Raw genomic sequence first — 120,126 nt, forward strand, 5'->3', positions numbered from 1 at the left:
ACTGGCCAGAAAAATTTAGTGTCTAAATAAAAGCATTAGAATTAGACAATGTCCCTACGAAAAAGGGAACTATATGTGAAAGACTGAGAATAATTGAGGGTAGAATGAAAAGCTCACAAAAACGACTGTACAGTAAGATGTAGAGCAAAAAAAGAACTCAAATTCATTCAGGGAACACTGCCTTTGCAAAACAAAGGCCTGGTTTCCCTGGGGAAAAAAAAAAGCTGTATCACTTTCTAATTAAACGTCATACCATAAGCTGTCCATACAAACATATTCAACACATTAATCCAGACATTTGTTTAAAATGTCTTCTTGGTTCTGGAACCTAAACATTCATTTGCAGTGGAAGGAGTCAGTGCAAACTTTGTTTGAGGTCTAGAAATTTCAGTGATCTTGTGGGATGGGAGGAAGCTGTACAACTTCTCACGGCCTTCTATTGCCCTTTTGTAACACAGACAGATATTATTACAATATTGTTTACAAAGCAGTTTAGGTTTCAGAACCAAGGAACATTTAAGTAAGAAACATACTCCATTTGTTTGCATTCCAATGCAACTTATGTCGTATTTAGTGTCATTTTATGTGAGAAATATGTCATGGTTTTAATAGTGCTCTTTTGGGGTTAGCCTCTGATTTTTTTTTGTATTACAGAACCGATGCACTATCTGGCATGTTCCTGTTGTATAGTATGAAATAAAGTTCCAGGCCTGAAGTTACAGAGTATGAAGTTCTCTAGAGCTAAAATAATTACTCTATTTTCAGCCTGCTGCATAAATAATGCACTCATCCTAGAGCTTTAAATTCCCAACCAAATATTTCCTGAGAGTTCCTACAATTAATGTTGCAGGTTTGGTCCAATATATACTAACATCCCTATCCAGGCTACCACTGCACTCCTTACATACGTGTAAAGATAAAGGAAACAACGTTAGTTTTCCAAAGTTTGAGTTAGGAAGGACAAACCTGATGTCAACAGGCACTGTCACAGAGCTTGATTTCAAAACTGTTAACATTTGGAGGACAATGGGGGTAGAGGCTTGTGTAACAGTTTGCAAACTACTGCTGTGAGTTGGCATCAGTATATTTAGTTATATTTAGTGTGTGTGTATATATATATATGTATATTTAGTGTGTGTGTATATATATGTATATTTAGTTGACATCAGTGTATGTGCAAAAGTAAACTAAGTTCCTAAACTTAGAAATACTGTTAAACAGATACAGTTTTGTGTAAATAGTTGATAAATTTCACTAAGTTAAACCACTGGGGGAAATCTAACATGTTTTAATTTCTGGGTTAAAGACCAGAGTCTAAACAGACTCTGAACACAAGAAGCGCAGGCTGGCCGGAGCAGGGTGCTCTTCCCTCAAGTGGACTCCTCACAGCTTGCAGGGGAACAAATACTCGGCTGAAACAAACCAGTCTGGCTCCCATTAACCTTAAAGGTATTCAGTCAGCTTACAAATAAAAGAGAATCTGGTCCTCAAGATGGAACTTGTTAAGTATTGTCTAAATATACGATACTGCGCAAATGGACACATATACTACGTGGATTTGACTATTCCATTAAAGTAAACCATCTGCTTACAAAGTACATCCATCTTTTTTGTTGCTTTTGTTTTTTCTCATCTACAAGAACCTTTTATTTAAAAAATAGTAATAGTCGTCTTTCCTCCCTCTCCTGAATTCCTTACCATTATATACTGATGATTGTTTGGGGTAAAGTCATACCCCAAAGAACTCTAGTGAGAATCTGATCACAGAACGCAACAAAATAAGAAGGTATGAAGAAGACAAAAAAAAAAAAAAAAAAAAAAAAGGCAAACAAGGTCAGTCTCTTTCTTGTTTACTAGAATTTGGATACTTTTTAATCCATAGAGCCTTCTGTTCATATATTTTCATATATGAACGTAGTTTATAACTTTTTAAGCATCAAGCATCGCAAATAGTGCTGTTTACTCTCCCCCAAGAACATCAAGTACGAGCCTCACAGAAAAAAAACAAAAAAGAAAGAGAAAAAAAAAGACCTAGCAAAGAAACAACCTGGCTGTTTATCTAGGTTGCGGCTAGCAATTACTCACACAACTGCATAAAGAATCCCTGAGGCACGGTGTACATTACCAAGTTTCCTTTTGTACCCACAGGCCTGCACGAGTCCACATGCACATTTGTTAAAAGCAAGCAAAATCTAGCCTGTCGGAAAACTACAACAGACCACAACAGAGAGAACAGCCACTTTCCAGATTACAGCCTCACTGAACCAGACTGGACCCTACAAAACAGACATCTTTCATCGCATCTTTGAGCGGGCATGACTGAGTTAAGCAGAAATGGTTTAAAAATACGGTGGTGAAAGGTAAGTACAATGGCTGTTACCTCACTCTTACTGTTTCAAAGTTGTAGTTTGTAACATCAGCTCCCCTTTGGTTTCCAAAAGTGGATGGGAAGAGTCAGAAGACTTGGGGAGATGCTGTGCCTTTGCAAACCCAAGCCACTACACAGAGGTTCTCTAGGGGTACTGAGTATGTAGAATTTAAGACAGACTGTTATAAAAACTGTCATACCAAAATGAAATAAAATCTTTTATCCAGACTCCAGTACCTCTCATCGTCCTGGCCCCAAGAATCAGGGCTCCAAAGAACAAGCACCTTTACAGCCACTTCTTCTGTTCACATACTAAAACACAAGTAACATGTTATCAATGAAGGGCAATATAAAGCTTTAACCAGTGACTGAGAATACAGTCTATTTAAAACTCTGAGTAGAAAATTGCAGGGGATTGCTAAACCAAGGAAACTGCTGCAGTTGTTCATCAGGAAAGCCTAGTAGTTCACTCCAACTTCCAGAGGAACTACGTTAACAGGAATTAAAAATCACACATGCAAAAGCTTCTTGTTCTGCTTTACTCATTTGCTGTGCAATACATAAAAAATAAATAAAATGAACAGCATGTTTTTCTCATCATGGTGTAAAGTCTGCTTGATTTTTCAACTCTTTCTTTACTGAATGTTTTGGAAGTTAGATTCTTCCCAGAGGAGCACGTGGTGCAACCTCAAAAGTCAACAACACAGCTCTTCTGTTTGGAGTCTCTGGTCTTTAAAGAGTGTGCTCAGTTTCTTAAGCAAGAAAAATAGGAATGTCACAAGGGACTACTTAGATGTCTCTTCTGCTTTTGCAGCTATCCTGCAAATGTGCACCAGAAGTGCATGCATTTTTTATGCTAAGTAATCTAAAACTTTTATAAGAATTCTTAACTGTTATTCTACCCCACGTGAAAAACAATACAAACAGATACATTTAATTAGGTAGCCATCTGATACCTGACACTGCAGAACGCAGTCATGCTACTCCTAAAGCATTTGTGATCTTAAATCTTATAAAGAAATATACAACTTATACCTTCCTCAGAGTGTATGTGTTATCATATAATTATTGAATAAATATACCTAGTCCCCACCCCACTAACTTCCACTGAATAAATCCAATTGAGAAAATTCATTGGTAAAACTCCTTGTCAGACTGCAAAACACTGTAGTGTAGCGGACCCTTACGTTAAGAACAAATACCTAACATGCACATGTGGCAGTGAGTGAGCTTTTTAAACCAAGTCAGTAAGGTTTTAAATAACTCATTCTTAATTCTGTGGGTTTTTTCTATTAACATCACATTTTATTAAAAAAATAAGTTTCCTATATTTAACATGTATATTAGCTTGCTGTATATGACTGAAGATCTCGAGACCTTTAACAGTAAATGATAATAAATCAAACACTTTCTTCACAGCTTTGAAAAAGGGGGAGGGAGGAAGAAAAGGCAGGACAGGAAAGAGGAAGGAAAAGGAGGAAGCACCAGGCCATTCCTAGCAAGAGAACCAAATAGTTCTACAGCATCAAATTATGAACCTGCATCACAAACGTTGGAAAAAGGAAAACTAACTATTATATTGATCAAATTTGGATATATTCCACGTAATTAGAACATACCATTGGGAAAGACTAGACTGGGAAGGAATACATTCTATTTGCAGTTGTCTCTTCCCTGTATTTCCAAGAAATTATTTTCCTTCCTTCTCTACAAGCCATCACTGATGTACTTGCATTTGTATAACCTACTATTCCAGTCTGTCAGCTGCACTAAAGCCAGATATACAAGACCCTGCAGGGAAACAATCCAAAACTATTTTATCACAGATCTTCCCCAACAATAGCAAGAACACTGGATAAATTTGATGGAGGAAACAACTTGGAGGTGTGCACATTAGGTATATAATTTGTAGTCCAGAAGACTGCCCCCACATACTTTCAGCAAGAGACCTGTGTAGGAGTCACCTCTAACATAACGTATATACGTGGTGCTTACATATTCTCCATGGGGCCCAGGGTGTATGCAAGAAGAAAGAGAAGAGGGAATGAACAACTCCCCTAAATGCCACAGGTTATCTGTGCAAAAGATTAGCAGCCCATGGTTGTACTGCTCTGTGTGCAATCACTCTGCCTTGGTGAGCGAACCCCCTTTTAAACGGAGGGTTTCACAGAGATAGTCATCTGTGCAGAAATGCCCTGGCAGTAACGTCACCAGCAGCCGTGTTTTCAGGGTTTAGTGAGAATCAAAACTCACGGAGAACCTGAAGTACTGGGTTAGACTCGATCTTGTATATAAAAATTGATCTCGGGGGACACAGAGTTCAGCTAGTGAATTCTCTGCTGCTTCTCTCTGGGAGAAGGGACTGACAAATGATATTCCCAGTGGAAAAGCCAGGAGAGAAAATGCTATCTGCAAGGAGGAATAGGAGGTGCCTCTCTTCCCCCGACAGATTCCTCCCGGGGAAGAGACAAGTTTCTGGTTCCCATCAAAGATAGCTATATTAGTAGAAGACCGTATACGTATCCTTGCACAAACCATCTCCTACTTTCCTCATTTGAATACCAAAGCCTTTCTATAGCAGGGATAAAAGGCTACGTTTGCAGCTTAAGCAACGATGGCATTTTAGATTGCTATAAAATCAAAATACACTGGAAATATCCAAACAAATCCCAACATTAGTCTGATGCTACCTAAAGCCAAGAACAAACAAGCAAGCAATGAACACTGGTATTTTGGTTTTTTGCGTGGATATTACAAAAAATAGTAATCATACACTTTTTTCTTTTTAAATGTTCATTACTTAGATAAAGCACATATGAATGTAACATTCAGAATTGTAACATAGAAAATGTAATGTGGGCAATCTGCTATTCCAAGTACACTTACCAAAATACAATTTTATAATGAAGAAAGTCTCAAAATACACCTGTACAACAACTGGGATCCACAAAATATGATTTAATAGTATCACTCAAGATCACTTCATTGAAACCACTTTTATAATACTGTTTGAATAGTCATCCCTGGTCAAGGAGCATTCTCCCCCTTTCCCTAGCCCGTCCCACTAAAGCAAGGGTGGAATTTTAATTGCAATGCATATCTTTTAAAACCCCAAATCTGAAGCAGTCCTAGTAACTATTACACTGCCTACACTTAGATACTGGGAGGATGGGAATCACCCTCTCTGAGGCCATGGTACACTGAGACACTTACCCATATTATTGTTTGTAGCGCAAGCAGAATAATCTTGTAAAGGGCAACTAAATAGTGTCAAAATATGAATTAATTATCTCACTACCAAATCATTCCCTATGTGTTACTTAAGCCTGTAACATTACAACTTTACTGAAAAAGAAAAAGTTAACCATTTTATCCTATAAATATTTTCTTTATTTGCTTTATGTTTAGAAGTCGCTATTTAAGTTCTATTAACAGAAATACATAACAAAAGCTCCCTAACAAGTGGAAAAAAAGTAATTACAAATGCTGAAAAAGTTGGCCTCATTAACATATGTACAGACTTGCTTACTTAATACACATCTTTGTGGGAATTAAATCATTTTATGACACACATTTATACAGGCATTAAACATTCCCAAGTAACTTTGAGCAGAGAATACGCCAAATCTTTAGTCTGGGCAGACAAAAATGTATATCTCAGTTTTGATTGTGGAGCTAACATGCAACAGATACAACATTCAGTCTGAGCTGCTGTTGATAAGTTGTTCTGTTTTTTCCTGCAAAGATCTTTCCATTGAACTTGGGTCCTTTTGTCCCTTCTTGTCCTTGTTCTGCTGTTCCTGCAGCTTCAGGATTATTTTTCGTATTTCTTCTCTTTTGGTTTTCATTCTTGGGCGTGGAAACCAGTCTGTTAAGTTCATTGGTAGTTCAAAACTCAGAATGGGATTCTGAAAAGAAAGGTCATTTGAATATTACAGTAAGGAGTTACAACCTAAAAGACCGGAGAGAACTGTCGTGGGGAAAAGTACATTCTTCCTCACCTCGTTCCATCAGCATGGAACAAAATTTCTACAGTTTGGTGTTTTGTACATGTACAATTAAGGTAGAATCAATCAAGCTTTGGTATGTTACAGAGAAACGTTTGTGCAGAACACAGTTCTGGTTATAAAAGCGCCCAAATAATCTACTCAGTTTGCTACATCTTTTAGACAAAGCATTTCACTGCAAAATTGTTCTAATTAAAAAAAAAGAGAGAAAATTATTGTAACAATATAGCACATTTTTTTAAAGATGACTTGCATCAAAATCTAGAGCTAATTAGGAATCCGTTGCTAAGTACTCCTGCCCTTATAAATACCTTTATAAATACCACAACCAACTAGGAAAGTCAGTTTCACATTTCACCCTAAAAAAAACAGCGCCTGTGAAAAGCCCCTGGCTATCACCAGCCCTTTTTATACTTACATTCTGTTTTCTAGCTAGAGGTCATTCATCTAAAGAATTAAGAGAATGATTATTACGAGACGTTATCTGTGCCACTTCTGTGACACTGTACAACGGTTTCACCCTAACCAAACAACAGTGTGTGGAATAGTGTTTTCTCTCAGAGAAGTTCCTCCCTTTGTGTATTCTAGTTTACATTGTTAACGGGGTTATTTAAGAGTAAATAACGTTCATCCACTGAGCTAATGCTAGCAAGGCGACTTGGGAAAAATCTAGTCACATTCCACACAGGAACATGACAATGCCTTATGCTGCGCTAACAGCATTACTCCACGTCCAAACAGAACATCAGCTAGATAGTCTGGCAATAAAAACCCACTAGATTGAACTGACTTTGCCAGTGAAGCTACTTAACACCAGCAGTAAGCAGACTTCAGAAGAATGACACTAAAGATGCAGAAAACCACGGGCAAGAACTGAGTAGGTTTTCCACCGTTTCCATTATGAACTAGGCCAGACAAAGGAATAAGAAGATGATCAAAAACCAATCAGTGCGGTTACCAGCGATAGCAAGGTATGCCAAATTCACCTGAAGACACCCTTAACCAGGGCTTTTTGCTGCTGCTGCTGGTCAGTTTGGGGAAGAAAAGCAGGGCCGCGGGTCAGCAGCCAGCTGTGGGCGTGCTCCGCTGCCGCCTCGGAGCTTCCTCCTCGCTTTGCAGTTCTTTCAGGGCGAACCGCCGTTCCCCGTCGTGCCCCCCCCCGGGCGCTCTCGGTCGGCCGGTCTCGCCCTCAGCCGGCCAAGCCCGCCCGGCCGCCCGCGGCGCGGCGCGGCGCGGCGGCAGGCGGCACCACGGCGACCCCTAGCGGCGCAGCGAGGCGAGCGGGGACGGCGTGGGAGGAGCGGCCGGGACGGCTGACCGCTGCGCTGCCGACCGCACCTCCGGCCCCGTCCGGCGAGCCTCGGTTTTCAAAAACGCGCATCATGATTCTAGCCCTTACTAGTAAAAAGAAGATACCGTACAGCAGTCCACGAAGAAGGAGAGGATGTGCCCGCAGAGTCCCCAAACATCAAATCGAGCGCACCCCCCGCTCCGTTCGTACAGCCGCGACAACAACGAGACTTTGTGCAATTTTCCAGTGCCGCGCAGCCAGTACAGGTTTTCCCTTCCCGCCAGCCCTACTTCTGACAACACCCTGCGGTCTGCTACCTGACGCATCCAGCAAAGCTGCCGCATGCTGCAAGATCGGGCAGGACAAGGGATTCACCCCGACACAATTCAGCGATCAGTTTGCAAGAAGAAAGGGGCTGAGATTATTAAGACTGGGTGGCTGCTCGTATCCCCCATGTACAAAACAGGAAGCACTCAAGGACGGTCCTGAGCTCTCAAGGACTCATTGGTAAAGCAAAAGCTTTTGGCTTCGATTTGCATGAATGCACTCTGCTAAAGCCTTGCTGCTCCCATATAAAGTCTGAACGAGGGGAGGGTGGAGGAATGGAGAAGAAAACGCCAGCTTCCTCAGGAAAGGCTAGCTACAGGAGAGTTCAGGAACGCTGCTCTAAAGTACTATGGACTGTAAACACAGTTAGCGTCCCATGCAGACAACATCTCACTTGACCATCATTTCTCCTCCCAACCCACACCTGAAGGTGCTAATGCCTCTACTTATGAAAGGAGCTGTAACTGGAAGACCAAGACAGTTAAAGTCAGCAAGATTTTAACCAAGTTCTTCAATGGAATCAAGATTTGGCATTTAGCTGTAATGATTCCACTTATGTGTTTTAAAGCAAGTTAAAAAAACTAGCTGTATCATATTCATGAATTTATTCAGAGTCACATTTCTTACGGAAAAAAGAGCAAGCTTTTTGTACCACATCTTTAGTTTAGATTTTGAACTCAAATTTGAACACTGTTTCTTACCGGTTAATTTTAAACGGTATGCACTATAAGAACACAAAGGAAGACTCTAAATATATTTTCTTCATATTCTCTCAGACCATTCCATGGCTTCCAATTTCTGATACTTATGCACAATGAATAATGATAATTATTTTCCAAAAATTATTATGTTAATGTATAAATTTATAATGCATAATCTAACTAATAGGTCTAAGAGCTACACTAGAGAGCCTTTTATTATTGTAATAATTTTAATAGCTCATATCTGATTGCTATAGGAGACCCCCCCCCAAAAATAGGTACACAAACAGGTATACATACCTCAAAAAAGCTCTCCACATATTGCAGTATGTACACTCCACAATCACTGAAGTTGTTCTGTTGTGGCACTTTTGGGTTGGAACCTTTCATGACATCTTTGGAAAAGCTTCTTTTGTTGCCCTTCCTGACTTCCCATTCCACCTCTAAGTATCTATGATAAAAGACCACACAAATTCAAACTTCTGTTTTCTTGCAGGATTTTGGAAAAAAAAAAAAACAAACAAAAACCAAACAAAAAAAACAGATAGGAAACTTACTCCCTCAGTGTTTTCACAACATTTGACCGGGAAGGGCCTCTCAGTGAGTCCATAAGCAAAATGCAGGGCCTAAGAGAGAACAGAATTTTTCAGTACACAATACTTTACAGCAGTTTGGAAAACACAATGTCACACAGCTAGCTAGCTATAAAATAATTTGGGGGGGGACCTTGAACAAAACGAGATCAATACTACAAAGTTTTGCCAGCGCTGCCGTAATCCCCTAACTGAATAGCTAAATGCAAAGTTATCTTTAGATTTAACTATACACTAAGTACAGAGAACTTCAGAATACACTTAGAAAATACAGTACTGTCAGACTGAAAGCATTTGCTACAGGCAAAATCTAGTTGCCTAAAACCCCTCAGGTGTCTAGTGCTCTTGTAGATGCACAAGTATCTGGGACACTGGCAAGAGACCAGAAAGTAAGGCACAGAACCCATAAACATCCTTCTGGAGTAGCAGCTGGAGAAGAGATGGGACAGTCCCCAGCACCTAAGACGACGCTAGGTATGCAAGTTCAAGAAGTAATGACAACCAATGAATCTGAAATCTACCTGACAGTTACCCACAAAACACACGTGTACTCCATTTGATAGACTTTAGAAAAATAACGTATCCATAAACAAACATTTTCTAGAGAACCAAGTGTGCTTGAACGCTCTCTTGCACACTACAGATGCTTTCATCCTATCACTTGATGTAGAGGGTATTACCTTTGCAGTAGCTACAAACGTAACCATCACAGCAGCCGCCTTATGGGCAACAGCTGGATTTATACATCACAGCTAACTCATACCAGAATTCAGAATCTCAGCAATAGATGTAAGATACATTTTAAAGAATAAGAGCAAATTACTTTTCACAAAGCTCTGCTTTCTGTTTTCTAACAATAACACACATGCATTCAGACAAGGCATCCTTTATAGAAACTGCAAACTAGTAAATTCAGACAAAATATCTGCATGCATTTATGTATAGGTTTGTTTCAATTTATAAATTATTTTACATGTATGCAATTTTTTAGGCATAAGCATATCGTCACTTGAATAATGTTTGCTTTTACTTGTACTTGTTTTAATTTCTGATAAAAGAAAGTTATTATTTATATAGGCAATGCTCTTTAAAAATGCACAATCCAGTACTTGGCAGGGGGTGAGGGGGAAAAAGTGAAAGCCTTTTCAAGGTAATTTTCTTTTTCGTATAGAAGTAATTTAAAAATATGCTAACAGTAACCAAAATGCAAGCAACTGCAGTTGATTATTAATACATAATTTCTGGGTTTCAAACATAAAAAAAATAAATTTTAAGAGTTTGAAAATCCAAAACAGGCAAAAAAGTTAAAAAAAAAAAAAAAAGTAACTGAACCTAGTATTGTGGAACATTCTTATTACAGAAAAAAGAATAACACTAAGAACAGACAGAGAGAGAACGAAGAATAATACTAAGAACAAAAAGAGACAATAAAGAGAAACAGCTAGACGACATTTAGCTAAGAAATGGGGGGAGTTAAAATTATTCCTGTTTTCCTGTACTAATTTGAGTGGTGACAAAGCTTTTCTTTACTATTAATTTTAGTTAATTATTTTCATTTAAAGACTTTTTTTTTTTTAAATATGAAAGGATACTTTTAAACATGCTTCTGCACCTTCTTTTTGTAGGAATCTAAGTGCAAGAAATCAAAGAACAGCCTTATTTGAAGAAACAATCTTCAATTGCCTGAAGCAGCACACAGGCTTAACAGAAACCCAAAAAGCTATTATCTCACTCATAGTTTCATTCATTAAATTTTCTGCTCACTGAAGATGATGATACTACAAAGTATAAAATTCTCTCTCGAATACTAATAACATGCTGATTAAAGTGTTTGAAGACTGCTATATGACCATTTCCCATAATTACTGTCTTTTAAATTTCATAAACTTTTATGAAATTTCCATTTTAACTGTTTTAATACTTACTGTTTACAGATAGTAGGTTTCAGGTGCCATTGTCCCATTTCTGAATTACAGTTATCATCTACAAGGCCACCATCATCACTACTGTCTTCCTACAGAAGCAACATGTTTACAGGTGTTTAAAAGCTAATATTGATTTTCAAACAGATGTAGAAGAAATTACTGCTATACTTACCATTTTTATTCAAGACCAATAACATAAGTTTAATAAAGTGGTAGCTTTAATCTGAAACCATTCCTTGTTTGTAAAGTTTGCATTACCAACTTTTAGTCACATGGCTTCTCCAAATCCGTGCTGGAATGACACGGAGTTAACGACTGTTGAAACTAGAAAAAAGCTGCAACTGACATTTTCAAAGCATTGCTGGCTTAAAAGAGTTGCATCTCCATTACTTGGTTATAATCCAAATTATCAATACCTTCCCTTGCTAATGATTACTAGAAACTTGCTTGGCGGTTTCATGTATGTTATCTCCTAGATGGAATGAGACAAAAATCTGCACAAATTCAGAAATAAAATTTGATCTTTGCTCTGGAATGCACCAACTTGGTTCTTAGGGCAAGGAAAATTAAACCACCATGATACTATGTATCGCAGGTTGCAAAAACAGTCATGCCACAAACCTGGGAATACCCTTTGACCTTTTGATTTCAATAATAATTGCTATAAAGGATACGGAAGTTTTATGAATAAAACCACTAAGTTCTTGTATCTAAAAGTAACGCAATGATCCAAGGTTTCTTACCCTTCTACAGAGTTCACTATAACTACCACAGACCATTGCATTATAGGGAAAGAGATGCTTTCCAAAAATGAGAACCCCCCATATCAGCACAATTTGTGAAATTTTTGGTGAGAATCATGTACACTTCACTAACACACAGGATCCTGTGACTGAAATCCTCATGGTATGCCATGAAGATGTTATTGTATTAGAAACTACTGCCTAGTTCCTCATACACTTGTTTGTTGCAGCCTCAACTCCATTTTTGGCAGATGTGAAGGTGCACTCAGCTTGTCATGGTCTACCACTTCTATAGTTGCTTTGTGCATTCTAGAAGATACCAGTGGCAGCTTCAGCCTGAGTTAAGTTCTAAGCTACACTGCAATGAGGGAACTCGGCGTCTTTGCCTCCTCTCAAGGAACACAGCTGGCCATCTGCTTTCTTCCCTGCCTTCATGCCATGTACTTCAGATTGGAAACACTCTACTACTCATTCTCCATCTTCAGGGAACTCTAACTGCTACAAAATAGAAAGGCACTTCCATCAGGTGAGAATCACGGAATGTTTGGGCAAGTGGCATGACAGGAGAGGTGGGCTGCGTCTGTATAAAAAGCATAGTTGGGTTTCAACATAAACTGGAGCTTTTATATTTCTGCACACATATACGTACTATTTGAAAGCCATTACAAATAGTTGTAGACTTTATAAAATTATTGTTTGTTCTGGACTCAAAGGTGAAAAATAGGTAATTCCTAGACTGTATATTTGATAGCCTCCGATTCTTTATTTCAGACAACTTGGAGTCACACACCTGAAACATGAACATAAAGGCCAATTAGAAAGAGTAAATGTGTAACTCCTAGCTTGCTCACACTGGACTTACAGTGTAGAAGCAACAGGGCTATGGAACAATGCCCTTGTATCCAGTTGTGAGTCAGTAAAGGACATTTTAACGATCAGTCTTTCCACAGCTCTAAAATCTAAACGTCTTCCAATTTGAACAAGAACACAACTTGATTATAAATCCATGTTGTTCAAATTTGATTAGGAGAAGCACCAGTGAAACAAACCAGCAGAGTAGCAACTCCTTATAAATGCCTCTGTTTATGTCCAGGAAACACAGCTGAAAGAAGAGTAACTTGTTCTTGGGTCTGGTAGATAAACAATTGGCATAGGGGAGATGAAAAATAGAAATGTGCTGACTTTCAGAGTTTCCACTAAAATCGTTGTGTAATATTGTCACTATGCAAAAGACTCAGAAAATGAAATGCAGGATCAGTACAGCAGTTTCCTATTACACAGTTTAATGAACAAATGTACAATCCTCTCCAGTCAGGTGATTTGCAAATTTTTGTAGGTAACCAGTGCTTTGGATTTGACACTTGTAAAGATAACTAGCTTTAGACAATGCACATTTACAATGTGTATACAGCTTTTAAGCCACCCATTCAAAGTATAACACAACAGTTTGTATTTCCCAAATAAAATTGCTAAATTCTTTACCTGGTTATCTTGGTCTTCAGAAAAATCTATAAGCTCATCTTCATTTAGTTTACTGCCATCAGCTGAGTCTTCACTATAGTTTAGCCTGATTTTGTGCAATCCATCTGCATCAATCACAGATAGTAGTATATTTAAACATCAAATACTACGTCATCTTTGAAGACCAAACTAATTTTAAATGCCTCAGATTTTCTCAGGATTGCTCACAATAACTGTGATACAGCTGACATATTTTATTCACGCATACAAACAAAAGTGAAAAGTTTCTTCTAAGTAACACAGCAGAAACTGTTCCTTGTTCTGTAAAACACCCCTAAAAAAATTCTAGAGACCTAGACTAAAACCCACCATGAAATTACGCTGTAGTTCCATGAAGCCTTTACAACAGTATAAATTGGTACTGCTACCAAAAGGGGCGGTCTCATTTGGTCCGTAATATAACCGCTTATTCCCATCCCTAGCTGGTTCCTTCCATGACACCAAATACATCCAAACATAGTGGACCAGACTGAGAAAGTCAGCCACAAGCTTAATATTTTTTAACCTGAATCAGTTCCTTGATCAGATTCGCTGTGCAATTATATGAAGACTGGTGCTGGTAAAAGGGAAAAGGCAGCTTGGGAACACGCCGTTAGGGAGGGTAGAATGCATGATCAGCTCTCCTGGGAGCAGCAGCTTAGAAATGTTTGTGAAACTTCACTGTTCGCTACATAAAAAGAGTATCTATAAATTCACTCCCTAGCCCCTCTACATATTTAGTCACTTGACAAACAGCATCTGAAGAAATAAAGAATAATGAACGTTATAGCTATACCTGTGAAAGAAGCAGATACAGACAGCTACAGGCTCACTAGTCTTCCTATACTACCATGCAAGACTTCAGAACAGATTTTGAGGGGAAAACTAACACACTATATGGGAGCAAGTGAAAAACGAATAACTCATGCCAGCAAAACCTGAAATCTTCATAAGCAAACTTTTGCTAGAAGGCTATACAATATATCTAAACAATCACAAAAATAGAAGTGTTGGTTATGGCATCACTGGAGGACGTATTACTTAAAGAAAACCAGGATTTCTATAAAAACAGTAAATAGGGCAATGAACTAGCTAATGGAAAAAGCAGAGAAGACCTGCATTTGAGAATACTTCAACAGAGAAGTTGAAGTTAACACTTTGGAAAGAGGTTACCAGTGGCGTTCCACAGGGACAAACTTGGGAATTAGTCTTACTCAGTATCTTTGAAAAGACCTTAGCAGAAGAAGTAGGCCATATACTAATGTGACTTATTGCTGACAGATTCCTAAAAAATAAAAATTGGTATCGAGAAGAATCAGATCTCATACAAGAATTGAGCAATAAAAAGGGGATTAGTTAAGTAATAAAAAAAAAATATATGTATTTCAGATGATTTCTTCAAAATTATTTAGGTATCAACTCCTACTGTTTTACAAGTCCAACACCAAGATTTAGTTTGAGATCAATCAAATTGATCAAATCAATTATCCCATCCCTGGAAGTGTTCAAGGCCAGGTTGGATGGGGGTTTGAGCGACCTGCTCTAGTGGAAGGTGTCCCTGCCCATGGCAGGTGGTTGGAACTAGATGATCTTGAAGGTCCCTTCCAACCCAAACCATTCTATGGTTCTATGATTATATGATCAAGACATCTAAGCGTAGGCTCCTATGTATAGTAGGCATCTAGGGTCTCACAATGTTAAGTGGAGACCATAATCAGAGCAGGGAGCTACTCACCTGAATGGCTACTCTACGTCTGCTTTAGCGTGAGAAGAGGAGGTCTCTTGGTTTCATTGACTATACTATCAAAGAGGCACCTGCTGTCTTTTGAGATATCCTAGGATATCCAGGACATGCGTATGGATTTGGCAGAGTCAAGAGCCACACCCTTCTGGAGCAACAGCTGAAACCTGGGCAGAAAACCCAAGGCCTACATCCCCATCTTCCATCTGGTTGAAAGGGAAGTTCAGATACACAGCACATCTAATTTAGCTGCCTAAACCTGTGCTTAGTGTCAATCTCAAATTCAATCTCACACTTAAACCAGGACTGTGACCCGTAAGAATGTCTGCATTAATGAAAGGGTGCATCATCTGCAATAGCTGAGAAAGAGAGTCTGAGTGTTTTAGCCAGCAACAGAATGACCATCAGCCACCAATACAGTGCAGCCATAAAAAAGAGAAATGTAATCCTAGCAAAAATGTCAAAAAGTATGTTCCAACTAATTACAGACAAGTAACAGTAGCAGCATCCAAGACACGTGAGACCATACCACACAGCAGCAATATCATAAACAGTAACGATCACACATAAAATGAAAAAATAAATTCAAACAAGAGCAGATCTTCACACACCCCCAACCCTGCACCAAGACCTTCCAGGAGAAGTGACAATGTTATCACAAATGAATAAATTTAGATTAGAAAGTAGGAGAGTGTTTATACCCACAAAGATATTAAAGTTGTAATAGCCTGCAGTATGCAGGTTATCGAGCACATGCTCGATAATCTTTCCAGATCTTGTACTGTAAGCTATGCAATTACTTACTGTGTAAATTAAGTCAATAGGAATACTATCGGTGACTAAAATAAAAATTTCTGTGTGACTAGATGTTTTGTATTCTATGCCTCAAAGGGATCCAAACCTTAAACTCGCAGAGAAAACAATCTTTTCCCAATTCCTTCATCTGCCTTTAAAAATATACCAGCTCCTTTGTTCACTTTGGTACAAACGCTGTTCCAGACCACTGAAATCAGCTTCCACAGCAGCGATGCATGGAGGAAGCCTCTCTAAATGCAACACGAAGTCATGTGACAGATTATTTTTTTTTTTAATTATTTTCATCTTACTTTTTTACATACCTTCTATCAGGACATTAAAGAACTTAATGGTGTTGAAGCAAAACCTCAAATGCTAGAAGACACTGCAATTAAGGTTACTCACACAATCTGAATTCAGTTCCCCCATGCACATACATTATGAGGATCCATGGTCAAATACTATCCTTAACAATTACAGTCTTAAGTGATGCAAAGTGATATCTACAGAATGATTTTGTGTGAAAAAAAGGTCACACAACTGAAAAATTAATCTGATTTAGGAAGACACTGTTTTAACTCCAGCCCTTTGCCATGAGAGTTCTGTCAACAGCCACAAAAACATTTTATACGCAATGGCTATAGATTACTTGTATTGCAAGTACTCAGACTTCAGCCACATACTAAACTTTCAAAGTATGAAGTTTACACAAGTACAAAAGTAGTAACAGATGTGAGGTCTCCAGATTTTTCATTAAAATGTGCATATTTTTACAATTACATACCCATAGATTGGCTAGCAGTTGTGAATTCACCCTGTATACCATTTTCATCCGGAGTCCTATGGTCTAGTTTATGGCATGCTGATTCCACAGTGTTAGGTTCTTCCACATCACTGTCTATTTGATTTAGTTTTTTGAAAGCACTTTTTCCCCTACAAGGACTTCTTCTACAACATGAAGACTCACTGTCCTCCGTTTCAGTGTTTGGGTCAATTAAAGCTGTATTATACTTTTTGGTCAATGTCTTCTTTGCTGTGGACTTGGAAGGCGAGTTTTGTGCATCTGACTCATTTGGCAAAGGAGATGGTGTGTTGCTCTCTCCATCTGAAGAGGAAGATTTGATCTGCGTTGTAGCATTTTCATGATAGTGGGGATTTGGTTCATATTTGGGTTTTTCTAAACCAGGAAAACAGATGACAGCCAAAAACCAGTGGGCACTGCAAAGGAAAAAAATACATTAAAAACTCGCAATTACATTAATACTCACAATTAAACGTGAAGTTGGTAAAAACCAAACAAAACACTGAGTGTACGTGCACGCACACAAAAAAACAAATCCTGTCCCCCATAGTTATCGAAGATATATTGTAGTAGCTGTTCACTCTTCTGAGCAGGTTTTACTCAAGCCTTCACAGTCTTCTCTACAGGTAAGATCACTCCATGCAAGTAGTCACCGACAAATTCATTAATAGGATGCTATTAGTTGAAAACAGGTGCTGTCTAAAAGTTTGCTTGTACTTTATACATTCTTTTCCTTCTTCGAATTAAAGCTTATTTCTTTTTTAACATTTTCTTTATCACTGCATGAATTAGGGATTGTAGAGTTCATGTTTTAAGGCTGTATAGAGTTTTCTAGTAGTTCAGCACTAGCAACACAAGTAATCAGATCTAATGGTATAGCTGAATTGCCCATATTCTTCCACCTATGAGATCTTCCAATTGTATATGACATGTCACATTATTAAAGAAATCTTGTCAACAATGAATTAAAAAAGGGGAGAAAATAGTGTTTTTAATGCCATCACCATGACTCTGTTGTCCTCCTCACCCTTCACAGAACTGACATTCTAACCCTTTCAGGATCAAAAATAGTTATATCCTCCAACATAAAATAAGATAGGAGGTAAGTTTTGCCCCAGTTTCCTCCTTATCTCCTTGCCTCTTCGGACTTCACTGGCTTGCCACTCAATCAGAAATGGAGCAAGAGCAAATTCAGGGATTGAGGCATTGCAAGTAGGTATCGACTGACCTGATTTAGAATTTTTCTGAAGGTTCTCCGATTCCCTACAGCAAATAACAAAACAGAACCTAGCTTTGTATTATGCAAATGAAGCCACATTTCAATATGTTTTAGAAAAAATAAACAGCAGTAGCTAAAAATGCATATCTAACTGACATACTAAAAAAATAATTAGATGATTATGAAGCCTAAATTCCATTGAAACTCAGTGGCAGTTACAGTAAGTGGCCTTTGAAAGCAGCATGTGAAGTATGGAGGCGTTTTGTCTTGAACAATTCACCACAACTAGTAAATGAATACATCAAGTATTGCCAAACCCCGGAATTTGTGTGTGCTCTATTAATATAGGCTTTATGTACCAATTATGTAAATAGACTAGCAAATTAACCTGGATCTAAAAAGAAGACAGCCTGTTACTTTTAAAAGAACAACCTATTTCCATTGGAGACTTGAACAAAAAGGACTGGACTGCCAAAGGACACTGATGCAGTCATGGTTAAATCAGCCATATTGTTCTGAAGTTAATTCTCCCCTAGATTCATCCTGCCCACCTCCAGTTACTGCAGTTTGACAACTTGTTAGATGATGAGCCCAGATTCCCTAAGCTAGTGGTTATGGGAGAGTCTGGAAAGACTTTCTGGAAGTAGATACTGAAGTCCAGCAACTCCAGAGCAATCACTTCTAGAATGTACTCTTAAACCAGCTGCCAGAAAAAACAGCTGTGTCCTAAAAGAAAAGAAAGCATCATTCTAGGCAGCATAGGAGAAGCATTACCAGGAGCAACCATTAGCAGCATTCTTATAACACAAGAGAAGCTCTCAAGTTTTCTCAAATCCTAGAATAAGTTGTTTCACATACTACTTAATTCAAGACACAAAGAAGCAAAAGAAACTCTGAGATTGGTTCTCAACCAGACTAGTTTTGCCACAGATTAAGGTTTGAGACCTTTTATAGATAGTAATGAATGCAGATCTTTCACTGGAACCAAAGAAACTCTTCCATACCTTTGATCCGCTATTGTATCACATAGAGAAAGTTCTGTTTACAAAGACTCATTACCAGCATCAAACCAGGGGGCAAATTCCTGAAAAACACCTGCAGCGCTGCAATGCATCAAGCTGCAAACACTGGGAGAGTCTAGACAAGTCAAGGCTGTATGTGAGTTCTATGATCATAATCTATGAAGACAAGGAATAAAGCGATGGAAGAGAAGTGGGTGATGAAAGCCTACTACACTATATTAGGTTGCACATACAGATGTCCAGGCAAAGACATGTTGAAAACATTCTGAAAACCAGGTTCTCCAAAAACCACACAGAATGGCACAGACTTTGCTCTCTACACCACAGGCATTAACTGGCTGTCTCTCCTTACCACTGATTCTTTGTGCTCCTAGTGTTTTCACTCATCCCTTCAAGTTATGAGGCAATGCCCCGATTTAAAAAAAAAAAACCAAAAAACAGTCCTATTAACAAAGTCCAGGGGCTGTATATTTCATAACACATTATATACACAGCTACAGAATGCTACCTGAAGCTGTAACTTACACAAACAGGATCTATACTGTATTTGCTAACCAGATCAGAAATCCTTCAGGTTAGTATTTTGCCATTAAAAACCAAAAATCAGCACTGATACTTATTGCCCTTTTTGTCAGCAGTCCTGCTTCAGTATCAGAGAAGCTAAGAAGCACCTGAAGTGGTACTGAAGTTAATGAAAATAAAACGGGATTTCTATGTCAATTCAACATAAAGCCAAGAGCTATATATTGAAGTAAGAGAGATACTTGAAATAAAGTAACCAGCAAAACCTCAAAACCCTTTTTGACTGAAAAAGTAAGTTAAGACGACTCCAGTTGTCTGCTCTTGACCCACTTTGAAACGCAAGAATATATGGAAAAGAGCAGTCAAAAAGTCACCTGGTAAAACCTGCTATTCTTCTGTGCCATGGCAATATAAGGAATAAAGAGGCCTAGAAGCCTTCATACTTGCCAGTTTTTGTGTTCTTCCCCAGGTAGCTCCCCAGTCTCCTCTCTGTCCTGCGATACCAATTACTCATCATAACGGGAGTATTTCATTGTCAAGTCACTGATTCTTTCCTAAATATGTTAGCATCTCCCCCCAGAAAGTTGAGCTTTTTGTTCCTCAAAACTGAATGATGCAATCTGGGGGATGGGGTAAGTGACATGTTTGAGAGGAGACAGAATAACAAGGTGCATCCAAGAAAAATACTAGCAGCTAATAACAATAAATTAAAAAAAAAAAAGAAACATGGAAGATCTGACTTATGCTTTCTTTGCCAGAAAGCAGGTCAAAAACAACAATAAAAACCAAACTCGCTCCCCCTGCCAAACTGCCACTTTCTCATCTCCCTGGATACTTGGTTTTTTTCTGCTTTGCAATGTTCTTACTGTACATACCAAGAAACCACTTTTGCAAACACATGCCCTACTATCACCACTTACCAGGTTTCAGTTCACAGTGAAGGACAGTTCAAAAAAGTGTGAACAGGATCATTTCCAGATGAAAGATGCAAACCAAGAGTACACTTTTCATGCTGTAATCACTACTGGATGAGTCCATGAGACCAAGCTAGTCCAAAGCAAAATCCCCAACCCATACATGGTGTGAACATTATGCCTTCAGTACAAACTGCTCTGTTCTGCAAATTCACTTCTACTGAGCTGCACTACTTCCTAAGGTAGACATCGCTTTAGTTGCTTAACAGTAAATGAAAAAGAGAGCGAAAACTACTGTGCGGTAAAGTTACTAGCAATATAACTAATTCTTGTAAAACCACAGAACTATTTCTTTTCATTTTCAGGTGACTTCTAAGTCACACTGTCTGGTATTTGCAGCATGATCAGTCTCATTTATCTTATGCATAACCAATGTGGATGTGTGAATGACACAAGAGGATGGTGGGAAGAAAACTATATTAACAAGCTCTAAGGCAACTAAAAGTTGAGTGACAGACACTTCAAAGTTCTGGTATTTAAAGCTTCGGGGGAGAACCATGGCAAGGATGAAGTCTGCAGTGGACAGAAAGAATATCTTACACACAAGTCATTTTCATCACCTAAGGACTGGCTGTCTTCCCATGGCTGTACACAGGTCATAGCATCTCAAATTCTGACCTCAGTGCTTATGAGCAGCTTTCTCAGGCATTTACTTATGACTTTATAACAAAGACAGATATATGGTCAGTTACCTCATAACTGCCTCTCTACAGCTAGCCTCAGAATTCAGCTGGGGAGGAGGTGGGAAAAGAGAAGATTCAGAAATTCTCTTCCCACTGCACAATGGCACGGTACCTGGATAAATTTATTTGAAGAGCTTTAATTAAAAACCCACCCTATTCTTTGAATTTTCAAAAGATCAGTTAGGTATGCATATGGTAAGTCAGTTACAATTCTCCTGTCTCTCCGTCCTTCATTTATGTTTTTATAGTATATTTTTAAAATGCACCAGTTCAACTTTCCTAAATATTTTGGCTTAAGGACTGCTTAGAGTCTTTTTGTGAAATGTAGAACTGTGTTTGTGACAGCTTGCTCTGATCTTAAGGAAAGCAAGCATCATTAAAAGTCTTTAACAACCATTAGAATGCTAACAGTCTGCTTCCTGACCCAAGAAAAATATCAGGACAAAAGGATATAAAGAAAAAGAATAAAGCTCCCAATACAGGGCAGTAGAGACCTTCAATTCCATTTTCTTCTGATATAGGTTTATTGTAACTAAAGGATGATCTCATCTATACCAAAGAGATCTCATTAGAAGAAAAAGTAAGGACTAAGAGAGGTAAATCCAGAAGTTATCAACAGCTTAGAAGGAACTCCAAAACCCAGGTAAAACCTAGAAAAAGTGCTCAACAAAGTTCATTTTTCCTCAGTCTTTATATTGTCCGATACTTATACTACAACAGTGCACTTAAAGATCTTACATTACTATTTTATCACCTGGAAAAAGATGTTTATTCTCTTAAACTTCAATTCACACTGTAATATAACTTTCAATTTTAGAATTATGAATTTTAAGCCTTTACCATGTAAATGCAATAAAAAGGTATGTTTACTTACGCTTCATTAAGGGGAACAAAAATGAAATCTTTATCAAAGATGTCAACATGCCGTGTCCATGTTTTTACTCGCCCATGTCGTTTTTGTTGTATTCTGCAAGTAGAAACCAACACATGATTTGCAGGGTGGCTTGTTTTAATTGAAAGACTACTTTGAGATATTTTGACCTTAACAGTTTCTTAAGATTTTCAAGGCATATTCTATGTTTGTTAAAGGTCTGCATGCTTCCTAGAATTCTGTTGGTATTGTAATATTGCCTGTAAGGATTTTATCTCTGTAAAGCATCTGTTCTTATAGCCGTCACTGTACTTAGCTCTTAGTAAAACTGATTCATCAACAGACTTACGAAAGGTTTGAAGTTTCATGAATATTTCTTCTTTCTCTTTGATTAAGGCGTTTATAAAAGAATGAACTGAACACATGTATTCTATCAGCATCTTCTTTTTTCAGTTTTTCAAGTACCAAATACCTAATTAGTTTAAAAAAAAAAAAAAAAAGAAAAGAAAAAATTAATGGAGGTGTTAACTCAAAGTATTCATCACCAGAATGAAAAGGACTGCCAACAGTGCTACCTCCCCACCAAATCGTTGCAGCCTCTCACAAAATAGCTATAAGAATATTAGAGCTAACTAACAACAGAAACTCATTAATGCAATTTCTGTGTCAATATTTCAAGGTATTAAGTACTCTGCTCAATCAACAAGTTGTTCTGCTGCTGTTGTATTTATTTTTATATCACAGCAGGAAAACAAATTTTCAATGAGTTTGTTACATACGACCTACCTAGGAAAGCCCTGTATTTTGTGACTGAGCCACTAAATCTCCAAACACTCCCAGAGTGATGCACTAATTTTCTTTTCACCTCTAAAATATTTTAATAGGCTGAAAATTATACACATGCACCTTATGTGTAGCATAAACACAGCAGCATTTAACAATTTAATACGTTCCTAACATCTGTAGCATCAGTGACACCAAAAAATTAATTTATGTATTATGTTAATCAAAACAAATTAAATTCCAGGGAACACAAATACTCTGGAAAAAACAATTGAACTTAAAAATGCCTTTTTTTTTCCTTGCCATTAAAATTCCTCTTCAGATGCTAAGAAATTTTAAAGAACCTTTTTTCCAAGTGAGAACAACATCACTGTCAAGCAGGATAGGAGAGGAACCAAAATTTCTTGCAAAAATACAAAACAACTTTTAAAATTAGTATGCATAGTTGGAGACCAAGCATTATCAACTGACCTATGAATTTTTAATGTCAGAACTTTCCAAGTTTCACAGTAAAAGATAACTAAAAACTGATCTGAAATAAAACTTACTTTAAATAAAAATCAATAATAACATCATTTAAAAATTCTCCTTCATTTAGGCAATGGAGGTCTTCATTGGTCACAGATATACCACCTTTAGCTGGAGGAGGTGGATAAACTATCAACCTGAAAAGAAAAATACATTCAATAATAAATATGAAATGCCAAAAAAACCCTCAGAAAATTGGTACAGGGCAAAGATAAATATCTTACTTTTCTATAGGACCAATAAACACTGTATGAGGTTCTCCAATTTCTTCATCATCATCAAAATATGGTAACTGTTTATTTCGCTGCTGCATTTTGGACTCAGGAGCAACCTTACAAGAATAAAGTCAATATTAATTTGCATACTGTGCTCATATTTGCCAAGAAGGTAATAAAGCTTTGTGAAGTGCAGCTGTTGAACACCCATTGCTTTTGAGAAGGACTTCAAGTTGGTTTTTTACCTTTCCTAGTTAATTTATTACACTTAGGTCTGTACTCCTTTCCTGCAGAGCCACAAAACTTTCAAATTCTTCTAAGAGGTAGTTTTGTTTAAAGAAAGCATTAATTAAATTTAGGTACAACACTGCAACTTAATTTCTGGTTTGAAATATTATAATTTTACCAGTAGATCAATTTGGAAACAATTGTGTTGTTTAATTATAGTACAGACTTCTTGTCCATTAGTAATTTTTAAATGACAACATTACTTGTGGACCATTGTACAACCTTACAATCAAACTAAACATACTAAGTAGTATTGTGAAAGCACAGACTATTTCCCATGGTTTCATAACCCACTATGGACCAGTCTTAGAATCCTCATATAAAAGCCAGCAGAAGTTGTTGGGATTTTTTTTTTGGTCTAGTGACTAGCACACTATCTTCGTAACCCAAACAATATAATGAATTTGTTCTAAAACAAAAACATAATTACATTTTTTATTTTGTTTTCTCTGTGAGATGGACTTCCTTTGGAATTGTCTTCCAAGCACTTAGTAAATGCAACAAGCCTGCCGTTGGCTTCTTCAAAGGAAATTTTCACAAAGAAGTCAGAAATATTATTTCTAATACCAATGTCAGTAATTATTTTTTCAAATATTGAGTTTGCATGAGGATCAAGACCAGTTTCGAAAATCAAAATGATGTACTGTTCTTCTTGACCTATGAAAAAGCAGAGAGAAAATCATTCATTTAGAAACAAAATATGTCACAATTATAAACAGATTTCAAAGAATTGTGGGCCAACACATGTACACACTGCTGACAATACATTCAAGCAGTAATACACATGTATGCAGATAGACTGAAGGAGTAACTACCAAACCCTTCTACCTACATTTGCAAAAAGAGTGCATTCAACTTCTGCCTTAATCTGGAAATGTTAATTATTAGACCTGATACATTTTTAGAAAATACTGAATGCAAAGCCAAAACGTATTTTGAAATAACAGCTTCTCTGTTTACTGACGGTAAGAGTCTGGAATTAATACTTTCTCTTTTTCTTATTACAGTTCCTATCCTATTGTTTCAATACATAATTTCCTCTCTATAAAGGGAAACACCATGCCCTAATTTCTCCTATGTCAACAGTAAGAAGTCTAGGGCAGCGCTCTCAAAAAATCAATAAAGATACACATTCCTCTGTGGAAATTTTTTAGGAAAGGAGAACTGTATTAAGAATGTAGATGGGCTTTTGTGGTCTCAATGTTTATTATAAAAATGGCTTTCATCTACTTAACTCCTTCAACATCTACATGTTAATTTTATTTTAAAATATTTCAGCCTGGTTTTCTCCTACTTTCAAATAGATGCGATTGCAAAAGGCAAAGAAAAAAAAAAAAGAGAGAACTAAGATAACGTATACCAAATTAAACAAGAAACAGTACATGAGACCCCATGATTCAGGTAGATCCACAGTCTGTCCTGATCCTAGAAGACTATACTATAAAACATTATTGCTTTTTGAAAATTTTACATATTAAAGCCACTACAGCACATAAGCCCAGAGGTCCCCAGCCTCTAGCTAGAACAGTCTATAAGAATCACTTTTACATGGATATACAGCACTGACATCTACATGTCAGCTCTTTCAGGCAACAGAGATTCTCAGAAACAGTGACAGGTTGAAAAAAATACTACTTTAACTTTTTTTAACTGCTTAGAAACTAAACTGAATAGACTACTGAGGGGAAAAAAAAGTACATTTTTGAGACAACTAAAGTGGATACAAACTGTATATCACATATTAGAAGCACAAAGTTCTAACAAAACTACTCTTACTGATTCTAGGCACGTGTTGTCGGGTAGGTAAGTACAAAAACCTGTAATGTCAATTTCACAAAAGAAATAGCTATTCTTCTCTGATCAGATTTCTGTTACCATAGAAACAGAAATCTCTTAAGGATCTCCAATCCACTGGCAACCAGTTTCATTTCTAAAAAGTATGCATCTGAACAAGGAAAGGAATTTAAAATGTCACAATAATCAAAATCTTCATCTCCTTACACAGGCAAAGGGATCTCACCAGCTAGAAGAGTGAAGCCCTGCGTTCAGGTTCTGTAACATAAACAAAAAACAAACCTCTCTGCCCCTGGTGAACATTCTGCAAACAGAATACAATCAGGCACTCTCTCATACTTACTCTTGCTAGCCCTAATAAATCTTGTCTTTCTTTTGGTACAGTGGCTTAGCTTCAATAGGTCAGCGTACACCTTTACCAAAAGTTAGAGAATGTGAGTTGGATCAATCAGCTATTGTATAAATAACACCCACTCACATCATCTGAAAAATAAAAAAGCAGTAAGTTGCACTAAGAGGAATTATTTAGGCAGTCAGACAGAGGAATAGGATTCAGGCTGCAAATCCCAGTCTTGCATAGCTGGCTAACTCAGAGCTGCAGAGACCTGTTTTTCTGTAGGAGAAGGAGAGTTTCAGACACACGCATAACCATTTCCTTTTGGTTATTCTTAACTTGGCATGCTAACTGTTGTGAAATATAATTCTTCAGCAGCATATCTCCCAATTCACCGCACACAGAACTTAGGTGTCTAGCTGGATTTTGGGTGTTCCTATTTTGGGAACTAGTCAACTACACACACTTACTTACACAGCTACGGATTCAGGCTTAAAGTAATTTCATTGCTCACAAAGCAAATAGCAATCGTGTTATCACAAAGTACTCACAAGTATCAAGTACAATAAAGCAGTTGGGTGTAAAACTAGCTCAGCGCCACTGCCTCAGAGGGAAAAGCTGGGGGGAGAAAGGCTGAGAGACATGGAAAGGGAAGGATTTCTTACCCAGACAACTCGGGAAGCTTTTTCTTTTTTCACTTGTGAACACCTGTGGTCTAAGGCCTGCTCCCAGGATTGTCTCTAGTTCCCTTGCACGCTCTCCAATTACTTTTGTAATTATAATACTCCTTACAGCTCATACATTTTACAGGAGGTGGATGAAGTTGTTGTAACAGTACTACATGTTGGAAGCACACAATTCTGAGATTGTTGAAAGCATTCTTCCTCCATTTGAATGCATCATGTATCTATGAAGCTGAGTACAAGTATAAATAACCACATAATTTAACCTAAAGAAAAGCCTGTTTACAGGGAAGAGGACTCTATGCTAATTTAAAAAATAGCATTCATATTAAGATGCTAGACCCTTGAAGAAAACTATGTTGAAATTAAACAATTTTAAGATACATGAAGACAATCCATGTCTTTTCCAAGCAGAAATTTGTCTACATCACAACATCACTACAAGCCTATGAGAAAAAAACCCAAGCCAACGCGCACAACAGTTTCTACTGAAACTAAGGCCTGTAAGCAGAACAGCACAGAAAGCAGAAGTAAGTATACCAAAAGCTGTCATATAAATGTAAAGGCCCATATACAAAAGCTAAACAAACCAACTTGCTTTCATTCAGTACAAATATTAGTGAAAACAGTTATACTAAACTGACTAAATGTTGTAACTGGACAAACAGAAGACTACAGTTTTGCCAAGATGTTCTGACCTGTACTCCTCATCAACCTGGGAGTGTGATAGTGTCTGGAAGAACACTACACCTGCCCCAGCCAATTATACCAGTTTGAGCCTTTAGTGCACTCAGTCACGATCCAAAACATTAAAACACAATTTAAAGTGAATAGTAGACTAAAATTGTTTTACTTACTGTCTCCTTTACATTCGTACCAGACGTTATCTTTACTCATTTTCAGCTGGTCTCTCAGGCTGCTACAGGTTGATGGTACTGTTTGTAGGAAAACTACTGGTAATTTTCGGACACTACACCATTCACATTTGGTAAGTTCTGAAGTTTTCAAGTTAATCTCTCGGATATCGCTTTCTGATTCTAGGAGAAAACAAAGACATATTAAATTATAGAAAAAAAACACGTAGATTTCCTTTACAATTTCCTCTTTGATTTTAACAAAAGATCAGTATGTGCTCATTAACTTTCTTAAAAGTTTTTAAAAGTTTGAAATTAACACATATCCAGGAAGTGATGTCTGTTAATATCTTAAAAGATGAACTGCACTCCACTGTCACCTGTCAGGAAAGTAATCAGAAACAAACCGTTTTCTTCTCACCAACTTTAATCTAGTTTTTCTTCCACAGAAAACCCACCATTTCCAGTGATTTAAATTTGCAACTATTGCTATATAACACATTTTACAACAGGTTTGTCAAACTTTCTTTGTAGATTTACCTTTGACCAAGTTCCTTTATGAAAATTAACTTTAAAATGAAGAGGAGAATGAACACATGCAGAGAAATTATCTGATTGCCTGAGGAAAATAAGGTACTGCTCTCAATTTACTACCAAAGAGAAATGTCAGCAACATGGTAAATTTTTAACACTGTATCTGATGCTGCCAATGCCAATGTTGAGTACTTTACAGTTTTACTGAATTACAAAAATGGAGGGAAAAAGGTGTGAAGTCACAGTTCTTTGAATTTGTTGAAAAGACCCAAAAGTTCAATGCCAGTAATTATTTCCAGATCAGAAAAATGGTTAATGGTAGTCACTTAAAACTTTTGTTAGTGACAGCTTCCACACATACTTGATGGCAGCCTACACCACAAAAACTATATCCCCTTATGTAGGGGACAAAACATAGACAAGATAGAGGGAGAAATGATGCCAAAATAAAGTCCTTCTAATAAACAAAAATCAATGCAACAAGTCTGTCTCCTCCTCCTCCTTTCCCTGTAAAAGGAAGGAGACACTGCAGGGAACTCCTAAAAAGACTAAGGCTTTTCTTAAGTTAAATTCTAGTAAATATTTCATGACCAGAGAGATGGTGAGTAAAAAAATCAGTAAAACGGTTACCACCTAAAGAGTTTAATTTGCATCACCCTGAACATAACTGCAGAAAAAAGAAAAAAAAAAAAAAAGACATCAAATACATACCATTACTTTCTACCTTAGTAGTATTAGTGGTTCTTATTATTAGTGGAGGGAGCGCTTCCCCTCTCCACCCCCACCACCCTTCTCTTGGCATTTAGCAGTCAATGTTCAGCAGCCACCCTCTACGTCCTCCCTTCTTGTTGGCAACTGAATTCACACCCGTGTGCATGCCAGAAAGGGAGTCTGCTCCTCGTAAAGACGAGGCAAACAGTTACCCAAAGCAAAGTATCCGCTGGCTGCAGACTGGAAGTAGTGGCCACCACAGCTTCTGTGGAGCAAAGCAGCTCTCCTTTCCTTCTAAACCTCCAGTAGCCCTGTCCCACTAGCTGAGGAAGAAGCAGCCCAGTTCTGAGTCAGGCTGCAACAACAATGTGCTTCCTTCAAGCCGACTGGGCACCATTTACTGGTCAGAACAGTAGTTTGCCATCTCATCAGGAAAAGAGTAGCAGAAATATGCTACATGGATCTAACTAGTACATCTCCTTGCACTGATTCTCCTTTATCTCCCTGGCAACTTACAAAGGAGAAAATGAAGCTAGTAACTAAATGAAGATTTATAGATGACTCCTAGAGTCTTCTCTCCTTTTTCTTTAAAGCAAACAAAATAGCTTTCCAAGGCTAGGCTGTAATACCTAAGGCTCTATAGGAATACCTCCGTTTTCTCCTTCCTAAATGAAAACACTTTCCTTAATTCATTTCACCTAACTTCCCACTTTCAGAGGCAGACCGTAGTAACGACAATCCCAACTTAAAACCGGATTCAACTGATTTAACTGGGGCATACAGGTCCTTCTAATGGTGTCTAGACAGGAGGTCCTTGCCAAAATATGAGCTAGCTGGTCTTTGAAGAAAACTCTGAATCCTTGTAACTGTGTTTGCACTGAGATGCAGCATACTGAATTTCATGTGCAAGGAAGACTGTCTACTCTTCAGATTAATTTTAATTATATTCATCCATTTGTGTTAAGACAGGCATCCTATAATACATTTCACCATAAATGCCTTAACCTGTGAACAATATTTCCTCTAACACTGACATAAGACAGACAATAGGACTTACGCATTAAAGGCAATGTGAATAGTTTTTTACACATTAGAAACAGAAAGCTGTTTCCTTGAAACACCAGTTGGGAGTTGCAGAAAACTGACAAAGGGTGTGGAGAGAATTTTGAGAACTTGACATATATTTAAACATGCAAAAACAAGCTCAAGGCAGGAGAGTACTGCTGTTTCTAGAGCTGTGCAAAGCATCTGCCTTTCCCTGAAAAAGCATGACCATTGTAATCAATCTAAAGAAAAAAAATATTAGGTGTCATTTTTATTTCAAGAACCTTACTTGTATGAAAACAAATCATGCTATGATTATGAAGTTAATAGAAATGGAGCTAGCTGGGAACACACCCATCTTCCTCCAGATGCAAATCTCAAAAAAATGAAATGGAAAAGTGCTAAATGTTTCAATAAACACAGCATTTAATGAGACACCATTTTTATGCTATTGAGGGATCAAGTCCCATGGAAATAATTTCACTGTGCAGCTGTTTTGACTAAAAACCGATAGACACTTTCTACAAATTTTACTAAGCTTTTTAGTTGCCTTTTTTTAAATACATTTAATGCATGAAAACTGGTAGTTTCTATGCATCTACATTTTAGATGCAGCAGAAACTTAAATACTTGACTGAGCAAAGGCTACACTCATCTTTACAGGTTGTGAGACACCTTTTTGCATATAACAGTGACAAAATACACTAGTCCTCTTTTACAAATAACAAAAGGCAAAATTCGATAGGACTGCATCTTCATGGAAACTTAAGATTAACAAAAGGAGGCAAAACTTCTTTTCATGCCCAAAGCAAAACCCTACAAAAGAAAACAAAGGAAATAGAGCAATAGTTGTAAGCTCACCATGTCCTAAACTATGTCACTGTATTTCTTTCAGTAACATGAAATATACAACCTATAGGCTAAAGAAGAAAAAATTTTAAACGGAGATATAGACAAGAAAGGTCTAAGACACCTGTATGGTTTTTACTCTCTACTTATGCATCTGAAATAAAAAAAAAAACCTAATAAAATGTTAAAGAGGTAACATGTTTTACAGGAGGTTACTCTTGCCTTTTGTTTTTGTTAATCATTTTCAAGACAACCTTTGCCAATCATCACCCGAATATCTACAGCTCTTCAACTAGGATGAGGGGGAAGAACTAATGACCCAGTTGCACGCACGCCACAAATTGCTAATTCCTGCTGCCTATGAATTTTCTTTTTGTCAGTAGAAGGCGGAGATAATGCAAATCCTTTTGGTTTTTGTTCACCAGGCAGTTCAGGTCAAATTTATACTCTCAATTTTTCTTTTTTCCTCTTACCTGACTACAGGCATCCAGTATAACTTATTACATACATAACAAAACCAGAATCGACATTTCATTATGATTCACTTGTTAATTCCTTTGACAAAGTTACTTTATTCAAAATATATATATTATTAATATAAAATCAAAGTTGTCCTCACCTTCTTGACTTTCTAGCCGTATTTTGATATAATCCAGGCAAAACTGTGGAAGACAACACAACAATAAGATTTCATATCTTCTCCAAACCAAAATTGACTTAATGCCTTTTAACTGTTAGTAAACATATTTCAATTGACTAAGTACTTAAGTAATTAAAATAAAAATGTAAAATGTAATTTTTTTTAAAAAACAAAGTATACATTTTAGCACAACTCAAGGAAACAAGTATATTCTTTACTCTTCAGTGTCTCTTTCAGTCATATTGACTGTTGAAACTTAAGATCTCTCTTATGTACTCCATTTTCAAAAAAGTTCAAAATACTCTGAAAAATACCACAAATTATAGGGAGAAAAAAAACACCTTCAAAAGAGAATGTCATATATCAGTATTTAAGCAAATTAAATAACAGAGTTTTGCAGAGAGGTGGAAAGAACAAGTAACACCTCTCTGCTATTTCTGTGATTACCCCAGCAAGAAGCATGCATTTCATCTGGCTTACTGCACACAACTAACACTCAGTGTCTCCTTGAAAGTCTCCATGTAACTTAGAAGGTTAACAAAAAAAAACTATTGTTCTAGACAAGCAAAATTATTCACCTGCAGACATATTTCCTCCTCCCACCTATCAATATCCATTTTCTGGTAATTGTTGCCTTCAATGTTCTTAACAAATGCACGCTAATCCATAAGCCCCCCCCCAACCAAGTAAAGAGGGTTTTCAAGGGTTTTCCAGGCATGATGTTTCTATTAAACACCAGAACTAGATTGTACGTGATAATACATAATAGTACTTTGGGATTCTTTGGGAATCACAGCCTCTGAAATTAGAGACAAACTTACTGTTTCACAGACAAAGGCAAAATATTACGTTGTTCAAGTATGAAAATAACAACATCCGTCAAAAACTGAAAGGAGATTTGTCAAATAAGTTTACTTACAATCACAGGTTCCACTACCATTCTTCGTAGTGTTCCTATTCGTATACTTCGACAGTTCAGAATGACACTTTCACAGGAATTTTGATAATTTAGAGGTACAGCTTCCGTTACAATCTCTTGAGAAATAACTTTACGACGTTTTATTGGAGTGTTAGACACAATGTTCCCAAACTGAAAAGTAATTTTCAAGGTTTCAGAATGTCTCACACAAAGATTTACTGCTGAAACAAGCTTGTTAAAAACTAGTGACTAAATTTTCAGCTACTTTTCTGTTGGTCAACAGGAATAGTTACTATGGCATCCACCTCAACCATACACAGAAGGTAGAAATCTCCTAAAGGACTTTTTGGAACACCTGAAGGTGTTAATATTGCTAGATTCAAGAAAAAAAATCGTAAGCTGACACTTGTAGACATTTTGTTAACATTTCCAAATCACAAATAATGCTTCCAAAATTGCCGAAACCAATTTAGTTTTTGTCATTTTGAAACACCATGCAGCCCATCAAAAGAAGGTTATTTTAACATATTTTATTTGTTTATTTATATAAAACCACTAATGCTGTAAAAGTACCACAATGTTGGTGGGTTTATTTTTTCTTTCAGTTTTCATTAGTCCCAGCTTTCGGTGACTGAGAACACCGAGTAATTACTGAAGTACAGTGCATCACAACATCAGCAGGAGTAGAATCTTCAAGAAATATAAATAAATAAGCCCAATCAAAATTTCTTAAAGCAGCTCTACAGAACTATTAAGATGTTTTCAGGGTACATTCCAGGGTCAGAAGACTAAATACTAAAAGAAGGCTATGTGGAGTTTGGCTCCAGTTCAAGAAAGTCTCTAGATGCTGACTGAAGCTGTGATCTCAATGAAGTCTCCTGTTTACCAACAGAACAATCTTATACAAACCTTACAGAAATGAAAGCAAGCTGGCTGATAGCCTTCAGATTCATACATTTATTTCTTGTATTGCTTATATTGCTCTACTTTGTTGAAGGATTTTCTGTACACTAGTCTTTTCTTTGGTATTTATATTGGTCCATAAAGCCGTCCATTAATAAACATTCTTTTGGGTTACAAAATACAATTAAACTCCCACAGAAAAGAACATTTCAAGGGATTCAATATTTCTATTAAGACTAAATCTCAACAATTATTTTGAAGTCCCTAATCACTAGCCTATCTTGGCCATAATTCAAAATATACTTTGGGATGCTTCATTTAAATATAGTGGAGAAGGCAGAGATTCTAAATCCCTGTAATTAAAATATTTTTCCTAGGACTCTTGTTGAAGACAGCTTTTAATTTTTCTCTGCTGGACTAGCTAAATATTATTAAAAGCTCAAAACTCAAATCACAGACAAACAGTAAACATTAAAGTGGTGCTGTATCAAGTAGCCTCTTCAGTAAAGAATTAATGAATATTTGAGAGAAAAACAAATGAACAAAGCTTCTTAAAACTTCTTCTATCATATCTGACAGAAAACTGTGATACCTGCAATTCTTGATAGTTCACTTGAATCATTGCAAAGTTTGTGTTAAATTTCACCAAAAAAAAATTTCTGGTTCCCTTGTTTTCAAAAGCAAGCTCTTTCCTACTTTTGTCCAAAACATGCAGTTAATTTCCAATGTTACAACTGGTTCTTAAAAGACTAGTGAAGAGGAACATGTGGATATACAAAGGAAAACATTCAGGAGAGTTTCAGAAGTCTTAGACACCGGTGCCTTCACAATGCAACACTTCCAATTAATCCAGCACATAATGCTAGAATAACTGAAATTCAAAACTATTTATCATCCAAGCTTTTAGCCCCACAGCTTTATTGTAGGCTACAGGTTCACAGCTTTATATTGATAGTGGTGACTAATTATACACCACATTATAAGCATCCATAATTTCATCAATTACAGCACTAGAATGTTGGCTTCTGAATCTCAACATAGCATGAAGGTTTTGGCATCATTACTTTAGCTTTCTAATTTAGAAAACACGAACGATTTGAGACTGCAGGTGGAAATCTGATCAGATACTCTCACTGAACCAAACTCACAACAGTGAAACTGGACAAGTGACCCAAGAATGGTTTTAATCAGCACTATTAATTCAACACCAGTTGCCACAGGGAATTTATTCTTCTTAATGGATCACTATTGAGGTGGTTAAGTTTTTAAACATACCGCGAAAGCTGTCCCCTTTGACAGCACTTAAGGAGTCTGCTCATGGTGCATTTTTTGTCTTTGTTTATCCAATTCTTGCAGTGGTACTCAACTAAAAGACAAAAGCCCCACCATGAAATCCTTAAAATAAGTGCTATTAATTGGGACAGTTGTCAAAGTGTTTTAATTTTAATGGGCCACTGTTGCTCCCAGTATCTCTTTTCATGTTTAACTTCGTGTGTCCAAAGTCTTACCAGGCAACAGCTGGTTAGACATTCTTCTGCAAACTAAGTAGGCCCCTGAGTTTCACAGAGATACCCTGCCCAGTCTCAAAGAGTATACATTCACTGCAGAAGCATCTATGTTAAAAGCACAATTCAAATAATTATGAACGCTTGAAAAAATATAATTAACACATTTTCTTATGCTTCCAGTATTATGTAAGCAGAGATACTACTTGATCAGCTGCCAAATAAGAAAAGCATTCAAATATAGTCAACTTCTGACAATGCAAACCAAGTCTTTACATTTTCCATTTATGATTTGATTTTTGTTTTCTTTAAACAAAGCATTAAATAGTACCTGATCTTTCATTCTTGCTTTTCTTGGTAGTGTGACTGCAATTTCTGTATCTGTTGTTATACTACCTATTCTCTGTTCTATTCCACAACTGTTTTCCTTTAATGCTGCTTCCACCTTTCCTGTAGAAGGAGCTGGGGAGGAGCGGGCTGAATCTGCAGGACGAGGTGAAATGCTTTCCATTCTCCTAGTGCTGCCACTATCCTCATCATCATCATCATCACTAGACAAAACAACTAAACAGAAAATATTAAATTCTCAACCACTACATTTTTCTGTAACAGAAATTTCTTTTCAAGCAATAGCTTTAAAGTAATTTATGTAATTGTCCTGCAGTGCCAAAAGAAGTCCACATTTATCATTACATTATGCTTTTATGAATGTTTATTTGGAATCTGCTCGCAGGCGCTCTCTCCCTCGTTTTTTATTTCTCACAACTAATTATACAAGAAATGGGTATTGTTAACCTGCCTCTAGACACAGAAGTGAAGCCATACAGTTCTTGGTTCAATCAAGAATTGACAGGGAGTTACACAACTTAAGAAAAACTGACAAAAGAAATTATAACTGAAATTGTTCAAATCAGTAAGACAGCATGGTCTAGTAAACTAAGCATGGAACTAGAAACAATTTCCCAAATTCCAGTTCCTTCCTCCTTATAAATTAATTTGAGTTTATGCAGAGAAAGCACAAAAATTAACATTTTACAAATTATGAAATTTAAATAAATGCATAGCTCAAAAGAAAAGAGGGAAAAAATATAAAAGTCAAAGAATTTCTTTCCCTTGGAGAGGATGAATGATGGAATTCTGCTAAGAATGCTATTTTTAAAATTATAAACTGTAATTCTTTAACAAAAAAAAAAAATTTCATTAAATAATTTTTGTTTTCCCCAGTGTTCATCCTTCTCAGAGAGTACCTCAGTATATGAAAAGGAAATTACAAAAAGGTCTGTCCCTCTTCCCCAAGAGCACATCCACAAAAAAATTCCATGCAAAATCAGTAATGTAAACCTGCAAGGACAGTTCCTTCATTATACAATACTTTGGGTTCTAGTTTATGGCTATATCCACAAAAAGGTACTTACTTGGATCATTTAGTTCAGATGGTCTTGTACTCCTCTGCCTTAAGGTTCCTGTAATTTTAGGATTTTTCGTCCCAGTTATAAGACTAACTTTTCCATTCTGTCGTAACATAGAATGTCCTACAACTTCATTACTCAGTAGAATATCCGTCGGACCTTTCCCAACAGCAGAACTATAAAACTTCTTTGTGTTGAACCCTGTACCTGAAGATTTTTGCCCTGTTGAATTCTGATGTATTGAAGAACGTGATAAAGGTCCCACAGATTCACTTAATGTCACAGTTTGTCTGGAGACTCTTTGCAAATCCTTTAGAGAAGCACTTTCACAATGTCGGCATTTGGTCTGATTTTCATTTGCCCGCCCACAATTTGGGCAATCAGTAGAATAATCAATTTGTTCCAAAAGCTAGAGGGGAAACACACAGACACAAAATCAGTAACTGTATAAGTACAAAGATACCATTTCCAAATCTTGCATTTAATTTCTCTTCAGAATGAAGACTAACTATATTAGCAATTACAGTTAAGTAGAGAAAGCAAACATTAAAATACAGTTTGATTTTCTTCATTTAAGAAAATGAAAAATGTTCTAACAGGACCAAATGTCATTTGTGGCAATTTTAAGAAAGTGATTAATGCTGGACAATTCAGATTTTCCTCCTTGCCTTTTTTCCTTCCATATGTAAAAGGTTGCACACTATTCAGATATATATATATATATATCCATCAGCAAGAAGGTCCAGTTATATCATTTCTGTAAAAATAGTTTCATTGGATGAAAATAAAGTAACCTAAGGTTCCACAGAGCAATGCTAAAGAGGACTAGAAGCAACCTCCTAGGTCATGAAGTTCATTTGTCCTCCCAAGATAGGTATCTAACAGCCTGGCAAAGCATGCAGAATAATCACTTCTCAGAGAGAGAGAGAGAGAGAGAATAAAATAAAAGGAAATACATTGCTCTAGAGTCCAGTATCTCAGAAAAGAAAACGGGACTTGAGGAAAAGGAGTTCTCCAAACTTTCAAGAGGAAAACAGGGGCTACAAGGGAAATGTATCCTATCACTGCAAAGATAGAGATGTGTTTTCTTTCTCTCACATGCATTAGGTCCTGCTTAATTACATTATCACAAGTGCAGAACTTCGACTTCTAAGTCTAAGGGATTCAATACTAACACATAAGCTACTGAATGTGTACTGAGTTGAATACGGGACACCTCTAGAACTGAAATTTAACGTATGTTATTGTCTCCTGGAGCACTGACAAAATGATATAACCACTGTACTGTGAACTACTGAGATAATAAATACCTAAATCCCACCAAAAGCTTTTTGGACCTATTTTCAAAGCATAGCTATCACAATCTGCAGCCCCCACCCCCAGCCATGAACGCTTTCCAATAAAGAGGACTTCCTTGGGTGTGGGATCTTCAATGATTTTTAAAAACAAATGTAAAGACAAAAGTCACACAAGGAGAACATTACAAAATTTCTGCAATTTAACAAAGCTACACAGACCATAGCAAAACAGATGCAAAAAACCATTGTATAAAATGTATCAGATCTTTAAAACCTGCGTTGTGGGATAAGATAGCAAGTGACATGAAAACCAGGGTTGTGCCTCAGTGCTCAGTTACAGGATGTCGTTTTTGCAAAGATACTAATTACATTGAAGAATTTCAATCAGACATTAAAATATTCAACAGAAGCTACCAGTCATACCTGAAGGATTTTAAGTATAGAGTAACTGCACCCCTCTACTTCAACTACACACCAAAAATTTAAAACCAACTTCCTTTCCCTGGTTTGAGAGCATGCATCTTGATGGTAGGGGTAGCAGTGTTTAATTAAGAGTGGCATACTCTTTCGTAGACTGTATTTTAAGATAAATGACTACTTAAGTAGATGAGTTCTACCTAAATGTGTCTGCCTTATGACTTGTATAATACAGCATTTTTTTAAACTTTGAAATCTGCAAAATACAAATACTGTATGCCCTATCTCTGAAAGTTTCAGAATCCAAAGCTTTTGTTATTTTTCAGCTTTTTTTTTTTTGTAAGCACATATGAAGCAGAAAATCCTCCTTTCTTTAAAAATTATGTACATTTTTAACAATTAGAAAGTGCAACCTGTTACAGTCTAGTAAGATGAAAACCATTTCTTTGCCTGACAAGCAGCTGGTTATGTCTGTAATTCCTCTGGCACAAAACCACAACCAACATTTTTGAATTGTTCAGAGGTTCCATAAACCTCCCATCGATCATCTCTACACTTTGGCAACTCACAGCTCATGAAAATGCATATGGTTCATGACAAATGCATAAATCATTGTGTTAAATCCCTTTACTGTAATAAAGGATAAAACTCTTAACCCATTTAAGAGAACAAAAAAAAAAAAAAAAAAAGAAAAAAAAAGAAAATGGAACCAAGAGTTATGCTAGTGAATTGTTGCAAGTTGCAACAAGATCTGCTCTATATCCAGAAAGTGTATCCACAAACTATACAGTCTTACAGGATCATAACTATCCTATGGGATTGGCGTAAAGGTTCATCTAGCTCTGTGCTGTACTTTCAACAGTGGCCAGTGGTAGATGGTTGGGAGCACAGGGAGTAGCATAAGGACATATCCTCCTTACTTGATGTAATTACCAATTTAGACATTTCCTGAATCAGCAGTTGAATTTAAATCAACCTGTTTAATGCTGATGTAGCGTCACAAATTTTATCAATCCCTTTCTGAAATCTCATAATACAAGGTGTGAAAAATATGGGGGGGGGGTGCCTTTTTTAAGCTTACTGCCTGACAGTTTTACCACAGGCACTCAGCTCTTCCTTGAGTCTGAGAAAAAGTAACTAGTTTCTGTTCATGACTGTTGGGTGCTCTCAACTTTACAGATTTCTAAGATATGCATGGGAAAAAGTACCAGATGTAATTATTAAATACTGTTTACAAGTGCAACCTGTCTGATGGCTTTGGAAATTAAATCATGCCCCTGGAACAACATAATCGAGTCTGCTGCTTTTTTTATCAGGGAGACAGAAAACAGCTTGTTTTAGCAATGTAGTCAAGGACACCAAGCTGCTGAAGCTTCTACATGCAGCTCCAGCCCTCATTTTCCACCTGTATACAATGCAGGAAGTAGGTCTGGAAGTCAGTGCCATGGCTGAAAGCACACCTCGCTTCTACATGTACACAGAGTCTTCCAGTTAGAGCTCAGAGCTACTGCCAATGGACTACACAGACCACAATCCAGCCACAAATAATGAGGCTGCTCTCCTTCCTCTCATGCTAATTGATGTAATTTGTAAGGAAGAAACTTTATGTATTAAAAGAGGACATTTCCTAGCTCTTCAGACTGAAAATTGTTCTATCAAGGCAGTGACAAGATTCCATTTATTTTTTAATTGTTTTCTTCAATGACCATTTCAATCTAGAAAACTCTTTTCTGCTTTTGTCCCTTACCTGACAGGACGTAAGGTAGGCTGCAATTAATATTTTACTTCTTTAAACAAACATAAACAAAGTTATCAATGTAATGATTAAAACAAAACACACAGAACTGTAATGTCTTTTGCTTTGTTTTTAACTGCTTTTTTACTTCATTACTTAGCTTGTATAGATCATATCTATATAGATACCATATGTAGATCAAAATCTCAGCTATTAAACTTTCCAAGTAACATCATATTAATTAACAAAATAAGAAATGGAAATGCTTAAGCGTAGTACCAAGTGTTCCTAACAAAGAAATACAGTCTGACTTACTTTCTAATACACAGGAGCAAACACAAGCTGATTATATATAATAATCACAGATCTACTTTTTTTTTCGTTCTTTTTTTTACCAAGATCTCCTTACAGGAAGTTTTGCTTTGATAGTCATACAGTGTGACCTGTATGTGGGCATTATGAATCTTCCACAGTAACCTGGGAAGATGATAAGAAATACAGAGCGCCTTACAGGAATTTCCAAAATATCTTACAGCTGATATTCAGAAAAGTTCCAGACAAAGCATCCTGGTTGGCTGCCTCTAGACCAGAGAAGGCTATTTGGATACCTGTGCTAGTTTCACTGAGAAAGAGGGCAACTTGGTCAGAAGTACTTGAATCGTTGCAGTACTTCTGTCTTTATTGTTTTGAGTACAGAAAATCATGACATTAAAAAAAAAAATTCTGTCCAAGAGTAAAATATTGTTCCTCTATTTCATAGACAGCAAACCAAAATTATCGGGTTTGGGTTTACTGATCAGCAAATCAATTTAAACACAGGTTCTTTGTTTTCCAGTGCAGCATCTGTTTGTTCAAATCAGACAATAAATATTTCTTAGCTAGTATCAATATTAACACTTAAATATCTCTATCATTACAACATTATTTTTTAATTTAATTATGTAAATCTTTCTCCCAACTCTAAGGAGTTTTAGAACATTAACTTATTTTACAACTGAGTGTCTGTTTTTAAAACATGCATCAACTTTTAAAGTTAAACAGAAGTTGACATGTTTTTAAAATCTAACCCACCTTTAACTGAGTTAAGCATTTTTTTGTAGCAGAAGATAGGGTCAAGTCAGATTGATATGAATTGCAGTGACGTTTCTGTTGCACCTTTCTCTTAATTTCACATTCTGATTCTGACTCTTCTGTATTTTCCATTATACTGTCTAGGAGGGAGAAAATGCAAAAATGTTAACAACCAAAGGTCTACTCATATGCTATTAAAACTATGATCAACTTATTTCTTCACATACACTAACTTGAACTAAACATAAACACCTTTTTAAACATCCAGCAAACTACAGCACTTCAAGTGTCTCATGATTTGTTGTATGAATAAGAAAAAATTCCTCAAAGTAACTTTGAAAATGTTTTTTTGTTAATACTATTTCAGTGTCTCTTGGTGACAATTTGTAGCTTAATATCTTTGGAGGAGGCTTTGGACTTGAAAATCTATACTAACTTCACTACAACTAGAATGGAGTGTCCGCTACCAAAAGGAGGAGGGGATCTGCTCGATTATGCTAATGGTAATTTTCCCTAAAGGACTGCTGGGGAATACATTTAGAATAATTGGAAATGTTCTGTGTAATTAGGATTTATTCCTTCAACACAAGACTCAGCAGTACAGTGAACTATACTGCCATATCCTGTTTTATATTGGGGCATTCATTTCAATACTGGAAGAGTATAGGAACAAAGAAACCCATAAATTAACAATGTACAGAGTGAGATTTTCTTTTAAGAAGTGCAGTATGTTGTAGAAGAGTACCTTAATTAAGTTTAATGTAGAAGTGCTATTTATACTCCCTAGTTTAATGGCAGTCTCCATATTGGAACTTTTTTAAGTCTGTATTTTTTTAAAACAGATATGAATACTTTTTCGATATACATACCGATAACTTCACAAACATCCTACTATTAGAAGACATCTCAAAACTAAACAATGACTCATTGTCAAAAAAGAAACAGTAATAGGTGGGTTTTTTCCAAGTTAACTTACTTTTGTGTAGAACTGATGAAATTCTACTTAACATTAACCTAAAAAGGCCCAGCAGAATAACTGGCCAGCGTAGATGGCTAAGCAGCTGAACAGCAGGTTTACAGACTGTATCTGTATCCGGACTGACAAAGCTCAACCAAACACAGTGATTTTTGTTTTCCAATTTCACAATTTCCACACCTCAAAGCAAACTATATTTTCTCTATTGTATCTCCATCAATGGTCCCTAACCAATGATATAAGAGCATGTTTCAGTTGAGGTACAGAGCAGTGCTGATGCTGGCTCTTCTATTCACTACCTCAGTGCATGAATATACTTCATACCAAGTGTTATTTAGCATGTTACACTTTGCACATACTAACAGTGCTACAGAAGTTCCTCATCAATAATTCAAGAACAAGCTGGGGGCTTGGGCTCAGACTAGACAATCTCCAGAGATCTGTTCCATCTCCAACAATTCTGAGTCTACATTTTCCTGATTTCAGTTGTTTTTGAAATAACTGAAGCCTAACTTAAAATTAATTATAACACGACTGAACAGGTTGCGGAAATCTGTCAAAAAGGGCAAAATCCTCCCTTCATGCACAAACTTGTATAAATCTAGAATAACAAGATATAAGGATATAAATAGATACACTAAAGGTTACACAAAGTTTGGTAACATACCCACCCAAAGCAGGTATTCAAAATATTATTCTGCTTAAAAGAAATGAGAACTCTAAACATAACTTACCAACTCCTTGAGACCGTGGTAATCTAATATGGTCTGCTTCTACTTTTTGAAGCTGAGGGGGGTATTCTTTTCTGGAAAATGAATTAGATATATGGTTGTTCTTTTGACAGACACCAATACAATTCAGCCACATTATATATGAAAAAAATAAACCTGAAATGTATCTGAAAGCTATGACTAAATAACTTCTCCTATTACATGCTATTGGTACACTTAAAAAAATATTACCAGAATGCTAGGAACAGCTACAGTAAAGGTCTTAGAAGTGTTTCTGATCTAAATCCCCTCTGACAGTAATCAATAGTTCAGGAGTCTCTCACTTTCATACCCAACTCTTAAAAAACTGAATGCCGCATCACCTCCTCCTCATTCATGAGGTGTGAGATAGATACTTTTAAAATCCAAAAATAGAAACAACTATTATTTTTAATTTTGAAGTAGATTCCACAAGTTCCACAACTGAAAAAACAGGAAGAGAAGATGCAAAACTGAGGAAAGAGATATGACATCAAAAACTGTTGTGGCCAAAAAATAAAAAGAACAACACAGGAGAAGACATAGTTCCTATATATTTGTTTAAAAATATAATAATATAGACAAATTAGTGGATAATAAAACTTTTGTTGGTATAACTTGCATAATACACATATCTCATATTTTTTTGTGCAAATTAATGCAACATAAAGCATTATAGTAAGATTTTTTTGAGTCTCCTGAAAGATATTTTCAGTTTACACACAAGTATGTCAAATCGTGCTACTACCAAATTAAGATTCCTGAAGCTCACTGCATCTCAAGTTACTGGTTTTGGCAGTTCTCTTTCTCAGCTGTCTTACCCTACTCTGCAGCTGTAGATTACTGTTCCTGTTATAACAGAAGATGGCACGCACCTGAAACACAGGAGGCCTTGCCAGCAACTTCAGCAGAAACTGCTTTTATTGGCAAATTAAGCCAGTGCACCGGGGTGCAAATGGGTCACAGGCATCCCATACTGCTACCTCTGATTACAAGGACATTAATCAACAGCAAGGAGGCAAAGAAAACAGCTGTAGGCAATAGCATCTCAAACTAACAGCTAAATTTTGAGGACCCACCTGACAAAAATTTGGCTACAGCTGAAGTAGACTTCAGCAGTAGGCATATGTTTTTGTTTCTTTCAGCACAGCATTTCCTAACATATTAAATTATAAAACCTTTAAATTTTCTGCATTTCTAGGTAATATTTCTCAGGGTTTTCCCATATTTTATTATTAACTAACATACTTGGAACAAGATTAATCTACAATGCCCTTTGGGATACTTCTTACCTAAACACAAACACGTTTTATTGTGTTGAGGGGCTGCAGCATGAAGGAAAACTCGGGCAGAAAGAAGGATTGAGAAACAAGTAGAAACAAGCGTGGCTGGATTGCAACACAGAATGTGGAGACATCACAGTACTTTACCATGAGTGCCCACAAGCACATCACAGATGACAGATTAAGTAGTTTATTTGCTACTGATTGTCAAACACCTTTCTGAAACAATCCTGCTCCCCCAAGAAGTTTTTTTTAATGCTTGCGCACACAAAAGCTGAACCAAAATCAGAAACTCAACATGAATATTTGTCCATAAATTAAGCATTATGATTATTTTGAGCATTTTCTTTAAAAATTCAAATCACAAGGGACTACCTTCAAGGCAGAATTGGTGGAAATATAAGGCAGAGCTCAAACTAATCATTATATAACGAAAAGCTGTTACTATCAAAACCAATGATAATGACATTCTACAGGCTAGAAAAAACCCTGTTACGTCATTACAGATCTGAAAAATATAAACTTTGCGGTAAGGATGCATGAGCTGTTGTCTGACATGTTATAATTATCTTCCAAAAGTATTTCATCACAATATAAGTCTTGTTTTGAACATAACCACTGTTAAAAAAATTCTCTCCTGTAAAATGTTTTAAATATAAAACATTTAATTGATATTTAAGAGAAACAATATTGAAATTATTTGACATTTAATTGAAAGCAATGAGAACAATATGGTAGATTTATAATACTAAAATTTCTTTTAAAAATTAGTTTGACAATTCAAGATCTCTGGACATTTATAAGTTACGATTTTTCTTCTAAAAATCTTAGAGGTTTGTATTACATTTTTAACATGCAACATATATTTATCTTTTTAAGATGATAAATTCATCACTTACCATATATTGCTAAATAATTTTTTTACAATAAATCAGAATACAGTAGCATTAGTTAGTAGCATTAGTTACCCTTGTCTGAATTTTGTGTTATCAGCATAGACTCATACTGGTACTTTTTAAACGGCCAAACACTTGCAAGAATACGCAAAGGCTGGCATATAACGAGTATCTTTCTTCTCCCACAATATAAGACGTTTACTCGTATGTTCACAATGAACCAGTAACACCCAAACCTAAGTTACGAAAAACAGCTCCAAGTCAACTGAGGCTTCCCAACACAGTTTAACTTGGTTAGCAATTCAAGGTCAGGTTGGAAGTTGCTTTGAGTTAGAAACAAAAGCAAAGACAATTTTAAACACTACTTAATTGTAGATTACATCTGAAAAAAATGCTTTCTTAGAGACAGTAACAGCCCTCCCACAAGAGGGCAGCAACCTAAAGCACCTCCTACTAGTTTCCTTTCCTGAAAAACCCACACACAAACAAAAAGGGAGAGCCCCCACCACCACCACCAAAAAGTTTTTACAGATAACAAAATCAAGGCTCCCCCCCTCAGCACAAAGTTTGTTGCCATCTGAACAGCTGCAGAACCATTGATATCTTCTCCAGAAAAGTACTTAGTACACTGAGCAGTATACTTGCACGTGAGTGCAAAAACAGAATGGAAACTGTAGTTTCTTTTAAATCGAACACAACACCTATCTTTAAAACGACTATTAGGAAAAGAAAAAAATTATTATAAAAGATTAGAAAAACATACAGCACTCCGAAACAAATGCCTTCTTACTGTTAAATCCTAACTTAAACTAAGTCTCCCATTTCAAAAGGAATAAATGAGGGATCAAACAGCTAAACAGATCAAGATGCAAGACTACCTATATACCGTGTCTAACAGAAAAAATAAGAAATATTGATTGCTGTTCCTAGCATCCTAGCAAATACTAAAAATACACAAAATTTTTTTTTTGCCTGTTAGGTTTATTAAAAATATTTATGAGATTTAGATTTTGCTTGAAGAACAAGGCTCCATGCTCAGAGATTAAATCATTTTAGGCATCTCATTTATCTCATCCATTATAAGCAGTTTTGATTTTAATACCTTTAAGTACAAGGGAGGTAGACCAGTATTTGATAAAAGCAACCTCAAGAAGTAGTAAAGCATCAAACAGCAAAACATTAATAACAATACCAAGAAAGATCAGGCTCTTCCTGCAACAGACATGACAAAAATACTGAGGTAGTCTGGACTGTGAAGAGTCCTGAACTTTTGACACATCTTAACAGCTAAACGGTATAGCATTCTTGACTAAACATGTTTTGCCCAGACAGAATGGCGTGACTGACTGAGTATTTTCAGCACACATTCAAGATTACTGCCATATTCCTTTGCTGATAGAATTGGACCTTAGTATCTTCACCTTGGGCTGGTAGACAGACCTCTGTGACACACTCCAGCCCAAGATAAATTTTTGTATTAGAATTTCTTCTCTAGAAAAAAAAAAAAAAAAAGGGGGGTGTGAGAGGGCAGGGAGAGGGGGGACAGGGATGACAACTGTCTATGCCAGCAAGCAATAAACTTAAAGAAACATCTGGATCTGGGAATTTAGGATACAGTGCTGTCTTAGATCAGAGCCTTCCAAACTACCTATGATCTGGTACGAGCCACATAAAAAAATACCATGTATGTGCAATGCTGCACCAACTCCTAACTTTGCTGAGGTGTAGGCTTACATAAGTGCTGTGTTTAATACGCAGCCTGGCTCTTTGAGAGGCTGCCTTGTGCAGCCCTTCCTCACTCTGCCTTTGCATACTACTATTTGGAGGTATACTACCGCAGGCAGTCTGTTGGTTTCTACATCATTCACAATAACGGAATAAAGCATGATAAGACAGGAAGCACCAAGCTGCTGAGGTGAGATTTACCTTCAGTGTGTCTTACAGAAAAAGCAGAGTACAAAAGTCAAAGGCTGAAAGAGAGAAGCAGCAGCACAGGGAGTTGGGTTTTTAGTACGCAGGTCAGTAGCCCCATTTGGCCCAGAAAGTCTGGAGTTGCAGCTGCACTTATCATGATGGCAATGATTAAAACTAATTTTAGCAGCTCCTGCCTAAATCATCTTCCCCTGCTGGGACAGCAACAAAAAGCAGGGAAGGAAAACAGAACATATCCAGTAGTACTGGATTAAGAAGCAGCAGGTGTCCCCAAGGGAAAATTAAGATCACCAGCATGCAACTCAACCCTAGTCTTCTATGACATTCAGTGCCAAATTAAAAACATTAATAGCTGACTGGTTAACTGATAGCAGAAATGCAGCACGAAGGAGAACAGGAAAAAAACACATGAACTCAAAGCCCAGACAGTGAGAGGATGATCAAATCCTTTCTTAGAGGGCCAAAACTAACTGTTGAGTATCTCTCTGATACTTCTTTTGAGAAATAACAAAAGGCAGTAAAACAGAAAGGATTGATTTTACTACTGAATTTGAAATAAATCTAGAAAATCCTGAATTCACAAAGAACAGATATACACTAGATTTCTGTGTTACTTGTATCATTATTGGTTAAACATTATATACACTGTTTAAACAATTCAACCTGATATCAAGCATATACTGCCAAAACACACCTACATAGACAAGACATTTACAAAAACTCAATTAATTCATTACTATCAACAAAACATTTCCACTAACACATAAATTTAAGCTATATAGGAAGAAAAAAAAATGTATGGTATTTCATATTACTAACAAAATATTAACAGTGGTAAACCAGATGCAAAACGAGTGAGAAATGAGCCTGAAATGAGCAATGAAAAACCAGTGTGCCTGGTTTTGCCATACATTTTCTGTTAATTGCTTTAACATATACACTTCATGAACAGAACGTACACAGTAATGCAATAAAAACCTTTAATGCTATTCATACCAAGCTGAGATGACAGAGTGAAAGCTGTTAAAACTCCCTACTAAGATATGCTTCAGAACCATTCTACTACACAAAGTTTGCTGCTCTACCAAAAGAATTAGCAGTGAATTCTTAAATTCCACAGAAAGTCACAATTTATCTATTTTCACATTGGATATATAAATAGATAGATAAATTTCCAGTGGAAACGTACCCAAAGTTCACGTTAACAAGGCATTATTTAGAGAGGATGTTAAGGTCCTTTTTTGGCAAAAGGGAGTAAGTGAACCACAGAAACAGAACAAAACCAACCAACCCCCCTCACACATGAGCAAATATGATTGACTGGATTGAATATTCTTTAACTAGCATTGATAAAGCACTCATTCAGTTAATTTTCTTAATGCTCATTGCCATGCTCATTTCATCAACAGTAAGCTTACCTTTCCTTTCGGTCCAGATTGCTTAAAATATGAAAAAAGAAAAAAAAACATAAGATGCAAAGCCCCACATGTGTTGCACATGACTAAATTTAAAAAGTTATTAAATATAAACTATAACTGTTTCATTGTCTCTTGCACTCGCTGGACTAGTTTTCAAACAAGATTATTTTTCACAGCATTTTTGTAACATTAATTATAAATGCATAAACGTTACTTGACAGACAGCAACGGTCAGTGGTCTAAATACTACATTGTCTTGCCTCTTTTTCAGTGTGTAAAATGTGATTAATTCTGGACTCAACCTGGCCGTCTCACTTAATTCACTGCAATGTAGAACCTGACATGACAGAACCTTAATACATGAATTAAGATCAAGCCTCATTTCCAATCCCTGATCACCATGCAAAAGAATATAAAACAAATTTACAAAACAACTTGTTTCCAACTATTCAAAAAATATTTAAGTGTTTAAATTGATAAAATAAAAATTCAGAAAGCACTACTTAAATATTTAGGAGACCACATGCAATCTGCTACTGGACAGAGAAAGATAAAAAGAAGCAACCAGCCTTCTCCTGAGGCTTTGGCTAAAAAGAATCTCCAAAAATATTTAAGAATTAGGGCCAGAATTAGTTTCAGAAGCATCCCCTTTAACATCAGTGAATGTAGCTGGTGCTCACTACTCAAGTCCTTTGTATACCAAGACTGATATGAAAATAGCACAGCGTGAAGACAACTTGAAAACAGTATCTTTCTCTCTTGTGCCTTTTTGAAACTTGCAATATGGAATGCTGTAAGCTTTTAATCTCTGTGGCCGTTCCTCCCAAATATCAAAGGCCGAACAAACTTCTGTCATATATGCATTAGACTAACATTATTCTAAAACAGAACAAATTCAAACTGTTTCCTGTTTTACTTCAGTCAAATTAAACAGAGTAATGATATTACAGAGTAATATAAACCCATTCTCCTTTCCTTTTCACAAACAGAACACCCACAAGAATACAGCAAACTCTGTAACTCTGTTACCCAGAGGAACAGCAGTATTGAAAGTAAACCAGGTAAAAATGTAATCCTGATAATCCTAGAGAGTGCAGTGTGAAAACACATTCAATGTCCACAGTGCTCTGGGAAGAGAGTAAAAGAAATTCAAAACTGAATGTCACCACTGCAACTTAGACTGGGGTGGGGGTAATCAGCCAATGGTGCATGTGAGGAAAAATTGCTTCCAGCGGGAGCTAGCCTTTACAAAAAATAAACACTGGTTTTGTGCAGGTCACATCTGAGTTTAGAAATCCAGTCATATCCTAACCATGTCCCTATGGAGCCATGTCCGGTATCTTTGTATCCTTGGCACAGTTAATATGCAACTTGGATTAACTGTTTACAGGTGCTCTAAAGAGTCACACTGTTAAGAATTGTAAATTTTAATGCTAAGGAAACTTAAAGGCAGGAAAAAATTTCCAGAATGCCTGATACTGTACACGGTCATAACATTAGATGCCTCGCTTGTTTTAAAATCATAGAATCACAGAATCATAGAATCGTTTAGGTTGGAAAAGACCTTTAAGATCACCGAGTCCAACTGTAAACCTAACACTGCCAAGTCCACCAAATCCCATATTAATATAATGCACTTAAAAGAATTCTCACTTTTACATCTCAGAAAGATTAAGAAATGAGAATCACGGACAGATCCAGGAATTACAACGAGCAGTGTCCCTACGAATTGCTTCATGCAGCTCATGCATAAGATTTCTTAGACATGCTATGCATACATGCTATTCCAACACCAAGTCTTAGAGAACAGCCAGTCAATAGCGTAAGATAGAACTATGCATCCATTACATGAAGCAAAATAGTTTGAACCAACTACAACACTAGGCTAAGCTGTATCTGAAAATCTGTTGTATCAGAAGTGAAGAAATTTTAATTTCATCCCCAGATTTCACTGGAAAAAAACATGAATAATATTTATCAAAATATTATGTTGAAATGTCCAAGTTTGTTGTACTAGAAACTTGTATTTTAAAGAAGAGTGAAACAGATACTCAGCCAGAATTTAAATCAACATGCACGTGCAAAAAAGTTAGACAAAGAGATGAGAAATACAGTACACATCACAAGCTCCAAATTCAACTTGACAGAGATTACAACTGAGTTTCATAATTAGCTTGCTGCATGTGACACCATCCCCACTCAAAGAACCTAGTATTAGTAACAGAATCTGTAACATCGGTGCCAGAGACTCAATCTACTCAGAACTAATTTAATAATGGTTTTATATTTTGTTATCCTTTCAATAATCCACTAGAGATTTAAGAACAATGTTAGGTTAGTTAAAACTATTTTCCCCATGTTGTTACTGATCACCATACCATAAAATAATTCTACAAATGCAAACAATGTAAAAGAACACAACTTTGTGTTGCCTGTAGATAAGTATAGGAAAAAAACCCCAACACCTTAGAACTCAATTTCCATGCTACCAGCTTTTCTTTGTCTTGATATATACCTAGAATTTTCTTCTTGGTTTGCCACCCACATTCTCTGCATATACTCCTTTCTGAGGAGACACCATCAGAATTTACTTTTAAACTCAACTATTGTCTAATATCAGTAAAAACTATCAAAAAAAGATATAAAAAATTCCTAAACAACTAAAAATATAAGACAAAAAAATTTACCCACTTTATATGCACTGGAATTTTGTATTATGAACAGTTTTCTAGTCCTATTTTAGTTACTTTTTTTTCTAACAACTATTGTCTTCTCGTTCATAAACCTACCTTTTCCATATCAAGAAGCCTTGAGATCCCCCTTCTTTTTTAATTAAAAAAAAAAAAAAAATTATGGGAGGCCGTGTTCTACTAATTTTCAATCCTCTAACTCAGAAACAGATTTAGAAGCTTTTAAAAAGTAGTCAATTGAGTCAACTGGCAAAAGATACTGGAATTAAAAATCCTTTGCACAGTTCCTCTGTAAAGCTCACCCTCAAGTCAATTAGATCATGCTGGTTCTGACATCCTCCAGTAGCAAAACATTGCTTGGAATTGTTATGACTATTCCCTGCCTTTGAAACTCCTAAAATATTCTTAGCATAAGAGTTAATTGTCTGTTAATGTAAATGAACTACAATAACAACCCTGAAAGAAAACATATTTAGAAACATTCAAGATGACTACTACCCAATTACTTCATGCAATATTCAGCTTGCCTATATTATGCATTAGTTTTCTTTCTGCGTGTCACACATACGAAGTTGCTACTTTTTTTTTCCCCCCACATTACGTTGTAGGCTTATAAAGAAGCAAGTCCCATAGGTGAGAAAGGCGAGCAGGCAAGTCTAACATCTCCTCAAAACTAAGAATCTCTGGAGCAGACTCTCTTGCACGCTGAAGAAGCCTACGGCACTTAACTAGATGAGATGAATCTATGTTGACTGGCTGTTTCAAAGAACCATCTTGCAACAAAGCTTAATCAATTACACTAGTATTATTAAGGTCAACATTCAGAGATCCAAGAAAGAGCAGTCTTGCATGATTTTGCTTACTTCGAATCTTTTAATTTGCACTGCAGATCAAGATTTTATCCCTTAGAATTACAAAAAAAAAAAAAAGTGAAATGTAAGGGCATGAATGCTCAGAGATGCCCCACGCTTTCCTCAATGGAACATTGAACGAAAACGTTCTAAAAAGGACTGCGTGTAAGAAGAACTAAGGTTCAGCCTAAACCACACTGATAACAAACCTCATCTTTCAGTTTAATTTGTGGGAAAATTTCTGCCAATCCTCCTTAGTCATCCCTGCCTTGCACTGATGGGAAGAAATGTAAAGAAAAGGGAGATCTCTACTACTGCATCCGTTATTACTAAGGGGAAGGAAATATCCATGCTATTTTCCATTTACAGGTGATAGTACAGTTTGAAATGGAAGGAGGCAACAGTGGTGTAGGTCCTCAGGGACAGGACTGCAAAACCCATTTTTCAGTCTGTTTCTTCAATGCCAGATTACCCTAATACATGTTTGGATCACATCATTCATTCACATTAGTATATGGGCTTTGTTTTTCTGAAGATGGCAAATGAAAGTGAGGGAAGTGGTATAAAAAAAGAGGATGATGCCTACGTATGATCCCACCACCCCAAAAAAATCTATACTAAAAAATAAGAGAGGAAAAAAGGGGGCTGAAGAAAGAGGCTACAAAACGCTGACAGGACGAAGCACTTGTGGGCTGGTAGAAATCCATGAAATTCATAGATAAAAAGAGCTCTGAATGGACAAATTTTGAAAGAAACTTCCTTAAAGCAATGGTTAGCTCAAATGTTTGTGACACACGTTGGGTGGGAAAAGCCTGCAAAAAAAAATTAAAAAACAACCCTGCAATTTATAGAAGTCTGATGTAGTTTTAAGTTTTCAAAACAATCAAGTTTAATTCAGCATAGCTGAGTAAGATTCCCCAGCTTCCAGTCCTCCATTCTAACAATTATTTATATAAATGCAAAACCTTGCTTCTGTGAGATGTCTCAGTTTATGTGTTTTATACTGTATTTACAGACTACATAGAATCAACAGATCTGTAACTTAAGCTTTAGGTAGATTTTATTCAAGCTGGAGTTTCTGTGAATTAGTATTTGATGATCATGTTGCAGTTATGTGAATTTCTACTGCATACTATGTTTGTCCATTTCAAAGATTTTTTAAATGTATTCACATCAGCAGGTGCTCTCCTACTGAACATGTGCCATAGTGTGCTTTAAAATGAGTAAATTTTAAGATTATGTAAGTCCTAAATGGTAAGTTTTATGAAACTTTAGTAATTAAGATCAAAGCTCATGATCAAGAATGCACCATGTAATTACTTATGTTCCCTTAAAACACTTCATAGCATAAGGAAAACCATTTCATACAAAACCAGAAAAGAACTTTTTTCAATTGGAACATCTGGAGAAAACAAATGTAGTCTTACCTTTGGGCTGCTGTTTTTACTACTGCTGTCTGTGCATGCGCATGGTGAAAACGTCTACCATGTACTACAGTTACAGGACACGACATATTCTGAGCATTTTCACTGCAAACATACAGAAAAAGTGTTTAAGAAAAGGGTCTCATGTATTTGTACATTGTCTTAGCTAAAAATTGTGGTGTCCTGCTTTTACAATAACAGCCATACAAAACCACAAATCAATGCAGTATTTCTGAATCAATAATACAACTTATTAGCACCCTCTGACAGGCATAAAAACATTCAGTCTAGAATAAAATAGACAAATAAGAATATACACAATTTTCTTTCTTTTTCCCCTGGAAGAAAAAGTTAAGATTTTTTAAAATGTTATCAACATCCAAAACACTGTGAAACAGCTCTCCTTTACTCAACCCCATCACTGCAAAAAGACACTGGCTTTTTTATTGAATTAAAACCATTTATAATTATTTTTATATTTCCATCTATACATTTTATTAAGGCATAATATTAACTACTTTAATATGACTTAAAGGGCATAACGTGAACAGATTGAATTGCACATTCAGGAATTTCTCTTATCTTACTACTAATAAGGGAAAATAAACACAGACAACTTGTGGATGTAAGATGGCTAGTAACTGAAACAACACAATACATCCCAAAAATAAAAGATTCTCAGGTGCTCAAATATCTCAGCAGGACTCTGCACAGAGATAATATATTAACCAACGTCTTTTAGCATTTTTTTTGTTTCTTCATTTGTTGCCTTTTGACTCTTTAATCTCATTACTATGTAAAACAAGTAATTCTGGAGAGAAGATTACTTACCATTATCCTCTCTAGTAAAAGCTGATACAAAGATACAGTAGATTAGTAATATAGTACTCCTTCGACAGTCATTAGACCCTAACAATTATCCTGCACACTTCTGTGGCAGGACACACAATACTACATTTGAAATGTTCAAAAAACATGCAACTTTTAATAGATGGCATGTTGATAATGCAAACTGTTTCAAATTATGGAAATTCAATGCTTAAATTTTGCTTGTAAAATTGCTTGGAAATTTTAATTGCACCAAATAAAATTATGTGAAAAAGCACTCCGATTGATACAAAATATTTCTCAGAAATACTATTCAACAGAAGTTTTGCTCCTGCCATTTGTCCCGTTATGAACAATGAAAAAAACCTGAAGTACCAAAATTCCCCCAAAAGCTGACAACCAATTCCTAATCCTTCCTCTACATTCCCACAAAAGGTGAAAGTGAGCAAACTGCTAGCTTGCTTTTCAAATTTCTTTCACTTTAGCACTACAAACATTTTTGGGAGCATTATATTGAGTATTATAAGTCAATATTAGAAGCTTTCAGAGCATTTCTGACTGATTATGAGACGACTGTTATGATCTGACTGATCATAACATAACCATGAACATAACAGAACAAGACCTGTCAAAACCAACCAAACGGTAAAACTCTCTTTTCTAGAATATGAAGTTTAGAAACATCATAAATGTTCTGACTTTAACAGTTCAACTCCTAAAAACTAACCTAATAGCATCCCATTCAAACACCAACCTCTGGAAAGTAAACACACACATCCTACATGCTTCCAAGTCAAGACTATGCAACTCCAGCTGGTCAGTCATCATCGAGACCAAATTACAGTCAACCTTCTGTTTAATGTTGTCACCTGAGAAATAAAAAGCTGACAGCTACTTGCCCTAAATACCTTAGGGTGTCTCAAATCCTCTCTGGCTTCCAGCTTAGTGTCTTTGAAAGAGATACTAGAGAAGAAAACACAAGCAGAGTGCAGGAATTCCTTCTCAAATGCTTAAGACTTAAGGAGTTTAAACAAGCAAGCAAGACTATAAACACACCTAATCTCACGTTTTATCATTTTATTTGTTGAATCTGAGCTTTGCCAAACTATCATGATTGGGAAACTCCAAGTCTTGTGCCCCTGCAGCACAAAAAAGTGTTAAGCAGTGCTTCTGCTTTGTGCCTCACACTCAAGTAGTGAGAAACTCCAGTAGGTGCTGGAATAGAATATCGCAGCCTGCTGGGTGATCAGATCTGAGTCGAAGCAGACTGTTCGAGATGGCACACTTAAATGGTTCATATGGCGTCAGATATGCTTCCAAGAAGGACAGCTGTAAAATACAACCTGCTCTATAATCCTGTTCTTTGAATAGAACATACCCAGTGCAGACAGAATCACCAGAAAATTTAATGATGACATCCTAGCAAGTTGCAAAATGGGTACATCTGAACTGACATCTGGTTTCGCAAGTTTCAGCCCAGTTTCAAGAAAATTAATATACAACACTAAAACCAGGGTGATATAATGGTCTGAAAGTTCCTTGAAAGAACAAATGTTCTAGAAGTCTCATAGAACTTACAATATATTAACAATACATGTCTCCTTGACGTGATCTCAGAAACCACAGAATCATTTAAAGTCTAGGCTCTGATGGAAACAAGGTTACACTATCACATTCTATCAACTGATACTAGGAACTTCTTAATACAGATTCAAAAGGCAAAGCACAGAGGAATCTTGCACTGGGCAAAGAGATGGATCTAGAAGTAATGGAAGCATGACATTTCAGGAACACAGGACACAACTACAGACTACATTAATTCTGCTGTTCATCAAATAACTTTTTTTTATAAAATATTACCAAAAAAAAATCTAAAAGGGACTTAATAATGTGAGAAATTTTGATACAAGTTATTGAAAACTAGCAAAGATAAAAGCAATTTAAAGTAAGTCCTCATGATTAAAAAAACAAACAAAAAAAACCCAGAAGAAAACCCCAAACAACAAAACTATTAGGGTTAAGTTAAGAGTTTGATAGTGGATTTGCCTAATCAGATAACAGAAGATAATTTTTTGGTTGGTTTAAATTTTTGCACATGCAAGTGGAGATGTACAGGGAAAATTTCTTCTCACTATCCTTCCATATTCCTTCCTCCTATCACTCACGCCCTGGATTTTAGGGAATGCTGTACTACAGGAACACTAATTTGAGTCAAGCCCCACTGATCTGAAGAGTTTTTAATCCCTATCCTGCAGACAAGGTAGAAAAAAAGAGACTTCAACTTTGTGACAAAAATCACTATGCATCTCAAGTATCTGATCTTGCACTTAATCTAGCAGTTTAACTGCATGATAAGCCTTTAGAATTTTCTCTAGTTAAAGAATCAAAATATTGAAAGTGTAACTATTAAGCACCTTCCGTGCTATGTGTCAAAGTGAACACACCACCAGTCTTCACTACAGACAGTGAATTGATCACAAACCTTTATGGATTTGGGGAATTTGTTGTGATACATGTGTTATGAAAGATATAACGCTATCAAAATTAAGGTATTAAATCAAGATAATCACCTATAGCATAATCACATTTCCAAGCAGACTTAGTGACCAAAATCTGAAAAGGAGTTAAATAATGTTGGTAGTATGAGTTTTAATCAAACATCAAGTATTTACAGCAGTCACAGTGGCCTACACACATCCATTACTCTCAACTAAATCCCTTCATTAATGACAGTTTAGTAAGAAGAAGGTGGATACTTGTGTTTTCCATTTCAATTCAGCGTGCAACTCAGTACTAGACAGAAGGTAGATGCCTGCTTTCAAAGTAGATGATGTGACCTTTAAGTAAGGTAACACCCATGCAACAGATAGGTAGGTCTTAGGTTTATAAGGTAGTATTTGTCAATAGAAGGCAGTCCCAGTCCAAGTAACAGAATGCCTGAACTAAATGCTTAGACTGTCTAAAAAAAAAAAAAATAAAAAAATAAAAACCTCAGCAATTATTTACCTTAAAAACAAAATAAAACCCACATACCTTTCTGGAACTTAAGAAAAAAACCACAAATACACAGTCAAGACTGCTTTAACAGAAAAGGGAGAAAAATTACATAGGAAGGTTGGATTTCACTACAAATCCCACAGCCAGACAGAAGAAAATTCTGGTTTCCAGAGGATTAGAGGAATCTTATTTTAAACGGTTAGGTGTACTCAAAACAAAAAACAAATATAATGTACATGCACAGGCTTCTTCACTACTCTTGTTTTGAGTCTTTTTTGTTTTTAAGGTAAGTAATTGCTGAGGTTTCATAAGAACTGGCCAATTTGAAAAGAAGCAAGCCAGAAACCTGTATGTAATCTTATAGATCTGTTGTATGTACTAAAAATTAAAGACTGAAACACAAAACATCATTTGCGTAGCATAAATCAAGGATAACGAAGTACTGTCCTAATTTGGGTAAATGTAAAAAGAATGATGGAAGTAAGAACCCATGTTCAGAGTTAGCAAGAACTGCCAAGGAGGTGCCTGAATGTATTGAAAAATAACAGACCCCTGTGCAATGGCACAACTTTTAACCTATAACAAAAAACTTGCCATTACTAAATCCATTTTATTTAAAAAAAGCTTTTAAGTTCCACATAACATCCTATTAGCCTATCTCAAAAACCAAGACATTGTCTGTATTCCCATCAAAGGAAGGGAGGGAAAACGTAGGTGCACTCTCACCAAAAAAGCTCAGTGAAATCTTTTTTGTAAATGTCTGATCATGTCTGATCTGTGGATCTGATCTATCAGGTCTGAAACATCTGCGGAGAGAATGCAATTATTGCTTTTATGTTTCATTGGACATTGGGAAGGCAGTGATTTTGATTCAGGTTTATATGAACAAACCCTACACAATAAAACTCTATGAGCAGAGGTGAATTTTTAAACGGTGATGGGATGGGAGAGATTAATACTTTTATATAAGTCTACGTGCCTTTTTTTGTCTTCGTTAATCTAACATTTAGCTAGAAATCATGACTCTTCAGACAAGTTCATTATTGAAAACTTAATAAAATGTAAATAAAGTGTTAGACACACTTAAGCTTACTCAAAATAATCTAGTATACAATACTTAATATTGTGTAGTTACTGTTCCAAACATACATTGCATATACCCAAACAATCCCCTATGCAATGGCACGTTGGTTATAACAATAACTTGAACTGTTACGAGTGCAGAACCCTACTCATCAGTGAAAGTTTCACTGTTCTTTGTGAAAACTAAGCCACTAAATAAGAATGCAGAGTATCCTCATTCACCTAATAAGCTAAACTGTTGTTTATGTGGTCCTTACAGCTGTAGTCCCCAACAAGAAAATGTTCATAACTGGCCCTTTATCAGAAAATTCAGGATCTGTGGGGGTTAGTTTTGTTTTGGGTTTGTTGGTTTGTTTTTTTTTTTTTTATTTAAGAGTATGGATGAACTTAAGACCATCCACAAGCTACAGAAAAACTAAATTACAGCGATATGTATCACATTTGGTTAAGACAGTGGGTGAAGGGCCACCTAGGTTTTGAAATTCTCCAAGATAGATTAATATGTGGGAATAGGTTACAATTACAACATAAAGGCAAGAAGAGTCTTTATTTTGACTGAAGTATGTACAATTCTTGTATTTGTTCTTCTCCATCAAACTGATGGACCACCAGTCCAGACTGGAAATTCTAGATTTGTTCCCTGTACGTTAGGCTCAAAGATCAAAACTGCAACAGAGGACACACATCACATAGGACTTCAAGGGTTTATTTTCTCAAGTGACTCTGTAATAAGATGGTCCCACTAACCAACAATGCTCTACGGATCAGCATGCAAGAATGAAGATAAGGACAGCCTTCATACAGCTACACATGGGTTAGATATTTGATGACTGGCCCAACTATAGCTAGCTATCTTACTAACTTTTCCTTCCTGCAAAGGTAACCAAATTGAGGACACTTTAGCAATATGAAACACTTCCACAGAAAGTTACATGAATGTATCACTTTTTATTATATACTAAATAAAGAGATCAGTCTGTTACAAGCTAGGGACAGTAGTAACAAGCAAGTACAGCACTGAATGCTTAAACACTGTTCCTGTCAGCTCTAAGTGCAAGTGACAATTTCAAGCTATCATGTAGGAGTGTAGGTATTTGCTGAATCCTTTAAAGGAATAGTCTGTGACTCCTAAGTCAAATGATACCTTGCAATAAGGAAAACAAGAGTATGCATCCTGAGTTAACCTTGGCAATTCACAGTCATGGAAAGAAGAAATTCTTGATGGGAATGTTAGAAATATTCTTCTACCTGCTAGCACTATAGAGGAAACAATAGCACACGCAGACAACATTGGTAAGGCACTGACAAGTACGCCAGTGAATGCTCTAACTATATTTTAATAATATTCTGGTATTTTATTAATGTGCTATTTAACATTTTGGAAGAGGAAAAGACCTTAATCTAGTTTTCTATCTTTGCTCAGAAGCACAGAACAGCGTAGCTTCTTAAAATGCACAGCAGATAATGCAAATGTACTACAAGTTCTGTTCATTCAGCATTGACTTATATCAATGATTAAGTAGGTAAGTAAACATAACGCTAAATGTAGTACCTCAGTTTCTTGTTATTTCCCATCATGTTGAGGCCAATTGAGTTCCCTTTAAAAAGTCTTCCAGCTTTGCCTCGCCTTGCATATGTTTTTATGGAATCACCACTGGTGCCGACAGCTCCAGGCCGACAACGAAGTGACTGTGACAACAGAATTCACATATATTAAAATACTTGTATAAAAGTTAAAAAGAAAAAACTAATTACAAAATATTTATATAAATATTACTTCGGCTTCATTTTCAGACTGCTTTTGTACCAAATTTCATGTAAAATATACCCCATCTACACCCTTACTCACTAGGATTCCTTACTAAACAAAATATTAACATTTTCAAAGTATTATGAAGCATCTTGCAGGTGTAAGCTATTTCAGTATACATAAAAAACCACAAAAAGCATGGGTTTTGCCTATGTATCTTCTCCTTTTATATATACACACACACATACAAAATTGGGAACCTGACAGTAAGCAATCATGGGATATAATGATTAATATTTTTAATTAAAAAACAGAATCCCATTAACGATAACTGCCTGAACTTAAAACTAGTTATTCATGCTCATGTTTTCAGAATACTATACAAAACAACAAGATCTATAGGATTAAGAGGAACAAAACCATTAAGGGTAGGCAGATTAATAGCTTGAGCGTATGTTGCTAGATCAACACACAAACTTTCATATTGTAATACCACATCATGACTATGCAACATTATTTAAGAACCCAGCAAACTTTAAAGATACATTTTCACTATGAGATAAACAGAGTACTTGCCTTTCTTTCGTCATTGGGACTGAAAGGCCCATCACTGTCATCTACGCTGAGCAGATTTGCCTCGCTAGATAGGTGTGGGAGAGAAAAGCAGATACATTGTAATGCAACAGAGCACGGGCAAAACATTCTAAACACAGAGGGCTTTTTTTCCTTCCCTCTTTAAATTTAAATGTATCATATACACCGTGTGTGTATATATATATACATATATATATGCCTAAAACAACAGGATCATAAAGTGGGCAACGTAGTGATCCAGACGTATTATATGAACCTGAACTTAAAGTGTACATCAAATTATTTCACAAAAAGCAAAATTAAAAGGATGTTATTAATTCAAAAGAGAATACTATTGGACCTTCAATATTGTTACGGCAATGTTACTGACATCATGAAAGATTCTGTACAACCCTATGCATAAACTGAGTCAAATACTAAATTAACCTATAAAGCATAGTCTTAGTTTGTTCATGCATATAAATGTTGAAGTATGTAGTTTAAAACTGCATACTTAGTGCTTTAGGAGAAGAACTTGCATATAACTAAATTTTATCCCATAGCAATTACTGCCAAAATATGTCTTCCTAAAAATAGCATATTCAGTTTGGCTCAACTGTTCATTAAAATGTGTTTCTTTAGTGCTTCTATGTCTGTAATCCTCAACTATTATAACAGGGAAGAAGATACAAAAAAAGAAACCCACCCCATGATACTGTGAAAACGTACTCTTTTCAGTAACAGGCAATTATCCTCAAATAATCTTTAGTATTTAAATTAAAACCCCAATCATACATTTCATACTGATACCAGCTAGATTAGGCTAAGACATTCTTGCTTCCAGGAAAAGCTCCCAGGAGAAGCAACCTGCAGATAATCCCTTCTCATCAATCCTGGTAAGGTTACTCCTCTCTTGGTCACAACAAAATAATACAACTTTTAGCCGACTTGTAATTGCATGGTTTGGGGGTTTTTCATTAAGGTCATACAGGCAGAAATGACTTAAGAATACAAGCAGTTATGCCAGGAGTTCCAAGGGAACAGCTACACAAGAGAAACGATGGAGGTGAAGGTGGAAACACATCTTGGCTGCAGGTATGACATGTGGACTGCAATATACATAGTGACTTTAGCTCTTTATATGTAAGGTAACTACTCAGTACTCTTCCCCCCCCAAGCCCTAATTCCCAAAAAACTTTTTCCATACACAAGATTTCCCTTCATGTTACAATTTATACCTCCACCTTATGCAATACAGGTATCCCTACAGCAAATAAAAGAAAAGAAAAAAGTTCTTAACTCAGGGTGAGAATTGCAGACCCTGAAACTTCACGAGATAAGATTGTGCGCACAGTTGGTTTTGATATGGGAAGAATGATGTAAATGTCAATGCTCAGTCAGTGGCACTGTTGTGTTTTCCTTTCATTTACAGATAATTTTAGGTGCGTAACGGTAAAAATGAACAGTGCAGTGGATCATCACTAATTTCCAATAGAAAGTGTCACAAAGACAAAGGAGTATAGTTGTACTTCCGTACAGCCTACCCATGGATATAAAAATTTTAGAATACTATAACATTTTTTTTAAACTCTCTTTCAGGATAGATTGTTCTTTCAAGGGAGGCTTATAGAGGTTTCTCAACCCCTCAGCAGAAGACAATGAGTTTAACGATTTCAGAAAATTTCCAGATCCTAAAGACTGAATAAAACCCTGCAGCACAGACATGAATAGCAACCTATGGTACCTGCAGCTCTGGCATTTACCTACTGTGTTGACCTAGCCAGATCATTTTACCTCTAGATATGTTTTCCTTCTTCAGCTCCAGCTCATACAAAAATCATGATGATTTTCAAAATGCCCTCGTGCAGTGGCTATATTTTTAGGGCTTCAAGATGCCATAATACTGCAACCATTTTAACAAAGGGTGTTTGGGTGGGTGAGAGAGAAAGTAACAGACTGTAAATGAACAAAACACTGAAAAAAATCCTTAAACTGAACAAGAATAACTCTTACAATGCAACTAAGATGACATGACTAGAAAAATATTTGGGGACTGGATGTTTTTAAAGAACCAATATTTTTAGTTTTTAAGCAATGCGAAGTATATGCATCAGTACCAGAAAGGCTGTTTTTTCAGAGAGCAGAATACATAGCAACTGAGTAATGTCTATTTGCTCATGTATCACATGCTTACACTTGTCTGCTTAAAAGACGGAATTTATACAGACAGGAAAAAAAAACCACTATACCACACTCCCACATACCAGACAATAACATTTTAAAACTACTGAAATGAAGCTCAGTGGTCTTGCTGGGAGGAGGCTATGCCTCCACACTTTGTCACTTTTAACCAGGGAACTAGAGAGAGATATTTTCACAATTAGAACTACAATTTCTAACTTTTAAATACTTTAATTAAAATTTTATAACAAATTAAAGTTAAGTCTTTACTAAAATTAAGGGGGGGTGGGGGGTGGGGAATAGAAGTAAGTAATTTAGGTAAACAGAGATCTTTCCAAAAGGGAGTTCATAATTACACATTCAAATTTAGGCACTGAACAAGAAAAAAAAAAATATTCTATTTCCTTATCTCTAATCACTTACCATTTGTTTAATGTTTTAAAACATTAAGAACTGTGCAATAGCTAGTTAGATACCTCAGTTTAATAGACCATGTTTTTACTACTATCTACAACCAACCCAAACTTTAAACCTCTGTTGGTTACTGAGTTTACACTCCAATGAGCTGCAAGCATATTTCTATCAACTACCAACTAATTCAGTAATGTTTCAAATGTAATTGGAATTTCTTTCTGAAAACTCTTACATATAGAAACAGGAGGCTGACATACTTCCCCTCACAGTGCACTGTGTACATTCTTTATTTTAAATTACATGGTGGTAGGCAGCACATTGAAAAAAGCCCTGATAGAGGCACAAGAGAAGTAGTGGTATTATTCAACTCATGCACAATGCTATCTCGTTAAAAATAACCTTAACTAAAACTGCTAAAAATTAAGAACCGAGGCTCTGAACAAAATGTTCTTTATCAATTTAAAGGCTATAGTCCCTTACTAACAGGGTCACAAATGAAGCATAAATCATCTACATAAACATGGGTTTTTTTCTGAGAAAGGAATGAAAAGGAAAAAAGTATTGGAAAAAAGCTAAACAGAAATAATAATAAAAAAAGTATCATTGCTTTTCTAGTTAGGAAGACAAGAGAACAAGCAGTTTATGCCCCTAAATAAAAGGGGAAAAAAATTCTTTTTGAAAGAAAATGTTAGTTAAGAAAAGATACCATAGTGCAAATAAATTAGACCCATTTATTTGTATTCAGTTTTTTGATAAGGCCATTATTGAACAATCTCAGTGGAAGGCCCAAGTCTGGGCTATTAAAAAAAAACCATTATGACAGCCAAGAGAAAACTGGGCCCATGAGTTTACAAAACCACTGTGGGGCGTATTGAGATATACTTCGAAAACATTTACCTGGATATTAAAAAGGAAGTAAATATAAATTATCCAAGACACTTCAGGAACAATCACCTGTAAAACTAGAAACTATCTTATAACATGTTAATTTCAGAAATCAATTTAATTAATATATTACTTTGGCCATGTTTGCATACATCTTCCATCCTTTCACGTCTTCTGCTACATAAGATACACATCATTTCCATCATTTATTCTGTGATGGTCTACACAGGTTTCAGTGTGTTCAACCGACCAAATGGTCTTTTTTTCTGTTGTTCTACATAAAGGTTCCACTCCTTCTGTATGATCTCCAAGCACAAAGCAAGAAAAGTCTCAAGTCACTTGCTATCATCTTGATTGCTATCTTAAGTAGATCAAACCTTGCAAATCATCAGAAATGTTACGTTTACTTTTTCAAGCGGACTGAAGATCATCTGCAGGCATTTACTTTGGGATAAAGCACTTGTCAATCACCATTTTGGATTTCCGTAACTCTAGTTCCACACCAAGTATCAACTCTAGCAGCATTTAAAAATGTATATATTGTGTTGGGTGATGATCTACTTTTCCGAATCTTCTTCAGTTTACAAAAGTTCTTTACTCTTTTTGTGTTCAGTACTTGACACCTTACCATTATGGACACAGCCCATCTAATTCCCCAAATAAGTTAAACAACACACTTCTTTTAAAACAATCTATTCTAAAAATTGCTTTGGTAGGAGGTCCTTAGCCACATATTTTGTGTTCATCTCACTGAGGAAAAATAATCCAAGCACACATCCAGTATTGACCAACAACATTAGCACAGGTCTTATGGGGTAGTATAAGAACACAGCCAATCCTTTAAGTGCTGGAATGTTATTCTTGGGCTAGTTCAAAACACACTTATTGTGTATCTGCCATTAAGAGGGCAAAAAGCTGTGATAAGGTCAGACACTAAAATGCTAGTTAGTGCCTCAACAACAAGCATGAGATGCATCCGGATGCTTGCCTTAGATTTACAGCTTTCTCCACACAGAAATGCAGTTAAATAGTTAGTATCAGTACTAACAATAGTTAGTACCATAGCAAATGACATTTTTAAAAATCGCCAGAATACATACTTATTGCATAGTATACTCAAAATACTGGGGTGATACTAAGCTTTACGCTGGAACAATTCTATGAACTAAATCTGCTAATCTTTGAAATATTCTGCTAAGGGTGAAGGGAATTTAGAATTTAGAAAAGGACAATTTACTGTCACATCATTTGTTTTCTAAAGATTCTCTTCTGTCAGAATTTTGTTATACAAAGTAAAAATGTATCAGAAAAGCAAAATACACAAGTTATTTCAAAATGCTCAAAGCTTACAATGCCATTAAGACAAAAAAAAACAGGTGTTACCAAAAGTAAATATGTGGGCAGCTTAAAGCATATAGCTGTTTGGAGGGAGTGAAAAGTTGCCTGAAATGGTATTAGAGGATGGGTAAGCAAAAAAGGCAGGATCTCCAGTTTAAATCAATTTTCAACTGCTCTTTTATCTATACAGATAAGATTCTGCATAATTCACAGGTATAAAACAGAATTACTGACATGAGTAGGTAATAAAATTTCAATACTGGCTACAGAAAAAATGTTTATTGTACAGAATATTTGAAAGGAATGAAAAAAATGACTCAGAAATACCATCTTAAAATCAGATACAATTATATAAAACATATGTTCTATAATCAGTTTTTCAAACTTTATTTTTTTTTAGCATCACTGCACTATACATATCTCATTCTGTGTTCTTAAGTCAACATCAGCTGGAGACAGACGGAAAATGGCAGTAAATTACTAGAAGAAAAAAAGCTACTATGCTTACAAATGTGAGTTACTTATTTCTGAAGACAAGTAAAATGCAAATACTAACTGTATTGTATGTACTGCTACTACTGCACCAGAAATGGATGTAAAATTGCTAAGGAAAAAAGCAAGCTTAATTTTATATAACTAAAATGCCCTTAGTTTGAGAACCTTTTAAAAAGTGGTTTTAACTTCTGATACAGTTCTGTTTTGACAGAAGTTCTTCATGCTTACCTCACACTTCAATGAACTCCTGAACTCATTTTTTAATGACTAAACCATCATATTTCTTAATGTTTTTGTTAAGATTACAGCATAGCCTGCTGCTGCAGCCTAAGTAAGTGGTTATGCATCTACTTTCCTATATCCTTTCCAACACACAGTATTTGGCAGAGTATTACAAGATACAAATTCATGTAAGAATTATTTCTGTACCTAACCACAGGATTCAGTTTCTCCTTACTAGAGGACCATAGCATCCTTTTTTAAACTTGCAGGTTCTACTCTCCAAATATCTAAGAACAACAAATAAACCTAAAATGCATTCTCCAAGCATGAAACTTGTTTAGTCTCCTTCATTAGTCTTTTCGGAAATAAATACATTAACATTGAGAAAACATATTAGCAACAATAAAACGTCACAAGGACAAAGTATGTATTCAAACTACACACATAGGGTTTAAGTTTTAGTCAAAATCCACACACACTAAGTAAATAAATAAATGATCAGGGAACAAAAACAGCCTTGACTCTACCCAGTGAGATAAACACAAGGGAAAAAAAACAACAGACTTTTAAGCTCAATTTAACTTGATGTAGTCCTACAGCTACTGAAGTACCTTAATCATAACTGTGAAGTACTGAGCAGCATCACCAGTAAAGGAAAAGTTGAAGCTGCTTGGATACCCTACCTTTCCATTTCTTTACTTTACATGTTGACACATTTCTTGTCTGTGTTCCTTAGACTTACACAGTAGCTCCAAAGACAATTGCAACACTTTTGAAATGCACTGTGCCCTATGTTGTAAGTGCCGCGTTCACAATTAACTTTACATTATAATGCATTTTTATATGGCAATACTATTTAAAATAATCACTTCTTTGAAATAATTTTTCTTAATCACTTCAATTTTTAAGATATTATATATTGTTTCTTATTAATAAATTACAAAAAAAGTATTTATTTATAAATAGACACTTATACTTTCAATAGCCTAAATAAAAGCATCCTTACTCTTTCTCTGCATCTCCTTCACTTTCTTCTGCATGATCAAAGCTCCAATTATTTTTAAAACCTCCATCTCTCCTGGACTGTGATCTATCCAAAGCTGAAATGAGAACAAGTTAAGATAAGTCTTATTTTCAAGTTGAGTTATCAATCAACACAAACTAGAGGAGTAAAGCAGATGCATATATTTTCCCCAAGCCTTTATTTTGTTCATGTCAATGTTTAACTATCATTTGACAAAAATAAGTTCATCGATGCAGTGGTGACTCATATTCCTAAATAAATACAAGTGAGTTAGCAAGCTATTAAAAATGATGACATGAGGTAGTTTTACACAGATTTCAACTGTTTTACTGACACCTGTAAATTTACGGGTTCCTTCTCTGATATGAGTTACATGCCACATGCAGAAAGGGTCCTCACATTTATTTTTTAAATGTCTAATACCCAAACACATATTTAATTTTTCCATATAAAAGCAACAGTCCTGAACTGCCCCAAGTACAATTTCAATATAATACTTTTTTTGTTAATTCAACATCTGACACTGACCTGAATTAACATCTGATGCTAACTGAAATTTCAGTGTTAGCATCAACTAAGTAAAAAAAAATTGAACTTTCTGAGAACAGTCACACTACATCAAATTTCAGATTTATCTACTGCAATATCCAACAATATGGACATTTTCATGTAATATGATGGCATGGTGGTATTCTTAAGTGAAGGTGGTCCAGAGACAGCACTCATTAAAGCAAGGCACTGTTCACACCGGGCGCTAATTATTGTGACTAAGAGCTGTCTCACACAAACTATGCAGCAGCTTTGATTTTGGTATAATTTAAATGTGTCTTTTCTTACTATATTTTTCTTTACATAGTTGGAAATGCATTTAGAAATAATGAATGCAACTCTATGTTTTGACAGAAAGAAAAAACAAAATCACAACCAACAACATATGTCTAGAGTTAAAGTATAAACAGTGCACACAGAAATATTTATTGCATATTCAACCTCTGCTTCCAGCTACTTACATCTACTGAGGCCTTCCTAAGCCATGGATGATATTTTTGTGTTTAACAGCCTTTGCTAGCCTTTTTCTTCTGCCTGCTTGCTTTTTTAATCAACCCTACTGTACAGAATCAACAGCATATTACAGTAGATAGTACCTTGGCTTAATTACACATTATATGAGTAAGTATCTCCTTTTGTTTGTCCTGATTCAATCTGGCATCTTTTGCTCCTACTTAGTTCTACTCCTCCAGTTCTTGTACTTTGGAAGACAGTAACATGTAATTCTTCCTTATTCACTCATGATTGCATAGATCTCTGTTGTGTTCTTTCATGGTCATCCTTTTCCCAGTCAGAAAAAGAAAAAAAACTGAGTCTTTTTAATTTTTTCCTCACATAAAAGCTGTTTCATGCCTTTAAATCACTCTCAGTGCTTCTCTCTGAACCTCTTCTAGTCTACTGTAGCCTTTTTGAGATGAGAAGAGGATACCAACACCATGAGGAATATTCAAGATGCATACGTACCATGAATTTCTACAGAAGCAGCATGATGTTTCTGGTTTGTTCTTTATTCCTTTCCTAATAAGCCTTAACATTGGATTTGCTGTTTTCACTGCTATGGAGAACTGCATTTATCTTTATGTACTAGATAATCCCATCTTTCACTCATGGTTGGTAAGAACCAGTTCAGAGCCAATCATTGTCTACAAAAATTCTCCTTCCCACTTCTCATTCACTTAGATTACTTGGCATTTACCTACACTGAATTTCATGTACGATTTCAACCCACATAACCCAAAACCTGAGCATCTGCAGTTTTCTTTAAATAGCTAGCCACTATGCTAACCCAAATAAAGTTTGCAACATGTACAAATTTTGTCACCTTGCTATCAAACCCTTTTCCTTCTATCTGTGCACCAATGTTAAACACAGAACCTTGTGGAGTTCAATCAGTTACTCCTTCTATTAACAAAAAGAACCATTTTTGCCCTCTGTTTCCATCTGTTGCCAGTTGTTCGTTATAAAACTTTCCATTTAATCCAGAGGCAACTTAGCCTCTCCAAAAGCCTTTGGTAAAGGACTTTATAAAGGGAACGATTAATTTAATTCTCATCTTCATTATCATTTCTATGGATTTGGGTTCCATGGTCACAAAGCTCACTAATTTAAAGCTCCTCACATACCTCCACTGCCTTTCTAAAAAGCTGGTATCATACCAGCTACCTTCTTTACCTGTAGCAGAAAGATGATGCTAACCAACAAGTAACATGCTACAGTCATTAGCTCCTTCATTCCCAAGTTCCTCTTACACTTCGATGAATGCCATTTGATCCTGCTGCCTTGTTCATTTTTTGCTTAATGTACTGCAATTTCTTCCACTGATGTATCATTTTCAGTCATATAGTCTATCACATTCCTTTTTAAGAAATATTCTGGCATGAAGACCTCTGGAAGTGTTGTCAAAGTGAGTGCAAGCAATTCCATTTTTCAGCTATGACCTTATATTCTCCAAAGCTGCCATTTACAACTTGGCTGTACACTGACCCTACAGATACTCCAGAAACTTTTATGCTGAGTTTGAAGAAATACTTAACAACAGTTTGTATGCCTCTTGGGAGTTATTCATCAATTTTATTTTTTTTTGCCTGCCTCATTATAATTATAGGTTAAATCCACCAGCTTTTTTATTATTCTCTACTTTCATTATTCGGACAAAAGTTCAGATTCAAGGAGGACGATGTTTTATTTCAGACATTTCACCTTACTCTGCTGTTTAGGCATGCCAATATCGGGGGGGCCTTTTGAAGTCTATTTAAATATGCAGCATGCATGTGCTGTAAGCCTCCAATATGGTGTCTTTAAATAACTCTCAAGCTGTCTGCAAATATTTTACACTCCAGCCGCACCTTTTAGTTCCTTTTCAAAAAGTTTCTTAAGATTTTCTGTAGTCCTTTTTTTGAATTAAGCATTTCTGTATTGGATGGTTTGTCCACCACTACAGACCAGCTCAGCTGCCCATGGAAGAACAGCCTTAGTATCCCAGCTCTGCTCACTCAGCTCTGGATCAATTTTCACTCTCTCTAGCATTCTTGGTCCTACCAAAAATGCAAATCTAGAAGTATATCATGATGTTAGCCAGACTGTTCACCTGAGTTACTTGATCTGAATGGTCACTTGGCATCTGATTCTATACAGGGTTTGGGTTTTTTGTTTTTTTTTTTAAACAGGGATAACAAGTCATCTGTCACACAGGCTGTTTATAACTATTTTGTAGTAAGACTTAAATTTGGGACCTCTATGTAGTAATTTTTACTATGTATATTATCAAGGCCATTTTAATCAGCAAGACACATTCATACCCAGAAGGTGAAAATATTCAAATAAACAGAGCTGGCCCCAAGATACTGAGCCAACAGAAGTCAGTTGCTATACCTCTGCCCAAGAAAGGCAGCATGCTGGAACAGATTTTACTAGCAATGTCAAATCATTTTTCTTCCCATTACAAGCTCCCTTTGGTGCACTTATACCAAGGGATATAAGCAAATCTGAGCCTGAGAAACTAGATGGAATTTAAATAGAGATCTTAAACAGGTGTATCTAAGATACTTCACTGCTTTTTTTAACAGTTGTGATCAGTCACATGTCATTTTTAAAAAGCCAATTAAAACATTTCCTGAAAAAATAATTTGTATTTTAGTTTTATTAGAACTTTTATGGCATGATTAACCACATCCTGAAGCCAACCTTTTAAAAATCCCCATACTGTCTTTTTGTGTAAAATCCAATTAACAAATTTTGGATTACAAAACAAAGTATGCTTGTAGGAAAAATGGCAGAAAGCAGATTAACACCTTTAAGTTACTGTGTGTGGATGCTGGTTTATAAACTCCTTTAGCAGGAGTTTCTATCACTCAACAGTGTCATTAAGCAATTCCTGAATGGGAGGAAAAAAAGTTCACAGTGAATCTCCATGAAATAAGAGCAAAGTTGTACATTAACAAAAAAATAAACCTTTAAAATTCTGCCTAAAACACTGAAGTGAGGAGTGACATAATAGAGTATTTAGTAAAGTGCTAGTGTCCAACAGAAGATACCATGTTAGAAGATTTTTTTTTTGCATGTCTTATACCTCGTGCTCTAAGGCCAGTCATTCCATACGAATCTGTATTACAGCTGACTGGAAAAACATACCTATTTCTTTATTGTTTTGGATGTGATGCTGTATTGGGTTTGCATGGCAAGGTTTTGGTGGCGAGGGGGCTAATGGCATGGCTTCTGTGAGCAGCTGCTGGAAGCTTCCCCCATGTCCGACAGAGCCAATGCCGGCCGGCTCCAAGACGGACCCGCTGCTGGCCAAGGCCGAGCCCATCAGCAACGGGAGTAGCGCCTCTGGGAGAACAGATTTAGGAAGGGGGAAAAACTGCTGTGCAGCATCAGCCAGAGGAGAGGAGTGAGAATATGCAAGAGAAACAACCCTGCAGACACCCAGGCCAGTGAAGGAGGGGAAGGAGGTGCTCCAGGCACCAGAGCAGAGATGCCCCTGCAGCCCATGGTGGTCCACAGTGGAGCAGATATTCACCTGCAGCCCGGGGAGGACACTACGCCAGAGCAGGGGGATGCCCGAAGGAGGCTGTGACCCCGTGGGAAGCCCATGCTGGAGCAGGCTCCTGGCAGGATCTGTGGCCCAGTGGAGAGAGGAGCCCACGCTGGAGCAGGTTTGCTGGCAGGACTTGTGACCCCGCGGGGGACCCACGCTGGAGCAGTCTGTGCCTGAAGGACTGCAGCCTGGGGAAGGGACCCACGCTGGAGCAGTTCGTGAAGAACTGCAGCCCGTGGGAAGGACCCACGTTGGAGAAGTTCGTGGAGGACTGTCTCCCGTGGGAGGGACCCCACACTAGAGCAGGGGAAGAGTGAGGAGTCCTGCCCCTGAGGAGGAAGGAGTGGCAGAGACAACATGTGATGAACTGATTCCAACCCCCATTCCCTGTCCCCCTGTGCTGCTGGTGGGGAGGAGGTAGAGAAAACCAGGAGTGAAGCTGTGTCTGGGAAGAAAGGGGGGGGAGGCAGGTGTTTTAAGGTTTGGTTTTATTTCTCATTATCCTACTCTGATATGATTGGTAATAAATTAAACTAATTTCCCCAAGTCAAGTCTGTTTTGCCCGTGATGGTAATTGCTGAGTGATCTCCCTGTCCTTATCTCGACCCACAAGCCTTTCGTCATATTTTCTCTCTCCCTGTCCAGCTGGGCAGGAGGGGTGATGAAGTGGCTTGGTGGGCACCTTGGGACCAGCCAAGGTCAACCCACCACAGATGCCGGATGCATTTACTGGCCACACGAAGACCAACTTTTCTAGGAAAGCAACTTTTTCAGATCTATGTCTGGATTGCCAGAAGAGCTCCCCATCCCTCCAGAATACAACAGTAGAGACTTTAAGGTTTCTATTACAACACACAGAAGCTTCTACAAGTCTTTCATTTGCAGAGATCACATCTCTTTCTGCGTGTCCAAGAACCATCCTAAACATGAAACCTAAATCAAACAAAGGTTTGGTTCAGGACCAAGGTGTTTTTCCAGGAGGACCTGAAGTTTACATTCTTTTTCCCCAGTTACACTGGCAAAGAAATAATATAAGCCTCATCTTACAAATGCTTGGACCATCACAACTGCAACCAACTTATCAGATACTGCAGCACTCACACAAAAAATGCAAATTAATTTAAATGTGCTCAGTATCATTGCCTTCATCCAGACTCATATTTAAGTAAATTAAAAAGAATGCTTCTAAGCTTTTTAATCTGTTGTTCATTTAGTCACCACATATATTGTTAAGAGGATACAAGTACTCGTAAAAATCTGACACATAAATATTTTTTAATTGTTTTACTTTCCCCATTGCTTCATTATTCTTTCAGACAGGCTTCTTCAGGCTTCTATGCAAAATAGCTTTTTATCTTCCAGCTTTGATACCATCAGCTCTAGTACACCAACTGTGTAACCACAGTGAGGTTGCATTTTCACATTCTGAAGCAGCACTACATGAACAGGTTTATGCACCCCTCACACCTCCTAAAAGCTGGGGCTTCTTGCTCCAGTCCTGCACCCTGCCTAACATCAGCACAGCTGTTTCATCACTGGGAGCAAACCTGGGGAAGTAAACTAATTCAGGCAAAAATACCTTGAGCAGCAGGGGAGGGTGAAAGTTATTTTTCCACCATATCAGTTTCCTCCTCTGTTCAACTACACTATCCCAGCACAGCTGTGACAGCACAGCAGAGGTAAAGGGCATCCAGAAACCGAGATTGGTATCTTTAGTGCCTAAAACAAAGAAATCTGCATGGAACCATAGCCTAACCTACATTTATAGGTACAGATTTAGAGATCTATTGCTTAAAAACAGCTGCCGATGCAAAAAACCTGTCAAAACCACTTCCAATAATAGGCAGTAATCATAAATCGATAGTAAGTGAGATTATTACACGAAGCACAGAGTTCAGCAGTGAAGTTCTATGATACCAGTGTAATGGACACAAAGTATGGACATTCTTTCACACATGAAGGCAATTTAATTTCTCAGATAGCTAATAAAAACCCCCACCTTTCAAGAATGTGATGTCAGCAGAAAACCAATGATAAATACAGAGCATCCACTCCTGGACAAAAAGTTTGCAAAGAAAAAGCATTTATAAGAGGTCTGTAGTTCAAAGATGGAAAAATATTCTGCATATTCTAATAAACGACTGGTTTTTTTCTTCAGGACTTTCATACGCATTGGGTTGCTTACAGTGCAGAATATCATGCAGAATGATTGAACTCAAGAACACAGAACTGCGTAAGTTTCATCATTTGCCAAACTGTTTAACATTTTCTAAGTATTAACAAGGAGTAACAGAGGAGGATAAGAGGAGGATGGAGCTTTGAAGTATGTTGAATATTTTCTTTGCAATGTCTTTTAAAGTTTTTCTGGTAAGATAGCGGTGGTAACCACACAACAGACTACCGGTGTTTCTTGGCCTTTTCTACTGATTCTCCCAACAGAGAAGTAGAGGTATCACCCAAGGATGCTGCCCTTATGACAGCATCAGAAAACAATGCAGAAGTACATCAAGAGGGCTTCTTTATTTACACCAGCCGCAAAAGGAATGCTACAGAAAACGTGGACCCACTGCTCAATGAGACAGGAACCTAGTGACAAAGGACACAGAAAAAAACTGAAGAACTTGATCCTTTTTTTTTTTTTGCCACTCCACATGTCACTGTTAAGTTCTGCCCTCTGACCTCCCAGTTTCCCAACTCTACCAGCAGAATCTGTGGGAATGCATTATCACCTATTGTCGAGGAAGATATGATTACAGAACACTTAAGCCACTTGCACATATACAAGTCCACAGGATCAGACAGGATGAATCTGATGGTGTTGAAGAAGCTTGCCAATATCTCTATTAGGCCCCTCTATGTTATCTTCAAAAGGTCATGGCATGAGAGAGGTTCCCCATGACTGGAAAAACATCATACCTATCTTCAAGATGGGCAACAAGAATGATCTGGTGAACTACAGGCTAGTCTGCTTCACCTCAACCCCGATAAGTTTATGGATCAAATCTTCCAGAAATCCATTCCCAGCTACATGATGACAAGACAGTGAACAGCCAGCACACATTTACCAAGGGCAAATTGTGCCCAACTGGCTGTGTAGGTAAGGGGAGAGCAATGGGTGTTGCAAGGCCTTTGACATAGTCTCCCACAGGGTCCTTATACGCAGACTAGAGAGACATGGACTGAGTAAACAAATCAGAAGGTGAGAGGAAAACCAGGTAGACCATTGGGGTCAAAGGGCGATGATGACTACCAGTACAAATCCAGCTGATGGCATCCCTCAGTGATCGGTACTGGAGCCAATACAGTTTAATGTCTTTGTTAATAATCTGGATGCTGGGACCAAGTGTACTCACCAAGTTTGCAGACAATGCCAAACTGGGGGAAACAGTTGATACACTGGAAGCCAGGGCTGCTATTCGGAGGGACCTGACAGGCTGAAGAAATGGGCTGACAAGAACCTTACGAAATTCAACAAAAGCAAATGCAAAGTCCTACATCTGAGACCAAATAAGCCCATGCAACAGTGCAGGCTGGGGGACAGCTAGCTAGGAAGCAGCTCTTCAAGAGGATCTGGGGGTTCTAATGGACAGCAAATTGAACGTGGGTCAGCGGTGCACCTCCGCAGCAAGGAAGGCCAACCACATAACATATTAGCAAAAGTTTAGCCAGCAGTCAGAAGTGACTCTTCCCCTCCATATGGCACTTCCACATGAAACTGTAACCAGGGTACTACATTCAGTTTTGGGCTCTCCAGTGTAACAAAGACATTGACACACTAGAGCAAGTTCAGTGAAGGGCTGTCAATATAGCCAGGGGGATCAAGCACATGACATATAAGGAGACACTAAAAAAGCTGGGTTTATTCAGCCTTCAGAAGTGGGGAGGGGAGACCTTTTTGCTGTCTTCAACTACCTAATGGGAAGGCAGAGAGAAGATAAAGCCAAAGTCTCCACAGAGATGCACAGCAAAAGGACAAGAGGCACTGGACACAAGCTGGAGTGAAGAAAATTCCAACTCAATGGAAGAATTTATTTTTTACCATGAGGGTGCTCAAGTTTGAACCAGGTTGACCTGAGAGGTCACGGAGATTGAACAAAGCCCTGAGCAACCTGCTCTAACTGGGCTTGGTTTGGACAAGAGGTTCCAACCCACATGATTCCAACCAGCAGTCAAGTAAAACCAGCAACTACTCACAGGTACAAAGCATCACCTAAGACAACTGCACCATCATCACAAACACTTCCAAAATGAAGTACCTCAGTCACTCTCCTTCCTTTCTCTCTCTGAATAAGTCTGCCACCCACTCAAACTTTCCAGGCAAGTAAAATAATTTAAATAACATCAAAAGCAGGATCCAACAATGAAGGAAAAAACCACAAATAAACAAAAAAGTAATTTTTTCATCTCTAGCATTATGAATATATATAATTCTCTACTTACATGTGACCTCTATTGCTAGACTGGAAATATACTAAAAATTCAGACAGGAAGAAGAAAGTTTCAGTGTTTTTATAGGAAAGATATCTTCCTATTTTATAGGAAAAAATGGAGGATGAAAGGTTAGGATAGGCTAGGGACAATTTCTGAACTGCCAATTTACCCTCAAAATGTGAAAAAGCATATAAAGCTAACAAGCCATTTCAAGGAAGATGACACTTGAACAAGAATTCCAGAATACGATTTCTGGGGCAAATCAGCATGTGATGTTAACCACATATGATCTCAAATTCTGAACACTGTGAGAGTTTTATAAGCAAAACACAGCAGGAAATCTTACAGTACATTATGCATCTGATTTGCACACTTCTGATTTTAGATTTACGTTATGCACCATGGGATCCATCTTCATAAAAAAAGCTAAGCTTGTGCAACTCAGAATATAACAGCACTAAACAAACACCAATCTATTTTTAGAAAGTCCTGAAAGGCAGTTATATACAGAATAAAATTAATAACCTAGCCTAACTACCTGGAAATTAGGCAACCAACACTTTGAGAAGGTTTCCAGGTTTGCTGCAATAATCAGAACATGAGGTTGAAATAAAGTACTGTATCTACATACCAAAAGGAAGAAGAAAAATAATCAAGAATTTGTATTAGTTAACACTTCTGGATTTATCCTGCAAACCTTCAAAGACTATGTCAGATAGGTGTTATCCCCTCTGTAAAAACATACAAAAATTAAAGTCCAGAAAGGTTCCATGACTTCTACAAGAAAATAATCTGCAAATGAAGGACAGAAGAAGAAACTCTAAAATGTAATTAAAACAGAAAAAAGCAAGACACTTCTTTGATGTTGTCAATTGTTCAAAATTCACCCGAAATGGACAGCAAAAAAAGCACACAAAGAAAACACTCAACAATCAAGAAAACCTCAATAAATTGGTCAAATGAAAAAGGCACATCTCAGAAAAATCTGGGTAGGAAAAGGATGAAAGGAGGATGAGTTGGTTAAACTCTAAACTCTGAGAAAAATTTGCATTTGCCTTTCTATAATGGTCAAAGACCTGGTTTTTTTCCCTATTCTTAGTGACACTGGTAAGCTTTCATACCCATACGAGAGGGCAGTCAACTGGATTAGATTGCTGATATGGCTGAAAAGCAATACAGACTAGCTCCACCAACACTTCCCCCCCCAGCATTAGTTTTCTGCCAATTTAGTTCCTTCAGTCAACTTGCCATGAAGCCAGAGAAGTGCCAGTGTTGACTCAAGCAAAGCTGTGAGCACACTGTCTCTGGGAAGGGCAGCAGGACCGTCACTCTGAGCAGCACAGAGCAATTAGGTAGGCCTGGCTGTGTTGTAAATTGCTGGCACAATTACTTGCATGGCCATACAGTACGGCCCCACACATGGGGACTGCTAAGAGTTAGAAAATGACCTTGCAAATGCACATACAGTTAAAAAAAAAAAAATCAAGTAAATCATGTCTGTTTATTAAAAAAAATAAATAAATAATCAGAGAAATGCAACAAAAACATAGGCAACAGCCTCCTGCTCACACTAGATACACTACATACTTCAACTCGCTTTGCAATTAGAGATCAACAATGCAGTGAGACATGATGTAATCCAACTACATTACTGCATTAAAAACACAGAAATCTTTGTAATAGAAGTATCAAACTTCATTAGACCTAGCAACAATGAGTTTAAGGAACACTGGCAACTGCTAACTAAACCACAGTATGCTATAATTCACTAAGCAGGCTTTATTTTAAAAACCTAAAAAATAACTTTAACATCCCTGGAAAAACAAATTTTCTCAGTAAGATGAGGAAGTGCTATTGATCAACTAATTTTTAATATAACAAAATAACACATACTAGCTTGCTAATAGCACCCAGTTATGAACCTACTTTTCAAGAAATATCACTCAAAAGACAGCTGAAGCAAAACATCCAACTTCTTAAGAGACCATCCTGCAACTGGAGATGAGTTTCAGCCACCTTCACCCAAACACGCAACTCATGCTTACCTTGATCTATCAGTTCTTTCTATCACAGGGCATAGAGTAATATAAGTCTTTCTTCCAAGTAAGGTGCAGTGCCTTTTCCATCTAACAAAGGTTTTGCTAGATGACAAAGAACTTCTTTATTACATTAATGACAGATGCTTTTTTTTGGGGTATTCATCAGGTAAAGATTCAGCTACAACATAATTTGCCTTATGGCAGAACTAAGGATCTCAGTTAAACATTTACTACCCCACTGTGCCAAGTATATGCAATCATAATAACCTGGACCAGAGTAGTCCAGAAGTTCACTTTTGAAAGTTTATTCCCAATTGTAAAGGATTCTTAAACTGCCTCTTGAGCAGTAAGCCTTGGTAGAAATAAAATTACAATCGACTCTATTAATTGTTTCTAAAAGAAGTGAGCCTCAGAAACTGCAAAAGCAATTGTAAATATGAAACCTAACCTCTACTGCATAGTTCAAATTCTCATCTAATAGGCTCTTGAATAATCTTTCTGTTAGACCGTCACATTAAATTCTATCATCAGCAGGATATTTATATTTTGCTAAATGAGCCATAAAAATTGGACATGCCAAACAAACACAACATGATATCCTACAACATTAATAAAAATACATCAGTAGAATGAATTTTAGTACAAGTAAAACAACTGGACAAAAACATTCTCATGAAAATAACAAATATTTTTGCAGCTGTTTCTTACAGACATAAATTTCTAAGATTACATAATATTAATCATGTCATATAGTATTATGTTTTAGCACACCAGCAAAATATTATTGGTATTTATCATTCCTAAAACATCATTGTGGCAAGTCTTGTTTAAAAAAACAAACAAACAAAATCCAAGGAGACTTTGCACCAGCTATAGCTTGCATGGTCTGAAAACAAAGAAATGAAAACCCAGGAAGGCTTCACATGAAGTTTCTGAATCATCACTGTTCTTTATTTATAATCATTCAAGATTCAGTCAGAGAAAGATATCCCAAATTCAATGTCTTTCAATCCAAATTATTCTTTCACAGGAATTACTGGGACATACATTCAGAAATGTTTCCTTGCCTCATGCAGCACTTAACAGCAGTTGCCCATTAAGAAAAACTTTTTCAAGGCCTACTGACCAACCTGGGAAGAATAACCACAGCCTGTTAATTTATTCCCTCCAGTCTCCAGCCTTCACCATAAACTTGTTCTGCGCAGAAGTTAACCTGTTATTTAAAATAATTTCATTTCCCTGGGCAGAATAAAGCTGCTGTTACACAGAAGCATTTATTCTAAAGTTTAGAGTTATGTATTACACCTTAACCTGACTTAACAGCTCACCCAACAGATGAAAGGGGGAACGTCCTACTGCTCTCACATGCAGAGTCTGTCTGCTCTCCCCTATCCAAGCCATTGTCTTGCCTCTCCCGCTTACCCTTCAGTGAGCAAATTCAGAGACTTGGCAAAGCGCCAATCTGGCAAGACAGTACACAGCCACTTCAATTTCTTTGGCAATAAACTGGTAAATCTCAGGGGTGGTGGACAGTATGAGACACCACGAGGCTGGAATTTGGGGGGGGGGGGGGGGGCAAAGGGAAATTGAAGCAGACCTCTCCCCCACCTGCGGCAGTGAGCCCTAAGAGCAGCACAGCTGCAACACATAACTCCCTCTAATCAGTTAATAATGTTCTGTTAGTCCCTATGCCCAAGCCAGTTAATAATTTTAAGCCTTGCAAAGAGAACCAATAAATAGTTGGCATGCAGCTTTACATTCAAAATGGAGTTGCAGCCCGGTAAGATAAAAGCAGCAACGTCACAGTTCACTGCTTTAGGGAATCCATACACCCAATTTATCATTACCCTGTACGAGACAATAGCATCGCACCTTAACCATTTTACTATTCTTTGGACAGCTTATTTTGAAAGCATTATTTTCAAATTTGATATCCGTGCTGCAAATTGCTACTGTACATTAACTACAAGACATCAGTACTCATGCATTTACTACAATCCTTTTAATAACCAACTATCCTCATATATTAGAACATAATTCCTTCCACAGGTTATTTAGAAAAAAGTTATTCAAACAACAGCTTTGCCAAAATGCTATTTCTTTAACTCACAGCAGACATTACACCATAAATAAAAACAAAACAGCTTCTCAAAAGTTATTTGCTCTTAATCATTCCTGTTAGCTGCAGTACCCAAATAACCATTAGCCATTCTGTATTCTGATTTATATTAGGCTGTAATTCAGAGACTGAATTCAGTTTGGCACAATCCCCAGTTCTGTGCAGGGAGACTACACCATACAAGAAAATTAAATAAGTTTTCAGGACTTTTACAACATTCTACTGAAAGTACTCAGAAGACATCTCACAAGCCTACATACTAATGAACTACTAAGTTCTACTTATAACATGTTAGTAGTTCTCAAAAAAAGCTTCCAACCTAAACATGTGTCACCAAATTAGCCAGTGATTTAATGATTAAAAATACACCTGATTTTAACCCATGATTTAAGAACTGGTTATCTTTTCCACATTTCCTAAAGGAAATGAAATTCCGTGGCCTCAGCAGCAGAATAAAAAACATTTTTTATCTTATATTTTTGAAGGCTCAGGGAAAATAAAGATTGCCAGGTAATTCTTTTTGCATCATGGTATCCATCAACACAGGCTGCTGGGCACCCACTAAGGAAGTGCCAGTTACTCCTGTGAACGCAACACTCAAAAGCAGCTGACTTGGCCAACACAAGACACCAACTTTGGCTCCACCACAGCTTAAGATCAGCTCCACCTGAAAATATTACACATTAGGCTGCTGAACACAGTAAGAGGAAGTTCAACAACGCATGCTTTTGAAAATTACATGTGCAAGATAAAACCAGGTTTAATGCTATATAACGAATAAGAATACTAGTATTTTTAGTAGTGCTTTAATTTTCTTAATTTTAAGCAAGAAGTAGTCAAGTACAGAGCATCAGACAGATTTCAACCTATGTAAGAATATCCCTACCTTAAAAAAAACCCCTCCAAATTGAAACCAAATAGGTGCTAAAACATGGGCCAAAAGAAAGGAACTTCACAAATCTGCTCCACACCTGCCCCCAATAGAAGTGCCTTTTAAAACAACCAAGTTAAGAATTACATTTGCCTTTTTTCCCCGAAAAAGAATTTGTTCACTCTATCTGTACAGCTTCCCCCACCACAACAGTTCCATTTTTATTTATCATGTTTTCTTGGCCTCCTGCAGTATCTTAAGCTATCCCGCACACTCTTCCACTCCTTTCTGCAACACACACACAGACAGATGGAGGCATACACTGTCCTGTGTACCGAGTCCCCTAGCTGCCCTGACCCCTGACTGCTCAGCCAGTATATGTACTGACACCAGTTAGCAGCAAACCAAACCATGCTGAGGCAACACTGAAACTTTCACTTCAGGGACGCTAATTTTGACTTCTCTATTTTATGGAAGGGGGCAAGTTTCACAAAATTTCTAGCTATTTACCTGTGAGATCTCTACTCCACTGAAAACAAAAGGGTTTAATACCTATTAGTGGGAAGGAAGGAGACAAAATGATGAGATGACTCAAACCCCCTCATATTCTTATAAAGCAATATTTAAACGTGGCAAGTTTGGTGATTAATCTCACATTATATGACCTGCTACAACACAAAACACCTTGACACCGCTCAGACACCTCAATTAAAAGACACAGCTAAAACTCTATAGAAAAGGTGAAGTCTGATACTGCACTGAAATCCAGGCACAGTCTTCCAGAAACAACAGTAATAAAAGCCAAAGTTGTTGTTGAAACCACTACAATAAATAATTCATTATGTTTTATCCTTGTAGATAAAACAAGAAACAAAAGACTACAATATCCAAATAGGCTCATCATAAAAGTATCTGTGCAAGCAAGATGTTCGCAAAATGCTGGTTTATGCTTGCTATCAAGCCACATATTCATGTTATTATTTAAGTTATTACTATTACTTTTGTATTTATACTTACATAAAGAAGAGTGTAAGGATCTCTTTTAGGAACATTCTCAAGTTAATTTTTTTTTTTGGCCACTAAAAACCAGTGGAACTTCTGTACTTTTTCTGAAGAAAAAGTAGAGCTTTCCTACCAAATCCAAGTGCCAGAAAATAACAAATGAGGCATCCCACACAAGATAGTTACTCTTACACCTGAAGCTTCTATGTCCCACTTTGTGGAAAATCATTATAGCAGCAGCTACTTAGGAAAAACTACCAAATAATAAATGCCCCCATAATGGAAACCAGAAAATTGCACACGGGTGCTTTCCAATTCAGAAAGCAGAGGACAAGCCTGGGCTCCTAGAATCCTACATCTCAAAATTAAAAAGAAGGTGATGACGTGGAAGAAGACTTGGGCACAGGCTATTATTTTAGAATGCGCTACCAAGCGTATTACAATATATGTTATAGAGCATTAATAGATAAATGAAGTTTATTTTTAGTATCTTTCTACATGCTCTAAGAAGCAGCCTGTCTTTCTTAATATTTCATGCTATCTGTCACCCAAGCTAGATTGGCACGTACAAAAAATAAGACAGTAAGAAGATAGTTTCAATTGGACTTTGCTAAGAAATAGTTCTCAACAAGTGGGTTTCACTCCCAGAAAATAATCTGTCATTGAAGTCAGTGGGAAGGTTTCCTATTCTTAAAACCACTGGAAAGGAGAGCTGAACAAAGGTCTGAGAAGACACATATGCAGTGCTGGAAAGAAATTCTGAGTGGGTCAGAGGACGGGGAGACATAAGCAAGCCACGGAAGAGTCACGAATTTCCCACTTTCAGATAGAAAACTACTCTCAAGAAAAACAGAAGGAAGGAACAGAACATGTCTGGACATTGATGGGAGTGATGCAAACCAGAGAAAAATTCAACAGCATAAAGCTGGAGTTTGGATTATGATAAAGACACAGAAGAAGGTGAATGATACCTGGAACATCCCCTCCCCTCATTTTCAAGCTAATGCTTATCTCCACTAGATCATAAACAAAGCATCAGAGACTACTTGGGAGACAATTACAACAAATAATAAAAAAATTTCACTGTTAAGAGAAAGATAAAGAGAAGAGTCATAGCAGGTAGAAAATTTTCAAGTGTTCTATCTGAATACAAACTCCACTCTAGCGTACTAATTTGTATTACTCCTGTTAGAGACTTCTCAAGGTGATTAAAAGGAAAAAAAAAAAAAAAAAAGGCAAGTAAGGCTGACCATCACTTCAAATGGCAACTCTATGTCTATACACTAATACACAAATGCTGAGTGTTTCTGTACCAGTCCAGAATCTCAGCTACCTTTAAGAAAATACACTAGTCTATAACGCTTGCTTTGGTGAAGACAATTCTTTACATGTGAGCTGAATGAAAAGCAAAGCAGACTTCTAGAATCCTCTGGCAGACAACTGTGAAGTTTCTTTTGCTGCTGCTAATGGGTAGTCCACATAGTTTTCTCTATTATTAGGAAACCTGTAGCCAAGAAAATGGAATGAAAATTGAGCAAATTCCTGTCATGACTGCATTGAAATCTCTCAGCAGCTCTGAAGGTAGGGACTGGCAACACTCCTTAGAAAGGAGGTCCTCAAAAACAAACTTCAATATTGGTTCTCAGGATCACTACTGTAACCACCAGAAGACTGAAAAAAGAAAACAGGAAGGAATAAAATGTTTCTCCTTTCTTCTGGAAAATACATGCATTTAGGAATACTTTAAAGTTTGCCTGTTACCTACCTACAAACATAGGGAAACTTTACATTTAAGGCTGGAAAAGAGAAATTACAACTTCCTTGCAACTCAGTAACACCCAAGGAGGCAGAATGTAACAAGAGTTCCCACTATTTTTCTCCAGGAATAATGATCAACTATTCCTACAGGTTGAACATCCCCCTACTCTAAATCCAAATTGATTTTCCTATCATTGCTCTGTATTTTAGGTGTGGCTGTCAATTGGAAAACACGGGAATTCCTGCAGATGGAAATCTCTAATCACTAAATTTCTAGTCCTCCAAATCAGGAAAGAATTCCCATGCAATAGGACTACTTTGTTAGTATGAATTTCTGCACATTCCGCCCATCACTTTGAAACCTTACTGTAGGAAAATAAATTCAGAAAACAAGGGGAAAGTTTTACTAATTCCACTTGCAAACTAGCTCAAGTAACAAAAATAAGGTACTTTCCACACTTCTGAATTCTAACAATCCTGACATTTCAAGAAAAGTAAACACGCAGGTCATGTATATCAACATATACTATGTGTATCAACTATTAGCACTGCTCCAGAACGATAACAAATGAAACTTTAAAAAGAGTCAAACTTTATACCTCTAGGGAACTTGTTCACATTTTCCATAAAAAAGTCTATACAACACAGCATAAAAAATGATGACACATTAGATACACAAAACTGGACAAAACCCATGTACTAGTATGAATCACTGTGTTCAAGAACAGCATTACCAGAAAGGCAACAGATAAATCACTCAAGGAACACCCTTCCAGAAAGACCATTTTGTTTTTATTGGAGAATAAAATAATAAAAATATTAAAAGGAAGCACTTTAACAGCAGAATGACAGCCATATTTCTTCATAGTAACATCTGTTACACTAAACAAGAGAAAAGCAGCATCTTACTGGACATGTGAAATCAAAATCAAAGTTCTGAACCACTATCATACTTAAAAGCAATTAATTTCATTTAACTGTATGCTTAAGTCTGACTGATAGTCAACATACGCATGACAGCACCAGAAGTTTCTGTGTACATATATATATACACACATACATATATAGGTACATACTTAAACAGCACAGTTTCCATTAGACTGAGTTCAATTAGCGATAGACCTAACATCCATTTGGCACCTAATTCATTTGTTTTCCTCATTAATGGCAGGGATGGACAGAGGAGTCCTCCCCCTCCTCTCTACCAGCCTTTAATAGAACACTTCCAAAACCATCAAGTAAACAATTTTTGGCTGTTGCTTACACAGACTTCAACAGAGTCCATGAAATATACAGACTCAGACTAGCTATAGATATAACTCTAGGCTCATGTATTAATCATCACCTTGCAACAGAAGTTGCCGTATTTCCTACTCTATAAGCTTTTATTCTAATTTTTGTCCACGTTATACTTGTTTCACAAGTCTGGCACTCTTGTGCTTGTCTAGCCTTTGGATAATGGTGGTTCTAATGTCATTAGGGTGATCTAATGTGCTGCTGTACATTTCCAGATTACAGACTGCCAAACCTCCCCCCATATGTGTGTATATATATATTCTCTACCTTTACTTTTTCCTATAAAGTCAACATCCCCAATAAGAACCCCTCAAATAACATCTGAAAGGCTGCTTCTTCCTTTGCTTCAAATCAGTACAAAGTTTACGAGCTCTTACTAGATCTGCTATAGTACTATCATCCCATTTGGACTTGGGCCACCCTCAGAAATATTTTGTCACCACCATCCACATCAGGTTTTCTTCACACGTGTGTGCACACTCACACACTCTTAGCATTTCTATCACATCATCAGTCCTAAAATTAACACATCCGTAAATAATGAGGAAACACAAAACCAGCTGATAACTCAGTTCACCAATCGTGAATACTGAAGCTTTGAATGGGGATGCTATCCAGTGTTGGTCCTGCTGTTGGAAAGAGATGTCATAAGTAAAAAAACATGTGAGCGTTGCATATGAAATCTGTCTTTTCTTAGCCACCTGTCCAACCAGCAAGTAGCCAAGGTGCACACAGAAGACAGAGACTAGTCATTACCCTGACACTTGTATTTGCGCAAACCTCGCTATGTTCTGTAGAGAGAGTTCAGGAAAATGGAGCGTCTGCGTTTCACCACCAAACACTTTAAAGGTAGAAGGGAGGTAACACGACAGCTGTTATTACCCAGAAAGAGTTTCTGAACATCACAATTTCAGATTAATAATTCAAAACAACAAGCAGTACTTTGTTCACACCGTACTTCTACTCCAGAACATCCAGTAATAAAAACCAAAACCAAACATTCTGCAGCAAAAGAAAATCTGCAAGAGGTATGTTCTGTATAATACAGGTACTACAAAACCCCCAATGCTAAACTTATCCCTGACTTGAAAAACTCTACTTATGAGGAGTAATTTATTTCATTAACATACATTTTCCTTCGTTATCATCATGCTAATTTTGCAGAATTTAGCAGTCTATTGGCCTATGTCATCACGATATGTGCTTATAGCAATTTTGCAAGACTACAACAGCAGATTTTTTTTTTTTTAGATCGGTGAAACTGTAAAGGCTCAACAGTTAAAGATACTCGAATTTCAGGAGACTTTTTGCATTATGATGAAGAGCTTTGCAGTGACAAAACAAACCACCAAACCCGTACATCAAAAAAAATTACTCAAGGCTTTATAAACGCTAAAGGTTTCTTTCAGTTGCAGCTGACAGATTCATCATCACCTTCGTATCACAAACGTAGGTACGATCCCCCTCCCCAAACTAACCTCAGCCCCAAACCTTTAAAGCAGCATTTTAGAAGCAGACGAGACTCATTTTACGGTGGGGCGAAAGGGTAGGGGCTAGGCCGGGGCCTGGGAGCAGGCTAAAGGCAGGGAAATGCAGCGGGGAGGCGGCACAGCAATCCTCGCTTCCCCTCCTCACCTAGCGCTAACCTTGCCCGGCCGCCCACCAGCCCACCGCCCCTCCGAGAGAGGATTCCTCCTCCTGCAAAACCGGCCCTGCCGCACCAAGCCCAGGCTGCTCTCAGCGCTCTGCCCCTACAAAGAAAACACTGCACTTCCAAAGCCTCACAACATAGAAAGAAAGAAAGAAAGAAAGGAAAAGGACAAGAAATCAAATCGCCCTCGCTAACCCCTCCCTCAAAAGCAGCTCTCTTTTCACCAAACCAAACCACCCCTTACGGCACCCACCCTTCCCCCACCACGAAGCCACCTCTCATTGTCGCCGTCCCCCAAAGGGGACCCATTCCTCCCCCCCCCCCCCCCCCCCCCCCCGAGATGCACACACACACGCCCGCCTCCCCCATTCCCCAGTCTGTACCGTGCCCCTTACTGGTTGCCAGAAGGGAAACGCAGCCCACGGGCCACGTTCCCCCCCTCTCAGCCATGCACGCACCGTCCAGAAACAAGCTGTCTCTGCAGCCGCCGCCGCCGCCACCGGCCATCTTCCCGCTGCCGAGCCTCGCTCCCTCACTCCATCGCCCAGAGAGGCGGCGGGGCCTGGCCCTTCCCCCGGCCTGCGCGCTCCGCCGCCCACCCCCACTGCGGAAGGCTGGGTGACCCGCAGCGGCGGCGGCGCCGCCGAGGCCCGGCCCTCTCCCGCTCCCCGGGCCGCGCTGCCTTCCGGCCCCCGTGCAGGAGGAAGCGGCGGCAGCGCGCCCGCTCCTCCCTCACCGCGTCCGCCACCAGCGGCCCCCCGAGCGGCCGCCGGCCGGGCCTGGCCCAGCAGCCGCCGATGGCGCCCGGCGGGGGAGACGGGCCCGGCCGGGGCTCCGCCGGCGGCGCCTCCGAGCGCACGGGGAGGACGAGGAAGCGGTGCGCGCCGCGCTGCCGCCCCTCTCCTCCATGAACGGCGCGGCCGGGCCTCCCCACCAGCGCTGCCCTGCCGAGACCCCCCCCCCGGGCTCGCCCGGCCCGCCACCCCGGCCCCTAGACGATAAAATGGCCGCAGTAGGGCCGTGCCCGGTAACGCCTCGGGCTCTCCCGCTCCCCCCTCGATCAGCTGGGAGGCAGCGGCTTTCGGGAGGTGAGGAGGAGGAGGCGAATCGGGCAGCCGAAAATGAATGAACTTTCGAGAGTGCCGGCGTCCATGGCGCGGGACTGGGGCCCGCTGGTCTCTCGCCGCGCTCGGGCAAAAGGCCACAAAGGTCTGGCGAATTCTCGCCAGCCGTAAAGTCTTCTGGGGCCTCGTCAAAGCACGTTTAAAGCCGAAACTTGAATTCTGCAGAGCGTACGGCGTTGCCAAGCCACCTAGGCAGAAACTGCAAGTCATGGCCTCGGGTATATTTGACTTTTAAAATTAAAAAATCCCTTTTTTCGCATGTAAGGTTTTACATTTTAAAAAGCTTTCTTGTGAAGCCCAAGAACCCAAGTGCCAAAACCATACATCCTTTAAAAACTGGAAAGTGAATTATGACAGCGTAGAGTTAGGGATAGCTAGGTACTCCCTTCTTGGACAGGGCTCCTTCATCTGGAATTCTACTGACCCCACTTCTACTGCAGAATCGGGGAATTTTTATGTCTACTTCAAAGCTCCTAGTTTCTAAAATGACTAATGCCTGAAAACTGAGCTTCCAGAAATGCTGGAACTTAAGAGTTTGTCAACTGAAGTCCCAAACTAGGTAAGTTCAAGTACCTAGTGCGTATGAAAATCAAAAACCAGAGAGAGGAAAATTCTTTGTTGTCCTTTAAGTCTTCTAAATTTGTTGTTTTCATTCCCAAACTTTCTGTATGGACACCAACCATATTCATAAGCCAATGTGTTTAAAAATACTTAAGGTGAGAGTGCTCAGTTTTTACACAAGCAAGAGGTAAAAGGAAGCAGAGAAGAGCGCAGAGCTGGCCTGGAAGAAGACACAAGACATGTCAGACTGCTGCCCAAATGCTATGTCACACCACCAGAGCTAACGAGCAATTTGAAAGAATTCCAAAAGCTGCAACAGTTCTGGCAAACCTACATATCTCGGTCTTCAAAATCTCCTTGGAAAAAAGGCTTTTTTCTGAAGGAGGGGTGGCAAAATACTCCTGTTTCATTAGTAATAAAATTAACAGGAAACAATTAGGAAAAATCAGTGCAAGCTAATTATACAGAAACCAGAAGACCATATGCTTAAGAGAAACCTAATATTAAAAAACAAACAAAATCAGAAAAAAGGAAATTTAGAACCTAATTTTCAAAAAATATCCTATTGTATCTCAGAAGGGCATTGTCTAGACAGAGAGTTTACTGCGGAGGTTACAGCATTAATCCACAAAAACAAGTTCCTATTGATAGTTGAATCCAGGCTGGTTCAAGTCTGCCCAGTTCTTCACAATTTTTAAAAAACTAAGGATTATGAGTTATGATTATGAGTTATTTGAATAAATGTGTGATACACAGTAGTGTGCTTTTGTTGATCAAGTCAAGCCATCAAATATAGCTTCATAGTCTTAGTGAACTGAGGCACTGCATAGATTAAAACACCTTTTAAAGTAGAAATGACAAGGGAAGAAGCTATCAATATTAATATTCATCTAGATGCATGGTTGATTTTAGGCATGTTGATTGATAATTTAACATCTACTTTTTTATGGAGAACTGCCCCAAAATTACATCTCACTGCAGTGTTTTTTCCTTTATTTTGAAGCTCTTGAAGGATGCAAGAGAATACTATGTAGTGAAATCTCTTGTTCATTTGTTTTTCATTAAGCTTTTATTAGTAGTCTATTCTCAGCCTCAGAGTGTTTTTTTTTCTTTTGAGAAGTATTTGTGAGGGAATGCAATACTGATGGCACTCAAGCCTTACAAAATCTTTAGCATCCTCTTAACTTTGCTTAGAACCAGAGGATTTTCTTCATGTATAAGAAGTAACTGAGTGATCAATGACAAAGAGAAAATTAGCATTCCCCTTCCTGCTGGGGGAACTCATACAGAATTTACTGAGTTTTCTTTCTCTTCTCAGCCAAAATGTTAAGTGTGTTCACAGAGTCAGAGCCCAGGGATGAAATGCATCAGATCACTCCTTCCAGGCCTTTAGCAGCCACTAGAAGTTGACTACCCCCACTCAGGTAGTTGACAATCACAGGACACAATCTAAGATCCTGAATTTACAAACATGTGCATATGCATAGCTCTGTTGGCACAGCACTTCATAGAGTGAAAAGCCGATTACTTCATTAGGCAATGATGAATATTTGTTTCACCTTACAAATCTAACTTTTCCTTCTCTTCCCACAATGAAAAAATTGTTATTAATGAATGTGGCCTAGATGATTCAGTACTGAAATGATGGGGGAAAAAAGTCTTTTTTCTTTGTATTTCTGATTCTTTCCAATTACTTCTTGGTTCCTCTATGTTTTGTAAGGTTAGCCAACAAAATGGGGCTGGCTACTCCACAGAAACATTATTTCCTTACTTAAGGAATAAAATGGAATTGGGATTGCAGTTCTGCAGCTTCTGTAGTTGTGGTAGTGTACATTACTTAATCTTCTTTACTACTACATAAATTGCATATAGAAGTTCAAGGGAATTTATAGGCACCTTGAATAATTTTTTGTTATTTACAACCCATGAACCCATTCTACAGGCTATAAATCAATGCTTTTTAACAGTCCCACCTTTCAGAAAATAACGGTTGTGGGTTGAATTATTTTTCACTGTTTTCTACTGTTGTTCTTAGAACTGTTCCTTGAATGTATTAATGATGCACAGTCTGTGTCCTTTGTTAAAAAAAAAAAGTTTTGTTGCTGTCCTCATGACCTGATGCCTGTTTTTTCTCTGTGCATTTTTAAAGCAAAATCAGATGTATTTCTTGTGCTTGCAATGTCTTGCTCCTGCTATTAAAGCTAGTGTTTTAATTTTAGGGTTTTTCTACCTGATATTATTCCAGGATAGCTCACATACTGTAGTTAACTCTTCAGGAAGGTTCCCAAATGGAAGAGTACCATTCATGTATGTGCTAGGACTTACAATGATACATCAGGATGTGGAAAAGTTTTTTGTTAAATTTTCGTATCAAGGATAGCTTGTCAAGTAGGTAGTAAATAACTACGGAGTGCTGAAGATCACTGGGACTTTGCTTAAAATGTTTTCTTAATTCCTTCCTTGAAGGACACCTGTTTTTTAAATCTGATCAACCTACCTCAAAATGCAATACTGTGTTATTGGAAAAGAACTGTAATAAACAAATACCTATTAGGTTTCCTGCTACTGTCATAAACATTCTGAAAATAAAAATCCCGTTATTCATTGCCATGGCTGTTGCTTAAATATCTGCTGCACTTAGTCATTACTGTATTATAAACATTAAAAGAGAAACAGTTTTAATTAAATGTACAAGTTCTCTTGTTGGACAGTGAGATCAAGCAACTGTGTTGGGCTGAGAAAATTGTCACTCATTAAGGATCAAAGTGAGATTTATAGCTATAAAAGAGTGATTGAAAGATGTGTCAGCATCATTAGCCACAACACAGCATTAGATATTACTTTTGGAAATAAGTATTTCTTTTTGTAGGGTCTGGGCTATACCTGGAAGGCCATTTTTTTCTAGAAGAAAAAAAATAACAGAATTTGGTGCACAGCCCAGAACCATTACACCTGTGACCTCTCCTGAATAGAAGAATAATTATGATCATGAGAAAAAAAATTTATAGATGATAATGATTTAAAATGTATGCATGGAATCATGCTAAAGAAGAAATGACCAATTATAAATGAAAACATAAAATGTTCCATCCAAAAAATTTGGGATAATCTTCTATTTTTTAATTATTCCTTAGTAATGTACACTGGGTAGTTATTTTATGACATATTTTGAGGCAAAGATTGATCTTTAACTAAAGAAAAGCAAAACTGTTGACAGTTGTTTTGTAAGTGTTAAAAGGGAGCACGTAAAAGGCTCAAGAGAATACATCAGGTCTGAGATATTTAGGATGTACTTCCCAGTGTATATTCAAAATGGCTGTATAAAAGATATTTCAGTATATTTTGATGCACTTTATCATATTTGCTGTAAGTTTCCTGAAGCAACTCTGTTGTTAAGCTGAAATAAACTTTTCCTTTTCTCTAATATTTTTATGGTGGTACTCTAATGGAAATATGTTTTTGCATGCAGACTGATGAAATACATTTACTGATTGCAATCCAAGCTTTATGATTAGGCAACAGTATAAATCTGTTGTTTGTCTTTCAGAATAACTCTTTCATCATTTTACTAATAAGAGCAGAAGTTCTAACTGATGTAAAGGAGGAAAAATATAAAATGTTGCATTTGTCAACATAAATATTATGGCACAATCACAATAGTCTTTCATCTTATAACAAAAGAATATAGTGAATGCATCTACAGCACAAAATATTAAAATCAAAGACTATGTAATCAAGAAAATAAAATAATAGAAAATTTTACCACAGTAAAAAATTAAATAAAAGCACAGCAAGACTCAGACTGTTACTTAAGGCATGTCAGGCATCCAAAAACATCCAGCATACAAAACATACTATGCATATATGCACAGTCAGACCCTGTCTCTAATCTCTTGCTTTTCAAATCAATGGGAAATATGCCTAAGTCAACTTCTAAAGTACTTTTAAACACATTTAATAGATATTGAAACTTTTTTTCCTATGAAGTTATACTTGTCACTCTCACAATCACACATGGAAAGAAATATGTGTTCTTAATTGCCTGCTAACAAAACAGAACTTGACGATTGTCTGTCTTTATAATGGTCTCACACCCATCAGAAAAGGAAACTCTGTTTTGTAGCTGAAATCCTTGGAGATACTTTGCCAATAATCATTTGCCTGAAGATCTTTACGTTAGTAGAGATGTCCAATTTAAACAAATGTATATAATCAACATATAATGCATATAATTTAAATTGTTTCAGCAGGGTCACACGTCTTAGAGGAGGATCACCTTTCCCCTGTCTCATTAGATGCCTATCTGTCTAAAGCTTTAAGAATACTTAGGTTTCAGAGCAATTAAGGCAATCTTTTAGCAAAAATTATTACACGTTTTATATAGGAAACTTCTGTATGTATCCAAATCATGTTTATAAACTACACCAAGGACACATAAAATAGCAAATATTAACCCGTACACATACAAGCAAAAATACATACTAAAGCAAAGGAAAAGGTCAGGTTTGTGTACAAGGGGTTGTATCATAATCATAATGAAAGCAGAGGCAAAAAATCACTACATCCTACCTCTAGTCAGTGTGCATGATACTCCCCTACTGCTCATGCTGCTGGCTAAGACACTGAGTTTGTTTCTGACAAATTCCCCTTCTAATCAGAAAAACTTCTGAAACCTCTTTCTGACTGTAAAAGGAGATTGGCGATCTGGACTATGATGATGGATGCGCTTCTGCCTGTGTACTTTAGTGGTTAAGTACAGTAGTGAACTCGGTCTCATCTGTGAAGGGGACTGTGTACTTTAGTGGTTAAGTACAGTAGTGAACTCAGTCTCATCTGTGAAGGGGAACCAATAAAAACATATGTAGGAATAACTGTACTGCAAAGAACAGAATCCACAAAGTACAGGATTTGAAAGATGTAAAGGGATCATTTCATTTGTCCTTCTGCATAGAGTTAAGTTGTAAAGACTTAAAATGTCACTGGCATATGCCCTTAAAAATCTCCGTTTAAGATTGATCTTCAGTCTCCACAGATAGTGTATTAGAAAGGTGGGGTTTTTTTTCCATATTAACCTAAATAATCTTCTCTACAAATAAGTTTCTTCTTCTACCTCAATTAGAGTTCACTGTGCTCTTTTGAGTAACTTTTCTATATTGGGAGATTGATGTTGTGTTTCACAGTCTTGTCTTTTCTACTGTTCCTCCAGTCTTCCTTCATTTATTATTTTTAATCTCTCTGGAGTCTCTTTAACTTGTATTTTAAAGTGGGGCATTCAAAACAGGATGCAGTACTAACGTAGGTCTCTCCAAAGCTGAATAAAGCAGAATGACTGTCTTCTGCTTCTGACATACTGCAATTCCCTTTAATATATCCTAAAATATTTTTCAACAAAATCACAGTTAGATCATGGTCAATTTGTAATCCAATATAAATCCAGGTCCTTTTCTGTACTGTTGTTCCCTAGCCAGCTATATCTCATTTTGGATTAGTTCATTTGATTTCTCCTTCTAAAGTGTATGATTTTCTACTTGCCATCGCTGCATATCATCTTGCTGGTTTAGATAATTTCTTTTAATTTATCCAGACCACTTTGAACTCTAATCCTGTGCTTAACCTAACCACCTGTTAGGTGCCTGCAACACTTGTGGTCTTGCAGTGAAAATAATAGTAGAATCATGGCTAGGAAAAACCTGTGTAGCATCAAGAGCCTCTCTCAGACTGTCACTGAAATACTGAGAGTGGATTTTTCAGCCTATTTCCTGGTTCAGTTTTAAGAAGTCATACACGACAGTAGCTAATGTCTTATCAGAGTCAGTATGACCTGCATGCTCTATTTATCCTGCATGCCAACTATTCCAATGAGGATGGACAAAACTGTAGTGTGACATCAGAGCTTTCCAGTGATTCTCAGAAGATTGAAGTACAAGATGTGTAAGAAGACCTTCATATCTGTGTAGAAGTCCAAAGTTCTTTGCTCTTTTCAGTCTTTTTCCGCTCTTCCACAAGACGAGGAATGTCATTCTGGGACATTACTTCCTCTGTTAGAAGGATGTGGACATCCACTGCTATTTTTGAAGATGTCATTTACATTCTTTAATGGAGGTATATCCTAACAGCACCAGTCCACATGAAATACTCAGTTATACATATAGTAATTGTCCAATGACGGAATGTGCGTTTGGAAGGCTCAAGGCAAGATGAAGTTTTCTCCAGAATTGTATAGATAACCAAACTAGCCCCTGTATAATCCCTATGAAATAAAAGGTAAAAAATATTCATGAAGTAGAGCCATGGCCCTGATGGAGTCTGCAGAGAACTTTGATTTGTGTAAGCGATATGGGCCCTGAGACAGGGGAGGTTAAGGAAATGAGAGTTGTCTCGTGTGCTCACATACTGTATAAGGACATCTCAGTGGGAGGGGATGTTCTAACTCATAGTGATTTGTGAGTTCTGCAGTATTTGTTAACAAGCTGTCCCAGTTTATAAAGCAGCCTATCACAAGCATTTGTTTTAACTTTAAAGATTCCCCAAGTCTTTATGCTCTTTGATAAATGACAGTGTCAGCCATTATGTATCTGTCTTTGATTCATTCCAGGCATATGTCATCGTTAGCTGCATGTATAAAAATGAGATGAATCTGGTTGTCATTGGTGTATTATTCCTAATGGGTACCATCAGGTCACCTTCTTCAAGTAGTCACTTGTAGCAGTTAAAAGTAGGAGGCCAAGGTGCTAGGAGACAATGGGGTTGGGGAACAGCTGCTGCCACTCTGAGTCCTGTCAGAAATCATTAGAGCCCCTATAGTAACACACTCATGTCACATAAACATGTCACTAGTATCACCGTTGAATTTTGTCAAAAGCTAAGATGTTAACTACCATAAGCACAACTGGTATGTGATTGGATTGGCCTGCAGATTTTGACAGGAGTGGATTAGACTGGTTTTGGTGTTTCACTCCTCCTTCTGCTAAAAGATCTTGAGAGTCGCTTTGGTAGTTATTTGTCTTTTCTGGGAGCATGAGGTCCACAGCAGTTTGTAAGCATATTGTGAACATATGTGAGGATATTACTCAGACTATTTAGTGCTCAGAAGAAAGATACTGTTCCTTTTAGTATTATGAAGACATTCATCTCTATTTCTTTTTAAGAAAACTCTGTAACTTGTGATTAAATTTGCTTACTTTAATATATAAAATTCTGTACATTTCTATAAAAGGTACTTAGATCACAAGCACTGTTTTCTTTATTTTTAAACAAAATAAAGAGATGAAAACTGATCAGTTTGCCGTCAGTTGGAAGATACAAGTACTTTGACTGAGGATTTATGGTTGCTACAACAATGTGAAATTTTAGCAGACTGTTTAAATTACAGTTACCATATAAGGACACTTAAAGTGGAGGTGACCTATTATTAACGTCTGTCCTGTTTGCTGCTTTGTAGTATAGAAGCTAAATGTATTGTTTTTCAGCATAGAGAAGTTTTAAAGTGCTGTATCAGTTTTCATCATAAAAATTCCAGACTCTGTACCACCCATAAGGATGAATAAAGATTGTAATCATTCTATGGAAAATTCAACAAATGAAATATTATCTTCTTAAGAATAGGTAATATAATTTAGAGAAAGGAAAATTAAATCTTAGTCATTACTCATAAGTAGCTTTCCAAAAGGAAGATCATCAAATGACACTTGAAATGTATTGGGAAGAAATTCAATGCTGTAGAATGTTTCCTGTCTTACTGCGTGAAACTTTGTTGTTTTCATGCAGCAGAAGATTTGAAGAGGCCTCAGAACAACATATATGCTATCTATATTAAACTATGTTAAGATGTTTTTGTGATTTCTAGTTTGTAGGATCTGAATAACAATATTTTAATAATTTGGGGGCATTCTGAGTTCTATTACTGTCCTCATCAGTTTGTTTAATAGCAACCCATCGGCTACCATCTTTCTCCTCCTCCCCAGACAGACTCACCTTGTTTTCAGACTCTCTTTATCGACTTCTGTCCCACTTCTCCCTGTGGCTCCTGTACTAAATGTAATCCTTCAGCTTCTTGTCTGTCATTGTTCAAGTTCTTCCCATCCCTCAGTCTTCTCTAAAATCTTTTTCTCTAGCTCTTTCCTTTCATTCAGTTTCTGTTTTCAGCCTCTTCCCGTGTACACTCTCAGTACCAAAATCCCTCCCATGCTTCCAACAGAGATTTCTCCAGCCCTTTTCTCCCACAATTGCCACCCCATTCCTGCCTTTTGTTGTGGCTCCCTCCCACTGCTGCTTCTGCTGTATTAGTTTGTTAGGATCCATGATCCATATTCAATAACTGAGGATAGTCATAGCTGAAATTTAGCTAGATGAATAACAAGAAAATCTTGTCCCTATTTCTTCAGTATATTTTCTTCAGTGCCATAATTCAGTCAGGTAATAAAACACATTCTTCTCTTCTTGTATTAGCTAACAGATGTCATTTTGTTTTTAAAAATGTTGCATAAATTTTTGTTGCATTGCAACTGAAACAGCAATCCAACAACAAATTTCATACTCAGTGCAAAGAACCTCAACAAAAACATAATTAATGCAACGCAATGTTTGAGATTTTAAGCCAACAAAAGCCAGACCATTTAGAGCTAAGGTTCCCATAGCAACCTTACTCTATCTCCTCCTGTGTCTGTGTGATAGGGTCTTTTTTTACATGACCACATATTGCTTGAGAATGTGCTGTATTATTCCATAAATAGAACATCAGTTTAATAGGTGAGTTAACTACACAAGGAGTTACAAAATTATATATATGTCTTCAAAGGAAGTTAAATCAGTGTGCCTTGTAGAGGTACTGTACATATATAAATACTAGAAGAAATTTTCATGTAAGCTTCAACATGATGTTACAATATCATTAACATAAATCCTGCCTGCAAGTGAATTTTGGGCATGCTTTTAGTTTGCCAATTATCTATTTCCTTGTATATATAGAAAATACAAAGGCTAAATAATTATGGGAGGAAACCTGTTGGTATTTCTTAAAAAATAATACAAGGAGACTCTTCAATTTTAAGTGATTATTTTCCAGAGTAGGCAGCTACATAAAAGCATATAGGAATTCAAAAGAGGCAGGCTTTAGTCAGACTTCAGGGCCTGAAATCATCCCATTTAACTGTAAGCACTTAAATAACGGGGCCAAAGTTATATATACCTTGTAATTTCTCTACAGTTGAGGGAGGTAGAAGAGCATCTCCAGAGGATGATTCAGTCCTCCTAAGATGTGATTTGCCTTCTGCCTATCTTACTCTGCTGACTATACAGTAGGTCTGGAGAAACCAGTCAAGATTCCCTCCTAGACCAATTTATTGCTTAAAGTAGGATAAATCCCAAGCTGTATTGTCCAAGAAAAAGGGTTGAGATTTTCAGACATTTCTGAGTACTTAATGTGTCTTATGGGTTAGATGCAAAAGTCTCCCCAGACTACACCAATATCAATGTCTAAATCCATGACTTCACGTTCACTTGACAGTATAAATTTGTTCTGGATTAGGTAGGACAACACAGGCCATCTCTTTTGAGTACATATAGAACAGTACTGTGATTATTCTGGGTTTACATTGACTGCAGAAAGACAAATTATACCTTATTTGACCTAATATTAAAATGATGCAGACAGTAATACCTGATTTATATATAAAGACTGTTGGTAGAACTTAACTTCATTTGTGTGTGTGTATTTGAACCAGCAGAATGCGTTAACATTGATTCAGCACTTTACATTCTTCAGCTGTGACATTTTTGATACAGGACTGTGTCAGAGAACCTAGGAATATATCTTTACAGGCATTGGATAAGGTACCTCAGCACCCAACTCCTGAGTTTTGATTTCTACTTCTGGATGCTGAGTTAGGCGCTGCAGCTCAAAAGTAATCAAACTCTAAGTTTTTTGTTGGATCTAGAGCAAGATGACAAAGTTGAGATCCCTGATAGTTTATCTGTACCCTTGAAATGTATGTTTGGAATTGGAAGTGGTTTACATGACACCAATACAAAGCTCTGGCAAACCAGATGGCAATCAGTTGATTTGGAGAGGATTTTAAAACAAGAATAATATGATGAAGTAAAACAAAGAATAACATTGAAAGAAATACTCCTGACACAAAAGAGAGAAATGTCGTCCATTTCCTCAGTTGGGCTGCAGAATACATTTTCCATATTCAGTTTCTTTGTAAAAAAGACCTACAGACCTGGTTAATGTTCCAACTGTTGCTAGAAGCTAAGCAGGTGGATAGTGCTGGCATTCAACTACTGTTAGCTCTGAAGAAATCTGACACTCAGATGACTGGCAAATCCCTGAAGTATCTGCTTTCCCGTAATAATATATAGACAACAATGAGACAATGTGTCCAAATAAAAGTGTGTAGCAGTCTGAAATATTGAACAGTTCCCCAGAGAAATAATAATAAGGAACTATTCAACTAACATCCTCTTTTGCACAGGGATGTTACAAGGCAGTAATCATATTGTGCTATGCTGGATTAAACTTTGTTGGAACTAGCACATTTAATTGTAAACCTTCATTTAAGATAGTAGTGAGAGAAAGTGAAGATTTTTTTTCACCCAAACAAAAAGCAAATGCATGAGATCCTGGGGATCTGAATGCTCTGAATGAAAAGCTTTCATCTAGATACAGTGCAGGAAGGTCAAGTGGGGTAGTAGCTCAGATGAAAATACGTAAACAACAAATAGAAACATAATGGGAAAAAAAGCTTGAGAGTTTGAAGGGTATGGGGGCGTGACTGCTGTTAGAAGTCAAGACGTATATGTCAGAGCACAGGCTGAAACAGTTTCTGATGCTATGAACAGGGGAACTCTAAGTTATCTAAATCCTCTTATACCCAGGGTAGTAGAGCCTTGCAAATTCTCTTAAGTAAACGCAGTAGCAACAAGAATATTTGACCTCCTTACCAATTTGTTCTCTTAGTTGAAACAGTTCAAAACGTTCTCTATAGTGGGTCAATATAACTTTAACCTACATTACATAGTTCACAGACAACAGCATATTATTTCCTCTTCTAAGACAGGAATAACTGCAGCTTCTCACTCATCAGGAGAGCAGCACCTGACCATCAACACTGGCCGGCGTGTGAGGAACACCATACGCTTGAACTAACTGTATCCTGAGACGAGAACCTCATTAACCCTGAGGGTCCACAGGCAAAAGTGTTGTTTTCTTACCGGGTTTTAGGTTGGTTATTTTTTTCAAACTTTTTCACACGTGGTTACTTACGGGCTTGTAGCAACTGCTTGGAGAAAGTGGATTTTGAAACAGGACAGCAAAACATCTTTCCTGCGTTGCCAAGGGAAAGGCCCACGTGTCCGGAGAGAAAGGAAAAGCTCTGAAGTGTGGGAAGAACCAAAAAAGACGTATCTGGTCCAGAAACAACAGTCACCTGTCGGGAGAGACTTCTGGTGACGTTTCCTGAAGCAGCTCCTGCCCAGCTCTCTCTTCCAGAGCCCGCAGGAAAGCCTGCGGCCGCCCTGGCAAAGCTGGCCGCGCAGCTTCTCTGGCGGTTGCCCGGACCCGCCCAACGGTCGCCCCAACCGCCGCCTCAGCGCCCGCCCGCCTCAGCGCCCGCCCGCGTCCCCCTCAGCGCCCGCCCGCCTCAGCGCCCGCCCGCGTCCCCGCGCCCGCCTCAGCGCCCGCCCGCCTTCCCGCGTCCCGCTCAGCGCCCGCGCGCCTCAGCGCCCGCCCGCCTTCCCGCGTCCCCCTCAGCTCCCGCCCGCCTCAGCGCCCGCCGGCGGAGCCCAGGCAAACGCCGCCTCAGCCCAGCCCTGCCTGTAGGGCAGGAGGGCTGTTTGCCCTGCGTGGGCACTGCCCGGAGGAGCAGGGCTCCACACCTGCAAGGTGCGGCCTCTCTTCACCTGGTAAACGTTGGTAGCGGAGCCGTCCCGCAAAGAAGGGCTTCTGGCATCACTCTCTTCTCTGACAGCCTTCTTGTTTGCGCCGGTCACAAAAAAGGGGGAGGAAACGCCTTTGGCCGAGTAGAAAAATGTATTCGCGTCTATCTAATGAAACCTGGGGCTACAGCTAGAGTTAAATTTAGGCACTGTGTTATTCTAAGGAAGCAATTTACAAATCTAGTGAATATGAGCATTATTTTCAACTGGAAAACTCACAAGCCTTTTCTTTTTCCTTAGGCAATGGGTCAAACCGTTGTTATTTTGCTCCACTGATTTGTTACGAACTTCATAAACACCTACATTCTTCCACCGTTATTCATCATGTACGATATTTGTAAGTATACTGGTCATAGCACTTAGGTTAAAATAAGTAAATATATTAGTCTTGCAACGCTTAGGTTGAGATATATATGTGATACTAGCATGGCAAATAACAAATACAATATTTCAATTTCTGTAAAGCGGTAGTAACCCGTAAGCAAAAACTGTACCAAAGGGTATGTTGAGTTACCCACAATGTATGTGTACCTGTAAGAATAGCCTACCACCAAGGGTAAGTGCAAAGAGATAAAGTTAGCTTTATCGTCAACATTGGCCTTCCTTGGGTCATGAAGATTTTCTTGATGCTTTTACGCTCCACATGTATCATCTGCGGGATATTTGCAAGCCATAATGCCATGGGAAGTGTCAACATGTAAGATACCATAGAACCATTTTGGAGCAGTGTAATGGCATTCTGATACAGATCTCTCTGGTTTAAGAAATAACTACCACTTCTAACTTAGATGAACTCAGAAACTGGTAACTTACATTTCAGAGGCAAAATTTTGTGGATGCCCTTCCACAGCAGAGATTAGGGTTAGCTTGCTAGAGATCTACCATCTATGATTGTCTGAGGCATGCCTACTTCTTAATCAGAGCTTCTGGTGCAATAATTACTATTCTGTTTACAGCAATAACATGACTTTTAAATCAGTTGTTTTCTCATAGATCCAAACAATAAAGATTAGCAATGAGGTATCGGTGCTGGAAGGTACATTAACTTGGCAGCATAAGATAAATTAACACTTAGATTACTACTCTTTTGCTTTGATGCACCATTAAGAAAGTTAAGAATCAGCAGTCAGCTGGGGATAGGAAAACCCAGTTTTACTCTTGTTCAATTTTAAATTGGTTGCTAATACAAGATCCTGAAAGAAGTTGATAAAGGTAATTCGTTCATGTTTCAGACAAAAGTTGTTGAATACAGTAACTCTTTCAATTATGGCAGTAAGGAGTCTGAAGGACTGAAAAGAGTAGAGCTCAAGCTGAGAGGGGAAAGAGAATGAGAATATGTGAGAGAGGACAAGGAGATCCAAATCAGACTTTTAAGTCCATCAGCAGAACCAGCTGGTGAATGTTTTGGAGAATTGGGCAATTTATTTGGCCAATTAAATATTTAATCAGAAAATTAGCACTTGGCCTTAGTTTGTGTTTTAGGAAACAGCTGCATAATACAGATAATGCTGACTGATATTTGTAAATTGTGCAGATGAAGCCAGGTATTATTAAGAACAAAATATCTCACATATATATAGTCTCAAAATACCTACCCTGAGAGGTAAGAATTCTTTTATAAATGCTATTATAAAAATAAAATTCTGTTATAGCTACCTGGCCCATGAGAAGTCAGTCTTTGAACCATTCACAGCTTCTAATGCCTTAAAATTCTCCTGACAAATTAAGCAATACAGTTATCCTCACTTAAAGGAACATAGGCACAGACAGTGGGATTTGTCTTTCTTGTCTTTAGATGAATGCAGAACTGTAGTCTACATCAGAGCTAGATGTCTGGCATTCTTTTATGTTTAATGGAGAGAAATAGGCACTTTTAAGGTATGACTCATTTGAGATATTTTTAGATGTCTACTTTAGAATGAGATGAATTGCTCCCTGAAATCTCCTGTTTCTTTCCATTAACTATAAAGGGTATCTATAAAGGGTCTAGCTCAGATGTAGATTTCTATAGTGTAGGCTTCCCTATTTGATTAGATTAATTGTATCCTGAGAGACTTACCAGAAAATACAAGCTGGCTATCTGAATTCCAGAATCACACATACATCCTTAGTCTTAAAGAGGAAAGTACTGGGTAATGTTCTATTTCTATGTCCTGTCCAAGTGTCTCAAGATTAATTTAATTTTTTATTCCTTTCCTCACTGATTTTTCTGGGCAGGTTGTCTTCTCTAATGCTTTTGGACCCTGATTTATGTTCAGAATATGCCTACATGTCATGCTGTGAGTAGACACAGTCTTTCTGTGCTGGTGCTGAAAGCTGATACAACCTTACACTGCAAGTGTTCTGAGCTAAGAGTGTGCGCACTCACTGCCTGGCCCTGGCTAATTAACTGTGCCGCATAGCAGCCTTGTTAGCTGTAGCATAGTGTGACATTTACTGCACTCACGCATCTCTTGATCAACACAGAACGTAGGCAGGATAATCTGGGACGTGTCTAAAGTAACCATGTAGACAGAGCTGCAGAGAGGTTACAACCCTTCCATCTGCTTTTTTGCAGCTGCACAGTCTGCTTGTCATCTGATTAGGATTAAGACTGTGTAATAGAGTAGATCATTGCATATAAGTAAAATAGAAAAGATCTAATTATGTCTTGGAATTGTTGAATGTATAGCTGCTTCTTTCTTCTTTGTGGTCTGATTGAGTGGAAAACTCTAAAGAAAAGAATGTCCAGTCTTCCGGATAAGAAGAGCCAAAATTTAGTGTTACACTAGTGTGAGTAACAAGTAACTAACAAGAGCTATTTTTAAACTTGCATCAGAGTAATTAAGATTAGCGGATGTCCTATGCTAGTCAAAGGATATGATGTACAGTCATTGGGGTGTAGTAAGACTGAGATTCTCCAGTGAGATGCCCTTTACAAAAATGATGCGTTAATCTCTCCAGGAAATTCAAGTGACAACCTCACCTCATGCAGTCTGCATCTATAATCATTGCATCCACAGTATTATTCTCCCTTTTCCTTAGCTTCATCACTTACTGTGGAAACAGCTATATGACATCTTCTCCTAACTGTTGTGTTATCTCCCGAGAACAGGGAACTTAGAGCAAATTCTTTCTTATCCTGCCTCACAGAGAGGTCATTTTACTTGTGGGAGCAGCATCTTTAATCAGTTTTAGTTAGGACTTCTCTATTCTGTCATGTCTGGAATGAAAATTTCTTCACAACTTTTTATCTCGTGAAATTATGTTGTTATAGCAATGTTTTATAGTGCTGACCTATACATTTGATGAATATAATTACAAAGTTTTAAGCAAGCTTTTCTAGACTACTTGTCCATGCTTCAGAGTAGAAGTGGAACACTGTCCTTCCACAAGTAATTTACAAAATAAGTGAAAGGATTATGTTCCTTTGATTTTTCATTCCCTTATAAAGTTGAAACTGAAGAATGACTCTTCAAGGTTTTGAGGGAGTGTTCTAATTAGTGAGCTGAATAACAGCTCCTGTAAATGTCAATAGTTAGGCAGACTTGGCTTTCTAAACTACGTATGTTCAGTAATAAAAGAGCAAGTGTTCTTGAAAATGACTTTGTCACCTTTTCAAATCATACTTTTAGAACTATACTTTTAGTCAGATGAATTGCAGCTGAAAATATTTCATTTTTATGAAGCTAGTCTTGAACAGATTGTGCCATTAACATACTTTTGTTTACAAAACAGCAACAAAAACCCTGTCTTGATGGTCTTAACCTTAAAAATAGGCTAAACTAACTATGAGAGTTTGTATGAACATTTCACTCTTCAGAAGAATTTACAGATCTTATAAAGTACCCTGTCTTATCACTGAACTCTGTGACACAAGGAACCACAATATTAGGATACAAGTAGCCCAGATTGGTATAAGACATCAGGAGTTATAGCGCCATTTGATGACAGACCTCTTCTGTGACTGGCACTTAGTGAATGCGTTTTAGTGGACTGCATTTAGTGATGCTGTGTTCTTACAACAGCATCAAGAAGCTTTGATATAGCCAGCCCAACTTTGATTTCAGGTTCACTTACTGAACTCTCAATTAACTTTTTTAGTGTAAAGACTCCAGGATTTTATTGATCTAACAATTTTTCTTAGTCTGTCACAAGGGGGCAGATTAGTACTGTTGAAGTTTGTAGTTTTTTTCCAGCACTCAGCAGTAGCAATCTACAAAAGAAGACATATGTTCAGACTCATCATTTGAGAAATCTTGAAATACATTGTTGCCTACAGTTTGATTTTCTTATCAATATTGAATGATGAGGTTTTTATTTAAATATTTCAATCACAGAATGAATGTTTGTTCTGGGGGATTGTATTTGTAACGTTTTAGTGCAAGAAATAAAATTAAACAGTGTAATGGATTTTCCATTCTACTTATCACACTATTCACGTAGTGTTCAGTTGACCACTGCAAATGATTAGCTGTTGCCACTTTTGTAACTTTTATAATTTATAAATGCAAATTAGAATGATTTGATTCATTAAAGCTTGTTTCCAAAACTTCTAACTCTTTCACAGTTTCTGGTAATCATGTGATAATAGTGTGTAGTACCCCTTAAAAATAAAATTTTTTTATGAAGGTAAATTAAAATGGTAGATATTTAGTTCCATAAACCCCTTTCTTAAAAAAACCCAAACTTTTATTCTCTCTTTTACCTTTATTTTTCAAACAGTATACTCTTACCTCAAGCTGCATCCCTCTCTCTTTATTTGCTGCAAGCATAACTCAATAGTCCACTCTGTTGAAGGTTGTAAACCAATTTAACTTGAATATTCCTCATTTCCTTTTTCTCTCCGTTGTGAATTCTACTCATTTTTAGCTTTTAATTTTCTGCTGAAAAGGAACATTCTAAGTTTCCTTTTTTGATATTTACTGAATTCAAAGTAACAGCATTCAAAATTATCTATGTTATGATTGAGCCTCACTATGTTTACATATATACTGAAAGAGGAACAGTGCTCCAGCTTACAGATTTTTCAAGATAAGGCTGTGCTCAAGACCTTAAATACTTTGCACAAGCTAGTGTCTGACTGAAATGAGCTGTTAAAGGATCCCCTGAATTTTGATCTAGAAAACAAATAACAAAAATTTGCTTTGTATACCAGAGAAAAACAGTAACAAATCCATTGAATTTACTGCATGCTGTAAATAGAAAAAAAAAATTGTATCTGTTAAAATTCTTGCTAAGTTCTGTTGTAGCATGCGAATATTTCCTGTGCTGAGAAGTTTTAGACTGAACATGCACTGTAGTACTTTGTTTGAGCAAGTATTTTTAGAATATATTTATGTACTAAGAATGTCTTGTTTTTAATACCTATGATTCTAGAAAAACAAATATATAAATAACATATCAATATATTAAGAAGCGGCTAACAGGAGAAAGATAAAAGTATCTTCCACTTCTAACCACATATAACAGAAATGTTACCAGTGTAACCTGGTGAAAATAAAATAAAAGGAAGGCAGATGATGATATGAAAGCAAGCCTAACCGAATTTCAGGAGGTAATTTCACCAAAATACTGTCTGTTTTCTAGACTCCAACATGGAGGCTAGTCTATACAGACAGAATCTTCTATCTGCAAAACTCTAACAAGCAGGCAAAGTTTTAAGCATTTGCCTCTTAAGTAGGTGCAAAATAAGATAATTCAGAAGGTTATAATTTGATAACAAATGGTGGCTTTACACTGTAAAAGCAACCCACCTTCAAAAGTATCAGGTCTATTATGTAAGACAAGACAAGACCAAAAAAGAAAAAAAGAACCTTAATTTTAGTAGAGTTGCAATCAATCTTTACTACAAGATGGCAAGAACTTTTTTCTGAAATAAAATGTCTCAAACCAAATAAAAATAACCTGAGCCTGAAACCGAGGTCACATGTAGAAAATTTCAGCTCAGATGTTTAAGGTATGAGAAAACTATAGGAAATAGAAACTAGCTAGTAGTTTCGCATACTATATATATGTGTACATATATATATATTTGTGTATATGTATAGTGATAAAAGCTCTGTCAAAGGAAATGGCATTTGACTAAAATATTTGACATATTAAATTCTCATGCCAAATTTAAACTCAAATTATGTAAATGGGATTATATATCTTCATATATATATAAATGGATCTTCAGATGTCAGGATTTGTTACAAATAAGCAAATGCCTTAGATATCTGTTCTCAGTCTGCAGGTCATATGTACGTGGGATGAAGTACAGAGTGGTGGTTGTTCTAAGATCAGAAGAAAGGCATTAAAAAGCCTTGTTGTTGAAATTTATGCTCTATTTTTAAAAGAACAAGATGTCAACTTGCCTTTGCCTTTTCTACATCAAAACAGCGTTATTTAAATTTCTATAATTATTATGTATACATCTTGTGTTTTTAAGTGTCCCATGGTAATAGTTAATGAGAGAAACAGAAATGTATTTATTATGCCAAATATTTATTCCATGCTGCCATTACTCCTACTGGTAAATCTGGTGTGTACTGACCTTATTCATTGTGTCCAGGACATTATGTAAGGGAAAAATATGCATAATGTTGTTGCGGACAGTACATCCCACACTTAAAAAGAATCAAAGTACTCTTTAAGACATTTTCTAGAATCTAACCAGTGATACAGACCAGATGGCAAACATTCAGCATACTGTGTTTGCAAATTTCAGCTGAGCCTTCTAAGAAATCTTTCTGGATGTGAATGGACTTTTTACTCTCTATGCACTTTAAAACATCATTCAGGATGTGTGTCTGATCTTTTCTCCTTGATTTTGAATTCAGTAACAAAGTAGAATGCCCAGAAACTTTTGGAAAACAGTGGCAAAGGTGATGGTAAGAAAGTGGTTTTTTAAATTCAGTTTTATGTTATAGTACTTCTAGAATAAAAATGTTGGAAAATTAATTTTGAATCTTAATTCAGAGGATAAATGGATTCTATTGCTTAGTATCTTTTCAAATATTGACCCCATACCGAACACAGTATGAAAGAAGACCTGATGTCATTTATACTGATGTTAAAGTTTATGTTGTTTGACTTCAATTTTTTGGTGATAGATACTTATATATACAGGTGCATATGTAAGGTGTATGATAGTAAGATACTTAGTAAGTTTATTACAGTTAGAAAAAATAATTTAGCTTCTAATTTTGGGGAAGATAATTTTATCACTGTTTTACTGATCTCATGGCAAAAGATTATACATTTCTATAAGAAGGCAGAGGGCACACAACTGAATGGGAACTATAGTGTTTAAAAAAAGTCATTAACAAACTGAAAAGGGTACCATGTGCTTTACATGTTACTCAGTCTTGTGGTGAAAATGACTAGAAATACAGTGTCTTAAAAGAAAAGCTTAGACTGAAAAGGGCTGGTCAGGAAACATCATGTAACAAAGCATCAAAACTGCTCCCTCTGTGATCTCTTTGGAGACCACAGGGTGCAAGTGGAAAAGGGAGAAGAGTTTCTGAGTATGGTTCATTTTATCCACCTGATTTCATATCATGATCTAAGGCTAAAAGAGTTCATAACTGCTGAAGAATGGGCAATGAGAGATGGTTATAGCTCATGTATTCAGGACTGTATTAGTATACATGGACTATGAGAGAATGTCCCCTTGGAAAGAAAATAGGAAATGCACATGCAATGCTCCAGGTGCCTAGATTTCAATTCTGAGTCGTCTCTGAAACAGGAACTTTGCTGTCCAGTGACACTGTAGTTAACAGTGCTGTAGGCCTGAGAAGGTTGGTGTAAAGCTGCTGGAATATTCATAAACCGTTTCTTTCCATTCCTATCTGAATACTCTAAAATACCGTTTATTGCTCCAGCAGACTGTTTCTGAAAAGGCTGCCCCATCATCTCCCAGATCATCAGAGGTTTGTGTTCCTACCGAGTGGGAAGCTCTCCAACAGACACTCTGTTTTATGGATGTAACTGAAAGAACAGCTATGAAAAAATGGAGGGTACATCTTTACTGGAAAATTAAACTGGTCCAAACTATGGGCCTGAGCACTGACACATGACCATACAATTAAATTATCAGAGCAGAACCTGGAACAATTTTGTTTGTGCCAACCAAAGTTTTCCTAGATAGTGCTTGGGAAAGGTTCAGGTTAGCACAGGCCAGGGTCTACTCTGAGTAGGCAGTCTGCAAGCAGGTAAAGGAGTGCCGTGTGGCCACAGCATTATTTACTAATACAGGTGTAGCCAGGGATGGCAAAGCCAGAAACCCAGTCCCATGTTAATGAGGCTGGTAAAATGGAGACATTTAAAGGCTAGCAGGAAAGTGTTTATTTCCAAAGGATTTGTATAAAGGTAGAATAAGAGCCCCTGTGGTTCATCTTGCTTTATAGGGCATAGAACAGGGGGTCATGTACCACATGGCCCATCCTGCACCAACTCTGAGGTGTGACCTCCGTAGGTAGAGCGTATGTGTTAAATGTGGAGAGTTATAAATATATAATCACTTTGTTATTATTTTTTGCTATGCACCTTGTGTTTTCTTTCGCTAATAGCTGAAATATATTTGCATTAGTCATGAGAATGGGTGCTGTATATTTACCCTGAGACTCCAAATAACTGGTTAGTTATTGTGCTTGTTATAAATGGATAATAATATGCTTTGAAATCTAAATGGATAATAATAAGCTTTGAAATCTTTGAGTTTAGAGGATCAGTTTATTTTAAACACCCAAGTCATAATTGTGATGGTTTCAGTCACAAGTCGCACGATTAAACAACCTAAGTCACAAACTTTAATCTAAATTTAGCATTTTCAAACGAACTGAAGCCCTATACCACTAGATGGCATTATGTAGTCATTTAGGAACTATGGAAAGGCACCGAATACTAATAACCCATACAGATAACGTGAAAACCAGTATTACCGCACCACAATAAATCTTTTTGTTTTCAAGTAGTAATAAAAATTTTTAATGGTATCACTGTAAGGGCAGGATGTAAGAGATGATATTTTAATACTGGTTTTGTAACAGCATGCCAATAATTGCTAGCTTATTAACTCAGCCTAGCAGTATATACACACTTAAAATGATCTCTGGAAAATGTAATAATATAAAAAATGGGGACAGATGACAAAGGCATTGTGAGTGCAATGCACTCACACAATGTAAGGTTTCTTCTGCACTTCCTCCATTTGTATCCAGCCTTGACTTAAAGCTACAGATTGGTCTCAGTTAAAACCCTGGAGATGAGTAGCTCCAAATCCTGATGATGTTCAACACTCATTTCCAGTTAGGAATTTTGCAAATGTTCCCCATCTTTAGAATGGGACTAACTCCTGGAACCAATTATTCATGAACTTTAGTGTGCTTGAAATCCAGTCTCAGATCCAAAATTTTCAGCCTCAGTATATCTCTACCAAGAGTACTGTGGCCCCTGGGATTTTTTTAACAAAGCCTATTCAGTTTACCATTTGCTATGATGGCTTCATAATGAGAGAAAATATCCATGAGAAACTAGTTTTCAAATGCCTCAGTTCTGCAGACAATGCCTGTAGCCCAAAGGCTTGTCTTATTAGTAATGGCCCCAATTCTGACCACTTCTCTACAGGCATATAGCTCTTGTTGATTCACCTTTATAAGTTAGGGCAAATGTAGTCTTTAAATTTCTCAAGAATCATGATAAAAATTAAAATTTTACTTATCTGTAAGTCTTGTTTCTACATGTTTTTAGTTAAACAAAAGTTTTGATTAAACCACAAGAAGTTCCTAAAAAAATTCTTATTTCTGACCTGTATTAAATTACCTGTTGGTAACGGTGCCAGCAGGCAGTGGAGAGTATTCAGAGCTGTTCATGGTGGAAAACCTCAGTTTGTGGCATTAGTGTCTTCCTGATCCAGGAGGCTGCCAAAGTCACACTCATTCACTCTACGCTGAATAGTGTAGTAGTATAACATCTACTATATAGCATGCTAGGACCTATATATACAAATGAAGTTAACTAATATAGCATGATAAGTCTGTGTGCTACCAACATTAAGTCTGTCTGAGGCAGTTTAATTATTTTCTGGCTTCTTTTTTTCTTTCTTTCTTTCTTTCTTGTTTGTTTGGTTGGTTTTGGTTTTGTACACACTGAGTATGATGTAGTGTTCTTTATAAAGATCTGATGTAAATAAGGCTTGGATCAGACTCATTAAACTTTCTTGAGATAATCAGGATGCTTTCAAGAGGTTTTGGTATTTTGTGCTATGCCCTTCCTTGTTTATACTGGGTTCAGCTGATGTAAGCACAACCACAGAGACAGTTTACATCAAGCTCAGTTCAAGTAGAAAAGTTGGGTTGAAACTTGGAGAAAAACATTATTAGCTTAGCTAAGTGCATTTATTCCCGAGGTACATATCTCTATTGACCCTTATTCAGTAAGTCTCAGTAGTCTACACTATCTGTGGCATGATTTTCTGGCTAGACAGAAGAGCTGAAGGAAAAATTGAAAACATAGGGCTGCTTAATGTAATGAAAATGGAGAACAGAAAATTAGCTGTTTAAAATAGCTGCTTGCATGAAAACTTCAGATTTGTGAAGGAAATGCAGGGTTTTTTTCAGGGGTATAGACAGATACCTGGGATCTCAAAGCAATAGTTAAGACGGTAAGGGTGAGAATCCTGTCATCGAATTTCAGGTGTCAGGGACATCTGATTTAACCTCATCATCTTATGATCAGTGGAGAAGAAGAAACACTTCTAGGGTGTGATTTCACTGACTGTATTAGTAGGAGAGGAACTACACTTTAGCAATGCTTGTTTCTCTCAACAGCACAGGGAGACGGGGCAACAAGCTCAAAAACATTCATGAACACTACAGATTTCTATCTTAGTACAGCTGAATCCCAAGCTTATCATAATGTATGTGATCCATGGTATGGACATCATAATATAATGATGAAGGCGGCTCTCTCTTGCTGCTCGAATCAGAGCATGGGGGTAAGAGCGTCCTTCGCCCGCTTGCCCCTCCTTCCTCTAGAAATTCCTCAGGTTTTAGATGCAAAGCTCTTTTAAACCAATAGGTGTTTGATACCAAATGAATAAGCTGCAGAATTTTTACCTGCAATTTATTGACATCTTTCCACTTACCATATAATCATAGTTATCTCAAGCTCATTATGGTTGTGTTTTCCTTCCATTTAATGTGAAGTTCATTGGCTGAAGCCCAAAGTTACAAAAACTCCCCTGAAGTTGTGTTAGACGGGAATATCTAATCTGAGGTGTCTTCTCTTCGGGTATCAGATTTCTCACAGCCACACTCCCTGTATGAAGAGCAATTGTGGGATTTATTCTTCTGACCAGTAATAAAATGTTGTATTTCTGTGTAACCACTATTAGCATCCAGAATTAGTCTCAGAGCCGTGGGATAAAGTTTAAGCAATATTTTCATATTATAATACAGTGAAAAGTTGCAATATACAGTTTGTTAAACTGATGGAGCTAGACAAGTAACAAAAGTTAATCAAGGAACTGCCGTGCTGGTTTTTTAACAAATAGTGCATTGCTGTTTTGCCATGAGGTGTACCACAGAAAGAATAAGAGGCTTTAGAAGCTGTGGGCGGTCCAGGGGAATGTATATGTCTGTGATTCCATTTTTTGTAAAGGTCAGGTGAAGGCTGGCTTAATTTTGTTGGTAGCTGAACAGAAGACAAACCTGTTTACATTCCAGAGGAATTAATTTCATGATTGTGGTGAAGTCAAAGAAGAGGAATTTGGGAGGGTTTGCTCATTAGTGATCTTTCAGAAGAACATTTCAGTGCTCCTCCTTTTCCTTTTATATGCTTTTAGTCATCTATTTTTATTTTATTCAAAGAGTATAGAAAACAAAAATCTATTGTCTTTGTTTCTGAAGTTGTTCTTTATAAATAGGGTTTGCTATAGTTGTACTTATTCTGTTGTAATGAGATAATTTTGTAATATTGATAAAATTCTAATTTGTGAAGATAATGATGTTGGAGAATTATTGAAAACATGGAAAATTTATTCTGCTGCCTTCTCTTGTACTTACTTATTCATTGAAGAAACCTGAGGCAAGATCTGGGATGTCAGAAATATTTACATAAAAGAATAGGGAGATGTTCATATTCAGTTCTATAAATGGGTTTGAAGTTTATATGACCCATATATGTTTGGACTAGCTTTTCTTCGTTGTGGAATCTCTCAAAAGTACGAATCTTAGTATTTGTGGAGTAACCTATTTTTCCATTCATTCTTGTAATGTATCCAGGAAAAAAATCTGGAATAGAATAAAAGGACATGCACTAGCTAGGATTAAACAAAAATGCAGGGAATCAGTGGTAACAAAAAAAGAGTGACTAAACAGTCAGAGGGTATTCACTAAAACCCCTCCTGCTTCTGTCCATGACCAAGACAGTAGTGGAAGGACCTCTTCCCACAGTGCCTCTGTGAAGTTTTTACTGGGTTTGATGGAGAAAGATCTCAAAATAAGGAGGTACTGCTCTTCACTGGGAAGCAAGTCCCTTTTTCTTTAGGGTGCAGTGTTCTCCTGGGGGTGACTAGTCCTGCCTGTGTCCTTGCCAGCACGGTGGAGGCTCTTTCTCTTTGTGCAGTCAAGTGCTATTTGTAACTTCAAATCCTGGCTATCCTTGGCCTTTCTGTGAGTCTACTACATTCAACTAGTGGTAACTCCCTTGTATTCAAGAGGAAAAATGTGTAGCAGGGAGCTGGTGAGGAGCTGCATCCTTTCCTACCATCCCAATAAAACTTCTCATATGCAGCTCTCGTTCTACACCCACCTCGGTTCACCTCTGGCATCCTGATGATTTGAGATCAGTAGTTTGATTGCCCAGGAGTGTCACACAGATTACCAGCTACACTTAAATACAGTGTTTGTCCAGGTTCACTTTGTCCCATCCATTCTAGGTTTTCACAGGGTGTGATAGGCCTGTGATGTGCTGCTGTACTGTGCAGGTCCCACTTACAGCTCCAGTGCCTGTCTCTGTGCTGCTGCCTGGTGCACCCTGTTATTCCTAAGACCTACTCCAAACATTCTAGTTAGCAAATGCAAAACAGTTATTGTCTGTATTTTTCTCTATTTTTTCTGTACTTCCTGAAGGATTGCAGAGAATATTTCCTTTGCAGTTTGAACACAGTGATTAGGCTGATCCTATGAGTGACAAGATGCAAAATGCTTATATGCGTGGAAACAGATGGAAGGCATACACACTGCCTGCCCATCACCTTTACTGTACATGGAGACAGGCTGCCCATTCCTTTCTGTTGCTCCCTTCCAAAAAGAAAACATTTTGAAGACACAATGTCTGTACGACATTGTAGTTTATTATTTCTCATCATAGTTCTCTTCTGATGTTACAATAATCCATGAGCATGTCTTTTGCTTTAATGATTGCTGAAGTTCATTTAGATGTTTGGAGGCAAACTGGTTTATTAGATGTCTTTAGATTTCTTCGTATATACATATATGTATCAAAAAATCAAATCCCCATGTTTGCAGCTAAAGGTCTATCTTGATGGCCGTCTCTTGCTCTGTGTGATGGCCCCTGTTTTTGTTATGAATGTTAGAAATAAACCTCAGTGCAGGTAAAGGCTTGAAACTCATACTCCTACTAAGGAGTGTTTATTATTCTTGGATTTGGAGACACATTTAACAATGTCTGTCAGCTGGCAGCGTAAGCCAAACTGATTGCACAAAACACTCGTTTATGTCTTGTTAGGTTCTTAGTCTGCACTCATCACTGAAACTTCTACACTCCTGCTACAATATATTGGGTACACTAACTGGCCATCCCACCTCTTCATTGGTTTCTTTTCTTGTCTGCATCAGGACAATTTTCTATTTTCTACCCTTTCCTGGTTGGATGATTTGTTTGGCTGTTTCTAAAAAGATTTTTCTCTCAGGTTTGTCAGTTTATTGCTTAATAGAGAAGGTACAATTCCTACTAATATTTAACGTGAAGGAGACAGAGCTCTTCTTCATCAGATTTTGCTCCTTCTTTGACTAGCAAGCAATTCGTTTGGTTTCTTTGTCTTATAGAGCACTACAGCTGTATGTGACAAACCAGCCATATCCTTCAGCTACAGCAGAATTAATCTTTTCTTCAGGTGCTCAGGTTCTGCTTCAGTACTTTGTTACCCTCTGTTGAGAATGATTTATTTTACTTGTTTTGCAATGTTTTCTGATTTGTCTTGTTTTTAACTTAAAATGGTCATGTTGTTCTATTCTGTTTGAATTAATTGCCAGCTATGTCACTATGGTCTGGAGAGTAATAGCTTTTTTATCTATTACTTGTTTTCTGAAGGGTAAACTGTCCCTAGAAGACTCTTAGTGATGGTGCCCTGGAGATTTGTTATGTGCTGAAAATTTTTTATATCCCAACCTATCATATATGCAACACTAAAAAGCAAGAAATGCAGAAGCACTTAGTGGATGAACTGGAGGGCATCCTTTTGACAGAAATATAGAAGAATAATTTGAGATTCATGAGTGTCTTCTTGAGTTTCTAGAAGGATTTACTTAGACCTGAGAGAGAAAGAAAATCTGCTTAATATGAAAGAGTTGTGGGAAAAACATGACAAAATACAGTAAGCCTCAATTTTTAAAGGTATATATGTGGGAGGGAAGCACAAAACACTCAAAAATCTTGGCCTCCCGCCTTCTGTAAAAGGAGGAATGTGAGGGTAATATTTGCCAAAAAGGGATCTGTTTCTGGTTAAAAGAATCTTAGGCTTAATATAGATTCTAGGGATAATACAACAGAAGTAGCACAAAGTTCATCAGCTCTGAATATTAATTGAATCATATGTTTCCTCATTATCACTTAAATGTGTAGTTCAAAATTCTTCGGACTTCTCTTAGATAGTTAAACTCTGACTTTCAAAGGCAGTTAGATCCTGTGCTCTTCAACGTTGGAAGACCTGTAGCACTTAAATGACCAGGAGAGCACTATCGGTTTGAACAACCAGCAATGCAACTTGCTGCCTGTCCCTGTTTTATTTAGCTAACTATGAAGACTTAGGTCTTGACACACTAGAGTCTTGAAAACATAACAATAATCAGAACTTCAGGAATGTCGGGGGGGGGGGAGAATTATCTGCTTTATTTATTTTCCTGTTGAACCTAAACTTTATTTACTTCTTAACAATGTGTTACATAAAATAGCACAGGAAAAATGCTACTAAATACACTCATGAAAATAACACAAATTATTACTCTGGAAAAATGATAAATATAAGATGTGGAATTGTGCTGCAGACTTTATTCTTCTCACATTATTTGGACTATCCAAAAATGCATGTTTAATCATCTCTTCTGGATGAAATTATTCACTTTGATTAACTATAGAGGAAGCATAAACAACCAGCTCAGATTGTATACCCAATCAGCCTTCATGGCTGATTTAGGTGAGATGAAATCTGCTCTGATGTACTGTTCATTTTGTGTGTTGACTCCATCTTTGAAGGTATTCAGAAGCTGTGTGGACATGGTCCTGGGCAGCCTGCTCTAGGTCACCTTGCTTGAGCAGAAGAACTGGATCAGATGACCTGCAGAGTTCCCTCCCAATCTCAACCGTTGTCTGATTCTGTGACATCTTTTAAAGAAAGATGACATTGCAAGTAGAAAGTAGCAATATTGTTAATTTGTAAAAAGAAAGATGGCCTAATAAAGTAAATAGTGGGATATCATTTACTTACAAATTCTTCAGCCAGTATTAGCTCTGGCTTCTCTGCTCAGCAGTGTTTGTGCTGTTATGCTTTTGAGTACTGAAAGAAGGGATACTCAGGAATTAGCTGAATATGGATCTGCTTAAATTAGCCAGGTAATGAAAAAGAAGAAAACCTACATGGCTATCAGTGGTGATTGTTGCTTGCATTTGACTTAGTATGTACCTCATTCTGTTGAGGTTGCCTACACCCTGAAAGCCAATAGTTTAGTGGATACAGAACATTTAAAGTACTTTCTCTGTTTGTCTCCCTTTCATTTTCTAGGAAGAGATGCCTTGCGAGGAGGCAATCTGCAGTGCTCTTGCTACTGCAGGTTCAGTTTCCTCTGTGTATCTCCTCTCTTGATTTCTGCACTGTGCAGTAACACATTTCCTTGTTGCCTAGGGATTCCTCATCTCACCTCCCGTCACTATTTTGGTTTCTCTAAAAAACTGCATTCTTATTTACAAGGACTGAGAGGAAACTCAGATAGTTTCTTCTAACTTAGAGGGTTCTTCATGTCAGTAATTTTTGTTAGTAGACAGGTATTGGACACCAGTCTGTAGTGAGATTATCAGATATGCATTGTAGGTTTTGATTCAGATGGATTTTCTAAGCAATTGCATAGTCACTATATATGGAAGAAAAGGGTCAGTTTGCTCTTTAGCATTGTGAGCATACGGTTTAAGTCAGTCACATACTGATGTGATCCTGGTCTCCTTTTCATACCTGAGTGCTAAATTCTCCCATGGGTGATTTTCTAGCATGGTGCTATGTAGTCAGAGTGAAGGTGGCAGATTTTATATTCAGTCCAAACATGTTATAGTTTAAACGTTTTCTGTTATTCCAACTGCTGACTTACTGGTAATAACAGGAGTAGCATTTGGTTTCCAACAGATATGTTTTAAAAGTACAAATCTTCCTGCTGTTTGGAAAAAAAAAAAAACAACAAAAAACCACAACAAAACTAGTTGTACAGTTTTAGTGCCAAAATATACAGAATATTTGTGTGCTAATATGGACAAGTTGGGGCAAAACTGGCCCTAAAACAATAAAACCCCCCCCCCCCCCCCATTTCCTATTTTCATCCCCACTTGTTACTGTTAAAATTTTGTTATCTAAATTCTCCTGCCCTTTCAACAGTCGATAAAAAAGGCAAAACAAGTCTCTCCTAACACTCCACAGTAAACTGTGTGCTTAGAGGACTGTTCACTGCTTGAAAACCAGGTATTTTGAAAGACATTTTTGTTTGACTATCACTGGCAAGCAATGTCTCTTCATGTAAGTGAATGAAATTTAACTGAGCCCTCTTCATTATTGTTCACCAAATTCTTTAAATAATAGGAAGTAGAGAGAAGTGCTTCAGCAGATTCCTTTTCCCCACATCTGTGAAAGTAAAACCTGAAAGTGTAAATTATGGCAAATGTTCAGAGATATCTGGAGAACAGGGCCTATTGTTTGCTGAACAGTTTGACAGAAGTAACCTATTTTGCATATATCCTCTTTTTCTTTATATTTAAAATGGCACGTCTTTGATACTTCATGGAGATTATAATCTTGAATTTCAAAACCCTGCTTCTGGCCCCTTGCAGAGATGTTCCTCAAGCAAGGATTTGTGCCTGAATTTAAATACCTTATCCCTTCCCTCTTGTTCTCCTGCTCAGTCCACACAAATTGTTCTTGCAAATGCTATGGCTGTCTTTGAGAGGTGTATCTGTACAGTATGGTCATGGGACTGGAGACAGTTCTTAATGACAGTTAGTTGGACTGTTTACATCTGGAGTACATCTGTGGCTCATCTCTGGGGCAATTTGTCCTGAGGCTTCCAGGGAGACAACATTAGGAAAGGCTGCTCCTGCTAGCCTACCTTTTCCTAGATAGAGAACTCCAGGCAGGTACCTATTTTGAAGCTATCAGGATGCTTATACATGTTTTAGCCACTCTTTTCTCCTCAGCAAGTCAAGTTCTAGAGGTCCACAGATAATGTAATAATGAGTTTAGGCTTCTGTCAATAAAACCTGCAGGAGTACTAATGGTATGAGTGTTAGCTTACAATGTCTTAAGTGAAGTAAGGTATAACCAGTCAGAACTTGAACTGAAACATGTAAATGGCACTGAGTTGATGACAGAAACCAGTGTCTTACAGGAAATGCAGCTGCAGTCTGGGGATGTGCAGTGGAAGAAACCTCTCCCCAGCCCGCAAGAAACCAAGCGAGGAAGAAACGGATGGTGCAGAATTGAGTGCAAGGAATACAGCCCCCTCTCCCCATCCTCTCCCACTGCCTACCATGAATTAACCCTAACATATAGATAGGTGGCACTGTGTTCTTGGAGATGTCAAAACCAGAGCTTCACCTCCTACGGACATCCAATAGTGCATGACACGGTTTGCAAGGATAGAGATGCTCTTCTTGGTCATCTAGTCCTTAGGTGTCGCAGCTTTAATAATACATTCAGATTATCTGTTTTGTTTGGAGAAAATATTCTATTATTTCTGGTCTGCATATTTATTGTGTAATATTCTTAGTTTACAAAGGCTGCCATGTTTCACCTCAGATTGCTGCATTTCATTTGAAGATGATTCATTTGTATGGAGGGGAGAGATATGGTAAAGAGCACTTCTACAACAGAGGGATTTTATCAAGCTCTGTCGCTATCTGTACAGTTACATAATTACAATAATGGAATTGTGTCTATTTGATAATTCCACTTTTCCTGCGAGCTGTTGGACTAATGAAGGCAAGATAGCAAAAAGAATTGAAGCCATCTTAAAGATAAATGGCCAGACCCTCCACTGGTATAAAATAGATGTTGATCTACTGACTGCAATTAAGCTACAGTTTTCTGGTTCACAGCTTGTTAGATTTTCTGAAAAGACTGGGGTGCCAAGTGGGTTGAACACAATTAAACTGAGCTACAAGGAGAAGAATGTTTTGTTTGGTCTTATTCCATTAAAAGTGTAAGTGAAGTTTGTGTTTCATTCATTAAGAGCAAGTGTTTATCATATTCTTTGCCTATGCTACTGGTAATTACCTACCTGTAGTTGATGTCTTCATGTTCCTTTCCAAGTGTTTTTTCCTTTAGATAGACCTTTATAAAAGTAAGATTAATACTAATATTAAATGGAAGGTGGTATTTCAATTTCATTACAAAAATATGTAGCATTTCTTTTGGACTCCTTTCAGGGTTGAAGAGTACACAAAAGAATCTTGAGAAAATACAGGACTATTTTCATTCAGTGCAACACCTCATTGTGGGACTATTAATAAATCATATTCTAGGTGTTCTTTCAAGGAAATATTTAAGCCTCAAAATAGTGTTCTATTTTTATCTGTATTTATCCGTATTTATCTGATGGATAATCTAATGTCACAGGATTAGACAAGTACAATGCTTGCTTATTTGCTTGATTATTTTTTTATCAACTGTAGGTAATCTGAGTGGGTTCTTTTGTAATATACAAATATCTGCTAAGGGACAGTAAGAAGCTCACTATATTTAGTCCCTAAAAGAGAAGGCTCAGAACTGACTTGATAATGATTTTTAATTACCTACTTAGTGAAAAGTTGTGTAGAACTGTTTTCAGCCTGTGGTCCAAGGACATCTGTGCACTATTTCCAAGGGTGCCACAAAACCCAGGAAAAACACAGCTAGCTCCTGTAGGCTCAGATTTTCTCTGCAGGGTTGTTAATCTCCACAGGAACATTTTTAGAATTTAACAAATTGAGAGAGGTTGAAGGCCACTGACTAGCCATCTCATGGGCTAGGAGCTAACGTCAGCCAACATCAAACTGGAAAGAAATTGCAAAATTTCGGTTTGCTTGAAACAGTAAGTGTAATTAACTGTTGGACTGCATTATACATTGCTGTGGCAAATGATCCATATTTGATTTATATAATCTTTCTAAAAGGTGTGCTTTAATTCACTGCAACTTGCTGGTTTTGCATGAGGAACATTCCACAGCCTTTCTCATGTAGGAGGCTGTATTAGATAATGAAAATAGTTTATTCTGGCCTTAAAAGCAATTAATACATGTTCAGCTCATTTTTATCATAGTCTTTGAGCAAGTTGCATACCGTTCCTGGGGTGTGGCAGTGAAGCAAGTGAGATGATTTACTCCATTTCCAGAGGTCTGAGTTGGCACTTTCTTTCAGACTGTCTCTATTTGACCCAACTGTAAGTGTGAGCCAGGTTCTGGGGCTTTGGACTTAAAAGTGTCCAAACATGATTCTAAAGTTACCACTATTTTTTCTGTCATTTTTCGTAGACAGTGTTATGCCCCTCTAAGTCTGATGGGCTATCTGATGTTCTTGATGTGGACATGTATCTAACTGTCTCAAGTCATCTTTGAATTGCACCTCACTTCATTTGGGGAAGACTTATGAAATGCTAATATTTTTGTTGGCACAATGGAGAAATAAGAAATTTAAAATAACTGAAA

The 120,126-nt window shown here is 37.2% G+C and overlaps 1 protein-coding gene across 3 annotated transcripts; it reads right to left on the bottom strand.

Annotated features, from left to right (window-relative positions):
- Positions 1-3,651: 3,651 nt before the first annotated feature.
- SENP6 (SUMO specific peptidase 6) lies at positions 3,652-86,980 on the bottom strand. Of its 3 annotated transcripts, XM_030006000.1 has the most exons (24): positions 86,818-86,980; positions 66,590-66,683; positions 60,052-60,115; positions 59,278-59,414; positions 52,821-52,922; positions 47,853-47,873; positions 42,309-42,379; positions 40,599-40,738; positions 36,084-36,486; positions 35,000-35,232; positions 32,261-32,431; positions 31,321-31,363; positions 27,567-27,746; positions 24,329-24,555; positions 23,620-23,726; positions 23,416-23,532; positions 22,434-22,556; positions 22,088-22,180; positions 16,776-17,209; positions 13,438-13,541; positions 11,213-11,301; positions 9,252-9,320; positions 8,995-9,145; positions 3,652-6,276 (listed from the first exon to the last, which is right to left on the bottom strand). In XM_030006000.1, exons 1-24 carry the CDS (start codon positions 86,864-86,866, stop codon positions 6,067-6,069), a joined length of 3,432 nt encoding a protein of 1,143 aa, XP_029861860.1. In that variant the 5' UTR covers positions 86,867-86,980; the 3' UTR covers positions 3,652-6,066. The 3 variants fall into 3 exon arrangements, with proteins under 3 accessions (XP_029861860.1, XP_029861867.1, XP_029861874.1); XM_030006007.1 differs by lacking the exon at positions 47,853-47,873; XM_030006014.1 differs by lacking the exon at positions 66,590-66,683 and having other exon boundaries at positions 86,818-86,926.
- Positions 86,981-120,126: the final 33,146 nt, after the last annotated feature.

This window comes from Aquila chrysaetos, chromosome 2, assembly GCF_900496995.4.
Source record: "Aquila chrysaetos chrysaetos chromosome 2, bAquChr1.4, whole genome shotgun sequence".
In the NCBI taxonomy this organism is placed as follows: domain Eukaryota; kingdom Metazoa; phylum Chordata; class Aves; order Accipitriformes; family Accipitridae; genus Aquila; species Aquila chrysaetos.

What these genes read in the sequence shown, in the direction of transcription:
- SENP6 (XM_030006000.1), bottom strand. Translation starts at nt 86,866, where the DNA reads ATGGCCGGTGGCGGCGGCGGCGGCTGCAGAGACAGCTTGTTTCTGGAC. An exon ending in GGAAATAACAAGAAACTGAG is followed by an intron (nt 52,923 to 59,277) that starts GTACTACATTTA and finishes GTATGTTTGCAG; the next exon opens with TGAAAATGCTCAGAATATGT. An exon ending in ACGGCTAGAAAGTCAAGAAG is followed by an intron (nt 27,747 to 31,320) that starts GTGAGGACAACT and finishes GTTTTCTCCTAG; the next exon opens with AATCAGAAAGCGATATCCGA.